The 121896-nt window shown below is 33.2% G+C and overlaps 6 protein-coding genes, 3 long non-coding RNA genes and 2 pseudogenes across 11 annotated transcripts; 5 read left to right on the top strand and 6 right to left on the bottom strand.

Moving 5' to 3' along the window:
- Nucleotides 1-2720: 2720 nt before the first annotated feature.
- On the bottom strand, nt 2721-3910 carry LOC128162738 (uncharacterized; annotated as a pseudogene).
- A 10707-nt stretch (nt 3911-14617) lies between these two features.
- On the top strand, nt 14618-25110 carry LOC128162735 (uncharacterized). Of its 2 annotated transcripts, none has more exons than XM_052826077.1 (14): nt 14618-14965; nt 15746-15846; nt 16332-16477; nt 17459-17567; nt 17858-17967; nt 18328-18446; nt 19879-20009; nt 20301-20468; nt 20784-20911; nt 21383-21605; nt 21910-22048; nt 23209-23490; nt 23890-24078; nt 24240-25110. In XM_052826077.1, the coding sequence occupies exons 1-14, from the start codon at nt 14695-14697 to the stop codon at nt 24476-24478; spliced, it is 2355 nt and encodes a 784-aa protein (XP_052682037.1). In that variant the 5' UTR covers nt 14618-14694; the 3' UTR covers nt 24479-25110. The 2 variants fall into 2 exon arrangements, with proteins under 2 accessions (XP_052682037.1, XP_052682038.1); XM_052826078.1 differs by having other exon boundaries at nt 23209-23400.
- A 12684-nt stretch (nt 25111-37794) lies between these two features.
- Nucleotides 37795-44207, bottom strand: LOC128164329 (uncharacterized). The gene is made up of 2 exons (XR_008240929.1): nt 43118-44207; nt 37795-38087 (listed from the first exon to the last, which is right to left on the bottom strand). It is a non-coding gene; the product is annotated as an uncharacterized LOC128164329 (long non-coding RNA).
- Nucleotides 44208-49262: 5055 nt separating this feature from the next.
- On the bottom strand, nt 49263-52883 carry LOC128163755 (uncharacterized). Its single transcript, XR_008240858.1, has 2 exons — nt 52034-52883; nt 49263-49563 (listed from the first exon to the last, which is right to left on the bottom strand). It is a non-coding gene; the product is annotated as an uncharacterized LOC128163755 (long non-coding RNA).
- A 16589-nt stretch (nt 52884-69472) lies between these two features.
- LOC128164041 (uncharacterized) lies at nt 69473-78447 on the top strand. Its single transcript, XM_052827755.1, has 14 exons — nt 69473-69961; nt 71079-71179; nt 71432-71577; nt 71849-71957; nt 72205-72314; nt 72679-72791; nt 73523-73653; nt 74062-74229; nt 74531-74658; nt 74951-75173; nt 75595-75733; nt 76197-76478; nt 76984-77211; nt 77465-78447. The coding sequence occupies exons 1-14, from the start codon at nt 69658-69660 to the stop codon at nt 77704-77706; spliced, it is 2424 nt and encodes an 807-aa protein (XP_052683715.1). The 5' UTR covers nt 69473-69657; the 3' UTR covers nt 77707-78447.
- Nucleotides 78448-78596: 149 nt separating this feature from the next.
- On the bottom strand, nt 78597-85870 carry LOC128164042 (uncharacterized). 2 transcript variants are annotated; one of them, XM_052827759.1, is made up of 4 exons: nt 85461-85870; nt 83319-83966; nt 82921-83050; nt 78597-79605 (listed from the first exon to the last, which is right to left on the bottom strand). In XM_052827759.1, the coding sequence occupies exons 1-4, from the start codon at nt 85633-85635 to the stop codon at nt 79263-79265; spliced, it is 1296 nt and encodes a 431-aa protein (XP_052683719.1). In that variant the 5' UTR covers nt 85636-85870; the 3' UTR covers nt 78597-79262. The 2 variants fall into 2 exon arrangements, with proteins under 2 accessions (XP_052683719.1, XP_052683716.1); XM_052827756.1 differs by having other exon boundaries at nt 82921-83083; nt 85461-85867.
- A 4649-nt stretch (nt 85871-90519) lies between these two features.
- On the top strand, nt 90520-94855 carry LOC128163477 (E3 ubiquitin-protein ligase TRIM36-like). The gene is made up of 2 exons (XM_052827091.1): nt 90520-90582; nt 92600-94855. Exon 2 carries the CDS (start codon nt 92604-92606, stop codon nt 94224-94226), a length of 1623 nt encoding a protein of 540 aa, XP_052683051.1. The 5' UTR covers nt 90520-90582; nt 92600-92603; the 3' UTR covers nt 94227-94855.
- A 2199-nt stretch (nt 94856-97054) lies between these two features.
- LOC128163992 (uncharacterized) lies at nt 97055-101235 on the top strand. Its single transcript, XR_008240887.1, has 3 exons — nt 97055-97219; nt 99724-99835; nt 101098-101235. It is a non-coding gene; the product is annotated as an uncharacterized LOC128163992 (long non-coding RNA).
- On the bottom strand, nt 101128-104450 carry LOC128163991 (uncharacterized). Its single transcript, XM_052827698.1, has 2 exons — nt 102554-104450; nt 101128-102316 (listed from the first exon to the last, which is right to left on the bottom strand). Exons 1-2 carry the CDS (start codon nt 102784-102786, stop codon nt 101128-101130), a joined length of 1422 nt encoding a protein of 473 aa, XP_052683658.1. The 5' UTR covers nt 102787-104450.
- A 2178-nt stretch (nt 104451-106628) lies between these two features.
- LOC128163894 (uncharacterized) lies at nt 106629-109538 on the bottom strand. The gene has a single exon (XM_052827574.1). It carries the CDS (start codon nt 109361-109363, stop codon nt 108470-108472), a length of 894 nt encoding a protein of 297 aa, XP_052683534.1. The 5' UTR covers nt 109364-109538; the 3' UTR covers nt 106629-108469.
- A 12-nt stretch (nt 109539-109550) lies between these two features.
- Nucleotides 109551-114400, top strand: LOC128163362 (uncharacterized; annotated as a pseudogene).
- The last annotated feature ends 7496 nt before the right edge of the window (nt 114401-121896 follow it).

A 121896-nucleotide genomic window follows, 5' to 3' on the forward strand; every position in this document is an offset into this window, starting at 1 on the left:
TTTCGTGATCAAGTTGCAATACATTTCACTTTCAGCAAGATAATTATTGCTTAGATTTTGTGCTGTGTATGTAAACTATAACTAAACTACTAGAATATGCATCAAGTAAGGGTAGTATCAGAAACAAAACAAGAGGCCCATGGGCCACATCGCTCACCTGAGGAACAATAGGTATGATAAAGTCAGCTTAATGGAGTCATAATACAAACAATCCGGACAATGTACAATAATACATGTAGATCCTGTATAAATAAAATCCATTTTTCCCCCTTGGAACTCGGATAGCCCTGATTGCTGCCAATATTTACAAGAGCAGACTTTAATCACCGCTCCTGCACATATATAGGGACTCAACATTACACAGGCAGGGATGACCGCACACCTACGCAACTCAACAGGTACCAACGTTTACGCCAACAGCTCAACTTAACGCAAGCAGGGAGTGCCGCACACTTGCGCTAGAAAGGCCTGAACACCAGCAGGGATGACCATACATTAGTGCTCCGCCGCAACCACCACTAATACAAGCAGGTATGACTGCACACTTGTATTAATGCGATACAGGGCAGGAATGACCGCACACTTTGTATCGAAGGTTAGAAAACACGTAGATTAGATAGAGCAGGGATGTTCACACACTCAATTTATCCATACCTGTTCAAGTTTAATCCCAAACAGTCGCTCATCATAATGCAATAGACACTGTCCCTATATATGTGCCAGCCTAAAATAATTCATAGTATCTAAAAATTGGAAATCAAAAATAAACAAACTTATCTGGCCTAACCCAAAACTTCTTATGCAGAACAACTTATATACACTGAATATTTATTATTGTATAAAAATAATCATCACAATAATTGGTTAACAGTGGATGCATTAATTAAAATAATCAAGAATCAATAAATCAAGGGCAATAACTCAATACAGTAATACAAAAAGATTCTATTGAAAAAATAGCTGCCTGCTTCAATTTTATAGTCATATCACATGTTGAGTATTGCAGTTCTCAAAAAGATCCTTTACAATTGTTTATATATGGGATATTTAACTACATCAAACTCTAAACCTTCTTGTGAGGCTGATGACTTGTCCTGGAGCCAAAGTTTTAACAATTATAAAGAATCATCTTGCTGATTAGATTCTGAGAAGAAGATTTTTAAAGATTTACTTTATATATTCCTATGTAAAACTTTAACACCCCCCCCCCCCTGTGGCCTCACCCTACCCCCAGGGATCATGATTTTCACAACTTTGAATCTACACTACCTGAGGATACTTCCACACAAGTTTCAGCTTTCCTGGCTGATTAGTTTCTGAGAAGAAGATTTTTAAAGATTTACTCTATATATTTCTATGTAAAACTTCGACCCCCCATTGTGGCCCCAACCTACCCCGGGGGTCATGAATTTCACAACTTTGAATCTACACTACCTGAGGATGCTTCCACACAAGTTTCAGCTTTCCTGGCTGTTTAGTTTCTGAGAAGAAGATTTTTAAAGATTTACTCTATATATTCCTATGTAAAACTTTGACCCCCCATTGTGGCCCTACCTTACACCTGGGGGTCATGAATTTCACAACTTTGAATCTACACTACCTGAGGATGCTTCCACACAAGTTTCAGCTTTCCTGGCTGATTAGTTTCTGAGAAGAAGATTTTTAAAGATTTACTCTATATATTCCTATGTAAAATTTCGACCCCCCATTGTGGCCCCACCCTACCCCGGGGGTCATGAATTTCACAACTTTGAATCTACACTACCTGAGGATGCTTCCACACAAGTTTCAGCTTTCCTGGCTGTTTAGTTTCTGAGAAGAAGATTTTTAAAGATTTACTCTATATATTCCTATGTAAAACTTCGACCCCCCATTGTGGCCCCACCTTACACCCGGGGGTCATGAATTTCACAACTTTGAATCTACACTATCTGAGGATGCTTCCACACAAGTTTCAGCTTTCCTTGCTGTTTAGTTTCTGAGAAGAAGATTTTTAAAGATTTACTCAATATATTCCTATGTAAAACTTCAACCCCCCATTGTGGCCCCACCCTACCCCCGGGGGTCATGAATTTCACAACTTTGAATCTACACTACCTGATGATGCTTCCACACAAGTTTCAGCTTTCCTGGCTTTCTAGTTCTTGAGAAGAAGATTTTTGTAAATTTCTTGAAATTTTTCATTAATTTCTAATTATCTCCCCTTGAAAACGGGTGTGGCCCTTAATTTTCACAACTTTGAATCCTCTTTGCCTAAGGATGATTTGTGCCAAGTTTGGTTGAAATTGGCCAAGTAGTTCTTGAGAAGAAGTAGAAATCAATCTGTATATCCCAAATGAAGATTGGATGAAAGGGTCATATGGTTTTTTGAAACAAAAACAATAAAAGTAGACTAACTATCAAAGTTAACAAAATTAATTAACTTGTATAACCACTGTGTGCATGCAAAGTTAGAAAAGCATGTACCGGTATTTCTGTAAACAGTTGCTGGTTGCATTGCTCATTAAATATTTACAACCAGAAATTAAACTAGATCTATATACAGTTATGGTGTTCCAGAAAAGGTAAAAATAAGGTAAGTGAAATATTACAAATTTAATAAGCCTGTTTGCAAATGTCAATTTGAAGAGATGTCATGATAGCTAATCAATAATCATACTGACTTTTTTTTATAGTAATTTAACAGTTCTTACAAAAAGTATTAATTTTGATAGGTTCAAATGTAGGAATGTTGGCAAGTGTTTATAACAATTCAAAGGAAATGACTGTTGTGCCGTTGATGACAAGCTTCACAGGGAAGAGAAGTTTGTCAACAATCATATTTTCTAGCTGTTGTAAGTTGAATGTTCCGGCTTCTTCCACATATCTTTGAACTTGGGCACGAACCATGTCCAGATCCACAATAAAGTCTTTATATATGTCATCTTCCTTGACACACATTTCACAGTGGGTGTCCGTCATTGACAGAGCTTCGACATTTCCAGTTACAACCATATCTTTACGTTGTACAGCCTGAAACAATGAAGTATTCATTCGTTATTATACATAATATGCATAGCTGATATTTTTTGGCATGATTAAAGTACATTATTTTTTTTCCAATCTTGTGTAAATTTACAATAAACTAGTACTATGCTTGGATTTTGAATACATGTAAATGCAGTTGAATGTATCAAGCTATTGTTACCTTAATGGTGGTGTTTCTTGTGGAGTTAAGACTCTTCTTTCTGAGCCATTCAGATACAAGACAATGAGTAACTTCAATGTATTGCCCTATCTTCAAGTCTTGTTCACTCAGCTCTCTCCAAAGAGTTAGTTCCATTGTCTGTCCATTCTCTTCTAAGGTCAATGCTCTAATCTTAGTGTCCTTCTGGGCAACTTTCACTGTTTTGATTGCTTCATCCTGCAAAGAAAATCAATTGAAAAGTAAACTATAGGGGTATAATTCAATACAAGTACAATTGTTTTTAATTTCATTTGATTATGAATTATAATTTTAGATGATTTTTAACTTTAATATCAAGTTGAGTTACGTACACGAATAATTTGCCCTTGAACAGTCAGGATTTCTCTAACAGGCGATGACATTGCATCCTTCAAGGTTTTTGTAGGTGATGGTGGCATGATTATGGTAACTGCTTTTTCCTTTAAAGATTCTGGCACTTGTATACAGCTGGTCCTGCCATAATTTTTGATTGTTTGGACAGTACAAGTCAACTTCCTTACACAATGAAATTTCTTATTTGTAGGGTCCGTCCGTCTTTGATAGTTGGCATTTTTGCTTCATCACTAAGAGTGACAAGCATGGCCTCAGTTCCATCAGCAACACTAATGTTCAAAATAGAACCCTTTTCTCCATTTGCATTGGTAAAGGTGGCCAGGTTTGATGGCTGTTGCTTTAACCAAAGCATTGGGATATGGAAGGGAATCTCCTGACTTCATTTTTTGCAACTCTGCCAAAGTTTTGTGCAGCATCTGAAATACAGAAATAAATTAAGAGTCTTGAAGAATGTCTATAGATACTTAATATAATGGTCTTGTATGATGGTAATAGATTTAAAATGTTGAGTATTTTAATATTGCAGACAATTGATTATTATTGTTTTATATTTTGAACTCATTATGCATATTTGTAAGAGGTGAGATTGTTTTAATTATTATGTGTTTTTTTAGCTGAAATGCAGTAACGCGTAATATAATAAGTTTTTAAAATGGCAAATACACAACAATGGGTTTATGGTCTGAATAATATGATTCCAGAGTAGCACATGAAATTTCAGCAGAACTATTTAAGTTGGTATATACATGATCTAAACAACTTCTATAGTCAGTTGTAGAACTATGCATTATTTGTCTGATATTCAAATGTTTCAAATTTGAAGAGAGATCTCTTTGGGTAAAATAATCTATGTTTGTATCACCCATAATAAGAAAAGGTTGACTAGTATCTAATAAGTTCAAGACTGAAACCAGAAAACAACAAATATTGGTGATGGTGGCAAACTTTGGGGGACAATATATGAAAATAATTTGAACAAGGTCACTGTTTTTCATAAGTGTTGCCTTTACTGTTTGAATGCCATTTAAAACTGCTTTTGACACATTGATCAGTGGATATTTGGAGTAAATAACTGAACCATAAAATGGCCGCATTGTATGAGAGGATTCTTCTTCATCAAAACGATAAATATGAAAACCTGGTAACAAATAATTTTCACTGTTGTCACTTGCTTTTAATCTGCTTTCTGTAACAGCTACAATATCGCCTGACTGAATGTTTTTTTCCGACAATAAGTCACTTATGTGCAAATGCAACGACCTGCTGTTGTGATATATAATTTTCAAATCTGAGGTTATGTTTTCAAGAATAGGCAGGCAGGTCCACAATGCTGCATGATTTCTCATACGTTCCATTTCACAAACAACATTTCCTGAAACTCCTATTTTTTCTTCATTTAGAGACAAAATGTGCAAATCTTGCAGTTTTCGAACTCTACTTAGACCGACATAATGAATGTGATCTAATTTCCTTTTTCCTAAATCTAGCACAACATTATTTAATGTAGAACCCTGTGCTTTATGTATTGTTTTTGCACATGCTAGTCGCAGTGGAAACTGTCTTCTTGTGACATGACAGGATTTGTGTCTCCCGACTGTGAACTTTTTAGTCACTTCATGAATGGGTGTCCAATCTTTAGAGATATCTTCAGAATACAGATTACAGTATTTTTGTCGTGCAGAAAATCCTATTACTGGGTCATCAAATAATACCCATACAATACTGCACCTGTTTGAACCTATTACTCTGTAATCTAATTTCTTCACTATGCATGGACTTCCATTTGTTAACCCATCTTGGACATTGATATTGATGCAAACCTCAGCAGGTAAATCGGTCACCAATTGCAATTTTTTACATAGTCCCATGGTTTTAGATGGATCATCAGATACTTGAAGGAGTATTGCATTTTTTATTTCAGAGGACACATCTCCAGTAACAGCATCAAGTGCCGTCACAATACATTTGTCATTTGAATCTGCTTTTTCATATGCTTGACTATTATGAAAATTCACCTTGACATTGGTTGTAAACAAGTGTGGAATTGAATTTAAATTTTGGATTTCTCCTGTGCAGATTCTCGTTCTCAGCACGTTTATATCATTGTCATTGTGCTTTCCTTCTCTTAGTCTATTTAGTAATTCAGCAAAGTTTTTATCTTCTTTTTGCCTCATAATTTCTGTTAATTCAAAGACTCGAAACAAATCAGTCCATAAATTTGTTGCTAATGGTCCATAACCTTCAGTGAGATTTTCAAATATCCAGCCATCAAATACAGGTTTAAGCTGGAATAAATCACCAATAGCTATGATGCTAATACCTCCAAATGGAACACCTTTTGCAAAAATCTCTTGCAGCCTTAAATTAATGTAATTGAACATTTTATTTCCTACCATCGAAACTTCATCAATAAAGACAATTTTCAAGCTGCGAAACTTTACTCTCATATTGTCAAGTTGCTGTACATCAAGAGGTTTGTACTTCAAATTTTGGTTTGCTGGAATGCAGAAAAGAGAATGTATAGTTTGCCCTCCTATGTTGTATGCAGCTTTACCTGTTGGTGCACATAACACCGCCTTAACCTCATCACATTTCTCTGCTACACGTTTGGCATAATAACGAACAATCGCCTGAAATAGGCAGGTTGTTAACAAACTTTTTCCCACACCAGCACCACCTGTTAAGAAGCAATGAATTGGTAGATCATTTGTTTTAATCTTATGAAGTATGTGGTAAAAAAATATTTTCTGATTTTGATTTAAACTTCTTGCAAGGAGTTTATATTCCTTATCACTCAGCATGTTTACTGATATATCATCAGTCTCCACTTGTTTTGTGGCTATGCCTAAATCAAAACCTAAGTCATACTCCATCTGTGCAAATTTTGGGTAAAAACAACCATGATCTAAGCACAAGTTTTCATCTTCTTGAAAGTCAATTTCTTCATTATGTTGTACTTCTGCAGCAACAATATGATCAACATTACTCAATAAATCATTCATATTGTTTTCAACAACGTCAACTATACCCCTGTCTGCTTCATAAGGCAATTTGTTTTTCTTTATTTTTTCCTGTTGCTGATTACAATGTGATTCAAAAGAGGTATGATTTCCAATTAGATCATTTTCTTCATTTCTCCATGGATAAAACAACATGAGTTGTTCTCGGAAATAGTTTTCTGAATCTTGTTCCTTGTTGTATCGAACATATCTGATGACTTTTTGAGTTTTCCTTAGTTTCAAAATAGAACCATCTTTCATATGGTATTCTTTTTGACTATTTGAATTGTCTGCATCACTAATTGACACATCACTATTGTCTTCATTCATTTCCTCATATTCATCCTCTGGTAACAACTCTTCAATATTGTTCTGTTTTTTGTCTTTAGGAGGTAGCACAACATCAAATTTTGACACAAAATCAGCTAAGCAATAGTTCTGCAGAACACCTGGCCTTCTTTTATAACGTTTTATCCAGTTGTCTGACTCAATATTTGTTGAATTTTCTGGCATATCTTGAAGAACTTCAAGAGACTTCAATAAAAATGTGCGATTTTCTGGATCACATGTATTTATAAACACAACATTTCTACTACTTGATCGTAATGGCATTTGCAAAAGCAAATATGCTGCCTCTTGAGCACATATTTCTACATGTGTGAGGAATTTGTTTCCAATTTGTCTTATTTGCTGCTTTAAAGATAAATTTCCCTTCCTTGCCTCTTCACAAGCATCATGAAGTAAATTAGACATTCCTCTCTGGGACTTCGAAATATACGACACAATATATGCTGCACAAGCATATGCATCAAGAATGAACTGCACATCTATGTTAGCTTCCCATGACCTCAACAATATCTGATTGTATGGGTTTATTCTTATTTCTGCAATGCTGCGACGCAAAAATACCTTCGGAGACTTTAAAGAAGACCGTATTGCCAAAATGTAATCTTCCTTTGTCAAATTTATCATTGTCAAAAATTCATCAAAACTCATTGCATTGCACAATTTAGAATCATTGAGCAGTTCACATATTTTCCTGTAATTTTGCTGTACATCTGCATTCTGTTCAAATTTTTCCTCCTCCAATGGTTCTAAAATGATGGTTTCTGGCATTGGAGGCAAAGGAAAATTAAAACGACAAATATTCTTTCCTGCTTTCTTGCATGTTCTAGCATGCCTGTGTGTTTGATAATTGACAAGTTCCGCAATATTTTCATTTTTGAAACAAGTGGAATGCTCATCAATAAAGTTTTGAATCTCTTCATTAGTTGACTTTCCATACACAGGTGCATTTTCTATCCAAAGAAGCAAATGGATGTGTGGAGATCCCCTTTGCTGAAACTCAACACGAAAGAAATGGTCAACAATTTTTCCTAAAGGACTGCAGTCACCTTTCAAAATTTTGGACATAAATATCTGAAACCTATGGCTAAAATATCTCGAACAAGTTACTGGATCTCTTTTAATGAGTTCACATTTCTCGATCCAAGTCAATTCATCAACATCTGACTCAGTTAGTTCTGCATTGTTCAAACTTTTGCTCAATATCTGAATCAAATTTTTCCATTTTGTTTCTGCAGCTGAGAAAGAACAAAACCATGTTGGAATACCAAGCTGTCTTATCATTGCAAAAACATCTCTTTTTGCACTTTCCCAATATGCTGGTGATCCTCTTAATGTTCTCAAGACTCTATACCCTTCATTTAATTTAACAATGTTATCAAACGAAGTAGGATTCAAAACATGACCAGCTGTTATTTTTTTGCCTTCGCTTTTGCACTTTCGCATTGCAAGTGTCACTTTGTCCTGAATTTGCTTTATCTGTAATTTTTTTAACTTGAAAAAAAGGTTTGGCATTGAACATGCTGCTCGGCGATCTTGGGATCTTAACTCCCATTTGCAAATTGAACTGTAAGTAACTGGCACCGTACGATTTTTGTTAGACATTCTTCTCTGACCACAGTATATAGTTGGAAATGCTAAATATTCTGCATCTGGATCTTGATACAACCCAAGAGGTGTTTGGTTTTCACCTGGTGCAAATGACATTGTCTTATTTAATGATCTTACATCTGCAGGATGCAGCAACGTGTCTGTATTTCCAGTAAGTCTACTTTCAAAATTTGGATCTTCTGTCCATTCATCAACATCATCTTCATCTTGCAAAGAACTGGTCTCATTTTCCAATTCATTTGTATAAGATGTGTTCTCACAACTCGTAGCATTTTCACCTGATTTTTGCTCAGTAGCATAAAACTCTCTCTGTTCTTGTAAAATGTCCCAGTTTTCTCTTATTGATATCCCTTCATTTTGAAACAATTCACTGTTTTCTAAAAGCCACTTGAGTGCATTCATACATTTGTTTGGTCGTATAGCCTCATACAAAACATGGTGCTTATAACTCAACTTTCTTTTTAATTTCACTTGAATTGTTTCAGTTTCAGCTAACGTCCGTGGTAAAGATTTGACAGTAGTGTTGACATCTGAAGGAACATTAACAACATTCCCACGTAAACTCTTTTGTCCTCCTCTTGGTTTTTCCATCAACTGCATAAATGGAATTCTTGGACTAATGAGACGCTCTTCCATTTCAGTAATATTTAATTCGGGAGGTTTCGGGGGAAATTCTAATCCATTCACAACTGCTAAAGCTGGTATTTTCCCAAGTTTTAAGTACTTCTTACAAGTATGACAAATCCATTCTGTATCTTTTGCACTTTTGATACCTTGCAAACATTTGTGTGCTATATCTAATGTATACAGAAACTGAGCCTTAGAAACACCATCCCTAAACCAAGTTTGTGTACAGCAAGAGCAAACAAATAATGGACCTTCCTTTACTAATTGTTTAAAATTCATTACTGCAATTTCCTCAGTTTGTTCAAGTCCTTCCCTTAAAGGGGTCACATTAGAACAACTTGAAACATCATTTTCAATCTGGCAATCTGAATTGCTACTTATTTCCTCAACTTCTGGTAAATTTAAACTATCAACATAGTTTTCAATAACAACATTTTGGGTTCCTCTCTTATTCCAAACGTCATTATCCATTTTTTCAGTTTTCCCTTTTTTCTTAATGATTGATCTTGACATTTAGGATTTCTATTCTCATAATGTTCTGACCAACATCGTTTCCTCGACCGTGTTCTATTTTCTCCTAATGACAAGTCACTTTCACTGCAAATGCGTGTTACAGGTTTTCTTGGTTTGTTGGAAAGAGTCTTAAAACAAAAGGTACTGATTTCATACTGCACATTATCCAAACTAATGCAAGACAAAGACATACACAGATGTCGTAGAAAATTGCAAAGAGCATGAAAACAGTTGTGTATTGTCATAGTACACTTTCCATCAGGGTCGCAAAGCCCATCTTTTCCTCTATTATGAGCATCAAACACAAAAAATCTGTCACCTCTTTGTTTCAAAGCTATTGCTGCTGAATGAAAAACCAGAATACAAGCATCATATTTTGCAAATGACATATTCAAACTGTTTTCTAATGAAAAACCAACCTCTTCTCCCACAGTTTGTGCCATGTTGCCAAAATAAGTCTGTCTGACAAATGATGAAATATATTTATTTCTAAATTCAATGTGATTTGGTAGTTCAGAAGCTAATAAAAATGAGTTTGATTTAATGATTAAATGATACAAAACATCTCCAGTCTCCAAAACTGAATGTAGATCATGTTTTGTGAAAGATGCGTTTTCGTAAAAATGACAAAATAATAGAAACATAAAACTGTTTGTCACACATTGTTTTCCCCTTGAACTGATTGGGAAGATTTCCGCACTTTGAGAATGATCTGCTTGTACAGTTAGTTGTTGTCTTTCCACACTTAAATTTTGTTGTTCGGCCATATTTTAAGAACTGAAATATCAAGTTAACTAAATACTCTGGCTTGAAACTATAATTAATTAAACATATTTTTTTGGACACTCATTGTAGCTCATAATATATGTATTTCTACTTTGAAATTCTAAATCAACTAAACTTTTGAAGTCTACAAGTATCAATTAAAACAGCTTCTTTCAGTTAGTATTTTACGTTCAATACAATGAAAGTGCATACATGTATTAATTAATTTTGATTGTCAAATTGTCGCACTAGAGATGTGTTATGCATGAAATACATAAAGTAGTGTCTCTTCTACTTGGATTCTCAATCTAACTCTCACACAACTTTATCAAATCCAAATGTTATTGTATATGTACTGTCTGTACACAAAAGTCTTGTTTTTGTTCAAATGATAACCTTCTGAAGTTCTAATTTCAATCAATATATGTATTCAGTTCTTTATATGCTCATAAATCTTCATTCATATTCGTTCCAATTCACATTTTGCTTGAAGTAAGTTGCTCATATTGTTCTCAAAATATGATAATGTCAGCAAGTTTCTCATTCTATACTTATATTCTGAAGTTAGTGCCAGTTTGTGCTCAAAGGAAGTCTCAAAATGATCTCATTTTTCTCTATGAAGTTTCTCATTTTGTTCTCAAATTCTCAAGTTTGTCTCAACGAAAGTTTCTCATTTTGTTTTCAAATTGATAAGTTGATGTCAATTTTCTCAATAAGTTCTCATATTGTTCTCAAAATCTCAAGTTTACCAACATATATATATATATTGAACAATTGTTCAAAAAGTTCTGATTTTCTTCTCAAGAATCAAGATAGTCTTAATTTTAATAATCAATTACAAAACATTTTAGCACCAATAATTTTTTTCAATAAATTTTTATGATTTATTTATTTGAAATTAATGATATACACGTAATATCAAATGAAAAGTTAATGAAGTTTCCAAAACAAATTACAGATTATACTATGGCGAACGAACCCGATACCAATATGGTCGACAGATAGCGTGGGTAAGCTTGTACGCCCTAGATGATGATCAACTAATGACTATCAACAACAACGAAAATATAAAATCATGAATAAACAAATCGAATCTTTTATAATAGCTGGTCTCTCCACACGTCGATCTTTTTACATATACTAGGCTTTATCAAAATAGACAAGAAATCTATTCAGAGAAAAAAATCCAATATGGCCGATTGATAGTAAAAAAAACCATCAGTAGTCTGAATCCTACTCTACATGACTATCAGACGAGGATAATTAACAATAGATACCTATATATATATTCAAAAGAAAACAAATTATTCACCTCTGATTTGCTTCTCTTTCTCCACGTGGCTTTGTTTATGTTGTCGTTTTCTGACCTCTGGGCTGTTTTCTTCTTTGTGAAAATGTCGAATGTCAGGATATATTCTTACGCATTATTTTAATTTATTAGGAAATGTAAGATGCAAAGATATTTTATAACTGCTTATCAATATTTATAGCAATAACTGTTTGAGATATCTGAAAACAAATATAGACATGTAAATTCAACAAAAACACTACGATATACTTTGAACTACTTTTCTACGCGCAATATTTATAAGGATGTAATACAGCTCTGGTTGAATACCTAACCCGACTCGCTTAGCATCGTTAACTTCATGAATATTCATAAGCATTAACTTTCAAGTCTTTTTGTGCAAACCTTTACCATTTATCAAATAACTTAGAAATTTTGTTTACTTTCAGGTTATGAAAGTTGTATAGTATTATATCTCTACCATTCTGATATATTAACTTCTGCGTAAACTTGATTATCACCTCCGCACATTTCTGCCGCTAGGGGTGCCATCATGCATACAAATGAGCTACTCGAGCGACGATATTATACGGTGGCATATATGCCACCGTCTAAAAATGACACTATTTGGAGGTTTTGACACGCATGAGCCAGTTTAAAGCAACCTATTTCAAGTATCTAAAACATTTAAGGGTTACAAACCGATGTTATGTTAAATATGCATGATTTTTAATTATTTTAGAAAAATAATCAGATTTAATGATATTTTAATTTTGCAGAATATCATTCCTCATATGGGCATTTTAAACGCCTTATTCACCCATCTTCTTTGTAGGGTCGGTAAATTTCATCGAAGGCGAGGCGGAGTTTGTCACTCTAAATATTTTTTGGCTCAAGAATTAAAGGTATTGTCGAACGTTTGTGTAAACAAATCAGAATCAGCTCAAATAACGTTACGTTGGCCATGTTGCCGCATAAATTTCGACGTTTGCCGTGTAAAGAATGTATAAGGCAATCACGTGACGCGATTCATCCAATGACATCGAGACATTCTTGTCCGAGGCAAAATTATGTTTCTTTTACCCTAGATATCTGGAATACCTGGTTAAACTATGTAGTTGCCAAACGCTATTTAGTTTATATTATAATGCTAACTTGTTAGTTATTTGTTTCGAAAATATACATCAACAACCGTTCTAATGTTAATCTCTACCAAAGCGAAGTGAAGAGATATCTAACAGTTTTCCTTTGAGAGTCATGTTCTGTGACGTCAACAGACTTTAGTTTAATAAATCAGATTGCAAATTTTTAAAAAGTGCAAATTTAAGATGACACACCAATATTTTAAAATTTGTCCTTGTGTTACATAAAACTATTTTAATTTAATATATCATTTCTTGTAAAACTTCAACAACAACAAAAAACAGAAACGAGAATACCAAAAATATCGGAGCTTGTGACATACAAAATGTATGACTATTAATGATATTTTATACAGTACCGATCAGACCCAACCTAACAGAAAGTAAACCCCCAACTAAACCCTGGGTTTACTTTTTGGGTTTTCTTCGGCTTTATTAGAGTGAACCCAGAGTAAACTCAAATAAACCGAGAGTTGACACAGAGAATAAACCCCAATCAGAAGTATACCATCGAAAGCAGACGCTACATGTGTATTCGGATTATACATGGGACAGGAATTACAGGCAGTAAGATGGTACGATAAAAGACTGGTAGGCTTCCCACTTCAGTGCATATAGTTCACCAAAAAATCAAGTCCTGAGTAAACCCCAAGAATTAAACTGGTGTTAGGTTGGGTATGATCGGTACTGTATCTGCACAGAAGCATGAAAGATTTCTTATATGTTTATGTTTTTTTAATAATAATAAATTTGACATAAGAACCTGGCTTCAATTTTCCTTTCGAGTGTATACATGTATCTTTTAATTATCTAATTAATTTATAAAGTGATGACATATGCTTTGATAAAATATTGGAAACGAATTAAGGGTACCCTGTTCACTTACTCTCAATTTTAAGTTATGATATCAAATTCATAATATTTTCGAGAGATTTCTATCTATCGAAGCAAATAATGCATCGTATCACAATTCACATGTCAGGCTTTTTTATTACTTGGTCAAGAGACAAAAGGCAACACGTAGTTATCCAAAATGGACCGCAACGTTCCGTTATTTTTGATACAGTGAGAGAAAGTATATGTTATATCTGTTTCAAAATATGTTGTTGTTGGGAGCTTTTTTAAATTTTGAAGCATAACCTTGATTCTATAATAAAAACCTTAAAAAAAGACATAAATTCATAATGCAATGTCACGTATATACATTTTATCATGTAATAAACATTAACATCTTTTAACTTATTCAACGAAATTCAATCAAATTTTTAATTGAATCAAAATCAAAATGTTGGTTACAAAAAAATGATGTTCATTTTATACAAAACAACACTAGGAGAAGGACAGTACATTCGGTGCATTGTGGGACATTACTTTTGGATCAACCCATGTACATGTATAAGCAATGCCTCTAAAGTTTCATTTGTGTTACATGTACACATCTTGAGGAAGAAATGAAGCATCCTAAGGCATCATAATTTCACAAAGGCTACGTTATAAATCATAAACAAGAATAGAGAATATAACATCAGACTTAAACCGGATATGTTTAAGCCATCTTAACCTTGAAACAAGTATTCCTTTATGCAACAGAAAGCGTTGGAGAAGAACTAGTGGGTCACCCAGTGACAATCGCCATTCTTTATTGCTCTTGACTCAGTTAAGGTCATCAGGACTTTTCCGTTTGCGCACCGTGTATTTAATTGATTGAGATGACTAATAGAATACACCCAAAGTTTTCCTCAATTATTTATCATTTTTGACCAGATTTTGGCAATAAATGCACAGTTTTTCCAAATCATAGCATATTTCTTAGATAGTTTGATAATTAATTATTCGCATATTATCATGTTTCTATCAAGAATTTTCTTGTTAACGTGTTGTACGTTACGCGTTAAAGCAGCTTTCACGTACGAGGTAACACCAAGCTGCAAAGCAAGCGATGAAGAATGTTCATTCGATTTCCATGTTAATTATATAATGAGCATGGTAGCGTACAACTGGACTTTATTTCAAGGATTTCCTGTATACTTCAAAAATGGAACCATGTATAAAAACAATGAGTCACCTTTTGGAAATCAAAGACATTCATTTGAAGAAACAACTCTGTCCGAAAAAGGTATTTTGAATATTTATCAAATAAGCGTTTGATTTACATTTAATATTTTAGTAAAAAAACGGTAATGAAAGTGATATTCAACGACACGACATTGTTTCTACACAATATATTTTGAATACGTGATTAAACTATGTAATTGTCAAAGGCATTATTAAGCTGATATCAAAATAGATCTGACTTTTTAGTGAATTTGTTTTAGAAAGTAAGTAAATAAAAAGTAAAGTAAGTTTTTGAGATAGACATTAGCTACCGTTCTGATGGTTATCTCTACCAAAGCACAATGTGAAGATAGATCTAACGATTTCATGTTTTGTGATGTTAAAACAAACAAATCTTGATTCAACTTTTAATCAGATGGCAAGTTACGTTTTTCTAATAGTGATATTGTGAAATAATTTTAAACAATGTTACTACCAACGACTTTGTAACGATTCTTGTGATTAGTTGATTAAATCATAAATGCAAATGATAAAGTTCATGAAGAGGGCATAGAAAAATGAGTATTTGTCATATTTCTCCCCACTTTGTGCCATTGCAGAGATCTGTATTTTCATGAGATTGAAAACCGTTGTTTTTTCATTAGCGTTACCTAAAATATATCATTTCTTCTGAAATTACAAAAAAAGAAAAAAAAAGAAATGAAAACTCATACAAGAAAAAGAAAGAATGTAAAAGCTGGTGACACGTAGCTATCGACAATGTTTTCTACCAACACAAATGTATAAAGGAAAGTAGATTATATTATCGTTTGAGTTACTAAATTCTTTTTTTTTTACTTAGAAAAAGAAAACATACATACGGTCGATGGAAATTACAAGTTTATGTATGCCATAAACAACCAATTCCCAGGACCCACGGTTGTTGTCTACGAAAACCAGACGGTCAGCAAATGTTCTGTTTTAAATATTCTGATATTAGTATCAATCAATTTAACCATTGCATTGTTTTATTAAGTAAACAGACATGATTTCTTTTCATTTTACATCAGTACATCAAAATGGCTCGATAGTCGTTGTCATTTGTAGGCAAAATAAATCTCCTTTTTTTCTTTCATAGAAGAGCTTTAGATAAATATATAAAAAATATTGATATTTTAAAGCTAGATATCAGATATTTTTCTTTATTTTTTTTACATATATTTGGCTAAAAATGAAATTTGTAAACTTTAAAGGTAAATTGGATGATTAATCTGTTGAACATCCAGCCTATTTAATCATGAACCTGCAAAAGAACGACCTAACTTTTTTCACTTTTAAGGACGTACATGTAGCTTTTTAAAAAGTGATTACTTTTAAGCAAATTGAACTTCAAACAAAAGGCTTGAAGTAGTCACAGGAGTTAACACATTGGTTATTATTAAATATAGGTGAAAGTTCGTGTGTACAATAACTTGGCAAATGAAGCGGTCACGCTTCACTGGCATGGGATGTTCCAGTCCAAAACTCCGTGGATGGATGGTTCCTCTATGATATCCCAATGTCCTATACTTCCTGGACAGATGTTTACCTACAAGTATGTTGCATAGTGTGAAAAAATTAAAATTATTTCGAGAATTAAAAACAACTCAAAGAGGGAATATATCATCACGTAATCATAGTCAGAGATGTTTTGGGGACAAAGAATCACAGGATGTTAACGTTGCTCTGACACTTGGTCATATAAAATGTAACTGAAAGGAAAATGAATGATATAGCTGTGCATAGCACTAGCATTCAGTCATCTTTCCAAATAGGACTACACATGTATATGGTGTTGGACTTATATGGCCCATTAAAAAGAATATCATTAATTTACTGTAATTTTTTGCTTCCTTTGTAAGGATAGACATTTGAAGTTTTTTTATACATTTCATTTTGATCCAAATGCCAACAATTTTGAAATATGACACCAAAAAGTTTAGATATCCCTGCTTTGTTTGCATTTTTAGCATAAACCGCTAGTTTTAAAACATGTTTTCTTCAAAAAGCATCGAACGATTGCTTGAACATACGAAATATTTTCATCAAAGATGTATCAATTTAAGACTTCTATAACATGACTAATATTGTGTTCTTTTTCAAAGCTTCACCCTATGTCTCCAATTCAAATCAGATAAGAAAATTGCCAATTTTTGACTGATTTTGATTGAATTAAAAAAAAAACCAGCGTCAATTCTGATGTCATTTACTGCTAGTGAGTGCAAATAAATCAAACAAGTGGATCAAAAACATATACATGTATAATATCCACTATTCTAATAGATTATATAACAATTTCATGTACCTTAAACACTTTCAAAAATTGCGAATTATGAGCTCATAGCATATATAGTTCTTTCAGCCAACGTTCACTTGACTGTATGGCACAGCGACATCTTGTATATTTATCTATTATTCCATTTGTTTGCATAAACATTGTATAGATTTGGATTGTTTAACTTAAGATTTTGGCGGGTTTTATTATTTTTGGGGGGGGTGTTGGGTTTTTTCAATCATGTTTTGTACTTTTTAACAGATTTATAGCAAATCCACCGGGTACACACTGGTATCACTCTCATCACGGTGCCATGAGAAGTGAAGGTTTACATGGTGCATTTATTGTTCTCCCAAGACAAGGAAAAGAGGTCAGGAGACATCGATAACATTTTTGTATTCATTATCCAGTTCTTATTAAAATTAGCAATAACAGTTTTTACATTTATTGATTGCAACCAGAAAGTAGGCTAATATGGAAAGTTTTTATTTCAGTTACATGTATATACTGAATATGTTATACATGTATGTTATATACACAAAAGCACATATTTTGTGAATAAAATATTACATAAAAAGTTTCCCAATACAGATTGCAAAAATTAACACGCATAAATAGACATGTCCGTTTTAATGTTAAATCCTATTATTTTTCTGCTAGAGAACAGATATTCCAAAAGTCGACAAAGATGTCCTTTTTCTTACACAAGACTGGGTTTTCAATAAAAATGATGCACAGACTGCCGAAGAACAGAATTGGTTTTTGTTACAGTAAGGAACGGTGTAACCTACTTAAAATCTACGAAAAAGGCATGATTTTAGTATTCAATCAACATATTAGTTGTCATTACACATGGCTATGGCATTAAGCCGATTTTTTAAAACAATTCTGAATAGTTTAGGAGGCTAGGTGATCAAGAAATTAACCATTAAATTTATTATTTAACATCTTACATTTTAAGATATGATTTGTTTAGCTATCGACTATTATCTAGTAAGGAAAGTCTTTATTTTTTAATTTTCGGTTTTTTTTAACAATAATTTTCTCTTCTTCTAAGGGAGATCAATGATGTCAAAAAAAATGGCCACGATAATCGAGCCCTCTTAATGTTAATGTTGTGTTTTGTACAGATTTTCAGATAATTTTGATACGGCGGAATGTACGACGTCAAGGTTTACCTATGATGGCTCTCTGTCCACTCTCTTAAGGCCTTACAACAATGCTCTAATTAATGGAAAATCAAAGTCATGTAAGTATGATACGGACACCTGTTTCTGCGATAAAGTTTATCCCAAAGTATGAAAGATGATACATTGTAACATTACGTACTCTCTTAATGAGAATTACATGAAGTCTTCTAATCCGTGAATTGCAACACTTTTCGCTTTATACGGTTTAGTAGCGGACACATGTGTATTACCATTCGCTCGTACGATATTTTATCTGCAAAACCATATAGCCTATTGTAGTTAATGTATGTAATACCTGAAAAAGCATCGTTTAATTTTTGCTTGCCGACAGGAAAAGTCGTTTCACACAACGAACCTCTGTGTAAAAGCCTTTTGCTTTTATATTAATATGACCATATGTTAAAAAAAATTGATTAATATGATGATTCAGGGGAATGGAATACAATACTTTCAATAGATTAAAAAAAAACTACAGTTACTGTTATGTCTAACATGTTCTGTTTAAAAATTTAGCAATCCAATTCAATAATGGCATCATTGAATCAGAGCACTAAAAGTATTATCGGGAGTTAATTTTTTTTTTTATTGACTATTGTTATTTATTATAATGTCAGCAATATTTAATTTTGCATGGCAAGTACTTTATAAGCTTTATTTGAATAATTCCACACATTTTTTTCTAATTTGAATTATTGAGTTTGTCCAAGCTCTAGAAGGCAAATCTCATATGAATCATGTTGTTTAATATTAAAAAATGAAATTAACGCCACCATACTATTCGATGCATTATATATCAGTAATCGAATATTTCTGGGAAATCGTATCCAAGCAATGTTTTAATAAACAAATAATAACAAATTCTAGTCTACTCCAGTGGTAGTTCTAGCTTTAGATTGGACTGTCTGCCCTTGATTTAAATCCACAGTAGAAGTGGCGCTGTGGTAATTAATGACAGCAAAAAGGTCTTATTGAGAACTGGCGTAGGAATACACACGACTACAAAAATATCTAAATTATTCGTACCATATACAATATGACTATTTTCAAGGTATTCATAAATAAGTTCCCTTGATAAAGCAATAATTTTCAATACATTACATCGAATTTATCGATTATTTTCAAGTACTTAGTCTTGTCAGCGGTAATGATTTTGCTAAGGTCCAAACACTGTATAACTTCCCTTTTATCAGAGTAACTGCATAGGAGAGTTGATAAAAATCAACTTCCAATCAAATCAAATAGCAAATGAAACGTAAACTATTTTTTATCCATTATAATAAATTCACGGAGATTGTTTTCTGAAAAACCGGATAATTTTGCTTCGGCCTAATTTAGATAATATAGATTTCAACTATATAAGATTTAGTGGAATGATAAAAATATAGGTTTAAATGTTTTTAAAACAATGTAAATCAATTTACACGATTTGTGTTTTACTGATTTTGTTATTTCATTTTAAAATAAACTGCTCTGAATAAATAACCATTTTAGTCGCAAGTGACAGTTCTGTAAACCAGAGAAGTGTTCCTTTGGAAATGTTCAATGTGACCCTTAACAGTAAAACAAGATTTCGGATAATGAACACTGGTTCCACGGGGGAGTACAAAATATCCTTTGATGAAGTAAGAAAAATTTAGAATTTAACCTCAAAGGTATTGTAGAAGCATTATGTTTGACGTATACGATATTTGGAGGGAAATGATTTAAGTTAGTGTGGATTAGATTTATCGCATTTCTGTTTTTTGTTTCAAGGAAATAATATGTACGACCATCAAGTTCTATAAAACAGTATTTTTGCTAAAAAAAAAAAAAGTGTTTGTAAGATTTAATTCCACGGACGATATCCTACTGAACATAATTATTTTTCTATACTTACATACATTTTTTAAAAAAGAATAATGTTTTATTTTTAGCATAAAATGTTGCTTATAGCTACTGACGGCTATGATTTATCCACTATTTGGATCGACTATCTTTTTATAAACCCAGCGGAAACTTATGACGTCATTGTATTTGCCAATAACACTCCTGGAAACTACTGGATACGAGTACAAACAAACGAAGTTATGGATCAGAATCATGTAATTATAATATGAGACTTAATTTAAATTCGTTTTAAGAACTGCTAATTCAAAAAAAAAAGACACAAGCAAGCACTTACACAAAAATAAAAGTATGCTTTTAACCAAAAATTGAATTTTTTTGATATTTGCTTTGACATTGTGTTACTGTTTTCTAATGGTATTTGAAACAATATCGGCTTTTTTGACAAGAAAAAAGGCATGTTGAATTGATAAAAGCGTAATTAAAGGTTAAAAAGATATACATATTTTTAAAACCAGTTTTTAATATCGATATTGAAAAAGCGTCTCAAATGTTGATATTTTTTCATTAAGAATCGCGTTGATCCAAACGTGAGCTTTGCGCTGCTTCACTATCAGGAAGTGGAAGTATATTATCCAGACTCTAAAAGAAAGGAATGTGCTGAATTTGATTCTTGTGTGATTGCAAACAGCCATTGGAGGTGTGTAAATAATATAAACACCTTTATGTTCTCAAGTAGGTTTTTGGCATAAACTGGGTAATATTCTTTTGTTTAACCCGATTTCTTTATTCAAAAAGTTCAAAAGGTTGACGAGTTTGTCCTTTTATTTTATAAATGACGACATTAAACTATATCATATAAACAAATTAGCTAAAAAGATATCCTATTCCACAATATATTACTTATTAAACGATAATACATTCATGTCTCCCAGTGTATCAAATAACACATATTCATTTTTTAAGTAACCCCGTATCATAATGATTACAATGTGCAAAAAGGTGGCATACAAGACCTGCCAGAATATGCAAAAATTGTTAAACGTTTCTTTCATAATTGGAAAAGTAGATTATGTAAATTTTTGAGTACAAGTTATCTTTTAACACCCACCTCGTTGTACATGTATGAAAAAACTATCTATTCTTCATATCATTGAAATTTGATTTCAAGTCCGATAACGATGTCAAAATGGGAACCACGTGCTCGGTATCTGTCAGTGGCGGACATGAGGGCGCCTGCCAATGACAAAAGGGCGTCTCCTATAGCAGTCCCAGAATCCCTGGAGGACTTTCAGGAAGTATTCCTCAACTTTCACTTCAACGGTAGCGCTTTGTTATTTGGCCGCCCAGCTGTGAATGCTATCCATTTCAAAAACCCTCCAGTGCCTTTACAAGTAAGTTTTGTAATTTTTGATTTTAAAGTCTTATGTTTACTTTTACTGATCTAAACGTCATTTTTATAAACATTATGCAACACAAGTATGCTAATCATGTAAAGTTAGGTGTATGCATATAGATACATGTAATCAAATTTGATGTTATTTCGAACAATTCTTTTAATGTTAGATGTTTATGTTATTTCTACAAGAGCATTTCATCATTCTGCGTATTTTTGTTTTAGAAGAAAAAAAAACAGTTTTAGTGATTATTATGATCAACAGTATTGAAAACATACATGCCATTACATAATCTTTGCAGGTTTCGCCTGAAATTGTTAACGAAAGCAATGTGGTCTGTAATAACACGGACATGGACCAGTGTGGGGAGTTTTGTAGATGTACTCACGTGATCAAGTTGGCCAGTAAAAAGGTCACACAGATTGTCCTTCTTAATGAAAGTAAAAACGTGTTGTTATTTGAATATATACATATAACTTGCGAGTACCCATTATTGTCGACAAATACACAAGTTTTCTCTATTACTCTCTTCATGTAAGCTGTCATGTAAATATTTCAACGCAGACCTCCGCATTTTTCCTTGATTTATTTTAAGTATTTTTTTTTTACTTTATTCTAATCAATATCGACTTACTTCTGACTAAAAATAAACCCTGTCCATGCCCTTTGATTTACAGGAAGTCGAGTACCAATTATTGCCGCTCATATCTTTTCGTCATTTTTCAGTGACTAATTGGTAAAAATGTCATAATTTTAAGAGAATCTAACGATGTAAGATAACATGTTAGAATATAACATAAAAATTATATTATAAACGCAATTTAATCATATTATAAGCAATATTATTTTCGATGTCCCTACGGCCACATGCACATAAACAGAGAAATATGTGTTTCACATCTCTCGAGACAAATGATTAAAAAATTAAGAAATGCGTTGTTTATTCATGAAAAAATTTTTTTAAAAAAGTTTGAGTTATTCTAGTAAAAGAAATAATGTGTGTGAAAGTCAAAAGCAACGCCTCTAAGTTACACCGCAGGTGCGCGGGAATAAATCTTTGATCCGCCTCAGATTGCAGACAAAATGGCGTCTTATAAGCAAGCAGAAGCTGGCTTTTCTTTCTTAATAGAAATGTTATCTTGCTTATTTTTGTCAAGTAATATATCACGGAGGTAAATATTTTTCGAATTTGGACCTAAACGAAAACGCCCTGCCATCAAAATGGATTACAAGTCAAACATTCAGTAGCATGTGTCATCGCACGGATACAAATGAGATACATTTTAACAGGCTTACCTTTGTTAAGGTTAGTTCCAAGATGTTTGAATTAATTTTTTTTCTTTCCCAACTTTCATAGTGACTTAAAAACTGTGTTTTTCATTTAATTTGGTTTGTAGCTAAAAACAACAAATATATAGCGGAAATCTGGTTGTTTTTTAACAATCGGCAATAATGGGTACTCGCTCGTTAGACAAAATATCTTTCTCTTTACCAATCCCTTAATGAAAAATTTTATTCAAATTAAAAAAAATAATAATAATGTTAATAGGTCAAATAGTTATTTTTATCAGTTATTCTTTTCTTTCTGTTTGCATGATAGACGGTATTTCTGGAGGGCCCTCGCATCCAGTCCATCTCCATGGTAACCATTTCTATGTCCTAAAGTACGGCAGCGGTGAGATAAACAAAACAACTGGATATACACAAGGTCCAACCCAGGACATCCAGTTCTCTTCTGACTTCCGGTCAGCACAATGGCGAAATTCAAGCTGGAATTTTGGAAACGTTCCTGGTATCAATATTGAGAATCCACCGAAGAAGGACACCATCATGGTCCCGTTCAGGGGATACGTTATTATACGATTTCGAACGGATAATCCAGGTTCGCATTTTGTCAAAATTTGCACTGAGAAAATACTTAACTGCGCAATATTTTTTTGTAAAACAGAATGTGGATTTGTTAAATGATACTGCTTACAGAATGCTTATTTACTTTGAAGTTGGTCTAATATTAAAAAATCACACTTAACATAAAATAGATTTTGTTTATCGAGTCATTTTTTTCCTTTTATATGTACAAGATAAGAAGGGAGATAATTTCCCTCCATTTGACTTGAAATTTAATCAACATTTGTAGAAAAGTCATTGACTTGAATACTGCATTCAATAAAGCATATATTTGTTATATATCATATTTTTTATTTATTTATTTAGGTATTTATTTATATAAATAAATATATTTTTTTGTTTTGATAAATTTTATTTCATATTATTTTTTTAGGGTTCTGGTTGATGCATTGTCATCTAGAGGCTCACATGGACATTGGTATGGCAGTTGTTTTGCAAGTAGGGGAGATATCCGAACAGCCAAAGCCTCCCAAGGATTTTCCTAAATGTTCCAACTTTATAAGAGAATCATTGTATAAATCAGAGTCCAAAGAACACTTCAACGGTTTTCTACAACTGCCAGGTAGACAAAAATTTATTTGACAATTATTGTCTTTTATTTGTACTTGATTTAAAAAAAAAAGAAAATCGAATTAGTTCGTCATAATTGTTAAGTTGATTGTTGGTTAGAGTTTGATGTTCAGCAGTGTTAAGTGTTATCCATATCTGTTTATTATATTTCAGATGTAGAGAAAACATCCAAAACAACCAAAGGCAACACTACAAAGGATTCAACAAACACTGACTCTGACACGTATGAAATGAGCTCTACCTCCTACGTCACAATAATAGTATTTCTAGTGGCATTTTTCGTTGGTGTTGCAGTATTTGGTACCTTGCTTCTAATCAGACACTGTAGATGGCATAGAGGCTACGACCAAATGAATGAAAACGACAGAATGAGGATCTTAAATAAAAACTAGCTATAGTTGTTGAATACTATTATTTTAACGAAAAATTATTGACGAAGTATTTTTTTCTTGTGCATATTTGAAAATGCATTCACGACAGACTTAGAATGGAATTCAATTGGAATTCATGGTATTTTTATTACTTCTGGCTCGTATCGACGAGTTGACGACAAATTTTGTATATCTTCATTTCTTCTTCTTTACTATGCTATTATATTGGGCGTGTTAAATAATATTTTAATTATAAGTCAATGGATTTTTTGATTTAACATAGAATAGTGATTCTATAGTAATATATTGACAAAGTCAACGTTTGTTTCATTCTCGCCTTTGATTATTTAATTATTTTAGCTTTCCTATATCATTAAAGGGGCACCTTCATAATGTGACGTACTTCCTATCAAAATAAACAATAACATCAAGTATATTTTCAAATATATTTTTTTTTTACCAAAATCATTGCCTATCAGTGAAATGCAATAAGTTACTGTGCTATAGAGACGTGGTTACGCACAAATGTATTAATTTTACCATATATCGAATAATTACACGATTTCAACATATTTTATATGTCATATAAAAAGACGAACTTTTAAAAAAAATAAGATCTCCATAAGTAAATGAATCAAATTAAAAAGAGAAAAATAAAATAAAGCGTTTGGTGAACACATTAATATTGAGTGTCCTTCTGTTCCATACCAACGCAAACGTAGGGGGGGATGTGAACACTGCAGCGCGGAACCTATCATGAGCCATGCAGTGGTCTCTGTCTGATGACATGGTATCTTCATTAACTATATATTTATTAAGATGCACTCTCTATAAATGCACATTTCCTACTGAAACATCAAATAACTTCAAATTATAACTCTTTTCTTAATGTTCTAGTCCCACTCTAATTATTTGAGACAGAAAGCGCAATCTCGTGACAATCAATGTCCAAATGAACTCGGTTTGTTTGTGATTTCCTGGTGAGTTTAAACGACTTGTAAACTGATAGGTGATGAATTATGATGCATGAAACCTTCCGTGTGATGAAATTCCGTATATTTGTTTTTTATTACCATCGTTAATCAAATGGCAATCAAAAATTAAAACATCGTTTTGAGTCACTGTGTCACGTTAACTAGAAAATTAATATGGAATTCATAAGTTTGAATCTCACTCTCAGTGGCTTTTCTAATTTTTACTTTAAAAAAGAAAAGGAACTAGAGCAGAGCTCGTGGCAAAGCCACGAGTAGGTCTTCCGTTGTTGCTGCGAGTTGAAAATGTATGTGATATGGTGTCAATAATTTATAATGACTAAACTTTCAGTTCTGCTTTTGTTATAAAAATGTGTTGTGATTGAAAGCCTGTATATAAAACGTGTTTTGAAAAAGAAAGAAAGAAAATGTTTTAGGAAAACTATCTGTCGAACACAGTTTATGTAATCGTTTCAAACATTCTTTAAAAAATGAGATGTTTAATGGCGAGTTAAATTTTCAGAGGGTAGCAAGCATTGTTACATGTACTCATGAATCATGTGAGGAATTGTGTTTTTGGGAGTTGATTTTAATAAACTCTCCTATGCAGTTACTCTAGCATACCGAAACTGAAACTGTGTTTGCACCTAAGCACAAATCATCGCCGCTGACAAGACTTAGTTCTTGAAAATAATGAAGTATTTTTTTAAAGGAAACTTTTTTATAAATACCTTGGAAATAGTCAGATTTTAAATGGTAGGAACAATTTGAAGTTTTTTTTAGTCCTGTGTATTCCTACGCCAGAGTTCAATATATAGTCTCGTTCAACCATCGGCTGTCTCCTTACATCTCCGGCAAGTACAGAGTCAGTCTATATTTAGAGGTCGCATCATCAAGCTATCATGTGACCTGGTATCTCTTACTTGTCGGAGATTAACGGAGACAGCCAAGCATCTGGTTGAACGAGACTAGAGTTCATTATTAGTTGGATCCATAAAATTTTTGAAATATTCGGAATACCAAAACATAGTTTGATGAAATCAATTCTATTTTAAAATATTACACAACATGATTCATTAGAGGTTTTCTCAAAATTCTAGTCGGAACAGTCAGAGAATTCATATTATAAAAATGTGCATAATTCAAATGCAGATTATAAACTACTTGCCAAGCAAACTAGCATATCGTTGATTTTAAAATAAATAATATTCGATAAAATCAACTCTCGTCAGTACATCAGTACTTTGATTTAAAAACCGAACCCGACGACAAAACACGTAACCTTTTCTCTAAGATAACTTCTTTATTTAAAAATATTTCTAAATTTTTGAAAACTATGTGCAAGTTTAGAATTGTTGCGTGATGACAAAATGTACAGACCCTGAAACTTACTACTACACCAAAAAACGTGCGACTTACTTGCGAGAAACGTTTCGTGTAAACCGTTAAGCGTTTCGTGTGATTGTGAAGCGTTTCGTGTAAACCGTTTAGCGTTTCGGGCAAAGCGTGTAAATCGTTTCGGGCAAAGCGTGCGAGAACCGCGTGAAACATTTATCAGATTTCATTCGGAACTCACTGACACTTCAATTCACTTTCAATTGATGAAAGGGAATATATCCAAGATATCTTCATTGAACAATTTTCACTCATAAAATTTCACAGGAATGAAAACAATTTTTTTACGGAGATTTATAATGGGAAATGTTTACATCTTTTCTCCGTTCGGAAGTACTCGGGATACCTCGCGCAATATTTAAACGTTATCATCCGGGCTTATTAATGGCTGATGCAATGCAAAATCCCCGTAGACTTTCAATATTGGGATGTGTATTAAAACTTGAAGCGATAGAGGGGGCGTTTCAACACATATAATCTGGACGAACGTAGTTTTAGCACAAAGGTATTTACTATTATTGAAATATCAAGCAAAAAGTGGTGGAAGAAAAAACTCGGGACATAGTATATCTTATAAATTTATGAAACTTTGAAGTGTTTTGAAATTCTTTAACCAGGGAACAACGATGTCTATATATAGATCAGTAATAGGATAAGGTAATGTCAAACATCGAAGACTGTACGAATATTTAAGAAACTGTTTTTATTACAAGTGTTACCGTTAATAATTAAATCAAAGTTTGCCGAATCTTCCTGGAATTAAACAAAGGTTGTAAATTTACTTTGTATAAAATCTTTCTTCATGGTTACTCAGTGTGAAACATTCTTTACCTTAGACGTTTTACTTTTCCACTAAGCATCCGCCTTCGTTGCCTTTCCTTTACACTACATCTAAATTCATCATGTTCATAAGTGATTACTCGTTCGCATTTTAAAATATTTAATGTCCGTATTCTCGGACTCCATGCTAGGAAATTTAGTTGAATATAAGCTACGTCATTCTTATCCATGTGCATGTTGTCGACGGCGCGCGGCCAAAGAAATTTTCACAATCGTTTTTTAAAAAGCTTTAAAGTTATACAATATAGGATACACATGTAATTTTTATATGCAGACCTTAATTAATTTGTTTGCAAGTTTATAACTAATGATTATTCCTTTATCAGCACCACTTATAATTTACTCAACTCTCTCTCTCTCTCTCTCTCTCTCTCTCTCTCTCTTTTCTTTCTCTCATTCAAGTCACGAGCGGCAATGTCTTAACTCCGCCCAGCTACGATCTGATTGGACAAAGGTCAGTGAAAACATTAGGTAGAAACTTTTCTGGAGTAAACCCCTATTAAACGCTTCAATGTACTTCGCTGTAACTTAAACGATCATGTTTTTATAAGCATATATATTTTTTTTATTTATTCACATCGATAACTCTTACTGAGACCATTCTACTTTGTACAAGCAGCACACATAACCTCGGACTTCGGGTGTCTCCTGCACCTGGCTGAACCTGTCAATCAACCTCTGTGTATTTGTTTTCATTGGATGGTCAAGCGTCTCTTTCTTTGTCAATAGCCAATCGAAAATTAATGACTTCAAGGTAATCGGAATCAGTATTTGATGAAGCATACAATTCAAATGACAAAATTTTTATTAATTATCTGAAAATTATTTAAACCACTGTTAATGGAAAACAAAGAGTCTTAGAAGTAATTAACACACAGGGATTTGCCTACAATGTACACAGTCATGCAATTACTAGTAATTATTAAGGGAATCTTTACGCATGGTACTTAATTCGAACAGATTATAATAATATATACACTGTACGCCGTTACACATGTACGAAGCGCCGGTAATATATACGAATATTGAGTCAAAAATTTAAATCATTTTTATTTCTTGTTCTTTTCAATACAATGTGAAATTACTTTCAGAAAAAAATTCCGAAATACTAATTACAACTTTCTTTTTTGTGTAATCATTTGAATTTTTTCTGGGTTCATGTATATATGTGTACAGAACATACTTATTTACGCGCGAATGACACGACATAGGAAAAAAATAATCGGTTGTTCGTAGAACATTTTTATCTTACGAATGTGACTAATTTAATTTTAAATATTTTTCAACATTATCAATGTAAATAATATCAGGTGTATTTACTGTTTGTGTTTTTACATCGTAATCTCTGAAACCAATAAAAATACTAATGTTAGCAGAAAAATCAAATCCCGCCGAATACTGAAATTATACCGATTTCAGTTAGCAATCATACGGATTTTATTTTTGGTATTGACTATTGAGTTACGGTAACTTTTTTTCTGGATGATTTTATTATTTATTATTTATGTAAAAGCACCATTCCAACAGTTACTCAATTATATAACAATTGATGATCTGGGGCTATATATGTTCCGAGCTGTGTGCGCTGAAGCGACACAAGATTCTCGGTCGCATGTGGCGATTGAATTTACACAGACTGACCGAATAAACAAACGGGTGGGAATATGAAACAAAATGTTACACATGAGAAGAAGCCACCAAAAATGATTTTCGATAGATCTTGATATCGTTTTGACAATTAAAAAAGTCCAGCGCGAGCTCCTGTCAGCGGGGCGCGGGGGGGGGGGGGGGGGGGGGGGCAGCAATGAGTTCGCTTCTACAAAGAAACGAACGACCATGTAGAAAAACTACAGAAGTGATTAATATGTGACCGATAGAATCTAATCTAAAGTTGTTTAAAATTCATGTGAATTTTTTTTTTTTAAATCATCGAATGCCTCAATTCAGGACATTTTTTATCGTGCTAGCACCTACTGCAAACATGTTACATGGAACTTTGATTATAATTTGATTTTTAAACTACCTGTTTATCTTTTCATCTTAAACAAATATAATAGTTGAAAAATTAATAAAATATAGTTGTGTCCGTGCAAAATATGAAACATGAACGCGCGATAAGGTACATGTAGAAGAACACGAACCGACCCCGGATTACTTGGCGCCGGTTCTCCTCAGCCATGTGCGAGGGATGATCATCATTTAAAGGTTTACTATTTGTGTGTGTGTGTGTGGGGGGGGGGGGGGGGTTGATTCAAAACATTATTTGTGCAGTTTCTAAAATATTTTACATAAACAAACTAACCATTAATTTATGTCTTAAATGTACGATGTTTACGATTTGGAGTAATATCGCTCATTAATATTCATTTACACTCAAATGTTCAATTGAATAAATACAAGATGGACAAACTTTTATAGGATTAAATTAAAACAGTTCCTGTTTTTACGGCTATATTAACTCAAACACGTTCATATGCATGTAAGTGTGCGTCGCAGTGTGAGAATCTTGTGTATTAAAATCCGCTTAATAACCGCTAGGTAGTGCAGCCGTGGCTGATCTCATCGGCCGTTGGCGAAGGATATATTACGTAAAGGTATATGTACAACGCACAGACAGGCACAGTTCAGAACCCAGGAAGATTTGAAAAGTTTGCAGTATAATGAACATACTCTATCAAATAAAAGTTATTTATTTTAAACTTAAAACCCACAATTGACCTGTGTCTATTATTGCTTTAGATTGAGAGTGACATTGCTTTTATTAATTAACTGAACGATTTCTTAATTGGCACCCAATCGTTTAATCCATAAAAAAATTATGTGTAATCAAAACGAAACCAATTATCGAGTTCGCGGCTAAATAAACTCATACATGTATATGAGAGACACAGCTCTCGTGTATTAGATAACCGCTGACCGCTACAGCCGCGAGCATGGTGACCGATTTTCTCGGCCGCGGGCGAGGGAGAGCTTACGTAATGGTACACACACACACAGCTCTGATTCAAGGTAGATTTTAAATGCATGGAGTTAATAAATAAAATGTAATGCATATAGTTTTTTAATTCCATATTTTGTGGTTAAATAGAAAAGAAAAAGAATGTTTTGTTTTCCAATCGCCGTTTTTAATGATTGTGCACTATAAGAACTTAACAACAATGACTTAAACTCCTTAAAAAAGCATGTACTCCAACAAAAACAAATTTCTTATAAATTAATGCCTCCTGTATAAACCAGCATACTTTCTGCGGCAACTTTATGCCAGTTGTACGCACAAAGACTTTCGTTAACTTGTCTAATGAAAACAGGTACATGTCAACATGTAAAGCTTTTTACACTCATACTACACAAATCACTTACAAAATAATATTGTTACGACCTTTATGAGATCCCAACAAACAACTTTTCCAGCGACATCCATATCAAAATCCTAACCGTTTTTGAGTTATTAAGCAAAAACTTTTAGGGGCTATTGGCCCTTAATTTAAGGGGCCAGCCCTTTTTTATTGGTGTCAAATGAAAGCCCTTGATATTCTGCACAACTTTTATTCTACATGTCTTAACAAAATATTTTTCGTTAAAAAGATATAAAGGAAAACATGTCTAAATTTTTGCACTTTTTGGAATCCTGTCTTTTGACCCCCTACCTTTTCCTAAACAAGGAACGTAATCCAAAAACAAAAACCGATGTATACAACTTCAATGTCTTTGTTATTCAAATTCGTTGGATTCCCATTCCCTGCTATTATAGTCTCGGAGCCTTTGTCTGGAAACCAAAGGCCCTAAAAAAATTTAAAAGGGGAATAACTCGTTAACGGAAAGGGAATTCTAACTTCTATGAATTGATGAAGATAGTGTTTTGTAAAGTCCATTAGCCCTGAAAATTTGAGCAAAAACCGTTCAGAAATGAGCACGATATGAAGCCTCAAAGTTCGCGTCTAGGAAGAAAAAAAAAAAAAAGAAAAGAAAAATAAGAACTAGAGCAAAGCTCGTTGCAAAGCAACGAGTGGGTCTTCCGGTAATGTCGAAAGTAAAGCTAGAAGTTCCTGTAAAAAGCAGGGTTCTTAAACCAACATAAGAAACTAAGACGAAAAAAATCGAATTATTCTTGGTACGAATTAACAAAATCCGAATGATTCCAAGTACGAATTAACAAAGCTTATCGATTTCAAGAACGACTTAGCAAATACAAATCCGAATGTGTAAAAGTACGATTCAACAATTATCGAATAATTTTAGGTACGAGTTAATTTAAGTCTGAACATAAAACTCTTTTCTTAACCAAGAATGTGGAATCAAAATGTCCGGAAAAATCAATTTTTAAACCCCTATATCTCTGTATTGCATCGTCCGATTTTAAAACAGATTTCAGTTTTGAATTATGAATAATAAGCTCTTATTTTCTGTTATTATGATTAATAACAAATCATCGCAAAAAATGAGTTATTATGAAAAGTCTTCGTAGCCCCTTTGGCCCCTATTTGAGGGGTCACTCCTTTTCTCTTGATATCAAATGAAAGGTCTTGTAAATATAAACATATTTTGTTCTACATGTATTCACGAATTGTTGACCGTTCTAGAGATATCCGATCAATTGTGTTTTAGGGGCCGATCCTTAAACTCCTTACCAGGGCCACCAACATAAATGTTTTAGATACAATATCGTTAAGAACATTATTTTAAGCATTTTTTGTTCTATAATGCTTATCAAAATATTTCTCCTTTTTCTAGATATTAATGATCAAAGTTTTGGACATATGGCCCCTTGAAACCCCTAATTACGTATCATATGACATATGAATGGTACCGTATAGATAAACAGATGTACAATGAACATTTTTGGTTCTATAATTGATAACAAATTATTTTTCAGTTAAGAGTTATTATAAAAAGAATTTACAGCCCTCTTGGCCCCTTATTTGAGGGGCCAGCCCCTTTTTCTTGATATCAAATAAATGTTTTAGATGCCGACCCTTAAAATCCTTACTGGGACCACCAACAAAAATTTTTTAGGGAGCATATTGTTTAGAACATTAATTTAAGCATTTTTTGTTCTATAATGCTTATCAAAATATTTCTCCTTTTCTATATATTTAAGATCAAAATTTCGGACTTTTGGCCCCTTAAAGCCCCTAATGACGTAACATATTACTTAGACATGGTACTGTTTAGATAAACAGATGTACAATGAACATTTTTGGTTCTATAATTGATAACAAATTATTTTTCAGTAAAGAGTTATTGCAAAAATACTTTAGAGCCCTTTTGGCCCCTAATTTGAGGGGCCAGCCCCTTTTTTTTCTGAAATCAAACGAAAGATCTAGTTAATCTAAACAACTTTTGCATTACATGTCTTAACAAAATATTTACACATTAAAAGCTAGGGCCGAAAATGTGCGAAAATTTCGTGAAAAAAATTGGTGCCAATTTTCGAGCTCGGGCGAGCTTCGCCGCCTTGCGCATTTTTCATAATATAAAATAAATAGGATCATTTACAAACATTCATCTACTATCCCTGTAAGTTTCATATTTCTATCGCAATTAGTTTTTGAGAAGTTACGTGGACAAAATGGTCCTTAAAAATTTACTAAATCCTCAAAATCTCAAACCGGAAGTGACGTAATCAGCCAGAAATTTTATAATATGAAGTACGTTTGATGCTCAATACGTCCTGTAAATTTCATGCAAATCAGTCGAGTAGTTCATGAGAAATAGCGTTCGAAAAAAGTCAGAAAAAAAATAAAAAATAAAATAATAACTAGATTCGATCTCGTTGCGAGCAACGATTGGGTCTTCCGTCCAATTTTTGAATAGATTAGATTTAACTTATCAATTCAAAGATAAAATCGTAGATCTAAACGAAAAACAGAGAAAAAAAAATTGCGGCCCTCGGGGCTTGAACCCGGGTCGCCTGGGCCATGTCCACGACTATACCGACTGAGCTACTCGGACTCTCGCTTCAGAACTTTGACGCTTAATTTCTCGAGAATGCCTTGATCGATTTTAAAACAAATTACATATTCTGAATCAGTAAAACGGTCACTATAAGGTGTAAAAATTTCAAAATAAAATATTAAAAAATAAAAAAGTTGAAAAATTCAATTTTTCAAATTTCCTTCCGGTGACAACTGGAAGTGATGACGGACATTCTCTTGACCGAGGTACACCAGAAAAACGGTAGATCTATCATCTCTGAAAATTTCAGCTCTATATCTTTACGCGTTTTTGAGAAACGTCGCAGACAAAATTGACTTTAAAAAATCGTTTATTGACGATAACTTCCGACCGGAAGTGAATGTTAAAAACATTTCACGGGTGTACAAACTTCATATAACGAGGCATCATCAGTGCAAATGTGAAGGAAATCGAATCAGCCATTTCCGAGAAATCGCCTGCACAAAATGTGTAAGGAAAAAAAGAATAATAACTAGATTCGATCTCGTTGCGAGCAACGAGTGGGTCTTCCGTCCAATTTTTGAATAGATAAGATTACACTTATCAATTCAAAGATAAAATCATAGATCTAAGCGAAAAAAAGAGAAAAAATTTTTGCGGCACTTGAGGCTTGAACCCGGGTCGCCTGGGCCATGTCCACGACTATAACGACTGAGCTACTCGGACTCCGCTTCAGAACTTTGACCCTTAATTTCTCGAGAATGCCTTGATCGATTTTAAAACTAATTACATATTCTTAATCAGTAAAAAGGTTACTATAAGGTGTAAAAATTTCAAAGAAAAATATTAAAAACTAAAAAAGTCGAAAAATTCAATTTTTCAAATTTCCTTCCGGTAACGACCGGAAGTGACGGCAGACCTTCTCTTGACCGAGGTACATTAGAAAAACGCTAGATCTATCATCTCTGAAAATTTCAGCCCTATATCTTTCACCGTTTTTGAGAAACTTGACAGACAAAATTGACTTTAAAAAATCGTTTATTGATGATAACTTCCGACCGGAAGTGAATTTTGAAAAAATCTCACCAGGGTACAAACTTCATATAACGAGGCATCATCAGTGAAAATTTGAAGCAAATCGAATGAGCCACTTCCGAGAAATCGCCTGCACAAAATGTGTAAGGAAAAAAAGAATAATAACTAGATTCGATCTCGTTGCGAGCAACGAGTGGGTCTTTTGTCCAATTTTTGAATAGATAAGATTAAACTTATCAATTCAAAGATAAAATCATAGATCTTAGCGAAAAAAAGAGAAAAAATTTTTGCGGCACTCGAGGCTTGAACCCGGGTCGCCTGGGCCATGTCCACGACTATAACGACTGAGCTACTCGGACTCCGCTTCAGAACTTTGACGCTTAATTTCTCGAGAATGCCTTGATCGATTTTAAAACTAATTACATATTCTTAATCAGTAAAAGGGTTACTATAAGGTGTAAAAATTTCAAAGAAAAATATTAAAAAATAAAAAAACTCGAAAAATTCAATTTTTCAAATTTCCTTCCGGTGACGACCAGAAGTGACGGCGGACATTTTCTTGATTGTGTTGCACCAGAAAAACGGTAAATCTATCATCTCTGAAAATTTCAGCTCTATATCTTTGCTCGTTTTTGAGAAACCCGACAGACAAAATTGACTTTTTAAAATCGTAAACGGACGATAACTTCCGACCGAAAGTGTATTTTCAAAAATGGATAAAAAACAATAAACTTCAGATAAAGTCGCGTTGATCTTGAAAATTTGAATGAAATCCGTTGAGCCATCTCTGAGAAATCGTCTGCACAAAATCGGTAAGAAAAAAAAAGAATAATAATAATAACTAGATTCGATCTCGTTGCGAGCAACGAGTGGGTCTTCTGTCTGATTTTTGAATAGATTAGATTAAACTTATCAATTCAAAGATAAAATCGTAGATCTGAGCAAAAAAAAGAGAAAAAAATTTTGCGGCACTCGAGGCTTGAACCTTGGTCGCCTGGGCCATGTCCACGACTATAACGACTGAGCTACTTGGACTCTCGCTTCAGAACTTTGACGCTTAATTTCTCGAGAATGCCTTGATTGATTTTAAAACAAATTACATATTTTGAATCAGTGAAAGGGTTACTATAAGGTGTAACAATTTCAAAAAAAAATATTAAAAAATAAAAAAGTCGAAAAATTCAATTTTTCAAATTTCCTTCCGGTGACGACCGGAAGTGACGGCGGACATTCTCTTGACCGAGGTGCGCCAGAAAAACGGTAGTACTATCATCTCTGAAAATTTCAGCTCTATATCTTTGCTTGTTTTTTAGAAACATCGCAGACAAAATTGACTTTAAAAAATCGTTTATTGACGATAACTTCCGACCGGAAGTGAATTTTGAAAAAATGTCACGGGGGTACAAACTTCAGATAACGAGACATCATCGGTAAAAATTTAAAGGAAATCGAGTCAGCCATTCCTGAGAAATCGCCTGCACAAAATGTGTAAGGAAAAAAAGAATAATAATAATAATAGAATTGAAAAAGAAACCGAAGAATAATAGAAGGGTCTTCCGCTGAAGACGGAAGACCCTAATAACTAGAGCAAAGCTCGTTGCAAAGCAACGAGTGGGTCTTCCGTTAATGTCAAGAGTAAAGCTTGATGTTCCTGCAAGAAGCAGAGTGTTTAAATCAATAACAAGAGCAACTTAAAGTAAAAGATAAAAATAAATACGAATGATACTATGTACGAATTAACAAAAACCTTAACGATTCTAAGAACGACTTAACAAAAATATAATTCCGAAGGTGTCAAAGTACTTAACAAAATTCGAATTATTTTTGGTACGAGTTTGAATTTAACGCTATTTTTGAAACCAAAAACGCAGAATCAAAATTTCTGAAAAATCAATTTTTAAACCCCGATATCTGTTATGCATCGTCCGATTTAAAAACGGATTTTAGTTTTGTACTCATCATGAAAATTACCGTAGGTTACATATGTTTAATTTTTAATATTGAAAAACAATGAAAAACTAAAACAAGAGGCAAATGGGCCACATCTCTCACCTGAGGAACAATAGGTATGATAAAATCAGCTTAATGGGGTCACAATGCAAACTACCTGGACAATGTACAATAATACATGTAGATCCTGTATAAATAAAATCCATTTTCCCCCCTAAATATTTTTATGTTTATAATCATAAGTTCCTTTTCTAAAAGGATGATTTTATATTGATTTTATAGTCATATCGCATGTTGAGTATTGCAGTTCTCAAAAAGATCCTTAACAATAGTTTATATATGTATTATTATAAAAATTATTATGTTCATATACTCTGAACCTTCTTGTGAGGCCAAAGAACTGTCCTTGGGCCAAAGTCTTAACAATTATAAAGAATCATCTGGCTGATTAGTTTCGGAGAAGAAGATTTTTAAATATTTACTCTATATATTCCTATGTTAAACTTTGACCCCCCCCCCCCCCCATTGTGGCCCAAACCTATCCCCGGGGTCATGATTTTCACAACTTTGTATCTAACACTACATGTACCTGAGGATGTTTCCACATACATGTAAGTTTCAGCTTTCCTGGCTGATTAGTTTCTGAGAAAAAGATTTTTAAAGATTTTCTCTATATATTCCTAATATGTAAAAATCCATTCCCCCCATTGTGACCCCACCATACCACCTGGGACTATGATTTGAACAAACTTGAATCTACACTACCTGAGGATGCTTCCACTTTAATTTGAGCTTTTCAGGCCTAATGGTTTTTGGGAAGAAGATTTTTCAAAGATTTTCTCTATATATTCCTATGTAAAACTTGATCCCCCTCTTGTGGCCCCTCCCTACCCACGGGGACCATGATTTGAACAAACTTGAATCTACACTACCTGAAGATGCCTCCACACAAGTTTAAGCTTTTCAGGCCGAATAGTTTTTGAGAAGAAGATTTTTGAAAAATACCAACAAATTTTCAATAATTCTCAATTACCTCCCCTTTAAAGAGGGCGTGGTCCTTCATCTAAACAAACTTGAATCCCCTTCACCTAGTGGTGGTGCTTAGTGCCAAATTTGGTTGAAATCTGCCCAGTGGTTCTTGAGAAGAAGATGAAAATATGAAAAGTTTACAACAACGACAACGACAAATTGTGATCAGAAAAGCTCACTTGAGCCTTTGGCTCAGGTGAGCTAAAAACAAAATAAAGGAAACATAATTGCATACTTTTATTGAAAAACAATTTTTCACAGCTAACAATTGTAAATTACTTTAAACAGCCATAATTTTGTTTGTTATAATTTCTTATCAAACACAAACCACAACAAGGCATGATGTTTTCTTAAAGTTCCATTACAGTAACTGTTCATGAATTATCAGATTTAATTTATATTACTGGTAAATAGTCTGTAGAACACATTAAGGAATATGCATGTGGGTAGAGGTGACAGGTTAACCTCAAAAGCTGAAAAGAATGAACAGGTAAAAACCATGTGGCCACCAATAGCTGAAATTAAAAAAATTAATAAGCTGTGTTAATACATGTACCGGTACTAATAATAGCTGTGTTTACATTAACATATGCATAGTATTTCTGAAAAAAAAATACACTGACCAAGCAGTGTAATTAGTGTGACATATCCCGATACGTGATATTAGATGGCACAGGACACTTTTTTTGATACATTTCATTGTAGCCTGGGGGCGTGTGTCTTCGGAACCCTGTAACTAGAATTTCCTCAGTTCCCATTCACCACAAATACCTTTAATTCACTCTTTATAAGGCCAATCACCAATTTCTGAAGAAAATTACTAGTCAATTAACCTGTAAAATTTTCTACATACTGGTTTTTACGAGATTTTGACCCTTCCATATTTTGCTAATTTTTCATGATTTTTCAGCTTTTTAGACCTCCCCCAGCCAATTCCCTGCAAAGGGTTGACCTTCCGTACCATGGGCATGTTGCACCATCACATGTCAGAAACTTACCGGTGTATAGTTTATAATGCCCCGTCCACCTACTTTTCATGTTATTTACTCTCCCGTCTGTAACTTGCATTTTCACTGTCTAAAGTCAACACAACAGTCATAGCCGCAGGTTTCGCATTTTACTTCTGAATTTCATGTACCTAACATATGGGGCCTACATATTGAATATCAATTTCAACAAGAGACATCCCTCTAACTAATGATAATCATTAACAAGAGAAAAGCTGTCAATGTGACAGCAAACCGGGTTTTCTTTTATGTGAACTGTATCCATAATCCTATCAACACGTATCCAGTGAAATGGAGTACCCTATATGCAACATTTTGCCAAAAAATGACTAAGTTCAAAAGCTGGTATTTTTTTCATAAATTATCAGAAATCAAAATCCTAGCAATATGCACACCTCTGATATATGTACAATTGTTCTGCAAAAGAACAACTTCCTATCTTGAGAACTGTAGGAGGATTTATCCGTACAATGAGGGTACCCTATATGCAATATTTTGCCAAAAAATGACTAAGTTCAAAAGCTGGTATTTTTTTCATAAATTATCAGAAATCAAAATCCTAGCAATATGCACACCTCTGATATTTGAACAATTGATCTGCAAAAGAACAACTTCCTATCTTGAAAACTGTAGGAGGAGTTATCCGTACAATGAGGGTACCCTATATGCAATATTTTGCCAAAAAATGACTAAGTTCAAAAGCTGGTATTTTTTTCATAAATTATCAGAAATCAAAATCCTAGCAATATGCACACCTCTGATGTATGAACAATTGATCTGCAAAAGAACAACTTCCTATCTTAAAAACTGTAGGAGGAGTTATCCGTACAATGAGGGTACCCTATATGCAATATTTTGCCAAAAAATGACTAAGTTCAAAAGCTGGTATTTTTTTCATAAGTTATCAGAAATCAAAATCCTAGCAATATGCACACCTCTGATATATGTACAATTGATCTGCAAAAGAACAACTTCCTATCTTAAAAACTGTAGGAGGAGTTATCCGTACAATGAGGGTACCCTATATGCAATATTTTGCCAAAAAATGACTAAGTTCAAAAGCTGGTATTTTTTTCATAAGTTATCAGAAATCAAAATCCTAGCAATATGCACACCTCTGATATATGTACAATTGATCTGCAAAAGAACAACTTCCTATCTTGAAAACTGTAGGAGGAGTTATCCGTACAATGAGGGTACCCTTTTGGCAGCCGCCCGCCCGCCCAACCCGCCCACCCGCCCGCCATTTTCACCATTTTAATAACCGGATTTTTCCGTTGGAAAACCCGGTTAAAAATCATTTCATGAATTTTAGCAACACTCATAAGCCTTCAAGTACACCAACTCTCAATTTTACAAAAATTTTGACGGGTACTTTATCCGTAAACTGTCCCTTGCTGCCTTTAACTTACACTAACATTCTCTGAAAAGTCATCTTGTCTTAAACTTACAAAGCTTATGCTATTCTGAGAAAAAGTATACCTCATTTTGCCAATTCCATTAAGGATTAAGAAAAATATGGCCATTTAAGTGAACCCAGCATTTCCACTTTCTTCTATTTAACACAGATTCATAGGGCTCTCCATAAATAAAGCATCTTTACCTAATCTTATAGTGGTCAATTGTTGTTCAACCTCCCTAAATAAGAAACCTTATTCAAAACTACATACATATACATGATATTATCATGACAAAAGCATCACATCACTTAGAAATACCCTTACATGTATACCCTCCCCCTATTTTTTGATTTTCCTAAGAAGCATTAGTTTGAACACTTTAACCTAATATTATGAAACTTGTGGCAATTCCCTTGAGTCATTTCTCACACATATTTAAAAGCAACCATCACTGATATTGAAAATTGATCTTTTCTTGATAAATGGATGAAATGTAACATTTTTTTTCACAAAAAGACATGCAGCCATACATGTGATTTCTTGTTTTCATGAAACAGCAAGCTTATAATCATTTTTAGTGATTATCTTATTTATTCTGGTTTCTAGTCTCCTTTTAACTTTGCTAAAATAGTAAGACCTACAAGTGTGATGTCTGCTCTTAATTAAAATGAAATTCAAATACAACCGGGTACCTGGGGACGGATGAGAATTCCATGATAAATGTTCAAATTTTACATGTTTTCCTACATTTTTGATGCATATATACAATAAAAGGGTAAACATTTGTTGTTTTTTGGTCATTTCGAGAGTAATTATTATAGCAGATGTTATTTCAAGGTCAAATGTACATTTACATATCCAACATGTAATGGTAATGGAGACAATTGGAAAGAGGGGGTAGCTTTTTGAATTCTGTAAATATATCTAAAATATCACTTTTGGATAGGAAGGAGCAAAAACTTGAGTTTTTTGACATATTGTATACTTTGATAACTGCATTTGTCTACATGTGAATTTTATTTGAAAGAAAAATATGCTGTTTTCAAAAAATTGAGTTATATAAGTCAGGTTGCTTAATGTTATTTCATGAAATCAGACAGCAAAATTGCTGCAAATTTATAATTTAAATAATTCAATTGATCAAAACTCTTTTACTGTGCAGTATTAATTCTTATCTCGGTAATTAACTTAAGCCTATTAATTGTCATCAGGATAGGAAATACCTACTTTCTTAGCCAATTTACTCTAGTGGTGGTCATTCTACACATTTAAAAGGGATTTACTTCCCTTGTATATTATAGCTAATAAATCATGTAATGACATATATAACCAACAAAATCATCCATTTTCCCAAAATAGACTACTTTTGGTACAAAATCCACTCAAAATTACAGTTAAATGAGAAATCTGAAAATACCATGTAGTCTTGAAACTTACACTAACATTCTCTAAAAAGTCATATTGTCTTAAACTTACAAAGCTTATGCAATTCTGAGAAAAAGTATACCTCATTTTGCCAATTCTATTAAGGATTAAGAAAAACATGGCCATTTAAGTGAACCCAGCATTTCCACTTTCTTCTATTTAACACAGATTTATAGGGCTCTCCATAAATAAAGCATCTTTACCTAATCTTTTAGAGGTCAACTGTTGTTCAACCTCCCTAAATAAGAAACCTTATTCAAAACTACATACATATACATGATATTACCATGACAAAAGCATCACATCACTTATAAATACCCTTACATGTATACCCTCCCCCTATTTTTTGATTTTCCTAAGAAGCATTAGTTTGAACACTTTAACCAAATATTATGAAATTTAAATGCTTCTATTCTGATCAATTGAATTTTTAAGCAGCGTGAAATTAAAACCATCGCAATTGATACTTTAGTCAAAATCATGAAATTTTAACACGGTGGAATTAAAACGACTTACAGTATTTCATCCGAACAGCCTCAAAGTATAATTTTCTGCTATACTATTTTTTAAAAATGAATTCTACTGGGTTTTTTTTTTGCAAATAAATTTAGCGAGGATTTTTTTCTCTTTTCTTATTAATGAGAGGTTTTAAAAACAATATCATGTTAAGTATGTATAAAATTCCATAAACAATTTTACAAAGCTTTGGATTTTAGTTGCACAATGAAAAAATGAGGGATTGCACGATAATACATGCTCATTTTCAAATTTAAAGCATTGTTGATTTCTTTTCCTAGATAGAGATATGCACAAAATGATGTTGCTCTGTGATGCTTTGCCAAGATTAAAAGCATGAGAGAGAGAGAGAGAGAGAGAGAGAGAGAGAGAGAGAGAGAGAGAGAGAGAGAGAGATCTGAGGCACATGTAGTAAAAATTATTACATACATTTGTCTTACTGTAAAAATTGTTTACAATGTAGATGTGTTCTGCATGTAAAGTTTACCTAAAATGAATCAATAAAATTTAATATATATAAAAGATAAACTAATCTCAAAGAATTTACAATGTTCTGGGAAATAATCAAATCTTGAGAAGAATGTTTTATGGATATCAGGGAACATTAACCTAAAATCTGAACTTAAAGTTCTTTTCACCTTGCACTCTGTTTTACATGCTCTTTCACAGGCGATAATCATATATAACGGCGAGCCAGACAAAAGTTCTAATTTTAATTAGACTGAATATTTACCATGTCAAATATATTTATTTAATTAAGCACAAGCCTGTCTGAGTTCTTTAATTCATTAATTAAGTGGAGGTGATATGGTAAAGATCTGCTATATTCAAATATTTAGGGTAAAGTTATCATCATGCAAACATGCACTCTAATTACAACATTCTACTCTTGTGTGCCTTTGGACCCCCACCCCTTTTAATTGCACTGTTTTACAGTGTGTTGTTCAATACAAAATAAGACATACATATACATAATAATAAATAGAAATTCAAAAGAGTAGTGTGCAAAACATACACGTGAAAATACATTGGACAGATAATATCGCGAGATTTCTCAAGACTCAAATGCCCGCTTTTATATTGTTACGCACGTCAAAAGCGGAGGTTAGAGTCAGAGAAATGTCGGATTAGATTGAAAAGTGCACAAACACTTTGAAAAGAAAAAGTCAATACGACATACCCTGTATTGAAACATACCTTTATAATCTGTCATAAGTTAGTTGAGCTGAAATTTCCACTATCGCGGTCTTGCAGGCCATTCTTCTGACACACCGCTATCAGCTGTTGTTCGCGGTCAAAACATGGCGAGTTGACATGGGGAATCGTACGATAATTATTTCGATTAAAACTAATAAGACTAATAAAAACTAACAACGTAATTATCGATCGAAGTAAGGAAATCGTTTCGATAAACACTCTGATTAACTATATAAAAAAGGAGTTCGGTTTTATGACCTGTACGAAATCTTTTCAGCGGGAGTTACTTTCAGTGGGAAGTTTGCACTATTTTTTAAACCAATAACGAGGAATCCACATTTCCGGAAAAATCAATATTTAAACCCCGATATCGCTGCAATGCAGTATCCGATTTTAAAACGAATTTAAGTTTTGTATTTAGCTTTGCAAACTATACAATATGCATATAATTTCATGTTTTTTATAAAGTTTTATGACCAGTACGAATTGTTACAGTAGAAGTTACTTTCAGTGTGAATTTTGCACTATTTTTGAAACCAAGAACGCGGCATCAAAATTTCCGGGAAAATCAGTTTTTAAACCCAGATATCTCTGTAATGCATCCTCCGAATTCTAAACGGTTTTCAGCATTAGATTCAGCTTAAAAATCTCTACAAAATACGTAAACGTTTTTTGTTTGATCAAAAAATTCAATTTTTCGAAAAATTTGATTCACTTCCAGTTTCGACCGGAAGTGACGGATTTTTATTATATAGCCTCATTACAGAGGTAAATCGACCAAATCATAAGCATTGAAAATTTCAAGCCTCTACCTTAAAGTGTTTTTGAGAAAACTCCCGGACAAAATCACTTTTTTAAAATTTAAAAAATGACGTAACGTCAAAACGGAAGTGACGTTGTCTTTAAAACTTTAACATCTTGGAGGGACGATAACTTTCTAAAATCTCTGGAAGTTTCATTGAAATCGGTTGAAAACTTTTTGAGTTATGAAGCAAAAAAGGAGTCAGAAAAAAAAGAAAAAGTATAATAACTAGAGCAAAGCTCGTTGCAAAGCAACGAGTGGGTCTTCCGTTAATGTCGGAAGTAAAGCCGGAAGTTCCTGTAAGAAGCAGAGCTCTTAAACCAATAACAAGAGTAACTAAAATGAAAAGATAAAAAAATCGAATTATTCCTGGTACGACTTAACAAAATACGAATGATTTTAAGTACGACTTAACAAACACCTTTCCGATTTCAAGAACAACTTAACAAAAAAAATCCGAATTGTTCAAGTACGACTTAACAATTATTCTTGGTACGAGTTAATATTACTTTGAACATTACGCTATTTTTTAAACCAAGGACGCGGAATCAAAATTTCCGGAAAAATCAATTTTTAAACCCCGATATCTCTGTAATGCATTGTCCGATTTTAAAACGGCTTTCAGTGTTTGATTCAGCTAATTAAGCTCTACAAAACGCATATTCATTTTTCATTTGATCAGAAAATTCATTTTTTCGAAAAATTTGTTTCACTTCCGGTTTCGACAGGAAGTGACAGATTTTCATTTCCAGCCTTATTACAGAGGTAAATCGACCAAATCATCACCATTGAAATTTTCAAGCCTCTTTCTTAAAGCGTTTTTGAGAAAAGTCCGGGACAAAATGAATTTTTGAAATTTTTAAAAATGACGTCACGTCAAAACGGAGGTGACGTTCTTTATAAAACTTTAACATTTTTGAGGGACGCCAACTTGCAAACATGTCTGAAAATTTCATCGAAATCGGTTTAAAACCTTTTGAGTTATGAAGCAAAAAAGGAGTCAGAAGAAAAGAAAAAGAATAATAATAATAATAAAAAGAAACAATAGAATAACAAGAGGGTCTTCCGTTGGAAACGGAAGACCCTAATAACTAGAGCAAAGCTCGTTGCAAAGCAACGAGTGGGTCTTCCGTTAATGTGGAAAGTCAAGCTGGAAGTTCCTGTAAGAACAAAGCTCATAAACCAATAACAAGATTAACTAAAATAAAAAGATGAAAAAAAATCGAATTATTCCTGGTACGACTTAACAAAATCCGAATGATTTTAAGTACGACTTAACAAAAACCTTTCCGATTTCAAGAACGACTTAACAAAAAAATCCGAATGTGTTCTAGTACGACTTAACAATTATTTTTGGTACGAGTTAATTTTACTTTGAACATTACGCTATTTTTTAAACCAAGGACGCGGAATCAACATTTCCGGAAAAATCATTTTTTAAACCCCGATATCTCTGTAATGCATCGTCCGATATCAAAACGGATTTCAGTGTTAGATTCAGCTTATTAAGCTCTACAAAATACGTATACGTTTTTTATTTGATCAAAAAATTTATTTTTTCGAAAAATTTGAATCACTTCCGGTTTCAACAGGAAGTGACGAATTTTTATTTCCAGCCTTATTGCACATGTAAATTAACAAATTCATAACCACAGAAAATTTCAAGACTCTATCTTAAAGCGTTTTTGAGAAATGCCGCGGACAAAATGACTTTTTAAAAACTTTTGAAATGACGTAACGTAAAAACGGAAGTGACGTTGTTACGGAAACTTTGATATCATTGAGGAATTTTAATTGCACATAATCTCTGCAAGTTTCATTGAAATTGGTTGAAAACTTTTTGAGTTATGAAGCCGAAAAGGAGTCAGAAAAAAAAGAAAAAGAAAAAAAATAATAACTAGAGCAAAGCTCGTTGCAAAGCAACGAGTGGGTTTTCCGCTAATGTCGAAAGCAACGCTAGAAGTACGTCTAAGAAGCAGAGTTCTTAATCTCGTAACAAAGAAACCTAAGTACAAAAAGATAAAAAAAAATCGAATGATTCTTGGTACAACTTAACTTGATCCGAATGTTTTTATGTACGACTTAACCAAAAACCCTTAACCATTTCAAGAACGACTTAACAAAAAAACCTCGAACTAACATCTTTTTTCTTAACCCAGAATGCAAAATTAAAATTTATGTAAAAAATCAATTTTGTTTAAAACATAATTCTGAGCAACTTTTCCTCTTCACTGCTTTTCAAAAGGTTGACCTTTCGTACTGTGTGCTCGTTGTGTCATTAATTGTCAGAAACTTATCGATGTAAAGTTTACTTTACTGTTCTTCTGTGAATATTTTCTATGTAAAATTACTATGAACCAGACAACATTGAAATGGTGAACATTTCAAAGGGCCCCGCTTATGTTATATCAGAGAATTCTGCTTTGACCTTGACCTATAACTTGAAATTTTTCCAGCTGGCATAGAACTTTTATTTCAATTTCATTCCCCCTAACATACATGCATTTTTGTTCAATCTGACCAAGATTAAGCATATTTGGAAAATAATCTACTATCTAAAACTAATTTTAAAAAGATCTGCTATGACCTTCACATTGACAGACTTGGTTCAAGGTCACTGCACGCCATTAACCAATAAACTCTGTAAAGGTAAAATATTAGCCAAATAGGGGCTAAAAGGATAGTATATCTATGCTCTTTAAATATGGATTTTTGTGTGATCTGATATGACCTTGACTCTTCATCTACAAATATCATTCGAGGTCATTGCATATATTTTGAACAAAGGCATCATGTGGGTGAAGTATGAGGCTGAATGGAGCAAAGGCAGAGAAGATATACTCCGGACAAGGATTTTTAAAAATATAATTCTGGTATGACCTTCACAGTTTCTTTTCACTGAAAATAGGTTCAAGGTCACTACACACCCTTTCACCCTTTACTCAAAAGCTCTGCTTATGTGAAGTCTGAGCCAAATAGGGGTTAGTAGAAATTATATATGCTCTCAAAAAAGGATTTTTGCATGATCCGACATGATCTTCACCCGTTACCTAGAAATTTCATGCAAGGTCACTGCACATCGTTTAACCATAGAGACACTCTGTGAGCATTAGCCAGATTGGACCAAAGGAAAAAAGATATGCCCCAGACAAGGATTTTATATATATAATTCTGCTATGACCTTAACCTTATACCTAAAAACATGGTTCAAGGTCACTGCACATCCTTCAACCAAAAAAACCCTGTGGATGAGGTATGAGCCAGATTGAGCCAAGGGGAGAGAAGCTATGCTCCTGTCAAGCCATCTCGAATGGACAGACGGACAAATTGATCACTAGAAGGTGCCCGCATAAACATGCCTTTTTATCTAATTTAAAATAGTATCCATGCTATCTGCCCATGGTGAATAGTCATCAAAACCATTCATCAGCAGAATTTGATTTCCCTCCTTTTTAAGGTGGTATGGGACATCTGTCGATATTAATGTGGATTAAAGTACTATATAATTGAAAACTTTTCACCGGTTTAGAATTTTCAAATTTTACAATATTTAACCAAAAATAGCTTTTAAAAATATTTGAAAAGGTAAAAATTGTAAAAACCCCAGCGGGATTCGAACTCATGCCTTACAGGTTCCTAGTAAACCCTCTAACCCACTGTGCTAAGGAGTTAGGTGACCATTTTTGAAAAGAAACTACATGTACTTATATAATTACACTTTATTTTATTGTTTATTTCAATAAACAATACGTCACAACATGGAAGTGTCCCATAGCACCTTAAACTCGGAACATCTCTGACCTAATAAGATCGCCGCATTAAATACAAAGTTTGATTTAACTCTAATTTGTTTATCATCAAGAAATTCTGCATCACTGATAAATAAAGTTTTCTTCTGTATAATGAAATACCAATTAACTAACTATTCGGACAATAGCAAGTTTATTGTCCCATTCCACAGCAACTATTTCCCTTGGCTTTGCCTCATTAAATAGTTGCTGTCTTGGGGGACAATAAACTTGCTATTGTCCTCATACCCAGTAAATACTAAATAGGCATATAATATCCCATCCACCTACATTTCATGTTATATAACCTCCCGTTTGTAACCTTCAATTTCACTGTAAAGTCAACATATCTGTCATAGCCGCAAGTTTCACAATTTATTTCTGCTTCTCATGTACTTAAAATTAGGGGCCTTAATATTGCTTACCAATTCCAACAAGAGACATCCCTCTAACTATTGATAATCATTAAAATTCATTTCATGAATCTACGCAACAATGATAAACCTTCAAGTACAGTCACTCTCAATTTTACAAAAATATTGACGGTACTTTATCCGAAACTGTTCCTTGTATACCTTTAACTTAGTACACTAACATTTTTATGAAAAGACGGTTCGTCTTAGAATAAGAAAGCTAATGCAATTCTGAGAAAAAGAATACCACATATTGCCAATTCCATTGAGGTTTAAATAAAAATATGGCCATTTAAGTGAACCCAACATTTCCAATTTCCTTTATTAAACACAGATTTACAGGGTTCTCCATAGTAAAACATCTTTACCTGACCTTTTAGAGGTCAACTTTTGTTCAAACACCTTTAAAAAGAAACCTTATTCAATACAACATACGCCTACATGATATAATCATGATAAAAGCTTCACATCACTTAGAAATACCCTTAAATGTATACCCCCCACCCCCCAATCTTTTGAATCAAAATCAGATTTTCATAAAAAGTCATGGTTTGAAATGTTTTACCTAATTTTATGAAACGTGTGGCAATTTCCTTGAGTCATTTCTCACACATATTTGAAAACAATCATCAATGATTCTAAAATTTGATCTTTATTTGTTTATTGTATGATTTGTACCATTTTAATTAACAAAATAGACAGCTGTCCTGCTTGTGATTTCTTGTTTTCATGAAAAAAGTAAGCTAACGATCATATTTAGTGAATATGTAATCTATTCTGATTTCTAGTCTTCTTCTAACCATGCTAAAACAGTAAGTTACAACCTACAAGTTAGACATCTGCCTTAAATTAGAATTAAATTCAAACACACCCTGGTAGCTGGAGACAGAGTTGATTTCAATGAACAATGTTCAAATTTGACATGTTTTTCTACTTTTTTATGCATATATACCTTAGAAAGGTAGAAATAGGTTGTTTCATGTTCATTTCAAAAGTAATTATCATAGCAGATGTTATTTCAAAGTCAAATGTACATTTACATATCCTACATGTAATCTTAATGCAGACAATTAAATAGAGGGGGGGGGGGGTTCAATTATGTAAACACATCTAAATATCTTTATGAAATAAAAAATAAAGGAAACATAATTGTATACTTTTATTGAAAAACAAATTTTCACAGCAATTATGAATTTCTTTAAACAGCCTTAATTTTGTTTTCATAATTTCTTATCAAACACAAACCACAACATGGCATGATGCTTTCTTCAAGTTCCATTATTGTTCATGCATTATCGGATTTAATTTGAATTACCGGTAAATAGTCTGTAGAACACAAGGAATATGCATGTGGATAGAGGTGACAGGTTAATCTCAGGAGCTGACCCACAAGAATCAACAGGTACGGGTAAAAGCCATGTGGTAATAAGAGTCTGTTTTGAGCTGAAATTAATAAAAAAAATAATTAGCTGTGTTTACATACATGTACTAGTAATAGCTGTGTTTACATTAACATATGCATAGTATTTCTGTAAAAAATACACTGACCATGCAGTGTAATAAGTATGACATATCCATTTCATTTCATTTTATTTATTCTCATATTGTATAAAACAACATAGAGAAAATATACAATACATACAATATTAAACAAAAAGCAAGAGTGTATACTGTACACATCAACCTGGAGAGTTGACTCTCTTATTAATGATATTGATGAATTTACATAAGTTATTAATAACAGCTAATTTTTTACATGAAAATAATTACAATAATTAAATGTCCCAATACATGACATAACATTTAGGCAGTACAAGATCAAAAATTTGCATATCAAGTCATAATATAATATTAAAAAATTTTCATAGGTATAAACACTTATCACATTGAGAAAGAGAGAGAGTTTGAGAGAGAGAGAGAGAGTTTATTACCGTACTTGTAGTGCAACAGTCAATATTTCAATTTGTAAATTACAAACGAATATTACCCACCGAACAGCGTCGAAGTACATGTACTGGTATTAGCTTCTGGTATACCATTTTTTATCAATTCTACTGTGGGTTTTTTTTTTGCAAATAAATTTAGCGAGGGTTTTTGTTTATTTTCTTATAAATTACATGTTTTAAAAACAATACTACGTGTAATAAGCATAAAACATGTATGAGTAAACTTAATGAAGAATTTTTAATAGATTATTTTTCAAAGACTGTGGTACATTACATGTATGTCAATCTTTATAAAACTAGCGTATATTTCGTGCGCCATAAATTGCAAGTTTTTTGTAAATATCATTTACTTGCATGATAGGTATATATGGTCTAACCAAAATTTTCTTCATAAAGCTACAGCTGTATGTACCACATATATGTTTTGTCACAAGTATACATTTAAAAAAAAAATACCCAAATTCCAACAGTTGAAATAAACTCAACTCATTCTCTGATAAGTTCATTGTGTTTTGTGCATGCATATCTTATTTGTCTGCTGCAACAGCAGCCAATCAGCGGTAAGCTGAATCCACAAAAAGAAAGTTTGTGTTTTAGGAGCAGGTAAATTGTTTATGCGACACTGTCAAGAAAACCACACCAAATAATAACAAGAAACATAAATATTCACTTAAATGTATTGTGTTGTAAAGTAAAGGTTTTTAACACTTATTGCATCTTGCAAAACATGATGACCCTTAATCATCTGTCATATATCTGATATACATGTATATGTAAAAGATGGGAGAAATAACGATAGAACAAACTGGGATTCGAACCTTGCCCTCTGAATCTCTAGTCAAGTGCTCTACCAACTGAGCTACATGTATCTGGCACCGGTATTCAAACCAGTCTGACTGTCACATTCCTCCCCCCTTAAATGATCTTCACCCTCGAAGATCACCCCTGGCAGGATCGAGTTAACCTGTTAGTTCCAGGGGTTGGTCACAACACCAATATTGTAACAGGATGGTAGAAATAATGAAGGACCAAACCGGGATTTGAACCTGGGCCCCCTGAATCTCTAGTCAGGTGCTCTACCAACTGAGCTATCTGGCACTGGTATTCAAACCGGTCTGATCGTCACATATATAAAGAATTATTTTAAACAATGTTGTTCAATAAAAAATAACACTCGCAACCTTCAGTTTTTGTCTGTAATTAATCAATATTGGCGTGCGATCAGTTCTCGCCGAGTACCATTTCTCACCAGTGCATTGTTACGTCATTTTATCAACACATAAAATTACATACGAACATATGATGTAACAGTGCACCAGCGAGAAATGGTCCTCGGCGAGAACTGCTCGCACGCCAGTACTGCCAGTAGTCAGATTAAAAAAAGAGAATAAAAAATTACATTTAAAACATTAACAAAGACAATTTAAGTACACATCATAACTGCTAAACAAGAAAAATTATGTAAACTGGTAGAATGGTACGCATAGTTCTAACTTGTAACCTACATGTAGAAGTACATGTACCGGGTACCCGTTGGTCTGCTAAACCTCTCTAATGATACAATGATCGGCATCATAAAGATATTAAAGTCATGTTTTAACTCTGAAGTATACAATTTTATTTACTTGAAGTTATGTCTACAGGGAATTCATGACTACATTTGGAGTCTTCTGCACAAGAATATATGATATGTTTCTAATTAGACCCTGCTTTGAATTTTGAGTTGAAAATTCACAATCTGTTATTTTTTTAAATAGATAAATTCAGTTACCCTTTCCAGTCCCCCATGAACCTCGAGCGAGTCTAAATTAACATCCATGAAACATGTAAAAATTACACGTAAGTAAACAAACACCCACATCATAACAAAAACATCTAACAGTGTGCACGTACTTACATGTACATCTATACTATATACTTAATTTTAACCAGTTAACAAGAAACTTTAAAAGGAGTAAAAGCCTCACCTTCTTCAGTAACATCCACATAAATCACACACTTTAATGTCCATCTTTTCTCCTTTATTACTCGTAGCTTATCAACGGCTGATCGTCGACAGAAGTGTGGCTGTCAGAATTTCCTCGTAAACGATTCACACGAGAAAAATATCCTCCTTAAACAAATATGTAGTATTGTTCCCTGTGCATGTTCATATGTTTCACAGTAAATTGAAAATGCATGTATACACCGAAAGAATACACAACTTCTCTTCTGCATTACGGCTCTCTCTTTTCTACAATGCCGTTCGTTACTGTTTACATTCGGCGCGCGCGCGGGGGTTACATACAGGGGCGCCCCGACAAATAGTTGCACATAGAACGTTTAAATAATGTGTGTTCATTGAATTCATAAATGATATAGATGAAAAAAATGAAATTGAATCACAACAATTTATCTAAGACGCAACACAACGTAATGCAGTAAATGCCTGGGCCTTAAAGTGGCATTTGTTCGCTTGTGTGTCTATGTAGACATATTAACTCGTTCATGTACGATTCTCACATATTTGTTTCATGAAATTTGAAAAAAAATATAGCACAGAACTTGTTTAATTTGATACCAAATGACATTATTTAATATATTAACAATAACTGAATTCATTTTTTTTCATTAAATGATAATGATTTTTGGTATCAGAAAAATACGTGTATGAGCTGCTGACCCCTAATTATAGGGGCCAGCCCTTTTTTCTTAATTTTAAATGAAAGCTCTCGTTATTCTAAACAACTTTTGCTCTATATGTATTAACAAAATATTTTTAGTTTAAAGGTTATTATACAAAGAACAACAAAATTTCAGACCCCCCAAAACCTTATACTTTACCGGCAAGTAGCTTAAAAACTAAAAAACATTTTGCCAAACTTTTCATGCCAGCAAAACTATAAAATGTTACCAACAATTCTGCTAAATTTCATGCAACTATCTTTTGTAGTTCCTGAGATCAACTCTGGACAAAAGACCCCCCAATTTTCAATTAAAGGGCAATAACTCATAACCGGAAGTGAATTTTAAAAATTTGAAAAAAACGTCTCGAGATATTAACATTGTCTACATACCCTGAAAGTTTCATAACAATCAGACAACAAATGTACGAGAAATGGCCTACACAAAATTTGCGGATAAAAAAAAAAAATAATAATAAGAAACAGTAGAATAACAGAAGGGTTTTCCGTTGAAAAACGGAAAACCCTAATAAAAAGAAACCGAAGAATAACAAGAGGGTCTTCCGTTGAAAACGGAAGACCCTAATAAAAAGAAACCGAAGAAAAACAAAAGGGTCTTCCGTTGGAAAACGGAAGACCCTAATAAAATTGAAAAAGAAACAATAGAATAATAGAAGGGTCTTCCGCTGAAGACGGAAGACCCTAATAAGGAAAAGAAACAATAGAATAACAAGAGGGTCTTCCGTCGGAAACGGAAGACCCTAATAATCTTAACCCGCACAATAATAGAAAGGTCTTCCGTTGGAAACGGAAGACCTTAATTATTATTATTATTTTTTTTTTTTTTTTTTTTTGGGGGGGGGGGGTCAGAAATTGTTAAATAAAAATTTTAAGACGGAGAAAGTTGTTTGCTATAGTTAATATCGACCATCCACCTTAAAAACATTGTCATATTTAAATGTATATGCATCGATATACCTCATATTAATATTTTCAACATAATTTCAACTTCTTGTACTTGGAGTTTTTTTTCACAATGATATTGTTAACAATGTACGCTCAACACACAAAACCCAACTGCAAAGAAATTGTCATGATTGATTATTTTGCAAATGCCAAGCGCTCACTTCAATAAAAATAAAAGACAGTAATTTTAAAGACATTAATAGAATTTGTGTATTTGCTGTCATTTTAAATCCGTTTTTTGCTTTTAGCAGTTTGTGATTAGAATCCCCGTAGGCCTAACTAATCAAAATAATTTTCGGATTTTTGTCATTGTCACCTGATTTTTTTTTTAATCAAAACGTTCATTGTTTCGTAAACTTACGTGCTTACATTGACAATTAACATAATGAACCGAAGATCTCACTGGAGTAATATGTCCTTATTACGTCCGACACATATATATCATTATTTATATCTCTTATAACGTTTCAGATTTAAAGGATGCTATTGAAAACATTAAATATATACTCCGGTAACATGCATTGTAAACTTAAAATGATTTATTTGTGTTCAAAATACCTTTTTAGCTGTAAACAAGGACGAATGATATCACCTAAGGTGTGTTTATCTGTGTGTTGTTAGCAGACTAGAAAGGAAAAACAAAATAAAGAGTAACATTATGAATTCAAATCAATGAACAAGGACACATTTCAAGCCAAAAAGGGAAGAGCAATATATTTAAAAACATATACGTGCATATGCTCACTTGTGGAAGTTAATGCATTTTGAAATATGGATAACGACAGCTATTACCATTTACTTCTGGAAAACAAAACTGCTGACATTGCTCTGGGTAGCACTATTCTTATCATCGTCGGGGGAGTAATTGGAGTGATTGGAAACTCCCTCATCATCTACTTCTACTTCTTTCGTGTCAAGGAGAGGGGCGAGAGATACTTTATTCCTGTTCTTGGCGTTGTTGACCTATTAGGTTGCTTAACAGGTGCCCCTTTTTACATTATGGACAACACTTTTCTTTTCTACTACCCAAGTACAGTGGCTTGCAGTGTCCTGTCCTTTTTACAGGTTTGGATCCCTGGAATATCCATGCATATGCTTCTTGTAATATCACTGCAAAGGTACCTTTTGGTTTGTAAACCTTTTGGACCGAAGATGACGGTTTTTTGGAAGAGGATTTCAATTGCAATCGTATGTTTCGTCTCAATTGCCTTCTCGGCCCCTCTTTTGAAAACTTCAGGCGTCTCTAAGGAAATGAATGTGTTCATGGGCTACAACCTCACTACATACATTTGCAGGTTTTCGGATGGATCTACACCCAGCATGTTCGCGTATTTTGCGATACTGTTTCTGGTCATGTTGGGAAATCTCGTTGTAACTGTTGGGCTCTATATCCCTGTATTAAAAAGGATTAATTTATCATTCAGTTTTAAAAGTAAGACTTATGAAATTCATCACGAAAACAATCTTTCTTCACAAACAGACACGACTAATGCAAGCGAGACTGACGGTCACCAAAGTACAGAAAACGGTGTTGAGCAGCAGGCAAAAACTTCCATCGAAATGCATTCCTCCAAGAGAGTACATTTTGCTGCTTCCAAAAATCAATCTCAGGAAAAGTCAGCAGAAAACATTGCAAATAAGCATCTAGAAAGTCAACACATTCCAGAGAAAAGTAGTAATAGTGGTAAAAAGTTAGGATCCAAAACCGAATCCGCTCAAAGACGAATTACTATCATGTTCTTTGTAATCATTGTTGCTTACGTATTATCATACACTCCTCCCTTGATTATTTCTATTCTTTTGTATGCACTAGATGATTTTACGTTCATTTCTATGACCAGGGCTGAGCTGGCTGTGTGCTTCTATCTGACAAGATTGGTGTTTCTCAATCACATTGTGAATCCTTTTGTTTACGGTTATTTCGATACAAAATTTAGAAAACAGCTAATGACTTGGTGCAAAAGAGGCAAATAATAGAGGAAAACTGTGAGAGGAAAATCAAAATTTATTCCTCGATTACGTAAACGAAAGGTTTAATATTAAGTTGAGTTGCAGAGTTTATGAATACATAATTTAATTTTTGTTCAAACACTCTGCAATGATAAAATTGTGTGACTGTTCTTGTATAATAGTTATGCCAATTTTAATATGTTGCTATTATCATCTAAGCTGTTAGAATTATGTATAGGAAAATCAGAAAACTTTTAAGTATGTATACATGTTCTGTAAAGATTTGAGCATGCAATAAATAATAAACGCACTTCAGGGCTATATTTTAGAAGCTCAAGAATCATAACGACTTGCACCCTAAATTAATGAACGTTTATCATTCAATGTTGCAGTATGATGGCAAAACTAATAATCATAGAAATACAAAACAAATAGCTGCGCATGAATGGTTTTATGTATATTTGGTTTTCATTGTGTATAACATTCTATGGAACAGTTACTGAAACATTTTCGCAGGCTAAAAAGAGTTTCTAATTGATTTTCGTGCATTAGATCATGTCAATGAGTTTAAAAAAATGAAAGTTTCTTTGATTTGAAGTTTATTACTGCTACATATGTACAGCATGATCAATATAATTTGAGTATCGTTCTCGAGACTGCGAAAATTAAGCAGTTTTGTAATTCATAGCCAAGAAACATTGGGTTTATCTCCTCCATGTAATTAACATTCGAAATCAGAAAAACCCCGTTTCCTTCGAAGGTGCTGTTACCATAATAAATCTGTTATATGTGATAAATTTAAAAAAAAAATATAAAGAAATATTAGATTGATATTTGTGTGAGTCAACCTACGAAATACTGCAGGACAAAGTACTGCAATAATCGTGGATATATACACATTGATTAATTCATTGCACGTATGTAATTATGCTTTTAAAAACCAGGTAACAAAAGTAATTGACAATTTATTGCTGATAAAGCAAAAAATTACTTTTTATTACTATCAACTGGAGGTTACTAAAAAAATCTTGAATCAAGGTGTTTAGTTATACTAGTGCTGTGCTGAGATATATTCCTTTAAATAAAAGAAAATTAATCACGTGCTTTTTAGTTAGATAAACATTAGCTTAAAAATCACTTCTCGTCTTATTAGTTTACATTTTAATGTACAGAATTTAGATAGTGTTATTTGTGTTTATTCCAACCATTTACTTGCTATTTTTATTTTCCGTAAATAAAGATCAAACTAGTTTTTTAAAGGTATACAGACAGTATGAATATAAACTTTAAAGCGATGAACTGCCTTAAGTAGTTCCGACAGGAAGTAGCTTTAAAAGCAATACTAACTGATAAAGCAAAGGTTTAAATCACGTGGGAAGTGTACTCCGTGCGTTCAAAGTCATTATACAATTTTTTTTCTAACAGTTATATAGTAATACTAAGTACTCATAAAAAGTAGTACATGTATATGATACAAAAAAAAATAATAAAATAAAATTTCATTACTACTTTCATTTTTATGACTTTTTTAAAAATAAAATGTTTATGTGCAAAAATACTTGTCTATAATGACCAAATAAATTTTAAAATAAAACATTTCACTTCATATCCTTAATAGGCTTCTTTTAGAACAACGCTTTTTACGCTTTTTAATGGTGTTTGATATTAACACACCCTAGTTTCTGATAAATTTCTTATAAAAAAAAAATATTTTTGGATCAAACAAAATAAGTTAATGTTAATATTTTGTACAAACAACTTTTCAACTAATAGAGTGTACATGTACATGTTCTAAAGGTTGTAGATTTTGATTAAGCATGTTGACCCCTTATTTTTTTAGCTTTCCATGTGTATTTTGTTATGGTTATTTCGATACAAAATTTAAAAGTAAAAAAGCTGATAACTTTGTACATGTACAAAAGAGGCAAAATAGTATGCATGTTTTGTTGTTTTTTCTTCAAATGTGTAATTTTCCATCGAGTTGCAAGATTTATTAGTACTTGTACTTTTCGTCGTGGTCAAATACTCTGCAGCAACGAAATTGTGTGTAATTATATATACTAATTTTAATCTGTTATCGCTTTCATCCTTGTTTTTAGCTTACATTATTTCTGGTCATTAAAACATATACATATATTGTAAACATAAACCTTGACTGCCATAAGTAGTTCCGATCGGAAGTAATTAATTAAGCATTACGTAAACGTGAACATGCTTACTTGTAACATTCAATGTATTTTGAACGATGGATAACGATAGAAATTACCATTTAATCTTAAGAAACAAGATTTCCGATATTGCTCTAAGTAGCACTATTCTGATTATCATCGGAGGAGTAATTGGAGTAATTGAGAACTCCTTCATCATCTACTTCTACTTCTTTCGTGTCAATGAGAGGGGCGAAAGGTACTTTATTCCTGTTCTTGGCGTGGTTGATCTGTTAGGTTGCTTAACAGGTCCCCCTTTTACATTATGGACAACACTTTTCCTTTCAACTTCCCAAGTACAGTGGCTTGCAGGGTCCTGTCCTTTTTACAAGTTTGGATCCCTGGAATATCATTGCAAATGCTTCTTGTAATATCACTGCAAAGGTACCTTTTGGTTTGTAAACCTTTTGGACCGAAGATGACGCTTTTTGGAAGAGGATCTCGGTTACAGTCGTATGTTGCGGCTCAATATTATTCTCGGCGCCTCTTTTGAAAACTGCAGGCGTCTCTGAGGAAAAGAATGTATTCATGGGCTACAACCTCACTACATACATTTGCCGGTTTTCGGATGGATCTACACCCGGCATGTTTGTGTATTTTTCGATTCTGTTTCTGATTATGCTAGTGAATCTCGTCGTTACTGTTGGGTTTTATATTCCTGTTCTTAAAAGAGTTAACTAATCATTCAGTTTCAAAAGTAAAACGTATGAAATCCATAACGAAAACAATATTACTTCCCAAACAGACACGAGCAATGAAAGCTTGATGGAAGAAAATGACAGTCATCAAAAGAAAGAAAACGGTGTTGTGCAGCGAGCAGAAACATCTATTGAGTTGCATTCTTCTGAAACAGTCTGTTTTGCTGTTTCCGAAAATCGATTTCAGAAAAAGTTAACAGAAAACATTACGGAAAACCTTACAAAAAGTCACCAAACCATCAAGGATAGCAGTGTTGGTAAAAAGTTTTTGAATCCAAAACGAATCCGCGAAAAGACGAATTACTATCATGTTCTTTGTAATCATTGTTGTTTACGTAATATCGTACACTCCTCCCTTGATTATTTCCATTCTTGTGTATGTATTAGAAGATTTCACGTTCATTTCTATGACAAGAGCTCAATTGGCTATGTGGTCTGGTTTATCTCAATCACATTGTGAATCCTTTTTTATCTACGGTTATTTTGATAATATGTTTAGGAAACAGATAATGACTTTGTTTAAAAGAGGCCAATAATACAGTGGTAACAACGTTATTGTTGACAAGCCACTCGTGTAAAATAGTTCGTGTAACGTGGGTGATCGTTCGTGTAACGTGCGGGATCGTGCGTGTGTCAGGAAAATTAGGTTGCGCTTTTTCCGGTGCGTGTTCGTGCGTGATCGTGCGGTTTTTTCGTTTTGTAACTTTTTTTACGGAATGGCAGGAATTTAAACTTTTTTTATAGAAGAAAGTTGTTAACTTTCATTCTTTCTTTCCTCGTTTAATACATTCAGCAAGTATTTCCACAGCTCATTCAATCCTGTGTTCGGTCGAGTTAATTTTGCATAATTTCATAATTAGCCTATATCAAGCATCCATTGTGTCTTGAAACATAATTCTAATCATATTAGCAAGAGCGACACGTAAAATGAAAGCTGTCAAGCTTACCCACTCCCCGTTTTAAACTAAACGATTATTTCCAACGTTTTTCTTTCAAATGAGAACACGATACGCATTCCTCTCTGGTACATTGTATAAACATTTGTTTGAAATAAAATTTGTTTAGACGCTTTAAAATTTAGAATAAATAGAAATAAATCAATTATGTACTAAAAATTAGGAAAATATTGGATGTGTAAAATCAAAATTCTATGCAACAAGGTAACAAATTTACCTGTATCCCGCAAAATTAAATGGTACGTTAGAAAATTGAATTACATAAACAGTCAACTCGTATGTAAATAATTTCGTGTAGATTATGCATTATCTTCATTTCTTTTACACTTAAGTTATTTGTTATGGAGAAAAAAAAATATGTATAAATCCTATATTTTTGTCCATGGATGTGTAAAATTGTTTACTTGTAAAATATAAAACAGTACATGGCTACTGTACATGCCGCTTTTCAATAAAATACAAAATAAAGCAATACAAATTAATGCAATACGTTTCCTTAATTCTAATCTTAAAAATTAATTCTAATTATGCGTGTTTAATGGTGTAGAATCTATCGGTTGCGTGTTTTATCGTTATCGTCCGTGTTTCGTGAAAATTCAGTAAGTTAGTGATCGTGCATGTATCGTGCGTGATCGTTCATGTATCAGAATGGTGCGTGTCGTTTGTCAACAATAACGTTGCTACTACTGTATATAGCACATAATTTTTAGTTTACTTTATTTTTGTTTATTCAAAAAATAGACACTATGAGCATGACTTTTGACGCGAGGGACTGTCATCAGTAGTTCCGACCGGAAGCAATTGAGATAGTAATGTATGTACTAGCTTAAAAAGCAAAGGTTTTTCAAACAGGAAGTGAATTCCGTGCGTACAAAATTCATCATATGAAACTTTTTGTAACAGTTATGAACTAATACTAATTACTTGTAGCAAGAGGTATACTTATGATACCAATAGAAAACTAACGCTATTACCGCTTCCATTTATATGACACTATTTAATATGTATGCTGTAGGCTCATTTCATTTTTAGCTCACCTGAGCCAAAGGCTCAAGTGAGCTTTTCTGATCACAATTTGTCCGTTGTCTGTCGTCGTTGTCGTTGTCGTTGTCGGCGTCGGCGTTGTAAACTTTTCACATTTTCATCTTCTTCTCAAGAACCACTGGGCAGATTTCAATCAAATTTGGCACAAAGCACCACTAGGTAAAGGGGATTCAAGTTTGTTCAAATGAAGGGCCACGCCCTCTTTAAAGGGGAGATAATTGAGAATTATTGAAAATTTGTTGGTATTTTCCAAAAATCTTCTTCTCAAAAACTATTCGGCCTGAAAAGCTCAAACTTGTGTGGAGGCATCCTCAGGTAGTGTAGATTTAAGTTTGTTCAAATCATGGTCCTCAGGGGTAGGGAGGGGCCACAATGGGGGAATCAAGTTGTACATGTACATAGAAATATATAGAGAAAATCTTTAAAAATCTTCTTCTAAAAAATTATTAGGCCAGAGAAGCTCAAATCAAAGTGGAAGCTTCCTCAGGTAGTGTAGATTCAAGTTTGTTCAAATCATGGTCCCCAGGGGTAGGGTGGGGCCACAATGGGGGGGGGGGATAAAGTTTTAAATAGGAATATATAGAGAAAATCTTTAAAAATCTTCTTCTAAAAAATCATTAGGCCAGAAAAGCTCAAATAATAGTGGAAGCTTCCTCAGGTAGTGTAGATTCAAGTTTGTTCAAATCATGGTCTCCGGGGCTAGGGTGGGGCCACAATTAGGGGATCAAGTTTTACATAGAAATATATAGACAAAATCTTTAAAAATCTTCTTCTAAAAAACTATCAGGCCAGAAAAGCTCAAATTAAAATGGAAGCATCCTCAGGTAGTGTAGATTCAAGTTTGTTCAAATTATGGTCCCCGGGGGTAGGGTGGGGCCACAAGAGGGGGGTCATGTTTTACATAGGAATATATCGAATTTTTTTTTAAAAATCTTCTTCTCAAAAACTATAAGGTCAGAAAAGCTTAAATTTGAGTGGAAGCATCCTCAGATAGTGTAGATTCAAGTTTGTTCAAATGATGGTCCCCAGGGGTAGGGTGGGGCCACAATTAGGGGATCAAGTTTTACATAGAAATATATAGACAAAATCTTTAAAAATCTTCTTCTAAAAAACTATCAGGCCAGAAAAGCTCAAATTAAAATGGAAGCATCCTGAGGTAGTGTAGATTCAAGTTTGTTCAAATTATGGTCCCCGGGGGTAGGGTGGGGCCACAAGAGGGGGGTCATGTTTTACATAGGAATATATCGAATTTTTTTTTAAAAATCTTCTTCTCAAAAACTATAAGGCCAGAAAAGCTTAAATTTGAGTGGAAGCATCCTCAGAGAGTGAAGATTCAAGTTTGTTCAAATCATGGTCCCCAGGGGTAGGGTGGGGCCACAATTAGGGGATAAATTTTTATACAGGAATATATAGAGAAAATCTTTAAAAAAATTTCTTTTCAAAACTTTATGGCCAAGAAAGCTCAAATTGTAACCATCCTCAGATAATGTAGATTCAAGTTTGTTCAAATCATGGTCCCTGGGGGTAGGGCGGGGCCAGAATTGGGGATAAATTTTTATATATAGAGAAAATCTTTAAAATCTTCTTCTCAAAACTATAAGGCCAGGAAAGCCCAAATTTAAGTGGAAGCACCCCAAGATCGTAAAGATTCAATTTTGTTTAAATAATAGTCATGGGGTATGGTGAGACCACAATGGGGGATGACTTTTTACATAGGAATATATAGAGAAAATCTTTAATATCTTCTTTTTAAAGACTATTTGGCCAGAAAAGCCTAAACTTGTGTAGAGGCATCCTCGGATAGTGTAAATTCAAGTTTGCAAAATCACAGTCCCTAGTGATGGAGCTGGGCCGTGATGGTGGTTTGAATTTTTACATAGGAATATATAGAGAAAAATCTTTAAAAATATTCTGGGAAAGTTTTCGGTCCAAAACTCAGTACTAAGTGTGAAAGCACAGGTTATGCAGATTTAAGTTTGATGAAACCATGATTCCCTAGAGAAAAGGGGGGCCACGAAATGGGGGGGGGGGGGGTAAATTGGAATAGAGAAAAATCTTCTTACAGGTACAACAACAAAAGGGGCTTGGTATTTACCCAAAAAAAGAGGTGGATAAAAATTGGCAGATTTTCTATTTTTTTTAGCAAGATCTACTGTACTTAGTTGTCAAGATATTTTGATACTGTAATGCTAGTTTGATCAGAATTAAGGCAATTGTTGCTCAGGTGAGCGATGTGGCCCCTGGGCCTCTTGTTTAGACCTTGACATTGATCATTTTCGACAAAACTAATTTTTTGGTGTACGACCCTGAAATTGCATCGTACACCTTTGATTAAGCTCGGTATTAGATACAGGGTTACCTCAAAAATAGAATTTGCTGTAACAGTCAGACATAAAATCTAAAATTTATCACAGGTGTTTAAGGACGGGAGCCCCCCCCCCCCCTATTCATGTAGGGCTTCCTGAGGTTTTTTTTCATGATTTATTTTCTAAAAGCATATGTTGATGTATACTTCACTAAGAAAATCACAATTAATTATACATAGAAATATACTCTATTGGCATAAAAAGCTTTCTTATTCCTATACAGTAATAAGCGATGAACTGCCATAAGAACTTCCGACAGGAAGTAATTAAAGAAGCAATTCTAACTAATAAAGCATTCTCAAGGTTTAAATTAAATGGGAAGTGTATTCCGTGTGTACAAATTCATTATACAAATTTTTTAAACAGTTATATCCTAATACTAAGTACTCATAAAAAGTAGTATATGATACCAAAAAAAACAATAAAATAAAATTTCATCACTACTTTCATTTTTAGGATTTTTTCTTTAAATTGTTTATGCGTGAAATTGAATAAGTTGTCTTTAATGACCAAATAAATTTTAAATTAAAAGAATTCAGTTCGTATCCTTGGGCTTTTTTTTTTTAAGAACAACGCTTTTTACGCTTTTTGATGGTGTTTGATATTAACACAACCTAGTTTCTGATAAACTTCTTAGAAAAAAACTTTATGTGACCAAACCAAGTAAGTTTATGTTATTATTTTGTACAACATCTTTTCAACTAATAGTGTGTACATGTACATGTTTTAAAGGTTGTAGATTTAAATTAAACATGTTGACCCCTTATTTTTTTTTAGCTTTCCATGTGAATTTTGTTTACGGTTATTTCGATACAAAATTTAAAAGAAAAAAAGCTGATAACTTTATTCATTTACAAAAGAGGCAAAATAGTATATATGTTTTGTTGTTTCTTCTTCAAATGTTTAACTTTCCATCGAGTTGCAAGATTTATTAGTACTTGTATTTTTCGTCGTGGTCAAATACTCTGCAGCAACGAAATTGTGTTCTTATAATTTTATATACTAATTGAAATCTGTTATCGCTGTCATTCTTTGTTTTAGCTTACATTATTTCTGGTCATTAAAAGATATACAGATATTATGAACATAAACGTTGACTGCCACGAGTAGTTCCGATCGGAAGTAATTAATTAAGCATTACGTAAACGTGAACATGCTTACTTGTAACATTCAATATATTTTGAACGATGGATAACGATAGCTATTACCATTTAATCTTAAGAAACAAGATTTCCGACATTACTCTAAGTAGCACTATTCTGATTATCATCGGAGGAGTAATTGGAGTGATTGGGAACTTCCTCATCATCTACTTCTACTTCTTTCGTGTCAAGGAGAGGGGCGAGAGGTACTTTATTCCTGTTCTTGGCGTGGTTGATCTGTTAGGTTGCTTAACAGGTGCCCCCTTTTACATTATGGACAACACTTTTCTTTTCAACTACCCAAGTACAGTGGTTTGCAGTGTCCTGTCCTTTTTACAGGTTTGGATCCCTGGAATATCCATACATATGCTTCTTGTAATATCACTGCAAAGGTACCTTTTGGTTTGTAAACCTTTTGGACCGAAGATGACGCTTTTTTGGAAAAGGATCTCAGTTACAGTCGTATGTTGCTGCTCAATAGTTTACTCGGCCCCTCTTTTGAAAACTGCAGGCGTCTCTGAGGAAAAGAACGTATTCATGGGCTACAACCTCACTACATACACTTGCAGGTATTCGGATGGATCTACACCCGGCATGTTTGTGTATTTTTCGATACTGTTTCTGATTATGCTAGCGAATCTCGTCGTTACTGTTGGGCTTTATATTCCTGTTCTTAAAAGAGTTAACTCATCATTCAGTTTCAAAAGTAAAACGTATGAAATCCATAACGAAAACAATATTACTTCCCAAACAGACACGAGCAATGCAAGAGCGATGGAAGAAAATGACAGTCATCAAAAGAAAGAAAACGGTGTTGTGCAGCGTTCAGAAACATCTATTGAGTTGCATTCCTCTAAAACAGTCTGTTTTGCTGTATCCGAAAATCGATTTCAGAAAAAGTTAACAGAAAACATTACGGAAAACCTTACAAAAAGTCACCAAACACTCAAGGATAGCAGTGTTGGTAAAAAGTTAGGATCCAAACCGAATCCGCGAAAAGACGAATTACAATCATGTTCTTTGTAATCATTGTTGTTTACGTAATATCGTACACTCCACCCTTGATTATTGCCATTCAGGTGTATGTATTAGAAGATTTAACGTTCATTTCTATCACAAGAGCTCAATTTGCTATGAGGTCTTATCTGACAAGACTTGTTTATCTCAATCACATTGTCAATCCTTTTATCTATGGTTATTTTGATACAATGTTTAGGAAACAGCTGATGACTTTGTGTAAATGAGGTCAATAATATAGGGAACATTTTTTTTAGTTTATGTTTGTTTAATAAAAGATATTATTTTTTTAATATATATTGTCTATTTAAAAATAGACACTTTGAACATGACTGTTGACGCGATGGACTGTCATAAGTAGTTCCGACCGGAAGCAATTGAGATAGTAATGTATGTACTAGCTGAAAAAACAAAGATTTTCAAACAGGAAGTAAATTCCGTGTGTACAAAATTCATCATATGAAACTTTTTTGTAACAGTTATGCACTAATACTAAATACTTGTAGCAAGAGGCATACTTATGATACCAATAGAAAACTAACGCTATTACCGCTTCCATTTATATGACACTGTTTAATATGTATGATGTAGGCTCATTTCATTTTTTAGACCTTAACCTTGATCATTAAGAACAAAACTTGATTTTGTGTACAATCCCAGACTTACATTTTTTCCCTTCCATTCAGCTCTGATATATAGGGTTATCTCAAACATAGAATTTGTTGTAGCTGTCAGACCGAAAAACAACAATTTATCACATGTGCTTAAGGACGGGAGCCCCCCCCCCCCCCTATTCATTTAGGGCTTCCCGAGTTATGTTTTTCATTTTTTAAAATCATATGTTGATGTATACTTCACTAAGGAAATCACAATTAATTATGCATGGAAATATACATGTATTCTATTGGCATAAAAAGCTTTCTTATTCCTTTACAGTGAACTCGATAAGCTTTTTAAGGTTACAAATTATCTTTTGAGTCTGGAACAAATAAGACTATTAAATTCAACGATACAACATCAAGAGACATTTCATTGATTTGTTTATATAACCATTACATCAATCTTAGATAGTCTGTAAGCGACTTGCTTTTGTATGAAATAACACGTAACATCCAGTGAAGTTTAATAAAATCAAAGTACTGAAAAACTGACGGGAGTTGATTTTATCGATGTTTATTTATTTTAAAATCAATGATATGTTATTTTGCATGACAAGTACATGTGTACATGTAGTTTTTAATTTAAATTACGCACATTTTTATAATATGTATTTTTGGACTTTTTCGACAAGAATGTCGAGAAACCCCCTAATGAATCATGTTAAATAATATTTAAAGATAAAATGAATTCAATCAAACTATGTATCAGTAATAGAAATATTTCTCGAACATTGTATGGATCCAAGCAATATTGAACTCTAGTCTCGTTCAACCAAACGCTCGGCTGACCCGTAAATCTCCGACAAGGATTTACGGAGACAGCCGAGCGTCGAGTTGAACGAGACTATATTAAACTCTGGCGTAAGAATACATACGACTACCAAAACTATTTAAATTGTTCGTACCATTTAAAATCTGACTATTGTCAAGGTATTTATAAATAAGTTTCCTATAAAACAATGCTTTAGCATACATTACATCGAATATATCAATTATTTTCAAGAACTAAGTCTTGTCAGCAGCAATGATTTGTGCCGAGGTCCAAACACTGTATCACTTTCGGTTTAATTTGTCCAAGTAACTGCATAGGAGAGTTGATAAAAATCAACTCCCAAAAATCATCTATGATCAATGAGTTCTTCTTTATATACCGGAACAGTCCGAGAATGTGCGATTGCCGGTAATAATTCTATGATGCAATGAGCTACATATACTATTTCTGGTACAATTTAATTAGTGATTTTCACAAAATGATTCTATTAAATTGAATACAATGAAAGTTCACTGTTACTACAGGTAACCGAGGTATATATAGCATTCTTGCTTCGTATTGCTATTTAGGCATCTTTCCAATGACGTTGATTTGACTGATGAATTGTAGTTCCATCTGGTGACTTTCAAAAAATATGATTTGATCTGCAAAATTAGAAAAGATAATATTCACACCAAAAGCCGCTTATAAAACACATAAGAAGCGAAAAGGATACGGAGAAAAGGAAGTGGTTTATCATTGCAGTCAGTAACAGGTGCATTAGACAATAAGCCAGATTTGATTCAAATTTTATAAACTCTATTGAGTATCCTACCAAGGGAAGTTTAAGGATCGGTATGACCGAGTGATAGTCCTGTCGAGTGCAAAAGTACTGTTTGTTATCCTATGTATTGACCCAGCCTTCGTCATGTCAATTTTAAAACATAGATATAAATTTGAAAAACACCCTTGAATGTGAAATTTTAATGCATCTACGACAACATACTTTTCCTTGACATTAGAATAGAGTAACGAATAAATATTGACACTAAAATGCTAGCCGCTTATGAAACACATAAGAAGCAAAAAGGATACGGAGAAAGGGAAGTGGTTTATCTATGCAATCTTAACAGGTGCATTAGACAATAAGCTAGATTTGTTTCAGATTTTATAAACTTTCTAGTGAGTATCCTACCAAGGGATGTTTAAGGATCGGTATGACCGAGTGATAGTCGAGTGCAACAATACTCCTTGTTATCCTATGTATTGACCCAGCCTTCGTCAGGTCAATCAAACGCGTCATTCAGTCACTTAACAGTTACCATTCAATCTCATTTCAGTTACCATTCAGTCACATATTATTACCATTCAGTCACATTTCATTTTCCATTCAGTTATATTTCATTACAATTTGGTCAAAGTTCAGTCATTTTTCAGTTACCATTGATTTCAGTCATATATGATGATCCACCACTTGACATTTCATTATATGGTTTTAAACAATTATTTTTTGTTTAAACAACCCCGGTCAGACTTACTTCCATTTTACACGGTTTTCTTAGGCACATTATTTTAAAACATAGACATAAAAGTGAAAAATACCCTTGAATGTAAAATTTTAAGGCATCTAAGACAACGTACTTTTCTTTGACATTAGATAACAATAGGGTAACGAATATTCGTTTAAGACTGAAACAAATTTTAATTGAATCCCAAACGATACAATCGTCCATATAAGAGACATTCAATCTACTATTATAATATATGTTTAGCCAATTCATTTGTACATCAATTAGAAAATTTGTTTTTGTATGAAATTTCAATATACAGTGAAGTAGATATAATCAAGGAGTTTTTAAGAACACTATGTACAGCAAAGGTCAGAGAAGGTGCGTTATTTTCAGTTACAGCTTTTCTGTACTAAAATACAATGTTCTGAAACATAATTTTTTTCAGGTGAGTACAAATTAAGTGTGGGGGGGGGGGGGTATCAAAGGAATATTTCAGTTTGCCAGGGTTGGAATCCGAGGCATATTTTCGGTAATTTTACAATGTAAATTTAGGAAATATGAATTTGTCATATCTTTTTGACCCCCAGCCCCCTTAGATCCGTGCACATGAAACAATGTACAATGTACATGTATTTCTTATCCTGGTACTTTTTTAATAACAGTTTTCTTCTCTATATGCCTTGTAACACGTATGTCCGACTATGATTATGAATTTCGATCATTGTAAAACTGACAGTGTATACATTTTTTATATGTTTAGTTATGGAATCCTTTGAATGTTCTGTTCTTTGTTCGTCTTTATAAATTGATCTCAAAGGTTTATTTTATAATATCACATTTTATCTTTTTAGGTTGTTATTATTGTTATGTGCCTATTGTTCATGACCTTTGATTCTGTACTTTTCTATTAGTATAGTCATTGCATATGATATTTGGTGAAAATTAAAAAAAAATGCAGAATGCAAAAAACAAAGTGATTATAATTCCAGTTGTACTATATAAAGGAGACATGAAAGTAATTAATTGATCCGCACTAGTGTACATGTCTTTATTCCATATCGTTTCTGTGAAAGGTGATTTTTTTTTCTTTTGAAAATTGATGTGTTAACTTTTTAAAAAGTCACAAATCTTTATCAAACTTTATCAGCTGAAACTCGTCCGTGATTGATGTTCAAAAAATAAATATAATGCAGCCAGCTTTTCCCCCCAGGATCTAGAATTTTCAACAATGAAAATTATCTGCCTAATATTATCAATTAACAATTTTGTCCTAAAATAAACCAATTTTGTCCTAAATTATTGACAGCGATTAACGGGGAAGTCAACAATACACAAATAACGTCTTTGTTGAATACAATATACAATTGGAAATTCATTTGAGTGACGATAATACTGGGCGACATTATACTTCATGATGATTAGTCGTACTTACATCCTGTTTGTGTGTATGTGACCATACGATTGTAGAATCGTGTGTAAATCAAACGTGATGGAAACATAATGAATTATTATTTGAGATACCTTTTATAATCTATTGTTTTTTATTTTCCCTTATTTGACTCCATTTTTTATACGCAGTTTACATACGAGATACGGTCCTTTCCGAGTTTTTCTCGAATTCAGTCACTCGGTTTAACTTCTTCATTGATTTCTCTACAAAAATGAGCGCCGTAAGCTCTCTATGTAGTAAAATTTTAGTTGTAAATATCATTCTGGTGACATTTTTTGCGATAAGTGATATTCAAGCAGCATTTAAGCATGATGTTACTCCATCGTGCCCTGCATCGGAGGATGTGTGTAATATAGAGCTTCGTGTTAATTACATCATGAGTATGATGTCATACAACTGGTCAGCTTTCCAAGGATTTCCCGTTGACTACAATAACGGGACGTTTTATAAGAAGATCTCGAAATCGGTGGGATCCACGACCCATGTTTGCGATCAGATACCTTTGACGGAAGACGGTAAGAGAACAAAATCAAAGTACTGATACGACCGAAGAAGGTAGTTAAATGTACCTGTAGTTAAGATTGTTTTGATGTAAATTATATTTTTCATTTCCCGGATTTACTGAAGAAGATCAGAAAACAAGTTCAAAGTAGTGATACAACGGAACACGGACGTCAATTAAGATGATTTTAATGTAAATTCAATTATTTTCTATGACCTTGTCGCTGTGGCCAATGCAACGATTGCCGCTTCTAGAAGTTCCTCTTGGTTTGAATATTTATTGATCTCTGAGACATTTATAATCAAAAGAGAAAAAGGAATAGAAAAACATTAGTACATTTTTTTCACACTATGTAACTTTTCATTGAGTATCGGTTCATTTCTTTCATTTCTTTATAAAAGTATTTATGTCAACTTATATAAATGCAAAGAATCGATGTTATTTAATTTATTTTAAGAACGCAGTGAAAGATAGGGGTCTAATGAAATACATCTGACGCCAAAACTATTTGCCAAAACTTTAGCATTTTTATTTTCTTTATTGCTTAACAAATTCAGATTACGTCCCATACACTTAAATGATTTAAAATTTTCATTTTGCGAAAAGCAAACTGAAAATTACAAAATATGATATATAATAAACATAAGAAATATTGCTTTTTTTATTACCTAATGCACATATTCAAGACTATGATAGTTCTTCAAATAATACATACATGTACATGTACAACTATAGGTTTAAATATCATTGTAAATGTACATACATGTATATATTGAAAGTTATTGGATGACCGGATGTGGAAAGACAGTGGGAATAAACAATACAGAATAGAGAAGAAAAACGTTCGCTGTAGTTCACTGATGTACTTCCGTTTTGTTTTGTTTTAAATGATAAATGCGATAAATATTTTATTATATTACATTTACCATCAACAATAAGGAACAAACTTGAATGATGAAAACTACGAATGCAACCGTATAATTATTGACATGGTTCCTATTTTCTTTTCTTTCTTTTTTTTTTGTTGTTAATTTCTTAATAAAGATGCAAATATGTTTCATTGGATTAAAAAACCATAATTTTAGAATATGTTCCTGGCTCTACTAAGACATTCTTGTTTTTTTTTTTAGAATTGGAGGAAGTACTGACGGTAGATGGTAATTACAAATTCATGTTCGCCATCAACAATCAGTTTCCGGCACCAACATTGGTCTTCCATGATCAACAAGTGGTAACATTAACATTTCATACATTGTCACTGACCAGTTAAATTTTCATTTCATTTCATTTTCAAAGACTTGAATGAAAAGAAGCATTTTCATCTTTTGCAAAGACTTGAATGAAAAGAAGAGAAAAAAAAAGAAATGGAATCAAAGTGGTCAGATTTCACCCTAACGTGTGCCTTGTTCTTTGAATAAAAACAGTTGAAGCATATGGACCAGATTTGACCCTTATTTGGGCCTTGTTTTTTTTTTGTTATCAGGTTAGCATACGTGTGTACAATGACATGAGCAATGAGGCAGTCTCCTTCCACTGGCACGGAATGTTCCAGACCGGAAGTCCATGGATGGACGGTGTTTCCATGGTATCACAATGTCCGATTCAACCAGGAGAATTCTTCACCTATCAGTAAGTAACATAATGGTTGTAAATTAAAGATATGAAATTTTATAAGCAATGCATTGTGATTGAGAGTTTCCTGTTGTACTTCTCTTCGAGACTCTTTGTGAATCCTTGCGACGTCAGTATATGCTTTAGACCTACCAAGAGTGTCGGTTTTAGGAGCCAACAGGAAGAGGAGGAGGAGGTTTATAGCATCTGCTGACGTATCAAGGACATACTGACTATATACATTAATTCATTATAAGAATTAGTTATAACCGTGTTATTTTGCCTCCAGATTCGTGGCCAGTCCCCCTGGCACGCATTGGTATCATTCCCACCATGGAGCCATGCGGAGATCAGGCCTAGCGGGTGCCTTCATTGTGCTACCAAAAGAAGGGAATGAAGTAATATAATTATAAACGATTATCACTCTTGCTCTCGTCGCCATTTTCCAATCAGTTTATTTCGTAAAACATTTTCCCCACAATATACATAATTTTGGGTTGATCTTAATTATTAAATTTCATTTCCTTATAAGTGATAAAATAGTTTAAGAAACTCACTATAAATTGCTCTTCCCTACCTCAACAAATTTGCAAGAACTTGATTTGATAATAAATTTAAACAATTGTACAATGACATATTTTACAGAGAGATGATATTCCACCAGTAGATAAGGATGCGGTGTTTTTGGCCCAGGACTGGCAGGCTGCCGCGAGTGACATAGAAGTCGTGAAGGAAATGGAGTGGCTCATGTACTCGTATGTAACTTTCTTTTATGATTATTTTTTGAATGCTAAAAAAAACTGTTAAGTACATGTATATCATCATGAATATAAACTGCTGGATTGTACATATATTCTTATGGACATTCCCAAAAGATTTACTTACAAAAATGTACATGTGAAAATCAGATATTGATAAAGTTGTATAGATTGTTTATTTAAACAATAAAGGCCAACAAGATATTTGCTTGCGTGATACAATTAGCATTATATGTACATCAATGAATCTAAAGAAATTTGGATGAAATCATACCTTCAAGATATTCATTTGATGTTTTTATCAGATTTTTAAAAATTAAAAAAAAGAAAGATGCAAAAACTATTCATATTTGTGTTTTAGTTTTTCAAAAAGTAGCGGGAAATTGGGAACACAAATGAGAACGTATGATGGCTCCGTGTCAAGCCTAACTCATCCAATCAGCAGGGCCCTTGTAAACGGCAAAACCAAATCATGTAAGTTGTGATCCAATCAGCAGGGCCCTTGTAAACGGCAAAACCAAATCATGTAAGTTGTGATCCAGTCAGCAGGGTCCTTGTAAACGGCAAAACCAAATCATGTAAGTTGTGATCCAATCAGCAGGGCCCTTGTAAACGGCAAAACCAAATCATGTAAGTTGTGATCCAATCAGCAGGGCCCTTGTAAACGGCAAAACCAATTCATGTAAGTTGTGATCCAATCAGCAGGGCCCTTGTAAACGGCAAAACCAAATCATGTAAGTTGTGGCAGTTCCAAAGCGAGTCTTAACTCACTCAAGCCGAGGTTCTTAAGAGCTGCAAAATTAAATTATGTGGATTTGAAATCTAGCATGTCTGTTGCGTAGATAAGTCATTAAGGGAAGTAGTTATTATTTCCTAAACAAAACTCATGTGAATAAGTTGTTACAGTTGCTTTTTTGTGTCTAGCTACGCCATTTGACGATTCGTGTGTGTGTAATTATTGTAATAAAATTTCTTTTTGTCGAGAAGCAAGTTAAAAGGGCTCTTCTTATCAGTAAGAAAAAAAATGCTCAACATAGCTGCTTCTATGAACTTAACAATTCTAACATAACATAATAGACTTGACTAATCAAACACTTGTTTTGTGATATAATATGTATTATACATCATGTAGTTTAACAAAGTACTGTATTTTCATGGCAAGGTCACTGTTTTGTTATTAAATTTTCAACACATTTTCCGTGTAGTTTCTGAAAGCGACACTGAGAACGAGAAAGCAGTTCCAATGGAAATTTTCAATGTGACCCAAAATGGCTCTTTACTTCTTCGGATAATACAAACAGGGATGACAGGGGAATACAAAATCTCCATCGACCAGGTATAACTGAAAAATTCTTTTATAGATTTTTATCTGTACTCATAACTTTTAGGGTTTTTTTTTCCTTTGAGCAGTAAACTGATGTGCATGATAAAGCTGTAAATAAAAAGACAATAAGGTGTGATTAATTTATCATTAATAAGTGTATAGCCCAGAACCAAAGACTAAACTGATTGGAATTTATTTGTAAGATTTTTTTTTTCAGATTAAAGCTGATTTAATTAAGTTAATTATGCAAAAGCTTGCTGGTTCTAATTTTTCACTAAACATTTCCTGAATTTTTTTTCGTAAAGTGAATAATAGAAAATATTAGTTGATACCACTTTTCATACGACCTTGTTTGCGATCTTATTTGAATTTTCTTAGCAAATATGTGACTTTACAATGTTTAATATTAATTATTTACAGCACAGACTTCTTCTAGTGGGTTCTGATGGCGGTGATTTAATTCCAACATGGATTGATTACCTCATCATTAACCCTGGGGAAACCTATGACGTCATGGTATTTGGGAACAACACCCCGGGAAACTATTGGATTCGCCTCGAGACAACAGAAGTTCTCGATTTCTTTTATGTGAGGAAAAAAATGTTTTGACGTTTAATGACTAAAAGGGATATTCTTAAACCCAAATATGATTTCATTGAGAGAATTTCAATGTTCAGAATGTTTGCCTGTACCCTTACCAGCTCATTAGTCCTAGAATATAATTCTAATTCCTGTGAATTTATCAACATCTCAACATAAAACACAATAATGAATAACAGTTTTCGTTTTATTATAGACTTAGACTCACTTGTAATTGCATTTACATGTAACTACATGTAGTACAGCTTTCACTTTATACCTTATATCTAAAATATCATATACCATGCAGAATCCAGTTCAACCAAACGTGAGTTTTGCGCAGCTTCACTATCAGGAAGCGGTAGAAGCTCTTCCGGACTCGGAGAAAAGGGAGTGCACTGTGTCGGAACCGTGTGTGATGGCTAACTGTCACTGGAGGTAGGGGGAAAATCTCAAAATATTAGAAAAAAAACGCTGGATCAAGATAACGTAATGATAATGTCTAATAATATCTTGTTAGCGAAAAGTCAATTAATATAGCAGAAACACATTCTTTGGATGAGAAAACGGAAGTCGATTTGAATTCGAGCCCCGGTAGATTTTTGGACAAAAAAGCTTCACAAAGGCTATTTATTCAGTACATTGAAAAGCAATTTAATCAATTATAGCCTTGTCATAAATTAACAACAGTGATCGTACATTTAATGACTTTTTTTCATTTTCTGACCAGTCCCGATGCTTTAAAACGCTGGGAGCCAAATACAAAATGTGTGCCAATCAACGAAGTGAAATCAACTCCGAAGAGCGTTGCCCAAGTACCCGTTCCGATACCAACCTCTGAGAACGACTTCCAGGAAGTCTTTTTAAACTTTCATTTTTCCGGAAGTGACCTAATTAGCCCTCGACCGGCCGTAAACACCATCCATTACAAGGGTCCTCCTGTTCCTCTTCAGGTAAAGTTGATTAACAAGGGATATTTTAGTAGGCTTTTTGTAACAATCTTATGGGATATTTTGGTAGGGGTTTTTTTGTAACAAGTCAAAGGGATATTTTGGTAGGGTTTTTGAAATAAGCTAAAGAGATATTTTGGTAGGTTTTTTGTAACAAGCCATAAGGATATTTTGGTAAGCTTTTTGTAACAAACTAAAGGAATATTTTGGTAGGTTTTTTGTAAAAAAAAAAAAAAATTATTAATGTACATATGACATAATATACCTACCAAATTCACAACCCGTTACGAATGCAGAAATATCTATTATTTTTAATAAACAATTTTTACACTTAATATCAAACCACTTTCTTGCGTTTAGTTAAAAAACATTCAATAAACTATGCACCAACTGAAAGGCTAACACATTTATGTTCGTTTTATAGTTATATCCGAATATCGTAAATGATCAAACTGTGGTGTGCAATAACCAGGACACGGCTACCTGTGGGGACTACTGTCAGTGTACGCACGTCGTCAAACTGTCCACCACCAAAGTCACACAGATTGTGCTCATGGCCGAAGGTAAGAGTCGTAAATCTAATCAAAGGCCAATAGCATGTCCATATTCTTCCTTTTCGACAATCCTTTTTTTAGGATTTCCTGAAGACAGATTTAACATATTACATTACAGGAATTTAAGAGTTTCTAATATACTGATGTAATATTTCGCAGAGTTCGTGGTAAGAATTGACAGCGTAATTATTTAACGCGCAATTTATCTTTCGTTCTGTAGTTACATGTCATTGATGGTTTAGATCATAAAATATTCGGCTTTGTAAAAACTAATAATCTTTGACATGTACAGCACTGACATCATGGCTGAAAAATCCAAGTTTTATATTTTGAAGCATGTGAGTTCATAAATATATGAGTATCCTAAATTTTTTGATTTATTTCAAAGGATTCATTTTTTATCAAAAGGATTAGTGTGACACCAATTTAAAAATTCCTTTAAAATTTCGTATCTCTTGTCACATTGTATTAGACGGTCTATCGACGGGAACTGCACATCCGGTTCATCTCCATGGCAACCGTTATTACGTTGTTAAATATGGAGTAGGTGTCATCAACGAGACCAGTGGATTACTGCAAGGCCCGAACCAGGACATCGAATACTCTCCAGATTACAGATCTGCAAAATGGCGCAACTCTAGTTGGAACAATGGAAATATTCCTGACATGAACGTAAACGATCCGCCCCTGAAGGACACGGTTGTGATTCCATATAAAGGATATGTTGTTCTCCGGCTTAAAACGGAAAATCCAGGTATTTTTTCTACTTTTAAACCAGATTTGTTTTGGTTTTTTACCTGCGTACATGTATATTTTACATAAAAATTATTTTGAAAATGTTAGATGCATATTTAACATTTTTTTAAAAATCTGAAACCGTTTTTTTTTTAATGGACAAGTGGTTGTTATAATTTTCCATCAAGCTTGCTGAAGCTGTCTGGGCAAATGTGTAGGAAATTAGAGAATTTACGCAATAAGATATATAGCTCAACGCAGTAGCGTAAAATATATGCTGCATTTATATATATTTGATTTAGGAAAATGTGTTCATTCTTATAAACAAGTATATTTGATCTATATGATTGTATAAAACATGATGCATGTGCAAAGTACAATAATGTTTCTTTGTAATGATTATATAGAAAAAAAAACTTCTTTCAATCAAAGAAACAAATGATTAACTTAGTTTATATAATTGTAAAAATTCAATGTATTTTGGTTTCTTTGTTAAATACTGTCTTCATGATTATTTTTTTAAGGTTTCTGGCTAATGCATTGTCATTTGGAAACCCATATGAGTGTTGGTATGGCTGTTGTTATTCAAGTTGGAGATCCTATGGAAATGCCCAAGCTTCCGGACAACTTTCCAATGTGTTCCAGTTATCCTGCTTATAACGAGCCCGATTCCAAATCAAAGTCGGGCTCGGGTGAAAAGTCAGGATCCAGCCATATGGAGGATGATGCTTTGTTACAGCTTCCAAGTACAGGTAATTAAGCTGATTGTAACACACTGTAGCTAATCATCTTAAAGGTTCAAATAGTATCATACGAAATAGATACCAATGAATTTAAACTCTCAAATATCTTACATTCGTTACACAATTATACACGAGGTCTATCTATTCTGCTTTTTCTATAATCTTCTTCTCTGACCATCTTTTCCCTGTTTTTCCTTTTCTTCTCAGACGCTTTTCCAATATCAACCATTTATAATAAATCATATTCATTGGGTTTTTCCAGATGGAGGTAGCACCAAATCACAAAGTGTTGGGAACAGTTACCATAGAGACGACTACAGCATGATGAACATCAGCGTGGGTTGGTTTGTGTTGATGATGATTTTAATGGTCTTATTTGTGTTTGGGTTTTGCGCTCTTTCCGTGGTGTTGATAAGCAGACATTGCACCTGGACTTTCCCGGCTCGTAGTCGGCGTGGATACCATGACATTGATACGGAAGAACGGGTCGTATTTTCAAAATGATCATTTTTTTCTAGTATATCGGAATTATTGTGAATGGATTTTCTCTCCAATGATTACATTAACATTTCTGGTTTTCCACGCTATAAAAAGTGTCATTTACGCAAATAAAATATCGCTTAGATTTTAGTTTCTCCAACAAAATTACAAGCTTAAGGCACATGCGCTGATCTAGAAAATCTATAAATTGACACATTGAGTTTCTCAAATGGCAAATAAATTTAATTAGCCAATTACTGCCGCAGTAAATGACAATGCAGATGTGCATGCTACATTGTTATTTCATCTTTTTTTTTTACCTTTTAAACTTCATCATGATTTTCTTGTAAATTAATTAAAAAACCCATCTTATCTTTTTTAATTGACAAAGATGCTTGTTGTATCTTAGATCACGTTTTTTTATTTACTTTTTTCATACAGTGTACTCGTTATATTATAATGTGCTTGTGTTATAATTAAACAAATATATAATCATAATGTAGTTTACTATATTTAAGATTCGGCTGATATTGTATTATTATATTGTATTATTTTTTGCTTATGACTTTGCACATCATTAACACAGTATATTGTCTATTAAAAAGCATTCTTACAATGCATTTAATATTCAAACGATGGGATATTGGGCATTGACATTACTAAAGTCATGCAATTAAAATCACGGAGAACAACACAGTTGTTATTTGTGTGTATATGTATGTGAAATTGCTTAAGCAAATTAAAATAATTATCATGAATGGTAAATGAGTTATGTTTTTATTTTAAAAGAAACTTGTATTTCTTAACGATGAAATAAAACCATTTAATAGAGCTTGGACCTTGGGTAGTTGTGTCAAACTGCATATGACGTGCCTGTCTATTCCAATGTTGGTCACTCAGCCATGACTCTTTGAAATCAACAATATTTGTCTGGCTTTTTGAGCGAAAACTTCGCAAAATTTGTATATTTGGCATGAAATCAGCATCATTTTAACTTGTTTTGACGCAAGAGAAGGGTAGTTACTTCCTTTTGAAATCAAAGGCTAAGATCTTGTTAAAATGGTTCTCTATACATTAAAGGTTGTCTTTCAAAACCTCTGCGTATGCAGTGACTATCGAAAAGAATATCCATTGGTGGCTTTTAATATTACTGTTTTAACAACTGAACATTTCAGAAAATTTCAATGAATTATACGTGTTTCTTACTACAACAAAATAAAAACAGCTAAAGGCATTCAGATGTTCCGTGTTATCACAAAAATGATTTAAATCAAAAGCCGATGAAGGCTATGGGTGCTTTGATGTTGGAATTACAAAACAGTGTATGGAAAAATATTATATATCTGACTTATATTATATATCTTTCATTATAATTTTTAAAATAATTTTTGCAATAAACTCCCTAATAAACTTACGAATCTCGTGTGATTTAAGATTTTTTCGGCTTACTATATTTTATAACTGCCTTACATTCAAAAGAATAAGACGTTTTCTTTGTCGTCAACAAATTCTTCTCATCTAACATGTACACATTTCATCAAAATTCGAGTATAATTTCAATATGAAAGAGAAAGAAATAATTAACACACAGTCTGTATTTGCATTGCGGGGTCTACTTTTTCCGCGTCGTCATATTTTTTCTGAGTAAACCTTGAACTATCCGGATAACACACAGTTTCTTCAAATCCCAGCGCCGCCATTTTGTGCATTACTTCTAATCTGTAAATGACGTCAACAATGATGGAAATGTCGATCCGGAAAAATCCGGAAAATGGCGAGTCCAGGTCGGAGACGATGTAACACAGCATGCTGATGGAGAACAGGGTCAGGACACACATCATTAGCTCCATACGGTAAGAGGAGGCCTGGATCATTAACACTCCGTACAGCGAGAAAAAGCCCAGTGATATAAGGAACACCCACCTATCAGGTAAAAAATAAATAAATAAAAAGATAAACAGGATGAATGTGAAACTTTTTTATAATTATTTTAAGGATCCATCCAGTGACTTCTACTTTTTACAAATCAATACGTCACAACATGGCGGTTTTATCCCATAGTGAAACAGCTTAAATCGTCAACTGTAGCGCAATGCATCATTCTACTGACCCACAGGTCCGAGTTCGAATGATGCAGGGACTTTTGGTTTTTTTCATGAAGAGCGTTAATTTTTTAAGTTTATTTTTCCCCTTAAATTGATTTCATTCTGTTATTTTCAAGTCAAAAACATGTTATAAATCCATATCTTTGAGTACACGTGTAATTAAGAAGTTTGGGCTTGTACATGTATGCAGAACTTTTCCCAATGATGTGAAGGGCCCTGAATATACAATTATATGTATGTATATTAATGCTACAGTTTAACTACGTCTATTGTTCTATGACAATATATTAATCAATATAAAACATATCAGAATAAGTAGTTTGGGTTTTTGGGGGGTGTTTTGCCTCCATACAAATAAGTTTTGTGTGAACATGAAGTGTTTTTACAAGTATAGCTTTTTAAAGAAAAGCTTAATGTCTTAAAAGCAACTTCAAACCAGCAAGTTATTAAAAACATTTTTAGACTGAATTATTTTGCGTTCTTCTACGTACTGTACTGTAGCTTGCATATCGCTTTAACTATTGAAAAATTAAAGCGACAATACCATATACATGTACATAGGAATTTCCTTGGGTTTTTGGTCATGTTCTCTCGTTTTTTTATCGCATCTTTTCGGGCCTTTCCGACAGAGCTCGGAAAACTCATCGAATGTCAATCGTACCTAATCGGCCATTTCCGTAACCACAAATAATATTTTATCGGTTACGGAAAAGGGTAAATTTTATACGTAAGTTCGATTGTATTAGAAAGGCGTTCGTGCCGAAGCAATTCTTTTTTTATAAAACGTTATATAAATACAACACGTTTCACGATCTGTTAAAATGTGAACATATAAATAATGATTAACTATAAAATATACCACAGTCGAGACATACAAGGCTGTTTAGCCAGATACTTCTATTGATGGGAATGACTCTGTTTTGTAAACAAGTATTACCATTAGAGGAATGATTGGCATGTTATTTCATTGGTCATCTTCATGTTAATGTAATACAAAAGTATTACACGCAATAAACATTGCAAATAGGATACATAGAATCGTTGCGAACCGCTTTAATTTGTTGATTTCTGAAATAGCAAGGAATGAATTACTTTTACACTTAAAATGTACATGTAGTACGTATGCTCCGCGAAGTGTACTTCCGATTAAAATTCGTTAGCATGTAAAAAAAAGTTATTTGAATCATTATATAACCGCATAGATTTATTCCAATGCAATTGCATTGGAATAATGTTTTTAGTAACCTATATGTAATTAAAGATTTACATGGAGCTGCCGCTGCATATTAAACAAAGTAGTGCGAAGCGCAGTGCGTGCGCAAATAGTAAAATTTGCCAGATCCCTCATACAGACACTAAAAATTCTAACATCCGGCAATGTTAATACATTCAATGTGCTTTTTCGAGCTCGACCGGATAGGCCCAAAAAGCTGCGAGTGCTTTTTTTTTTGAAAGGTAAGATTGGAAATATTAGAAAAGTGTTTCAGGTAAGCCGTACGTAAATTTGATAATAAGAAAATTATCTCCTTTGCGTCGAAAAACATTTCAGCCAATGAAATAATTGGAAAATTTCACTTCAGCGTTTTCTGCTAATAACAAAGGAGAGGAAGTGCATAATCCAAAGACACTAAATTACTTAAACTCTTTATCCTGCCTAAAAGTTCGTGATGATGCGATAAGATGTCAGTATGTAAGTAATTTTTCACAATAACATTCAAGATGGCCTACTAAATGTACTCTAACTTCTCTAGCACTAACGATCAACAATTTCTTAGTACAATGTGGTAGTGAAATACAGTGTAAGGAGATATTTCAATAATGAGTGATTTTATGTGCAAATCATCAATTTTAAAATAGTTCGACTTCGGCATATACGTAGTACTACATAATTTATATGTTATTTACTTTTTTAATTTACAAGTAACATATATGAATTTGATTAAAAAAGAGTTATAAAACTCAAAGTTTGCTGTAAGTTGTTCGAATATAAAACGATCTAAATAAAATTACAAATCTGAATGCATAGAATAAGTCATGTGCGGAACTAGAGGGGGTTCGGGGTAAGGAGGGAGTGTACCTTTCTTGAAAGATTTGAAGTTTTTAAAAACTTTTAAAAATTACAAGTAACAACTTGTAATAGAACGTGTCGTCGATTCTGTACATATAAGCGAAAATTGCGTAACTAATCTAATTCAGATGTTTGTGAATTGAACAGCTGCGAGCGTTGTGTTTATTTTTAGTTAATAGATCAATAGGACCATTTATTTGTTCTCCTATCAGAATCTTACTAGTTCTCGTAAAATTTTACAAAGAGTTGCAAACCTAGGACAAATTCAGTAACAAGTAGAATAAACTATTACAATTAATTTATTTACATACACATATTCAACAGATTTAGATAACGTAATAAACTGTGAAATTCCTAGGTTAATATAAACTTTCGAGAGCAGCGACACCATTGATTTCGCTTGTAAAGGCAGTATGCCTATAAACAATTTGTTTGATATGTTTTTCACTTATAGGAAATGAACATCGTCTTTACATACTTGAAACTGAGTATAAAAACATGCACCCGGTCCAAACCAGCGCTATTTGCTTTTCGAGCAAAAATCCATTTCTTTGATGACGTTGATTAAACAGTTTTTATTAATTAACAAATAAAATTAATACAGTGACACTCCTACCGATTGATTTATTGAGTTTCATTAATTTCTGGTCGTAAAGACTCTCACACTACGAGATCAAGGCTTAGCAAGGTAATTAAAGACTATCGGAAAGTTAGGTTTAAATATTTACACTTTGATTAAGCATGAGTATGTCTTTGATTCTTGATTTGTAGCGCAATTGATAATTCTGGAGTTCGTGCATTACATTCTCATTTCTCAGATTATAAAAACCGCACGGAAAAGGGATATTGTAATGCGTGCTTTTTTGGATTACTATTCCTATTATTTTTTTTAGATTTAGAAAAGATAAAAATCAATAAGATTTCTTGACATCCTTTAAAAAAAATGGTTCAGCATTGCCAAAAAGAAACTATGCCAAAACATGTTGAATATATTTCAGTAAAAGGAAAAAACGAAAGGTATATCGAATTGACTTAGAAAAACAATATTCATTTGGAAATACTCACATTAACCAATGGGTTCTTGAATGAAGAACACTGAGGTCATCCGAACAAATGTTGTTGAGTCGGGATATATAGTCTATTAGATGACGCTTCATGACGTCATCAATATGATGAGCATCCGGGTTATCTTCCCCTTGAAGTAAATCCAAAATCTTCCAAATAGCAGCTATTCAATAAAAACAGTGATTTCAATTTATAAACAATGTCGCTGGAGCGTGATTCCATTATTCGTTTTTGCAATCATAATAATTATGTTTTAAACAAAAGCATTGACAACATTTTGCGATTCTAAATATTCGTTTGATATACACGGTCAAACATTTTCCAACAGGAAGATTAAAAAAATAGCTTTTTTATAAGTTATTGGAATAAAGAAAAATTGAAGATACAAATATTCTCACTTTTAACGTCTACTATTGACTTGTGGGTAAAAATGGACGCCTTCCGATTTTCAATTTGGAGTATCATATAGATGGCTTCACATTTAATGGCTTGATAAATATCCATCCGGATTTTATGATCCGTTAATTTGAGTTTGCTGGTCAGTGTGGCTGCTTGGTCTATAAAGCTAATCTCTTCCGTTACTTTGGACAGGATTTCGCTTTGTTTTCCAAGCGCAGAAGAAAATGCGAATCCAAAGGATATCGCATACACAAGTCCCGCAGGCGTTAGAAAGCACGATATGCATTGATTATTGTTGGGAAGTTCCGGAAAAGTTTCCTTTGGCCAAAAGAACTCAGTTGTGGAATGGTAAAACAAGATGGCGAACGGTCCTAAAATTATGGTTATCAACGCTGGAGTGCCTATTTTTAGCAACTCTATGGGTTTGTTCGAAAAATGTTGTAGAAAATTAAGTACTTCCAAGTCGAACTGCGAGAGAAAAGCCAAGTCGTTCGAAGTTTTGCTATTCTTGAACGTTTTAGTTTTCCGCTTATCGTTGGAGAACGTTTCGATGTGGTATATTTCAAAATCCACATTATCAACTCGCTTCCGGGATTGCAATTTTCTTACAAATTTCTGAACACGACAAACCAGTAAGAAGCAAATACCTTTAACAAAAAATTAAAAAAAATATTTTATATATGATACATTTGCAATGGTTTTTTGCTGAAATATGTTTGAAGGTAATTGATATGGTTTGTTTCATAATGATTCAATTTGAAACAACTTAAACTTAATGTAACTTTTGTTGGCTTATGGACGTGAAAGAAAGAGTGTATACAGAAAAAAAAAACATAAAACACATTTTTATGAAAACAAATGTAGAGCATAAAAGTACATTAAAAGTAAAGCGCTTTTCTTTATTTTCCGAGTCGACTGCTACGGACAATTGAGCCTAAAGTAATTTCAAAATGCTTTTATTTATAATGATGAAATCCTTAATAAATCTGTATATAGTCCATGTTATAAATATTACCTTGTCCCATATGTTGACTTACAGATTTTCTTTATTTTTTTTTTATTCTTGTCCACAATATTTTTGTGGGAAGGGGCGACATTATTTGTTGAGTTTATTTTTTTCAATTAACAACAAAAGCTAAGATCACAGGCACCTAATACTATTACTGCATATGTAAATAGCACTATATAGGTTGAAATGTTTCGGTTTTTGCTTTACAGACACCAGCGACTGTGTCATAGCCTTTAAAAACTTTGTTGAAATTCATCGGTTTTTCTTTTAAACAAATTGCGGTTATTTTCCCATCATTTCTGTACAAATAGATTGAACAAGTGCAAACCATAAATGTCGAACGCGGTTAATTTACTGAGGTATTTAGATCTAATAATTATTAGTTTACGGATGTTGAACAAAACAAGTCACAGAGCTACAGAACAAAAACATAAGGCTATTTTTGTTCCTTGGAAATATTGTTTACACTCCAAACTACCATATAATATACAGTTCTGCAAAGACTTTGATATATATAATAATTTGCTATATAGCCTACCTTTAGATTAAAGCCTTAATGTGGGTGATAATTGAAGATTTATAATGTGATATTTTTGATAATGATTTGGAGTGTTTGCAATAAAAAGTGTTACATGTATAAAATGTATTAAAAAGGCAGACATAACTCATGAATCTGTTTATAAAACAGGTAAATCAACAAAACTTTATCTTGAATGATTAGAATCATAGTTTAACATTATTTATTTACTTTAAAAAGAACATTGAAAAAAAAGTTGGTTTCTTTGACTTTCAAAATTGTTAGAATGCATGTAAACTAAAATCAATTAAATTATATCTTGAATTTAACTTATACGCGGATTAATTAATTAGTTTTTGAACTAATTAATCAATCAATAAATTATTTAATTCAATCATTTCTTAAATTACTAGTATGTATAATAATATTCACATCCAATCTACAATCAGTTTTATCTGAAGATCACTGTTTTATCACTTTTGTTTAATTTTTAAAAGGATTCAATGTCCCTTTCCCCCTTAATTGTAGAACCAGGTATTCGGAAATCGGTGAAACAGGCAATTTTCACTTTCAATCATATTGCAAAAAAAAAGAAAGTTTTAAAACCAAACTTACCTAAGGTACACAACGCCAAAAGAATTAGTGGAGGTAAAAATATTTCTGTTAAACTGGGAATATGTCGTATTTTCCCCAACACCAGTGCTGAGGAATTTCCTGCAAAAGTCTCGGAAATCTGGCAACCAAACACCAAAACCGAAGGAATGAGAATTCTTTGTAATCCAACGGTCATCGCTCTGCTCTCATTGCACGCAGAAATATAAAGTGTATTAGTTTTTTTTACAAGATGCACACATACACGTACACACACAAAATGAATACCAGTCTGGCTCACCTTTCGACACTCTGTCGGTTTGAATAATTCACTGTTATAGTGAAGGGTCACGTGGCATTGATTCCTCACGTCTTCTTTGGTCCATCATTATAACCGTAACAGGTTTAGATGGAGTAAAGGAATTTCTTTTAAAATAATGGACCGTTTCTGTGGACGGGTTCAATATTTTCCTTCAGGACTGGACGTTAGAAGAACATTAATTAGCCAATAATTATCGATTTTCGTAGACATGATTGAATCGGGTTACGGCCTTGTTTTAAGTATTTATTTGAGTTAACCGTTTCGCTCATTGCGTAGCATTAATGAAATTAATGACAACTTTCAGATTTTATTTTTTCTGAAAATATCGATTTCATTCGAACGATATGAACTTAAACCTTTTGTTGGTAAATGCTTGTTTGCCCTCTCTCGGCTTCGTATTTGGTTTCGTTATGTAGGTAGGAAAACTATTTTTCTTTTAGAGTTAATTACAAACAATTTCGTTTGTACACAAAATCAATTAGCTAAAACACGCACTCTGCTAAGTAGAAATAGACCATAGTTCTGTTGCATATGATACTGATTTGATTTCATTTCCAAATGATTATCATAATTATGATTCTACATGTAATATGAAATTTAAGGCAATACTTAAGATATACACACATTTACTTATCTGGACGCAGGACAATATATGATCAGATATTGGGAAATTAAAATAAAATAAGATACTTTGCATAAATGTAAATAAACAAATCAAAATACAGTGGTAACAACGTTATTGTTGACAAGCCAATCGTGTTAAATAGTTCGTGTAATGTGGGTGATCGTTCGTGTAACGTGCGGGATCGTGCGTGTATCAGGAAAATTGGTTTGCGTTTTTTATCGTGCGTGTTCGTGCGTGATCGTGCGGTTGTTTCGTTTTGTAACTTTTTTTACGGAATGCCAGGATTTATTCTCAAAACAAAGACAAGAAGTTTTTGTAAAACAATGTGAATTTAATAAAAAAAAATTATATAAAAAAATTGACATTTCCATAGCTCATTCAATCCTTTGTTCGGTCGAGTTAGTTTTGCTTAATTTTATAATCATCCTATATCAAGCATCAATTGTGTCTTGATAAAAAATTTCAATCATATTAGCAAAAGCGACACGTTGAATGAAAGCGGCCAGGCTTACCCATTTCCCGTTTTAAACTAAACGATTATTCCCAGCGTTTTTCTTTCAAATGATAATACGATACGCATTATTATCTAATAGAGTGTATACACATTTGTTTGAAATAAAATTTATTTAGACGCTTTAAAATTTATAATAATTAGAAATAAATCAATTATGTACTGTAAATTATGAAAATATTGGATGTGAAAAATCGAAATTCTTTGGAACCAAGTAACAAATTTACCTGTATCCCTCATAATTAAATCGTACGTAAGAGAATTAAATTACATAAACAGTCAACTCCTACGTAAATAATTTTGTGTAGTTTATGCATTATCTTCATTTCTATTACATGTAATTTTCTTTAACTTATGATAGAAGTTAATATTCGTTAAGGAAACAAAAAAAATAATTTGTGTGTGAATCCTTTATATTTGTGTATGGATGTGTAAAAGTGTTAACTCGTAAAATACAAAACAGTGCATGACTAAAGTACATGCCGCTTTTCAATAACATACAAATATAAAGCAATACAAATTAAAGTAATACGTTTCCTTAATTCAAATCTTAAAAATTAATTTTGATTTTGCGTGTTTAATGGTGTAGAATCGTTCGGTTGCGTGTTTAATCGTTTTTGTTCGTGAATCGTGAAGATTCAGTAAGTTAGTGATCGTCCGTGTATCGTGCGTGATCGTTCGTGTATCGTGCGTGATCGTTCGTGTATCAGAATCGTGCGTGTTGTTTGTCAACAATAACGTTGCTACCACTGTAACACATATAGTTTTATGTTTATTCATTTGACAATATAATTGGTTTCAAAATACATACAGTCATGTGTATTATACATGTAGCAATGATAAAACACTGTTTAAATTTTAGGATGGTTGAATGCAATGTAGTGCAACATGAAAACAATTAATATTATAATAATTATATGCTGCTAGTCGTAGTAAACTCTTCTTGTCCAATGAACAAGATATTTACATTTTCTTAGAAAACATAACTTTTTAATGCATATCAAAACGGTTTGGTTTGCATGACTATCACATGTTCCTTAAACACTGACTGCTAGGTAGAATTATTAATATTCCCTACTGTACTATAGTTGTTATTGGTGCAAACGTCGTAATTTCAGTTTTAGCGCTCTTTCGTTATTGTATCAAACAAAAAAATTGAATTAAAAGAAAAATTCAATCATATCCGCTCTATTATTAAATGAAATTGCAATATGCCCCGTATTGTTTAAATGACGAAAAAATTACCGCGGAATCATTTATTTCGCGGGGGCCAATTTTCGTGGATTGTGGGTTTTTTGCTTATTCATGGGGATGTTATTTCTCGGATGAGTCAGACTTCAGTTTCAGTATGTTATCTAAACCTTTTATAAATAGATTTCATTGAGGATGTAAATTCGTGGGCAAGGGTTACCCACGAATACCACGAAAATTGAGCCCCCACGATTTGTAACGATTCCACAGTATATATAGTTTTATTCTAAACAGATGGTAAATTTGATCTTTAGCTTCTCACTTGACTGATAGTGTACCATTTATAAAAGGAAACGACAACAAATATCTTTTAATTGCAATGTATCAATTCTAACGGTTATATTAGTTTGAAAATACCCCGCCAAAAAAAATCACTATAAAAAAGCAAGGCTAATGTCTCCAATTTAATTGATTCAGAATGAGCGCTATTCTAAAGTGTGTGGCTTTCTGTATTTTGTGCCTTGGTTCCTGTCTCAGTGACTGTTTATAAGACTCTAACGCCCCGTTTAGGTCCCCCACATTATGCTGACAGATCCCCAGTATCTGCCACGAGATGTCTCTAGTATCCAAATCTACGTTTCTCCCGTCATCATAGAGTAACAGTGTCTGTAGATCTGTCAGTGACTGTAGACACTGGGGTCGGTTACCCAGTCTGTAGTTACACAACACACTTAACATCTCTGCCACTACATAGGGTGAAATATACAAGACTGGTTCATCGTTTTCTTTGCTTACTGTCTGTTCTAAAATAAGGTCTTGGATTTTATACACATGTCCATAATTATGAAAACGTAAATTATCTGCCCAAGCCTTCTTTAGACGTTTAGACAGAGACCATCCCACTACAATTTCGTTAGTTGTACTTGTCTACTGTGTGATACATGATATAGGGTTGTGCTAGTCTTGCTTTAACTACAGTTGTAACATGAAGCGCCTCTCTACATATATATGTTCTGTAGTAGTACAAAGCAAGATACAACAAGCAAGATTCATCACCCTCTCTACCTGCCAGCTTCAACATGTTACATATAAGGCTGTCTGATTGTTCACGGCCTTATTTGCACAATTTAATGAACAAACGAACATTTAAGGTGCAAGAACCATGGATTTAGATTTACAAGATCATCCGCTGTACGCTTCTGCAACGTTCATTTCTGATAGAGTGAGCATTGTTGGATATATCTTCTGCTAAAATTGATTTATAAAAGGTTTTTTGGAGGGTTTACAATAACGTGACGGTGTAATGGTTGTTTAGATATTTTTTGGTTAAGATTTAAAGTATACTTAAAAAAAATAAACATGACCAGAGCAAGTCTTTACTTTATTGAAAATTTGTAAAGTCAGCTCTTCTATAATGATTCCGTTTCTATAAATATCGATAATATGAAACCTCTTTACTATAACTTTCTTCTGCGCATGCTCACTATCTTGTATAAACTTAGTGGGTACCTCTATAAAGATATTGTTTCTAAATATATCGATGACATGAGACCTCTATACAACAACTTTTTTCTGCTCATATTTTCTAGTCTTATACATCTAAACCACACAATTTACATGCTGGATGCAAAGTACTAATAAAAAACTATGTTTTACTATTACTTAAATAACTTAGAAAACAAATTATTTGAATTGTTTAAAATCTTACTATAATATCGCAATATCTAAACGCCTGATTATGTATTTTCAGGCTAAATCATAACGCAACTTTGTAAAGATTTTCTTAGTATTGGAACCGAAGAGCGCTATAAATTAAGTTTCCTCAGTCTAATATACAAATTTAATTTATGATGATATAAATTATGATTTTCTATTACGTTTTATTGATGAAATAATGTTGCTGGGTAAATTTAATAATTCACTATTTAAAGTTAAAATAAATAGAAAATATTAATGAATGTATTCATAAGGTTATTTTCTTTACTTTAAAACTTATTGAAGTCATTTGCTGATAAATGATACCATTGAAACATATGGCGATCATTTTCATTGTTGAAATGCTGCATTTAGTTTATTCATAAAACACCTAGAAACTATAATATATCAAAACATGTACAAAATAATGTAACTTTAAATCGGCATATATTTGTTTAAAACTTTAAAGTGTCTAAAACATTTAACCACAAAATCACAGCCTAATGAAAAAACAAGCAAATCAGTTTATTATCGCTTTCAGATTTAAAACTACCTGAGCTTTCACGCTATCGAATTTCGTTACAACAAATTAGATATACATACATGGTTGTATTTTGAATAAAGACTATTTTGTGACCCTTTTTCTTGTCTTAAATACGATATCAAAACCCTGTACTAAAAGTAAACCGAATTTCCATACAATCTAAAACTTGGCCAAACATTTAAACGAACAAAAAAATCGTTATCTCACACGTCACTAGACAAAAAAAAATACTTGAAGCCGCCATGTTTTTCTACTGAGGTATGTAGTATGTGAAACAGTTGAACATTGATATTTGCGCTTTGTCATCTTTCACATTTAACGTTTGAGATGTTCATTTTAGTAAATGTATGTATAGATACTTATTGTTAAACTAAGGTCAAATCTTGGTTTCTGAGAGGGTTTTTATTGTTTGTAAATATGGAAGCTTTGTCGTGGTTTTTTTTTTAAGTTTACAAATCACAAAACCATTACCTTTGTTATAACTTATCTTTGTTTCGACGTAAACGCAAACACTTAAATTAGTAAAACTGCTTAAAGAATGTTTAACATAAGTTGTAAATGCGATCTCATTATTGTTAAAAGGTACACAATGAGCAGTATATGTAGAATAATAATTTTAGCCATTGCACAGGTCAATATTAAGCATGCTATCTATATATGCGCAGTTCGACAGCTGTTCTGAATAATTAAAACGGCATTGTTCTGTTCTTTTATGCATACTATTCAAACAAAATGGCACGTAGGACTTCATATTTATTGTTTTAATATCTTTTGGCAACAGTTTTGGCCAGTTTCGGGCATAAACAAGCCAGTTCAAAAATGTTTACATTCTTATCCTCAAGATGGCCGCACATCCCCCTTAAAAAGAAAAGAGTGCCCAGAAAGATTTGTTTACAAATCGAATATTTACTTTTAATCACTGTAAGGGTTAGCATTACCCATTGTCTATAGAAGAAAAATGTAAAGAAACTACTGAGTATATATTAAATGCTATATTAAAGAAGTGATGCTTTATCAAGTACTTCCGGTCCGAACTATTTTTGACACAGCCCCTCGCTTCAACGCTTCAGAGACATATTTTCGAAGATTTACTAGTACTTTTAACATAACTTTATCTGCTACAAAAATGTGATGTAAAATGAATTTTGTCATTCATTAAAATTACAAGTATGACGAAAAACACATAACTGCGTAGCGTAGTCGTCGAAACCAAAAGGTTATACATAACTGTAATCGAGGACCTTTTATTTAGTATTTCTTGTTTGTCAAGATTTTTTATATGTTTAGCTCCCTTGCAACTTTCAATTTGCTTTTTGTAATTTATAAAACTGCAAATCGCTTTAGCTATCAAGGAGTTCATCTTGACGACGCGATGAAAACAGAACTGGTTGTGTTTATATACAAGAACTTACCGAAATAATGTCTCCTAAAACTTTTTTTTCACCACCAGTAAACATCCATATTAACTATTTTCAATTTCGAATCATTAGCCTAGTGTTTGTTTTATAAAACATCAACAACTGTTTCTCGTTCGAGTCCATTCAAACTTATGAGCATTTGCAACTTTGTGTATGTCAACAAACTTGATTATTCAAGTCTTCTGCTCGGTATTTCTATTTAATTAAGTGAATACGCTCTACGGAAAAATATTTAGAGCTAAGAAATTATTTTCAAATTTTATTTCAGTGAAGCTTTACATCAAAACCGGTTTATCCCAGAAATGAAGTACTTAATTGTATTGTGCAAGGTCACGATAGTCGCATAAAACAACGTTGCATCATCGTTTTAAATCTTTGAAAAAAATCAATTCGGGACATATATGGACTGTCTGAAAAGCTTCATAATATAAATCAAATTTGTATGAGATAAATAGAACATCGATAACTGTATTTGCTTTATCCAACTTGTTGAAAAAGTTATATTGGCTCGGCAAGCCTCGCTAATATATACACCATTTCTACTTTTAGATAAAGCAAATATAAAATCACACAATATAGATATCCTCTATTTACCTATTGCATTCAGTGTTTTATAAAGCTTCTTCAGATTCTTACATGTTAACAAATTTAAGAAATTCCACAAAAAAAATTCTGTAAGAACAATCCACACCTAACATCCCATAACCCATACAAAAAACCAACAAGTTATTATTCACATTGTTAAAAAGAAAAAAAATTGCATGCAAAAAAAGAAAGGCTAAATTTCTGTTCGTCTTATTCTGCATATCTGAGAAGATCGTTTATATATATAGTTAAGATTTTTTTATTATTTGCAGGACCATGAATCCTCGAAACAGTGCCCAAGATATCTTTCGATGTCATCTGTGTGAGTCTCCTTTTCCACCACTTTACTGTGACATCTGTAATGTCAACCTCTGCAAAGAATGTGTTGGGGAGCATCTTCTCGACGGATCAGGTGACCATAAGGTGGTACCAATCAAACTGCGACGATCTACTCCTAGTTACCCGAAATGTCAAAAACATGGTACAAGACAATGTGAACTTTATTGTGAACAATGCGACATTCCAATATGCGCAAACTGTGTTTCCAATGAACACCATGAAGCTCACAAGAAAGTTGACATTTTAGAAAAGTTTCAGAGAACAAAAGAATCCATACAAACAAGTTTGCAAGAATTAGAGAAATCAATTCTAATACAATATCAAAAATTTGCATCGGAAATTTCAATCCAAATATCTCAAATTCATATCAATTCCGACAAATTGACAACAGCTCTAGTTGAACTAGGAGAAAACCTTCACAAAGCTGTAGACACATTAATCAACAGGAGAAAAACAGAAATCACCAATACTTATTCAAAATTGTTGGCCGACCTAGCTAACCACGAAAGAGAAATAACCAAAAGCATTTCTGAAATTGAGCAAACTGTTTTGGATCTCAATAAATTACTTGATTCGAACGATATGTCACTTGTTTGTGCATACAAGCTCATGGGTGCTGAATTTAAAGCATTGCCTCAGCAGATACAATGTAACTTTCCATGTTTCTCTCCTTTAGTCAACACAGAACAGCTATATGAACTATTTGGTTTTCTGTTTACTTTTAACAAGGAAAAAAGACAAGTCCGAAAAAAGTACATTATTGAGAAACCCCACGCCAAAATAGCTACAGTCACAGGGTTTAAATCGTTATTCAGCGTAGCTTGTTTAAGTGATGAAGAAGTATGGACCTGTGGAAATAACAATGAAATAAAACTTTATAACCTTCATGGAGATTTGCTGAATTCAATTCAAACCAAATCAGAATGTGCACCATCCGATATAGCAGTAACACGTAGCGGAGATCTTGTTTATGCTGACAGAAATAATGAAACCCTGAACACAGTGAAAGAAGGAAATGCACATGTAGAAATAAAATTACAAGGATGGAGACCAGTAAATGTTTGCTCTACTTCCTCAGCCGATCTGCTAGTGACTATGATCAGTAATAACTGTCGACAGGCCAGGGTTGTGCGTTATTCTGGTTCACTGCAAATACAAATCATTCAATATGATGATAACGGCAAGCCTCTCTATTCAACAGATCTCACTAAATACATCAGCGAGAACAGAAACCTTGATGTCTGTGTGGCTGACAATGGTGCTCATTCCATAGTAGTTGTTGATCACACCGGTAAATTCAGGTTTACATACACTGGTCCTTTGTCATCTACCAAAGAAGTATTTGATCCTGTAGGCATCACTACGGACAGCCAGGGTCGGATCCTGACCGCAGACTTCGATAACGCCTGTATCCACGTTCTGGATCAGGACGGACAGTTTCTCTGCTACATTGACAACTGTGGTTTGTGCTATCCATGGGAACTATGTGTGGACACTAATGACAACCTCTTTGTCGCCGATGACAGAAGTCGAGTAAAGAAAATACAGTATTCAAAATAATTTCTTCTATTGTCTCGAAGAACGAGGAAAAAAAAAAAGAAATATCATGTAAATAACCTGAAAATAAATGCTCTCTGATTGCCCATTACATTTATCCAGTTTACAATAACACACCTATAATATATAAAATGTAGGGTTTTCCATTACACGGCTAAGTCGAATAATCCAGGACTTATGTCAAAAACTCGATACACAATATGTCTTTTTCCAAACCTAATACTTGCAAGCAAAATGTTGTCAAAAAACATTCGTAAATGAGAAACATCTCATTATTTCTGAACATTTGTACGATATTTTCAAATTTGATTTACAGATATGTTATGCTAAATACCTTATCCACGTGTTGTATATCGCTACTTGCTTCCACAAACTTACTGACTTAACTATATAATTATACTACACTCATATTGAGCCTAGCTTATGTCAAAATACTTTGATTTAAATCCTTAATAAACTGTATATATTTCAAATATAGTCCATGTTATAAGAATATTACATTGTCCCATATGTTGACTTAAAGCTTTTCTTTATTTTTTTATTCTTGTCCACAATATTTTTGTGGTCATTTGGTAGGAAGGGGCGACATGATTTGTTGAGTTTATTTTTTCAGTTAGCAACAAAAGCTAAGATCACAGGCACCTTATAATTTCCGTATATTATAATAATAAAAATATATATAAAATGAAGTGTTTCTATTTTTGCTTTACAGAAAACAGCGACTGTCATAGCCTTTGAAATCTTTGTTGTAGTTCATCAGTTTTCCTTTTAAACAAATTGCGGTTATTTCCCTATCATTTCTGTACAAATAGTGAGAACAAGTGGATACCATCAATGTCAAATACGGTCAATTAAGTGAGGTTTAAAAAAAAGTTCATAAGTACTAGTATTTAGATCTAATAAATATTCGTTTACGGGTGATGAACAAAACAATCTACAAAACAAAAACATGAGGCTGTTTTGGTTCCTCGGAAATATCGTTTTTATTCCAAACTGCCATATACTATACAGTTCTGCAAAGACTTTGATATCATGATTTCGTATACTGCATACCTTTAGATTAAAGCCATGTCGTGGATAACTGATCATAAATAATGTGAAATATTTGACATTGATTTGGGGTGTTTGCATTTAAAACTGTTACATGTATAGAATGTATTAGAGTGGCAGACATAACTCATGAATCTGTTTATAAAACAGGTAAATCAACAAAACTTTATCTTTAATGATTAGAATCATAGTTTAACATTATTTATTAACTTTAAAAGGAACTATGAAAAAACGTTTCTTTCTTTGACTTTCAAAATTATTCAAATACATGTAAATTAAAATCAATTTAATTCTATCTTGAGTTTAACTAGTGAATAAATACGCAGATTATTTAATTATTCTTTTAACTAGTTCCTCAATCAATTATTTAATTCAATCATTCCTTCCTATGTATAATATTATTCAGAAGGGATATACACATCACACAAAATCAATATTTTATCATTTTTTTTAATTTTTAAAAGCATTCAAGCTTCCTTTCCCCCCTTAATTGTAGAACCACGTATTCGGACAACGATAAAACAGGCAATTTTCGCTTTTAATCATATTGCAAAAAAAAAAAGATTTAAAATAAAATGTATTTATTGTACACAACACCATAAGAATTATTGGAGGTAAAAATATTTCTGTTAAACTGGGAATATGTCGTATTTCTCCCAACACCAGTGCTGAGGAATTTCCTGCAAAAGTCTCGGAAATCTGGCAACCAATCACCAACACTGACGGAATAATAATTCTTTGTAGTCCAACGGTCGTCGCTCTGCTTCCATTGCACGCAGAAATATAAAGTGTATTAGTTTTTTTTACAAGATACACACAAACAAGGACACACACACAAAATGAATACCAGTCTGGCTCACCTTTCGACACTCTGGTAGTTTGAATTTACAGTGTAATAGTGAAGGGTCACGTGACATTGATTCTTCACGTCTTCTTTGGTCCATCATTATAACCGTAACAGGTTTAGATGGAATAAAGGAATTTCTTTTAAAATAATGGACCGTTTCTGTGGATGGGTTCAATATTTTCCTTCAGGACTGGTCGTTAGAAGAACATTAATTAGCCAATAATTGTCGATTTTCGTGGACCGGAGTGAATCGGGTTACGGCCTTGTTTTAAGTTGTTATTTGAGTTAACCGTTTCACTCATTGCGTAGCATTAATGAAATTAATGACAACTTTCAGATTTTATTTTTCTGAAAATATCGATTTCATTCGAACGATATGAACTTGCACCTTTTGTTGGTAAATGCTTGTTTGCCCTCTCTCGGCTTCGTATTTGGTTTCGTTCTGTAGGTAGGAAAACTATTTTTCTTTTAGAGTTAATTTCAAACAATTTCGTTTGTACACAAAATCAATTAGCTAATTACCTGTCTGAGTTAACTCCAACAGGAGAGTAAACGGGAGATTTCTAAAGAAAACATTTACCTGTACATCAAAACACGCACTCTACTAAAGTCTGTCCCGGGTTTTCGCTTCCACGATATTTTGACAATATTATCAGTGAAAATAAGATAATATTTCATTAAAATGTGGATATTTCTAAGGTTATAAAATTTCCAGACAAAATTACCGTTACCGGACCGCTTAAATATTTTCCGCTGTTATGTTATGAGACGATTTCTGAAGTCTACGGGATTTTTCAATGTTAATTTCGGCCATTGCAAGTCAAGCGTACAAGGGAGTGGTTATTATTTTTTGTTGCACAACGAAATAAAGCGCAAAAATAAAATAAAATATTCAATTTTAACTTTGCATATGTTATTGATAACTCAGCTGTTTGGTAATGTTGTAAACTATCATAAGACAATTTAAAGTCAGGAAAATATAAAATTCAAGCCGAGTGTGACGCGGTACAACCAACGATGCACAGGGCTTGCCTCGAACTGACGTGTCTAAAGTTTACAAGTATACTCTCGTCGAAATATCAGCGCATCTGGAATAAAGGTATGTAAACTGTAATTATTCTATAGTATTTGGGACATTTAACATATATAATAGCAGTTCATAATATCAGTACTTAATAGATCTTTATGAGTATCTTTTTGAATCTGTAAAGCGAAAGTAGGACTCATTGTAAAACCGCAGAATATATAAACATCAACATACGACAATTTGATCTGTGACAGCCAAATAAAAACGTTTCTGGTAACACCCTCATATTTAATGTGACACCTAGTTATGAAAAATGAATTGTATTTGCTGTAGTTATTTAATGGGTGGTTGATGGGACCAGAGACATATTTATGTCTCTGGTGGGGCCATGAAAGTGGTGGAGAACATTGAGATTAACCCAAAAATATTATTAAAAAGGAATATCTATAATCATTCCAGTTTTGAGATGTACTCATCTCTAATGCCTGCTTAGAAATGTTTTTGAATTATTCGTTAATCAATTGGTACAAATTTATATAATTTTGATAAAATAGATGTATTATTACTTAAGTGTATAACGTTATTGTTTTCATTTATTTCAAAAAGGTTAACCAGACATACACTTATGTGCATTATATGTCCCGTGAATAACCAAGTCTCAGACAATAATTCACGATATGATATCAGCAGTGTTCGATTATGTCCATGATAATTATAATCAAATTAATGTGGAATAATTAACACATCATCTCATCACAAAATGGCTGACCGCTGATCGAAACGACATTTCGTTTTATTTAGTGGATTTTATGAACAGTAACATGTAACATACTTCATAGCCGAGTGGATAACATGTCGGACTAATGATCCGTACATCACGAGTTCGAATCTCGCAGGGGCTTTTGTTGTTACTTACTGGATAAATTATTTTAGATATTGATTTTTTATCCCCAAACTGAATGCAATTTTTTCGCTTATTTTACATTTGTACAGTTTATTTATTATATCTTTCATTATAAAAAAAATGCCTGTTAATTTGAGTGACTTTTTCCTTGAACTTGGCTTTTGATTGCATGGCCAAGTGTATTAATTTATTTTATATAATTTACATGCATGAAATGATTATTTCAAAACCGTCCATTTAGGAGATTAAGTTTACTGTGACATCATACGAGTAAAATATTTCCAGAAAACCAAACAGCTCAATTTTAAAGTCCATTCAGGAGTTTAAATATATTGTGACATAATACAAGTAAAATATTTTCAGAAAAACAAATATGCTCAATTTTAAAGTCCATTCAGGAGGTTAAATTTACTGTGACATCATACGAGTAAAATATTTTCAGAAAACCAAATATGCTCAATTTTAAAGTCCATATAATCAGAAATGTATATCATAATAAAGCTCCATGAAACTACTCTATGCTCTTTACTGAATTTAGTATAGTTTATCAAATATAAACTACCTGGTATGCTAATAGAATAATCACTATATCGGCTTTTTTTGAGAGTTCCAATATTCATTCATCAATAAAAATATTGTGTAAAAGTCATAAGTAGGTTAAATTCTCTTCACTTCTCAAAGTAAAGTACAGTCAATCTTCGTTATCTCGAACAATAGATGGGACTGTTTGAAAACTTTTAGTTTTTTAAGTATTCAAGATATTGAGGGTAAAATACTTAAAAGATAAGTAATTGGGACTTATAAATCACTTATTCATTGTGTTTGAGATATCAGTGTTCGAGAATATAGATAAATAGAACTGTAATAGTATATGGATAGAACTGTATATGGGTTCTTCAAGTATTCTTACTCAGCTTGCAATTTACAGCCCCTTTTATATCCATATTGATCTGATTTTAGCATCATGATGGTATTTTTAAATTAAAAAAAATGTAATTATAATTTTATAATGTTTATTTTGCACAAAAGTTCATTCATGGATCTCATAACATGACAGATAATCATTATTATATATCATTTTTAATAGTTTTTTGATAATTATGAGATGTTTGTTATTTTTAATTGCAGATGTTGATATAATCACAGTTTCATGATATCAAATTACAGCTCATTTTCCAGGAAAAAAATCAAATACAAAACATTTTACTAGTGATACATGATTTCTCCAAAATGAACACATATACACAGGCACTGATAAACTGTTTCTCAACAAATGAATTCAAAAGTATTATACATGTAATATTTACATTTGTAAAATATGCAACAAATCACAGATGGGCAATATCACAGTTATCAAATGTGATTCAATTTAAATTAATGAATTCAAAAGTATTATACATGTAATATTTGCATTTGTAAAATATGCAACAAATCACAGATAGGCAATATCACAGTTATCAAATGTGATTCATTTGAAATTAATGAATTCAAAAGTATTATACAAGTCACCTGCAGTATTATTCATATTTAACAACAAATTATTATGTACACATTGTGAGAAAATGGATTGAAAACTATATTTGAACACTGCTTGTGAATAAACATTTTTTTCTTTAAATTTCAAATTAATTTAAAACATGAACATTAGTAACAATTGAATTCCCTATTCCAGAGAGAAAGATGATCACAGTAGAAAGATTGATACTATAGATGAAAATCTGCTGACAAAGCCATTCATAACATGCAGAAGAAGAATAGTTCAAGTTTCACTTCTCAAAAGTCAGGTATACTAGTTCAGTATTGGGACTGCTTTTTATAACTTACCATCTTAATATATAGAATCATTGAAAATCAATGAAAAGGAATTAACAATGAATGGAAAATATCATATTTACAAGTAGAAATCATTTTAAAATTTATTTGGGATTTGTACTAGGTTCAGTCACCCTAAACAAGCGTGCATTCTTAGCACATTGAATTAGTCATACATTTGTAGTCATCATGCAACAGACTGATTGGGAAGGGGGATTCCATACCCCCTGGAAATTGTAAGTTTATTAATAGGCCTCGAATGCATCAATCATCTTTTATTCGTTTGGTTTTGTCTCCAGAATAATTGGGTTTATTCAACCCACGTGTTATGCATTGATTCTAGAAGTAGACTATAAGTGAATAAAATGTACACAGGTAACCGTTTATATCTGGTTTGCCAAAACATTATAACCTTTATATATAGTGATATCCAAGTCGTAATAAAATCATAGCCGCCTCGACATTGGGGGCAAATTTTGTTATACAGCGATATAACGCGGTACCTGTTCGTTTGTTTTGTGAACAAATTTCGTGCATCATTTTTTTCATTAAAATATAGTTTGAAAGAGAGGTAAAATATACCTGTCAATTGTATAACTAATTACTGTAAAACATTCTTATAACTAAGTGCCAGGGACGGACATTTTTGCTTCGTAATAAGAGCAATTCATTGTATCTGTCAAGTTTACAACAAGTAATAAACCCACAGGGAATTAAAAACAAGATGCTTAGTTATATAAAGCAGTCCCAAGTATAAAGAAATGAAACTAATCACTGATACAAAATATTCAAACAAGTTTTTAATTACCAACTTGTTAATAAATAATACTTAAAATAGTATGCAAAATGCAAATGGACAATTATAGATTAGGTTATAGAAAATATTTTCCATTCAAACAATATATTGAAATAGAAAATGTCATGCAAGAAAAATGATTTTGGAATTGTGAAGTGGATATCTTCACATTGCAAGGGTGAGAAAGTGTTAAACTTTTTGCAAAATGATTGAAGATGTGTTGTGTCTTATCTTTAATGTTGTGTTGTTGTCAGAATGATAAAAAGTATGATGCATTAAGTAAAATATTAATGAATATACATTTTCAAACGTGTTTTCCCCAAAATTTATATCGGACTACATGTATAGAATACTGTATTGCCATTTTAGAAAATTGATAATAATTTATGAAGTTATGTGTAAATCAGTGATTAATTTTCTTTCTTTTACCTTTAAAAGGGAGCAGTTCTCCAGACACCATGGGAAGACTCATGAAGGAGCTGGATTCAGACCATACAAAGCGTTCCAACATTGGACACACTTACCTGACTTTAGAGAGGGCTTGGTACATATGCGGTGACTCCACCTCTTACACACTTCACACTCAACCCATACAATCTTTCGAGACTTTCCAGGAGCATTGTAATCACCACATATGCAACAAGTGATTGCGTCGTCAGACTCCTCAACGAAGCCCATGGATTCGTCAGAGTCAGAGTCATTTTCGTCATCACCAGAATCTGTGTCCATGTCACTGTCACTGTGTTCCGAGTCCGTCAAGTCTATGACCACAGGAGCAACCTCCTCATCCTGGACTCCGTCGAGTTTCCACAGTTTTTCTTCGACCTCTCTTATCACGTGACTCTCCACCTTACGCCACTTCTCAACCCCATAAGTTGATCTAGCCTGATTAAAGAGTTCCTTCACTTTCTCTTTCTTGAATGTGACATTGCTCCTGGCGACGAAACTTTTTAATTCAGCCCAGACCAACTCAATAGGATTAAGCTCACAGTGATAGGGAGGTAGACGCAAAACTGTGTGACCTGCTTTCGAAGCCAAATCGTCTATTACATATTTAGGACGAGGTTTATGTTGCTTCACCAATGTGATCAATTCAGCCTTGATCATTCCCGGAGTGTAATGAATACCCTTTCTATCAAGCCAAGACTGGATCTCGGCCTTCGATGCCGACGAAGTCGGCCACTTAGACTCAGGATCCAGATGACTGTGATAGGAAGCATTATCCATCACTACGACTGAATTGGTCGGTAGGTTAGGGAGCAACTGCTCAGTGAACCACTTCGTAAAGTTTTCTGAGTTCATCTCGTCATGATAATCCTGGTTGCCTGTTTTCGACTCAAAAATGAGAGCAGATCCCGGGATCATACCCACAGCCGAAGAACCTGCATCCACAATTATCAGACGAGAGCCTTTCCCAGATGGGACAAAACGCCCATGACCTCCACGATGCGACTCAAAGGCAGAGGTAGATGTCCTAGGACAGTCCACCCAATCTCCCCTCGCTACATGATAGGTGTTCAACCAAGTCTCATCCAAATACACAATAGGACGACCCTCCTCTCTAAACTTCCTAATGGACCTCAGGTAAGTATGTCGCATACTTACGATATCGTTCCTGTCTCCAATGTAGCGTTGGTTGGAACGAGTTTTGTAGAATCTGGAAAAAAATAGACATGATATTTTTAATACACATACTAGTACCACTTTTCATTATCACATGTAAGCGAATTATTGATGGTATGATGTTTTTATATTATGTTAATTGATTGATTGAATTGGGAAACATTTTTTCATGAATATGGCATGCTCAAATGATTTACACATTTATTAGACAGATCGAAGGTGACTTGGCAGTATTGCAGTAGGAAAATGAGATTCATCTCTATGTGCTTACCTGAACCCAAGATCCTTCACAAGTCTCCCCAATGGAGACTTTGTGATCCTGACTCCCTTTTCTACTAGTACATCTGACAGTCGACGAAGTGAAACGTACTGGCCCTTCAACTGCATATCATGAATGGTCCTCTTCACCAAATCTGCATCGAAGTCATCAAGCTTTCTACAGGGACCACGTTTCTTCTTAGGAACAGGTACAGGAGGAGCTGCCTGAAGATCCTCCACCACCATCTCCACAGGGTCGACAACAACCTTCTTTTTCAGTGTTTTCACACTTATCCCTAATGATGTTAAAAAATATTCTACTACCCATTTGTATTTATTAAGCTACATGTACCTGAGTCACTCAGCCTCACATGATATTTTTTGATGTTAATTTTTGTCTATTATTGTGCACTATCCTTCAAAAATCATCTATAGAAACAGTTTTCAAATAATATCATGGGCAAGTGTATTTAGCTCACCGAGACAAAGTCTGGGGGAGCTTATGCTATACCCCGGCGTTGGCGTCAGCGTCCAGACCTGATTCAAGTTTTTGGTGCACTAGGTCCTGTATCTAAGTTATTACTATCTTCACCAAACTTGCACGGATGCTACTTAGGGACTTGAAAGACTTGGATATGATATGTTTTTATATTGTATTATATAATATTATAAAGTATTACTTGTATATTGTATCATATAAGATATTATTGTATAATATGATATTGTATTACATAATATATTATTGTATCCCATGATAATGTATCATACGATATTCAATATTGTATCAAACCATATTACAGTTTCTGATATCCAAGATTATTAACTATGATTTTCATATAATATGATAAAGGTGGTCTCATAAAGCTGATGCCTCGTCTCGGTGAGCTTTGTAATAAGCTATATATTACAACATGCAGCAATATACTTTAGGCCACATACTGGTAACAGTATTGTTCTGGTGAGTATTGTCAACCAATATGTAAATGCTGATTTTACAATCACTTAAGGTAAAACACAGTAATTTCAACAGTTGTCATGTTGTAAATTTTGTGTTTACACCCACCCAGTAAATTCAAAATTAACATTACATTATGACAGAAATACCAGTATCGAAATATATCACTTGATACATTTTGTACCATGATTAAAAAATAATGAAATTCTGATTTTCAACACACTATTTTTCCATAGTTATAAATGTAGCCATTTTATGCAAATTTTTTTCTGTTACCTGTTGCTGAAGATAATCTCTTCATGGGGTCGTCAATGTTTCTCACATGGCCTTCTTCTTTTTCTTTTTGAAATTGGATGTAAATCATCTTTAAAATATCTGTTGCTTGAGGAAGAAAATTGATATTGCACATGTGTAATATACTATGCAAGCTGATACAAGCTTTCATAATTACCGATAACATTTAGTATACTGGTATAATGTATGTACCTAGGTATAGGGTTAACTTTAGACTCTACCAGGAGCACTAATTTTAGCCCAACTTTTCCACTAATCATTTTCAGTTGAAAGATTGTCAAGATCTCACATCAATATTAATTTTTCTTAATTGCAAATTTCATGATTCCTTGGTTAAACTTTTACAGAGAAATAGAGAGTGATTTTTTTAAAATCTTATTTTGCCAGAATAGGATGGAACAAAGAATATTGACCTGGGTTTAAAATTGACCCGAGAGTCATATTTCAATGTTGAATACTGATTTGGGGTGCTTTTTTCAATGTTTTCGCAATGAAAAGGATAACAGCAATACATTATTTTGCAGAATTGCTTTAAATGGCTACAAAGGTATAGCTGTTACCTACATATTATTTGGGAAATAAATTGTAAAACTCTTATTTACCTGTACTTTATTAATCTTAGTATGCAAACCCAACTTCTAAGTGCATGACTTGTATGTGTATACTGTATATATACAGTAGGAACTTCGGTAACTCGAACACCGATATCTTGAATACAATGGATATGTCGAAGTGATTTGTAAGTCCCAACCAATTAAATTTTAAGTGATTTACCTTGATATCTCGAATACTCGGATATCTCGAGGCTTTTAACCAGTCCCATCTAGTTCGAGGTTTGACTGTATTTCTGTATTAAGGGGAATGTGGGGCCATCTTATTCCTTTGAAGATAAGAATGTTAACATTTTTTGAACTGGCTTGTTTCTGCCCAAAACTGACCAAAACTATTGCCAAAAGATACAAAAGCATTAAATATGAAGTTCAACATGTCATTTTGTTTGAAAAATATGCGTACGAGAACAGGATGATGCCTTATATAATCACTTAAAACAGCTTTCAAACTGTGTAGGGGATACCAATGTACCCCCTTCATATTTTTCCAGATTTTTAAATCTTCAAAATAAGTCTGTAACTGCGCAGTTTGACAGCCGTTCTAAGTGATTTAAAAGACATTGTCCTGTTCTTGTATGCATACTTTTCAAACAAAATGACATGTAGGACTTCATATTTCTTATCCTCCTCAAACGAACAAGATTACTGCACACCCCCCTTAAAATGGCCTACAGTATAGTGCAATACTTGCATATGATATTCACACCCATAAATTTGTCCATTCACAACTTTCTGGGATATGAAAATTGTAAAAGGCTCATATTTAAACTATATTGCACATAAACGTCCATTCACAATTTACATTTTTTTCACACCCCTTTTGCCCCTCCTCCTTAAAAATAGAAAAAATGTTCTTGGAAATATATCTTCCCATTTTAATTTGCACACCTATATTCATGTTGCAAGTTGTGAATGGCTCATGATATATTATTATAGACTTTAAATTTTTGACTTCACTTTATCATGTAGTGTAAAACTGGCCCAAGACCAAATCAGGGTAGCCTAAATATATAATAAACATATGGGTGTAATTGAACGGGGTGCAAAATGACTTGGCACCCATTTGTATTTTAAGGGCAAGGTCAAATATTTTATAGTGACATCATACGAAGCAGACAGCAGTGGAAAAGTTTGATTTGGATTAAAAATTGGATTCTTAGCATTCATAAATTCGGGACATTATTTCAAACTGACTATGATATGTGTGTTGATCATGGATCCTTGTGTTCGTAATTTTGTGAAAATGTATTGTGCACCATTTGGAAATTACAGGAAGTTTACATTTTCAATATCAGGTACAGTAGAGTTATCATTTAAACTTATATAGATAGAGTTATACAGGATTGCATATGTATGAGGCATAGGATTTTAACGTTAGGCCCATACAAAGAAAAAGTGAAGTCAAATATATTGCAGTCATCGTAAAGAATCTGAAATGATATGACTGACACAATGAATTATTGTATACCTCCATAGACTTCACTGACTTCGCTGACTTCCCCTTCTTGGAACTCGGCATCTTATTTTGTGTGATGATATATGTATACGATAGATATATATGTTTTAGAATTATATGGTCTATAGTTTATAGTCGAATAGCAGACTATAGGATATGTTTGGTTATCCTCGGAAGCTGTATGTTTTAAACTTGGACAAATACCGAAACATCCCGAAAGCCTGCGCGAACAACGGCAACGTGCTCGACGTCAGCATACGTCATCGACGTAACGTTACGATTCTTCACGAATATCCTCAAATAATTACAGGCCCCTTCCGAAGTGGCAGCCATTTTCTGCAATGTTAAATTCCCGTAAGGTTTCAATTTTCGCTCGTATCATAAACCAGGTGGACATTGAGAAGCAATTTTATGGCAGATAATCTAGGCATTTTTCCTTCTAGTGAATGAAACTCTTTTGGGTAAAGAGATAATTATGATTATCGAAATATTTGGCAAAAAGTGGTGGAAGCAAAAACCCGGGACAGAGTATAAGTGGAAATAGACCATAGTTCTGTTGCATATGATACTGATTTGATTTCATTTCAATATGATTATCATATGATTCTACATGTAATATGAAATTTAAGGCAATACATAAGATATACACACATTTACTTATCTGGACGCAGGACAATGTATTGAGATCAGATATTGGGAAATTAAAATAAAATAAGATACTTTTCGTAAATGTAAATAAACAAATCAAAATAAAACATATGATTTAATGTCTATTCATTCGATAATATAATTAGTTTCAAAATGCATTCAGTCATGTTTATTATACATGTAGCAATGATAAAACACTGTTTAAATTTTAGGATGGTTGAATGCAATGTAATGCAACATGAATACAATCAATATATATGCTGCTAATCGTATTAAACTCTACTTGTCCACTAAACAAGATATTTACATTTTCTTAGAAATACATAAATATTTAATGCATATCAAAACGGATTGGTTTGCATGACTGTCACATGTTCCTTAAACACTGGTAATATTTGTACGATGGTTTAATCGACTGACTACAAGGTGATAGTATTAATAGTCCCTCCTGTAATATAGTTGTTATTGGCCAGGAGCAAACGTCGTAATTTCAATTTTAGCGCACTTTCGTTATTGTAAAAACAAAAAAAAATGAATTTAAAGAAAAATTCAATCATGTACGTTCTATTATTAGATGAAAATGCAGTATACCCAGGAATGTATAGATGATAAAAAATATACACAGTGTTATGTATGCTAAACAGATTTAATTTCTATCTTCTTACTTGACTGATAGTGTTCCGTATTAAAAAAACCGAAAACGAATATCTTTTAATTGCAATGTATCAAATCTAACTGATATATTAGTTTGAAAATACCCCACCAAAAAAAATCACTACAAAAAAGCAAGACTAATGCCCTCCATTTAATTGATTCAGAATAAGCGCTATTCTATAGTGTGTGGCTTTCTGTATTTTGTGCGATGGTTCCTGTCTCAGTGACTGTTTATAAGACTCTAACGCCCAGTTTAGGTCCCCCACAACCTGCTGGCAGATCCCCAGTATCTGCCACGAGATGTCTCTAGTATCCAAATCTACGTATCTCCCGTCATCATAGAGCAGCAGTGTTTGTAGGTCTGTCAGTGACTGTAGACACTGGGGTCGGTTACCCAGTCTGTAGTTGCACAACACACTTAACATCTCGGCCACTACATAGGGTGAAATATAAATGACTGGTTCACCGTTTTCTTTGCTTACTTTCTGTTCTAAAATAAGTTCTTGGATTTTATAAACATGTCCATAATTATGGAAACGTAAAGTATCTGCCCAAGCCCTCTTTAGACGTTTAGACAGAGACCATCCCACTACAATTTCATTGTATTTGTCTTTGTCTACTGTGTGATACATGATATAGGGCTGTGCTAGCTTTGCTTTAACTACAGTTGTAACATGAAGCGCCTCTCTATATCTACATGTTCTGTAGTAGTACAAAGCAAGATACAACAAGCAAGACACATCACCCACTCTACCTGCCAGCTTCAACATGTTACAAATAAGTCTGTCTGATTTGTACACGGCCTTATTTGCACAATCTGATGAACATTCGAAATGCAAGTACCATGGTTTGAAATTTACAAGAACATCCGCTAACCACTTCTGCAACGTTAATTTCTGATAAACTGAACTTGTTGAATGTAATAAATTAAGCATAGTTTTCAGACAAAGATAACTGCTTCCTATGATAATTTGATCGTCAGTAGCTATTCTACATATTTCGATTTTGATTCTTTCATCCTTATCAGCGGTATTTCGTACATGACCTTGAAGTGGTATTATTCAGACCGGACTGTTACATATAATTGGTCCAATGATCTTTCTGATCGTCGGACTTTGAAGCAAACAGTTCACGCCCATTTCGTAATACATGCTAAGTTGTTCTAACAGACACTGTCTTGTGCGTGCACCTTTAACTGTGGACAATTTGCTGATAAACATGTTGTTCTGTGGGATGAAAAAATTTGGCATTACACCATCATGTACGCAATGTAATAAGTATTTGAAACATTTCCAGAAACAATCTAGTAAGTTATTTGGACACCAGGTTATATGTCCTATTTGTATTCACCAGAACATCGTTGTCTTCGCAAAATATGAACAAAAATGGTTCTTCTACGGTGTGGTTGATTACTTCTTTCAGAAATATCTTTAAAAGCCCATAGCACAAAAACTGCGTGTGGTTCATTGCATAGACTAGTTTTTGCTCTGCATGAGAAAATGACAATCTCCATTCCAGTTCATTTTCAGCAGCTGCCATTTTACTCCCGACAGACACAATATGGCAACCATTTCTTAGAATATCATCAAACACGTGGTTTGGGGGCCAGTTATGCAGGGTGCATCTTTTACTCCAATAACATGTCAACCGTGACCAATGGTGACAATGAAAACAAAGAGCAATGTCATGTTCTACATCTCCAATGAAACCAGTGGCACAAGGACCATGGTTTGTTATTGTGTGAAAAGTTTTTAAATCACTCATCACAGTCATCCCGATTTTTCTCCATCTGGAACTCGATATATACAACCTGTCACCGAGACTAACAACTGCCTTAGCAATACAGTGAAATCCTAATGACAACAGAGGCCGTAGTCTGACAAACCCCGGTGGTGTATCCGTGTCCTCCATGAGTATATTTGAATGTCCAGGCAGGGCATTAACACTGGACTGTGATAGGTCGGTTAAGACTTCATGGTTGACAGGCCAGTACATTATGTCTAAGTCAGAAGATTCATAAAACCTGAAACCTTCCCTATAACTACCACTAACCATATGTATTATGCCTTTACATATCTGTACAGGTTTATTCATCATCTCACAGATGTCCACCACTTCCCTCCTGACGGTCAATTCTGTTGGTGTCCCTATATAACGACAAAGGCCCACGTACAGGGCCTCTGACACACGGCAATTATCAGACATTCCGTGAATTACACGTTTGTTTAATTTCTTATATCCAACCGAGCTTCATAATGATCCTTGAGATCTAGTTAAGTTTTTTCAGTAGGTTTTTACCTTGTTTGCAAACTCACCAGGATAACATTGCTACAATAGTAAATGGTACACTCTGTCCTCGTATCACTCGGTCAGATTTGTTTATTAATCCTAAATGACCTGTGAATGGTAATTTTCAGTCTAATAATAGAAGTGGAAAACCCCGGGGTTTTTTTTTTGGCACGAATGTTTACTTTTGAATTAAATGCCAGTTATTTGAAGACGCATGTTCTGCCTGTAACAAAAATTAATTAAAAAGTAAAATGGGTATATTAAAAGTTTCAATATAAATTTTCTTAAATTACAATTAAACAAATTACTGTTCACTTAAACAGGACTGCAATAATTAAACGTGGACTATATGCATGTCTTTCTAAAGGTTGTGATACGTTCATATATTTTTTAAATAATGTAGTTGTATATTTAAGCGATAAGGTGGATGGAAAACAAATCATAAAAACGTATTTGGTAGCCAAAATTTTACTAAGCTTATTATTCAAAGCTACTCTTACAGTTGTGGAACTGCAAAACAAAGCTACCCGAAAACACGTGTTAGAGCTATGCGTACAGTATAAAAAATAGAGGCGTGATCAGAAAACTTCAAATTCGAAAAATATGTTGCTTCTTTATCCTGTAACTCTTTTATCTCAAGGTTTACATATTAGAAAAATACTGTTTTCAAATCAAAACGTTTTTTTTATGTCAAAAAACAAACAAACAAAAAACAACAAGAAAGTTTTAATACTTCTCATGATATTTGGATTCATTTTTTACTTAATTTTGGCACTGTTTTGATCCAATTAAAAATTATAAAGAAAATTTTAGATTTTTAGTGTAAACTGTTTCTAGTTTATTACTGCTTAAATATCTAGATCCTGTCTCTCCAGAAATAAGTTATTTACGCATTTTCCCTATGCATTGAAAATACTGTACGCAGCCCTACTTGTTCTCTCTATTTGAAAACACAGCGCTACCAAAACGTTAACTGTACACTTCCGTTCCTAGATTGTGGTTTCTATAAATATCGATGACACTTCGTGTGCTTGATTGGTAGCTGGAATTTTCTGGACCGGTGGAATAACAATCAGGGCGCAGTTCTATCAATCCCTTGTTAAGAGGTGACCAGTGTGAGAGGAATTAATTAAGGGTGGCGGCATTCACTGTCTACTCTCCAACTCCTTGATTATTAGTTAGTAGAATTTTCGGAACACTTGGAATTGAATTCTGACTTTACAATCAAGCACGCCCCTTCAACTTTTTTCGCGCATGGTTACTATTTGTATAGGCAGCACCTCTATTAGGTTGTCCTTTCTAAAAAATATCAATGATTTGCTACTGTAACTCTTTTTCTACACATACTTACTATTTGTATATCAACACTTCAATAAGAATTTTGTTTCTAAAGATATCGGTGATAAGCGACCTCTGTACAGAAACCTTTCAATATATAGTTACGTCATCATCAAGAGACCGACCTCTATAATAACATACATGTATATATATGCATCGATGCAGAATTTAGACAACAAATATTAAAAGAAGAAAGAAAACATAACAAGGTATTTACCATTACCATTATGTATTACTAATTTAATTAAATGATGTCTCATGTGGTCTAAATGATATTCAAATAGCAGGAAATAAGGTGAGCAAACCAAATAAGGCAAGACTTTGTAAGATTACGGTCTGTTTATGGTTGTCTGTCGATATTTTAATTCTCTTAACGACTCTCCATCGACTTTTTAAGTGAAATTATTAGACGTCCTCGTTTTTGTTTTTTAGCATGTTGAGATTTCTGTGCCGATGAAAGTGCACCGTGTTTAACAGATTAAACATTTCTTATCCACAAAAATTTTGAATTGTAAAAAAATATTGTCATAAAGGCACTCTTCTCATTTCCAATCATTTTATTTAATAACGGTAACAATATCATTTCTGTCTGTTGAATTCTTCTCCTAAAATGAACTCTATCAATGACGTTATTTATCCATTCACCTTTACTGCCGTCGTATTGAACTAACACCAGGGTGTGAATATTTTGTCAAACTGAACTCTTATCGTTGAAACCTTTTGTCTGTTTTGCATTCATCTTGTTTTTACATCATAAAAACTCTTAGTTTCTCAGCTATCGGCGAAATCGTAGTAATCCGTTCTTTTACCCTCAGCGTTAGCAACACACTTGGCAACTGGTAACACAACGAATTGTTACATGCGCGTACGGTTCGCCATAGAATTCACTTCATTTCTATATAAAAGCAGTAAAATATTCTTTAAAATTAAGACATTCAGTATGATAAAATGAATAGTGCCTGTTTGGGAGGGTGACTGTTGAAATTGACAACCCTCGAAAACCATTGTCAACCTCCGCTTCGCGTTGCTTGACAATGGTATTCTCGGGGTGTCAGTTTCAACAGTTACCCTCCCAAACAGACATTATTTATATACTACTGTATGGAACTGCTAATCGACGGAAGTAATGACATATGCGGTAAAATGTATAAGAATGTGTTAAGTTAACAGGAGGAGAAACGCTTGCAGACTCTTTTCCAGTGAAGATTGCACAGTTCATACTTACATGTACACATCCCTTGCACTTTCTACTTCCGTCTCAAGCTCTTTGATTCGTTCGATTCGTTTATTGACTGTTTATTGCCAATCGAAAGGTGCAGAAAACGCAAAGCGATGACGGCGCGCTAATGAAACGCAGTGCAATCACAAAGGACTCTGAACGGTCTCTATGCAAGTGCAATCGCCTTACCTTGTATTACTGCGTCTATACTGCGATCATATACTTGTACTTGTAATGCGCGAACGGAGCTTTAGTTGCGCTGTTGGAGACCTTACGGCGTTGTCACGTTTCTACTGCGTGTTCTTCAGAACGCAGAGCCATGACTAAGTTAAAATAGCTGGTATTTTTTTCATTATTATCAGAAATTAAAATCCTAGCAATATGCATTCCTCTTATATATGTACCATTTATCTGCAAAAGAACAACTTCTTTGAAAACTGAAGGAGGAGTTATCCGTACAATGAGGGTACCCTAAATGCAATATTTTGCCAAAAATTGACTAAGTTCAAAAGCTGGTATTTTTTTCATCACTTATCAGAAATCAAAATCCTAGCAATATGCACACCTTTAATATATGTTAAATTGATCTGCAAAAGAACAAGTTCCTATCTTGAAAATTGTAGGAGGAGTTGCCGTACAATAAAGGTATCTTTTTGGCAGACGCCCACCCGCCATTTTCACCATTTCAATTACCGGATTTTTCCGTTGGAAAACCCAGTTAAAAAATTAACCGGTGAAAGAATTTCAATAATAATGTACTTCAATTCATTGGGGTCCCATACGTTAACGGACAGAGGTGGTCAGTGAAGTGATAAAGTCCCACAAAGCCCAGACAATTAAAATTAAGTTATATTATGTTCATCCTGAAAAACCCGCTTGTGTTTTACCAGTAGTCATCATTTGACACGTATCAAAGCTACACAAACTGTGTATTGCCAATCAAAGCAACCACGTGATAATGTTGTACATGCCCATTTCAGGCCATGTTCCTATGATGGAACTATTGAGCCATACAAACAAAATCTGATCGGTAGTTTCATCACAACACAGGTAAAGACACAGGAAAACTTAAATGTTGATTTTGTAGAAATTCTTATCAAAGAACTAGAAAGTTATACATACTAGCCCCAATGCATCCGGCATTTGTAAGTCTTCATTACATTGGCATAATGTACAACTGTTACAGAACAGTTTTGGTTTTATGAATTTACATGTTCATCTTAAGTTAATTTCATGTAAAAACATTGTTCATAAATATGTTTACGATTCCGTCGTATTCATCACATACGTTATACAACAGTTTACATTTTGTTCTAATTTGTAATCTTTTTTATCATTTAAGGAGTATGAAGCAGATAAATTCCAATTGGAAGCGAGTAATTGTGGCCTTTGCAATTGTGATAACCATCATTGGTTTACATAGTTCGTTTCGGTTCCAAACGGCTGTTTCTAATGACAAACCAGCAAACATGAAAATGGTTTCAAACAAAAAAATCACACACGTAGAAAGCAGAACAACTTCTGCATCCTTAGAATTTTCCTCTTGCCGTTCAAATATCATTGTGGTCAGACCCGAAAGCATTACCACAAAGATACCAACGGAGCTTACAAAAGTGGTTCCACTGTGGTCAAATACAAGAGCAGATAAGTGTATTGGAAATATTAAAGCGAAACCAATGACAAAATTTGCGTCAAACAAAAACCAGAGTTTTAACAGATGTGTTAAAAGAAACCAAAAGGTGCACGCAATTCAAGGCAACTCTTTCCGTAGAATGCACTACTCAATAACCCATTCATATTTTAAGGAACTGAAAAAGAAACAGTGGGTTTCCATCGTCGAAATAGGAGGTTACCTGGGTATGTTAATGCCAAAGCTGGTGGCAACAACGGGAGCGAAACAGTATGTCGCTCTAGAGCCCGTTCCAAGCTTCTATCAACAGTTATCCAAAACGATCGAAGACCTCTCACTCCAATCAAGAGTTACTGCCTACAATTTCGGTCTAGCTGAATCTAAGAAGGAACTCCAAATAAGTTTGCGCAAAGAGGCAACTTCTCTGCTGAAAGACGTCAAAAAGGGAGGCGTTCATACAGAAACTATCAAAATATTCAACGTGATAGACTTCTTCGTACAGATTGGTTTAGGGTGTAATTCATTGAACCTGCTGACCATTAATTGCGAAGGATGCGAATTTACCGTCATAGAAATGCTGACGTCAACATCGCTGATTGATAACATTGATTTCGTATAGTTTCAGCCCCATGTAATTGTGTTCGATGACGCGCAACAATATATATGTTTGTATTGTCGTATAAGGGAACTCCTTGCCAGGACAAACGAAGTAGCTTACCAGTATCCGCACGTCTGGGAAACATGGAAGAAAAAAGGACTTTCATAAATATGTGCGGTTATTGTACATTTTTTAATTTTAAATTTATATATGTTATTAGCATATACAATTAAACCGTATAAAGAATATTTGCATTGCATTTTATTTACAAGTGTGAAGTAAATCATATAGATTAAGATAATCCTTTTTTCGGTTTAAAAAATGGGGGGGGGGATAAATTTCTAAAAGGGTGTACAACCTGATATACTGTGGAATGATTTAAATTCGTGGGAGCTAATTTTCGTGGATTGTGGGTTTTGGGCTTATTCGTGGTAATGTAATTTCGTGGACGCACCGGTTTTCAGTTTCAGTTTCAAAGATAACTCTCCTTAAATTTGTTTTCGTTAAGGATGTAAATTCGTGGAGGAGGACTACTCACAAATACCACGAAAAATAAGCCACTACGAATTCTAATGATTCCACAGTAGGTCGTCTTAGTAACAAGAAAATTGAGAGTTAAGTGTATTGCTTCATGTTTTGTCTACAGGCGGAAAGAGACCACGGTACACTAATGCAAATATTTGTATGGGGTTTGGCCCCGATTCACAGGAAATAGATATTGTAGGATGTGAAATGAGACTGAACTACCCTGGAAAGGCCTAACCCCCTAGGGCCCCTGGAAAGTTGTTATAGGAATTTTTGCTGCGTACTAGCTTTACTGGGATATCGAAATTTAAAACACAGGTGGTTATTTTATTACTTATGGGCGTCGATAATATGTTATGAACAAATAAAAATAAGTATATTTAGTTCTAATAACAAATGTTCAAATTATGTACTTTTTTAATATGTATATTTTTATTCAATAAATTACATAACAAGTAAGGCATTTCATCATTCATTTATTCCTTATTTCCTCTTTCCAGAGATTTTAAGCACATGCACAACAAAAATGCATTAGTAATATAACATCATACAATATAATAATGTTAATCTATGTACAGGTATATACGAGTATATCTACACACCGTATGTAAATAAATAAGAAAATAAGTAAATAGATATTAAATAAATGAATATCTGAGATTTGTTCGAGTTGCTGCCCTTGTCAGCGGAAGATTCCTGATATGCATATACATTATGTAATCAGTCAATTATTAATCATCGGAATGAAAATATGGCTTGATTGTGTTGATCGTGTTCTCGATTTGAAATTGTTTTAATGCAGACCGCTTACTTTTTTTCCTGTATACACATTACTAGTAAGTAAGTAAAGTAAGTAATTGTTTATTAAAGTGTCACATGCCAACATTACAAGTAAAATTTCAATTAGTTACATTACATTTAATATTGGCATCCCGCCTTTAGTGGGTCATGGTCACAGTTTTGATTAAATTCTATTTTTATGTTTTTGTTATTTACAATGCTTTAGAAATGCATTACTAATAATAAAAAAAAATGTGAGAGTCATTTGTAGAGGTATAAGCAAAGATCACAATTCTTTGTCGTATAAACAAGACTCGTGCCCAGTTTTTGTTTACATAGGTTCAATATACCAGTAAAAACTCTTTTTCCAGTCTATTTGTCCATATTTTTATTTGTTTTAAGAACAGATACACAGTTCCTAATGTTTAACACATTCGTTTTAGGTTTAAAGCTGAAATTTTTACTTCAACGTTCAAAATGTAACAAACGCTTTGTTTACATAGCAAAGAATTTCAAGCTCTGTTACTCGCTTATAGCTCAACATGTACAGATGACACTCAATTTTCGTTTGCCTATTAAAATTGACTTTCTGAAGCATTGTAAATATAAAAATCGGAAAAATAAATTTTGACCAAAATCGTGACCATGTCCTTTAAAGACATATGATACACTAAAAATAGGACAGGTTATGCATTTAAAGTACAACACACAGCAACATTATAAAATATCAGCATGTTTCCTTCTTTTATACATTAAAACAAGTGTTTTTGCTGAAATGTCTTGTACATTTGAGTTATTCATTGAAATTAAAGTATATCTTATCATTTTCATTCTCAGTTTACCTCAATTATTGCGGTGTAAGGTTGGTTTTATCCGAATCTTTGAACATAAATCCCTGAAAGTCCATAAACATCCAAAATGAAAAACGAACCGCGATCAATTTCAGTGCATAAGGAAGATAAATACACAAAGGGAAATAATTTGACCTACTTGTTAAGCGATATCATCTTAATACTAAATGCTTAGCAACGAGCATTAATATATTTTCCCCTAAAAGTAGTTTTAATAATGAAAATTATACGCTGACGAAACGTTTTTTCATTTAAGAACAGTCTTTAAAACCAGTAAAAATAGTTGAATAGAGATTTTGTCTTGAAAACATATCAGGTAATGAGCGTTTTCCAAGTATGTGACTGCAATTTTTAAATACCGATCTCGGTCCATTTTACTTACCGATATCCAAAGAAACCATATTTAGCGATCTAAATAATACAGATTAATTAACGCTTTGTTCTAATCATATTTTTATTTAACAATGGGCTAAACACATTTTTAGAGTAATGAAATAATAAAACCTATTATTACCTATTAACAATAGTATTTTTAAGGATACTTTTTTTCAAAATTACGTATATCTGTATATCAATGATTTTTGGGAAAATACGCCAATTGTGATCCTGAAGAGCCAGTTCTTTAGGTAATTTTATTTCCAATTGATTAAGGGCCTTAAAGGGGTAAGCAATATCAATATTTCAAAAAAGTCTGTACTTAAATGTTACCAAAGCTTCAACTCTCTTTGAAATGTTTTCAGTTGTTTAATAAATAAGCCAGTGTAACATAAATTTAATATTTGTTTTGAAAAATTAATATGTTCATTTTACATAGAATATGAGTCAAAAAATGATTTTCTAAAAGTCACATTTCAGGCTAATATTCTTTAAGTATCAAAGAGGACTTTTTTCCGCAATCAGTTTAATTTGTAACAGTGTTCCTAGCTTTTATAATACCGATGAACCAGCCAACTGAGTAAAATAACATACATGTAAGAACATATCCTCGTATACATGTTTGAGAGAAATGGGGAAAAAAATCTGTAAGTATTTAATTTATGTAGCGGGGTATGGATCATTAACTTAATAAGACATTAAAATCGCCATCTACTGACGAAGTGACTTAAAACGTTTTATATGTTATTTCGTCTTTAAATCATAAAAAAATCTGATTGAGAAAGAATTAAAGAACAACAGCCAAACTCTAACACTTTCGATGATTATAAATCGATCGCACTTACATATGATGAAATAAATGATCACCGGTATTGAAAAGATATTTTCATCAATATATAAAATTGAAAAAAAATTCATCAATATATACAATAAACATGTGATACAAGTGACTTTATCACATACACCCCCCCCCCACCCCCTCCCACCCCTCCTCCAATAACACACGCCTAATACTAAATCCCGCCGAATAAAAAAGCAAAACAAAACAAAAAAAGAATCACGAAACTATCTATCAAAGGGGTAGCTCCTTCAAAATTTAATTTCTATTCGTTAATTGAAGAAAAACAGAAGAACATCCCTCAACCTTTTCTTGGATATAATACGGTTTATAAACAAATTGGCATTGTAATGGAAGTCTTAAGTATATGCTAAGTGCCCCCCCCCCCCCCCCACAAAAAAAAAATCCATTCAAATCCGACGATGTTTGGCTGTCGGTTTAAATTTGAAAGATAAAAATGCTGTGTAGTAACGTCTAATGATACACTGTCCACTAATGATATAATGTTGCATCTTTGCCCAGGCATAATTATCCGGCACAATGTTACAGGCTTTATTATCTAAAACCAACTACTCTCATTCAATATCCACTTTTTTTGGTGTTTTCCTTTTTGGGGTTTCTTATCTTTTTCAACGCACTCCATTCTTTTATTTTCCATTTGTATTGTAATCTTTAACAATCCATAATGAAATAATTGTTGTCTGTATTAAATAAATAATTCAAATAATTTTTTTTTCTGCGCATGCTCACTATTTGGTACAGTCTTCTATTCTATAAGGATCTTATTTCTAAAAATATCAATGACATGAGACCTCTATCCTGAAGTATATTAACTTTTTTCTCTATTTGTATTGGCCACACTTCTATAATGTTTTCGTATCTATTGGTATATATGCTGAATTTTGAAAAAAAAAAAACGTCGACATTAGAAGAAGACAGAAAACATTACAAGACATATCCATTACTGATCAAATCAAATGTTGCTTCAAGTGGTTTAAATGTATTCAAATAGCAGGATATAAGGTCAGCAAACAAAATGCAGCAAGACTTTGTATAGATGACGGTGGTTTATGACTGTGTGTCATGATTTTAATTATTTCAATGACTCTCCATTGTTTTGATAAGCTTTTTTACTTGAAAATATTACACGTCCTCGTTATGTCTTTAAGGACGCATTTTGTTTGATTTCAGTGCCGATGAAAGTGCACGATGTTCAAAAGACTGAACTCTTATTAAAACCAATTACTAAGTATCTATTAGGATTACAATTTTGAATTCTGAAAAAAAATTGCAATAAAGGCCCTTTTCTCATGGGCACTTATGCATTTCTTTCTAAAGGTTATGATACGTTGAACATGTACATTTTACGAATAATGTACGGTATTTGTATATTTTAGCGACAGGGTGGATTGAAAACAAATAATAAAAACCCTTTTTTGTAACTAAAATTTTACTAAGCTTTTTGTTCGAAGCTACGCGTACAGTTTGTGGAACAACTGCAAATGAAAGCTGCCCGAACATATTTTTAAGAGCTATGCGTAAAGTAAACAAAATCGAGACAAAATCAGAGAACTTTAAAGTCGAAATATATGTTACTTCTTCGTCCTGTACCTTTTTTATCTCAAAGTTTACATATTAGAAAAATATTGTTTAAAACTAGGAACATTGTTTTTGTCAAAACAAAAGGCCCCCCCCCAAAAAAAAAAAAACAAACAAACAAACAAAAAAAACCACACAAACAAAAAACAACAACAACAAAAACGAGGATTACTTCTCTAGATATTATAATTCAAGTTTTTAATTAATTTTTGCCCTGTGTTGATCCAATAAAAAAATTCAAAGAGAAATTTTAAGATTTAAATTGTTAACTTTCTAGTATAATATCTATAAGTTTTTTACGCATTTTCTAGCTATCTACAATGCAGCCTACTTGTTCTCTCGCTTTGAAAAACAGCGCTACCGGAAACGTTAACTGTACACTTCCGTTCCTAGATTGTGGTTTCTATAAATATCGATGATACCTCGTGTGCTTGATTGGAAGCTGGAATTTTCAGGATCGGTGGAATAACAATCAGGGCACAGTTCTATCAATCCCTTGTTAAGAGGTGACCAGTGTGAGAGGAATTAATTAAGGGTGGCGGCACTCACTGTCTACGCTCCAACTCCTTGATTATTAATTGGTGGAATTTTCGGAACTCTTGGAATTGAATTCTGACTTTACAATCAAGCACGCCCCTCTATACTTCAACCTTTTTCGCGCATGGTTACTATTTGAATAGGCAGCACCTCTATAAAGACGTCCTTTCTAAAAATATCAATGATATGCTACAGTAACTGTAACTTTTTTCTAGAAAGAAAACATTACAATGTATAATACAATTATGTATTACTTATTAGATTAAATGATGTCTCATGTGGTTTAAATGATATTCAAATAGTAGGAAATAAGGTGAGCAAACCAAATAAGGCAATACTTTGTACAGATTACGGTCTGTTTATTTTGGTGTGTCGATATTTTAATTCTCTCAACGACTCTCCATCGACTTTTTAAGTTAGAAGACGTGAAATTATTAGACGTTCTCGTTTTGTTTTTTTAGTATGATTAGATTCAGTGCCGATGAAAGTGCGCCATGTTTAACAGATTGAACATTTCTTATCCACCAAAATTTTGAATTGTCAACAAAAAATTATCATAAAGGCCCTCATCTCATTTTCACAATCATCTTATTTAATAACGGTAACAATATCATTTCTATCTGTTGAATTATTCTCTTGAAATGAGCTCTATCAATGGCGCTATTTAACCATTCACCTTTACTGCCGTCGTATTGAACGAACACCAGAGTGTGAATATTTTGTCAAACTGAACTCTTTTCGTTGAAACCTTTGTTTGTTTTGCATTCATCTTGTTTTCACATCATAAAAAATCTTCAGTTTCCCAGCTATCGGTGAAATCGTAGCTATTTTTGGTATACTTCTTTCAAATCGTTTAAACAGAAAACTGTGCCGGATGATTATGCCAATGCCAAAGTGGTATTTTTGCACCCGCTTAAGATGCAGTTTCGGAAAATCCATACATACTAAATGATAGACCATTGTCTGGAGAGTGTATAACCACTTTTTTGTTTTTTGTATGTTCCTCCTGACAGGTGAGATATTTTAACTTTAAAAATTAATATCTCATAGGAAAATGATAATTCCCATAGGAGAAATGATTCTCCTACAGGAAATATTGACAATCCTATAGGATTTTCTAAACATTCTAGAAGAATTATTCATGTATTTCCTATTGGATAATGTTATATCCTGACTGTAGTTATTTGCTTCAAAGAGGTAGTTTTCCTGCGAGAAATTACTGTAAGATTTCCTATTGGGTGTTATCAAATCCTATCAGAAATGAAATTTCTATAAGAAGTTATTGTATTCAGATAGGAAATTTCAAATTTCCAATAGGAATATTGTTTTTCCTTTTTGGAAAAATTATTTTCTGTGTGAATTAATTTTTGAAAGGTAAATGACAGGTGAGATAGAACGATAATAAAGGCGGTTGTGAACTTTTTGAGCAATGGTCTATTATATGGCTTATTTGAATTGTTCGCTATATATGCGGCTTAGACGGATGCTAAAAGGCCATCTTTGCACAGGTATAATTATCCGGTACAGTGTTACGGACTTTATCATTCTAAAACCAAAAACTCTCATTCAATATCCATTCTTTTGGTATTTTCCTTTTTGAGTTTTCTCACATTTGTTCAATGCACTCCATGCTCTGATTTTCATTTCGTACTAATAACCCATAAGGTAATATTTGTTTTTTGTTTTAAATCAATAATTAAAATAATTTTTTTTCTGCGCATGCTCACTACCTGGTAGAGTCTTCTATTCTATAAGGATCTTATTTCTAAAAATATCAATGACATGAGACCTCTATCCTACAGTATATTAACTTTTTTCTCTATTTGTATTGGCCACACTTCTATAATGTGTTCGTATTTATTGGTATATATGCTGAATTTTGACAAAGAACGTCGACATTAGAAGAAGGCAGAAAACATTACAAGACATCTCCATTACTGATCAAATCAAATGTTGCTTCAAGTGGTTTAAATGTATTCAAATAGCAGGATTTAAGGTAAGCAAACAAAATGCAGCAAGACTTTGTATAGATGACGGTGGTTTATGTCCGTGTGACGTGATTTTAATTATCTCAACGATTCTCCATTATTTTGAATAATAAGCTCTTTTACTTAAAATTTTTACACGTCCTCGTTATATCTTCTAACACGTTGAGATTT

This window comes from Crassostrea angulata, chromosome 9, assembly GCF_025612915.1.
Source record: "Crassostrea angulata isolate pt1a10 chromosome 9, ASM2561291v2, whole genome shotgun sequence".
Lineage (NCBI taxonomy): Eukaryota > Metazoa > Mollusca > Bivalvia > Ostreida > Ostreidae > Magallana > Magallana angulata.

What these genes read in the sequence shown, in the direction of transcription:
- LOC128164041 (XM_052827755.1), top strand. Translation starts at nt 69,658, where the DNA reads ATGAGCGCCGTAAGCTCTCTATGTAGTAAAATTTTAGTTGTAAATATC. An exon ending in ATGGCTAACTGTCACTGGAG is followed by an intron (nt 74,659 to 74,950) that starts GTAGGGGGAAAA and finishes TTTTCTGACCAG; the next exon opens with TCCCGATGCTTTAAAACGCT. An exon ending in GATTGTGCTCATGGCCGAAG is followed by an intron (nt 75,734 to 76,196) that starts GTAAGAGTCGTA and finishes ACATTGTATTAG; the next exon opens with ACGGTCTATCGACGGGAACT.
- LOC128163991 (XM_052827698.1), bottom strand. Translation starts at nt 102,786, where the DNA reads ATGGTGGTGGAGGATCTTCAGGCAGCTCCTCCTGTACCTGTTCCTAAG. An exon ending in GTGAAGGATCTTGGGTTCAG is followed by an intron (nt 102,317 to 102,553) that starts GTAAGCACATAG and finishes ATTTTTTTCCAG; the next exon opens with ATTCTACAAAACTCGTTCCA.
- LOC128162735 (XM_052826077.1), top strand. Translation starts at nt 14,695, where the DNA reads ATGTTTCTATCAAGAATTTTCTTGTTAACGTGTTGTACGTTACGCGTT. An exon ending in ACAAAATATCCTTTGATGAA is followed by an intron (nt 20,010 to 20,300) that starts GTAAGAAAAATT and finishes TTTTATTTTTAG; the next exon opens with CATAAAATGTTGCTTATAGC. An exon ending in GATTGTCCTTCTTAATGAAA is followed by an intron (nt 22,049 to 23,208) that starts GTAAAAACGTGT and finishes TTTGCATGATAG; the next exon opens with ACGGTATTTCTGGAGGGCCC.
- LOC128163894 (XM_052827574.1), bottom strand. Translation starts at nt 109,363, where the DNA reads ATGTCTGATAATTGCCGTGTGTCAGAGGCCCTGTACGTGGGCCTTTGT.
- LOC128164042 (XM_052827756.1), bottom strand. Translation starts at nt 85,635, where the DNA reads ATGACCGTTGGATTACAAAGAATTCTCATTCCTTCGGTTTTGGTGTTT. An exon ending in TTTGGCGTTGTGTACCTTAG is followed by an intron (nt 83,967 to 85,460) that starts GTAAGTTTGGTT and finishes TTTTTGTTAAAG; the next exon opens with GTATTTGCTTCTTACTGGTT. An exon ending in GTCAATAGTAGACGTTAAAA is followed by an intron (nt 83,084 to 83,318) that starts GTGAGAATATTT and finishes TTTATTGAATAG; the next exon opens with CTGCTATTTGGAAGATTTTG.
- LOC128163477 (XM_052827091.1), top strand. Translation starts at nt 92,604, where the DNA reads ATGAATCCTCGAAACAGTGCCCAAGATATCTTTCGATGTCATCTGTGT.